We start from the raw sequence: 143,302 nt of genomic DNA, 5'->3' as shown, positions 1-143,302 counted from the left end.
AACTCCCCCACATTGGGAAAAAAAGAAAATGTAAATGGGAAGCTCTCGAGCCATATATAAACTTACCATAGCTGGCAAGGAACCTCCTTAACAAAAGGCTTTAAGGTGCTCACACTTTGCTAGCTAGCTCATTCCTTTGCATGTCCATGTCATGGGAGATGGATAGATTGCATGAATCGCTCGCTTCCATTTGGCGCATTTGGATCGGTACACTTGGCAGCTGAAATTTGGTAGTGGACACACTTTAGCAGACAAAGAATGAAATAACGTCTTTGGCTTTGCCAGTTATCACGGGAAATGATTGTACATATGGCTGCGCAACACATACATATATATGGGTCGGCTAGTTTTTTCCATGTTTTTATTTATTGTTATATAGCGCATAAAGTCAAGTATATATGAAGACACGAACTCTGCAAGTGCTGAAGTTGACTTGAGAGGAAAGAGAGGTGAAGTGAACTTGGTCATTTTGTATTAGCATCTTTAAGCTACACGACTTTATTTTCTGAACACACTAATTATTCCTCTTTCTCAAAACCGTAATTATTCCCCTTTCTCGGGAAACAAGAGGTGCGCTTGAGAATCTATACTTTGGTTTCCATTTCTGTTAATCTGATTCAAATCACATTGCTAAATAGCAAATAGTACAAGCTTTAGACGAATACATAGGTGCCTCATGAAAGTCAACTGATCGTGAATCCTTACATTTCACTTCATCATGCTGATGCATGCATGCATGCATGCTGCGAGAAAAAAAGGTAGTAAAAATTGAGAGAAGTATTTAAAACTGAAATAGGATTCAAAAAATAAATACGAGCATGTAAAATGAGAAAATTTGTGTGCAAAAATTATTTTTCAAAACTGAAATAGGATTTAACCACCTCTAGTGATTTATAAGTTTTGAGGTGAAAAACGTAGTGGTCAGAATTACAAGTATAAATAAAAGAGATGAATGGGGATTTTTAAAACTGCAGGAGAGGAAACAATTACAGATCTACAAATTAGACTGTAAATGCGACAAAATCTTGTCATTGCAAGTACTAAATATTTGGCAGAATTAGGGTTTTGTAAGTTTTGAGTTGAAACTTGTGCATGGTAGAAAATTACAAGGCGAAGGTGCGAATATGGAAATAGATGGGTGGGAAAACACAGTTGGAGAGGATTGTCAGGTAGCTAATGGAATTTTGTCTTCCTTCACCAATTGCAATTGGAATTGCTTTGGTATCAATGGGGTCCTCACTCGAAGTTGCTTTTTGGATTCTTTTGGATGTAAACCCTGAAGTGATATGTTTGGTTGTTGTGAAGAGTTCCTGAAGAGAAAAAGAGAGGAAGGAAGGATATATCGAGCCAAAGAGTGTTTTAGATTTTAGCCCTTACAATTTATGATTCCTAGATAAAAATTCATATACATATAAACGTCCAATAAAAGTTTAAATTTAAAATGTGCAGGCACATCGGAACATTATTGACCTACTAATACAATTTATTTACACCCATGCCACTTTCCCAAATCCCTAAATTTATTCTAAATTAAAAGTTGTAGAAAAAGTGAAATAAAATATATAAATTGTTGTATTGCATTATTTGTATCCATATCATACCAAAAATTTACCTTTTTTGTGATATATATATTTTGCATTAATTGGGAAGTAAATTAATTTGTTCCAATTATTAACAAAAATTATACTAAATCCGTATTATATATTTTGAATCAAATAACACTTCTCTAACTTGTAGGTAAATTATTTTTCATGCATTGTTACACATGGGGTATAATTTTTGTAGGTAAATTATTGGAAATAATTTGAAGGTAGGTAAATTAATTTGTTCCAATTATATAAAAAAATATATATACTACACCTAGATTTTATATATATATATATATATATATATATATATATATATATTTTTTTTTTTTTTTTTTTTTTTTTTTTTTTGAGAAAACCTAGATTATATATTTTGAATCAAATAACATTTTTGTATACATGGTAGGTAAATTATTTTTCATGTATTATTACATGTATTAGCCTATTAGGGACGTTTTTTTGGTAAAAATATATAAAGTAATATGTATATGATTGTTGGTGGGAATCAAAAGCATGATCCAATTCCTAAGTTTATGCAATATTTTGTTGTTGGTATACAATATTTTGCATCATTGGAAATGAACATTTCAAATAGTAGGTAGGTAAATTAATATGGTCTATAAATAGACACACACACGCACACACGCACATATATATATATATATATATATATATATATATATATATATATAGTAATTTACCTACCATGTACAAAAATGTTACTTGATTAAAAATGCGTATGCATATATATATATACACATACGCATTTTGAATCAAGTAACATTTTTGTACATGGTAGGTAAATTACTTTTTTTTTTTTAATGTATTATTTTATATATATATATATATATATATATATATATATATATATATATATATATATATAAACTCATAATGCCAGATGTATAGAATTAAGCCAACAATTCTCATATTTGATATTAATATGCAATGAATTTTTTAAGATTAATGTCTTATTTTTCTTTTTGCAAAATCATTAACTGTCTCCTTACAATCTACATATAATTAATTGTGCACATCAAATATGCAATAGGAGTATTTTAGGCATCTAAAAAATATAAAATGTGTGAAGTAATATGTACTTAATGAATTCACTTAGGTGGATCCTAGCCACTGGGTTTTTTTTTTTTGTAAATAAATTATGTCGGGTTTTATATGAAAAAAAATTGAATTTGAAGGGTTAAAGTCATATTTTCAGTAAAAATATAATCTCTTTAAATTGTAATCAAATGGATGTCCTAATCAAATACTCAAATTCGGATGTGAAAGGCAGATCACGCGGATTTGCGTACTTCACTTCATAAATATAGTAGGTCTTCAGTCAGTATAACAAAGAAAAAAAGTGTTGCAACTTGGCAGTGTAGTCGTATTTGGTTTCAATTTGGTTTAGCAGATAAAGCCGAAAAATTGGACTTCGGCATGCAGTCTAGCAACTTGCCTCTGATTTAGTTAATCTTTACTCTTAATTACGAGAGATTCTGCTTTGTAATCATATGTGTTTTCACGTATTTTTATGTGAGTAGAAGAAGAAGATGGCATGATGAAAGATGAGATAAGGGGAACTAAACCGAGAAAGGATTTGGAGGCGTTGGTGAGACAAACCCTAGAACCTAGTAGGCGGATACCATGTAGAAATATTATTTCTGGATTGAGCGTACAATATTTAAATTATAAAGAAAACTAACGAAAAGTCTAAAAAAACTTTCATTTTAATGAAAAGTCTTTTTTAAAGGTAGAGTGAATAGTACCAGAGAAAGGTATAAATGTGATTTTTCGTTAAAAATGAACAGTACCGGGAATGTTTTGTTAAACCTTCCTAAATGATATAGGATATTACATGACCTATATGTGGCAGGAATCTAAATTACAATTACAATTGAGTTGATATAGTATAAGGAAACATAATTCAAGTATTCAACGACAAGAATCCGTATGATGAAGGTATTCGTACCGACATTCAAGATTTTCTCAATATATACTACTAGCTAGCTAGTTTAAGAGTTGTATACAATACTAACTTTTCAATTTTCTTAAATGTCTACGTCAATGTGCAATATTAGTAATTTGGAATTGGTCATAATACTGCAAGTGATAGGACCATCATCCAATACAAGCATAAGTGAGTCAGTGGAAAAACAAAGTTAAGAGATATGTACTTATCATATATGTTTTTTTGCTTTGGACATATCATTTCATATTTTATCATGTAATTTTGTTTGGTTTCCGCTCGTTGAAAACAAACACTCTTTTCCAATTGCACTTAAAATATGAAATGATATGTCCAAAGCAAAAAAACATATATGATAAGCATAATTGTATATGTTCTCAATATATGATAAGCATTATATATGAAAACATATATGTTTTTTTTTCTTTTTTACTCGCTAATTATTAATTGGATTTTCTTTTTAAGTCTCATCGCTAGCTACCATTGTATAATTGTTGTGTTCACGCATCCTTTTCTCAAATTTTTCCAGCACGATTAGTACGTAGAATGCCTTGGATGGATCATGGATGCTAGGGCATTGAGAAGGAGGGACGATCTGAAAGGGCAAAAAGCCAGGGGAGATGCACTAGTAAATGTGACCTTTATTATGTTGAATTAATTATCTCAAATTTTGGAAGGTGTGGTAGAGGTACGGTCACTTTCATAAGTTTTCTTTTCGAATAATATTTGCATCCTTCATGTGGGGAATCACATATCTTCTCGATTTGTGTATAACGTATTTTAATTGAATAAACTCAACGATCGAAATTGTTCAATTTATCAATCTTCGTTTGAATGTGACTCTTACAAAAAATCATTTAAATATGAGATCGTTTTATCATCTAAACATATCAAGTAAATGAACGGTGTATATGAATGGGTCATCATGAATATGTTACTTGGTACCTACATCGTCGCTCTGTACACTTCAACAATCGAAATAATTTTTATAGGAGTGATCTTCAAATGAATATTAAGAAATTGAAGAGTTCCAATTATGAAATTTGTACGGTCAATATGTTATTCGTAAGGGAGAATGAACTCGTCCCCAAGAGAGAATGCAAGTATTATATTTATTTTTTTCTTGCTACTAAAAAATTAAGCTAAAGTGCATAGTATAACTTGGAAGATAATTAAATCTGTCCAGTTCCACACTCAGAAAATCATTCCAAAATAGAGGAAATTATGCATATTCCCGCTCATTCGACTTTAATATTACCTAGTATACATATTTGTGGTGCTCAGTTACCAACATGTCAAGGTCGTTTGGTTGGCGAGGGTTACATCCTGCATATAATATTCAGTTTCATATTGCTTTTGTAATTATGTCCATACTGTAAAAGCCCTTTAAACATTGGAAGCTAGGACCCACTTTTACAGACATGTAGTTGATAGTTTTCGGGAGAGATTCCATATTTCACTCGATCAGTGAAACACTCATTTGGAGATATGTATCGATCCCGATTACATCTATAATTTTTCATAATTATGTATAAGATACTTTGAAGCATTATAAGGTTTTAGTGAGTTTTGAATCTTTTGATCAAATTTTTAGAAACTGTATGTGTGATCAGTTCATATCACTGTCACCAATAATGGGTTTCAATTTAGGTTACAATTCAGAGTACCTCCTCACTTTCAGAAAAAGTAGCACCATTCCATTGTGTAGAACACGTTGTCTTACTCGAATTATTTGCAGTACAAGTTCCTTTATACTGCATATAAAAACAACCCTAATAGGGTTCGTGACCATCCCACTTTCAGAAGAAGATACTAAAACCTAACAACCAAGCAAAGATGGAAAAAGAAATTTCTTCTAGTGAAAGCAACCCGGAAAACAACTAAGAAAACATTATTATAGTATGACTTAAACCCAATAGATAATAGCAAAATGATTTCAAATGATGATGTATCACGTTTTTCAATATTATAAAAAATTCAGTGTAGTAGTGGAATGTGGCAAAGTGATGAGAAAAACATAATAAATGAGAGGCGGGAGAGGAGTTTTTCGATTTGAATGACAGAACTTCTTTAAAGATAATGCACATATATAACTGTAGTATGCAGCTTAATAAACAAATTAATTCAGTGAGGTCATTTACCCCCAGTAGGCCTTCGTTGGATCCATGACAACCAGGCATGCAAAGGAATGCAATACATCATTTACCATCGGTACATGCATGCCATATTGTAATTATGTAAGAGAGTTTAGAAAATTAACTATATATATGTAGTTTTGACCTAATTCCCTCCCATTGACATGTTGTCCTTTGCGATCGAGAGAGATAAGGTGTCAGTTCGCATTATTGAGCCATTTGGAGTCTTATGCAAAGTTATATGTGTCTTGTTCCACTTGTGGAATATCTAACAGTTCGTGTATGAAAATAACTTGAGTTTTTGGAAGAAGAACAAAAATGGTTTTTTTTTTCTTTTAGGTAATCGAACAAATGGTTTTTGGACTTTAAAAAAAAAAAGGCTAAAATAATCATAAGTTAATTTCAATTGTTTGAATATTGATCAAATATTTAACGATAAAGCGATTAAAGATTGACAATATATATCGACCAAAGATGGACAAGATGGTCATCATATATTGACAACATATTGAAAAACTAATTATTTTAGCAATTGGGATTTTAAAAATAATGATCCAATTTTTCAAACAAAAAAGAAAGGTTATATGAGTTTTCTTTTCCTCTAATATGTTATTTTATTAAGAGGTTGTTTGAAATAACCATTCCGTTTTTAGTTTTCATTCTTTTTTAATTGAAAACCAAAACGTAAAAACTCAAGGCCAAAATTTGCATACTCGAGAAAGCAGTTTCAATTTTCATTTTTTGAAAACCGTAAACTTGAAAGTAGTTACCAAACAGGATTTTAGTTTTTAAAGTGAAAACTGAAAACGAAATGGTTATCAAATGACTCCTAACGAAATGCTCTTTTCTAGCCAATTTTATGACGAAATATACAATTGTTTGAGTTTTAACGAGACTAGTTTGAACGCATAAACAAATAATGAACTTTCTAGTCTTGTTTTCTCCTTCACATGCGTATGCAACTTGAGCAGTAAAGGATGCCCTCGCTAGCTACTTTCACAAAAATGTATCTGTTAGTTCAATAACTAGGATCGGATCAGACTATAAATTGTAGTCATGAAACTGTTTCTAATACCCTAGCTAGCATCACCCTTTGATTCATTGACCAAGACCCTACCATCCAAACTAGTCTAAATGCTAATTAATGTAGAAGTAAATCGATTGTCTCTTGCCTGCGAAACTGTTGGAAGAGGAAGAATGCATCGCTTTCGGATCATGTTGATTTTTCAACTAAAAGGGTTAAATATGGGCAGCTTAAAGAAAGAAGCCTCAACGTATCCCAACGCACATAAACTAAACAAAGATTGGGCAACTTAATTAAATCCCTTTTTTCTTATTCTTTTAAGACAAAGAGTCGGCCGAAAACGACTGCCACTAGCCCCGGCCATCACACTAGCTAGCAAAACAATCAAAAGCCTGTGTTTGCAAATGGGAATAATAATAAACCAAATGATAGTGGCATTAACCCTAATTAAACCAATTTAGAATTGTAACACGATCTGTAATGCCTATCTTTCGTATTAACAAAGGCGCAGGGTAGCAATTAAGGGTTTTAAGTGACAGAGAGATTAACTCTTTCGATAACTAGTAACGCGTAAACCATGTCAAACGATGACGGAACAAAGCATGCATCGTAGTCCAAAGAAAAGATGCACAACGCTACAGAAAGAGAGGATCATTTAAATGTGATTGCTGCGAGGAACAAATCCTGAGTGAGTCAGTGAGCGAGTGTCCCTCCCAAATCCAAAAGGGATTCGGTTTTGTTCTGGAATAGCGGATAAAACAAAGGGGTCCTTTTCTAGGGCTATAGGGTTATGCGACCTCCCTCCCTCCCTCACAACGGGACAATTTGAGGGGGGATCCCACAACCTTTTTATGGAAAGGGGCAGCCGAGAGTGACCCAGGTGGCATTTATGGACACGTGGCAGCTTGTGGTGCCCTCTGGTTGAACTGTGCACATCCCAAGCCAAGGATGGTTGAGCGTGGGACTAGATCGAACAATTTTGACACGTCTCTCGCTCGTTTACTTACAATGAGAATGTTAGTGTGTTGATTCATAATTGTGAATAGTTAGAGATAAAGTCATTGATATCTCGTTATAGGTAAGCTATTATCCCCAATTTTAAGGTGTATAAGCCGCAAGTTTTCAATGCCAAATGGCAGAGTTAGGTTTGATGTCACTGCAAAAAATGTACAAGTTAACGGACACAAACAGAGAACAAAACATGACTGTCGATATAAAAACTTAACTTTTAAGCGAACACTAACATAATAGTATCACAAACCAATTAAGCACAAAACATGAAAATTTAGAATTTGGGTCGAAATACAGCCACAAGACGTTACAATCCACGTAGGCCGCTTGAACTACAAAACCCTTACTAACGGTATTTTAAGTTGAACTCCAATAGGATTGGCCCAAAATAGTTCGGTCTTAGCCTCATTGTTTGGGGTTGGGCCCCGAATGTCACCGGAAGGCTTTATTTCGGGGCTACAGATGCAAACAAGAAAAAAGTAGAAACCACTTCAAGCAACAAATCAAACTCGAACGATAAAATGTGCAGGAGAAAAAGTTATACTAAAACTTGAATCAATAAATGAAACAGATCCCACAATATTAACAGCGTTCGAAACAAATTGGACGTCCTAACCACCCGTAAAAAGATCACGCACCGATGACATCAATTTGTTTTCGAACTCAACATTAAGCAGTAGCTGAACGAAAATGTGTTTTTTTTCCCCTCCCCTCTCCCTTCTGATCAATGAATACAAAGTTATTAAACAATGTCCATGAACCGAATAACTCAGATTTACTTTCTCTTGGCCCTTGAGAAATCCATCTCCGGATGCTGCAACAGAACGGTATATAAACAATGTAAGTAAATTTCTTGATTGAATGACTAGAGCCTAGAAGAGCCTCAAGAAATTACCTCAGACATGAGCTTCTTTAACATTTCTTCTTTTTCAATCTCCTCGCTAGTGGGGAGCCCCAATTGCTTCTGTCTCTGATCAAACTGTAAAATCAAAACATACACCTCTCAGTAACTATGAATAAACAAAACGTACAAATAGGCAGCGACGTGAACATGAATGGTGACCAACCAGCAATGAACGATAGTCTCTACTTGGAAACATCACGGCGAGTGAACTGCCTTTCACAGATGTTCCTCGGTTAAAAATAATTAGCAGCGAAAACAAAATACAGAAAAAAGCAGAAGTGGGAGAATTACCATCATCTTTTCAACAGTCCGGCGCATTTCAGAATCCAGTTCAGACAATTTGCTGGGCTCAGGCTCAACCTTGTGAGTGTCGATCTCAGGATCACCTTTCACCAGACACTTCCACCACTCCATTTGGTTGTGCTTGGTCAGAAGAATTGAGACAGCACTCTGATCCTCTGCAATTAGCATGGATATTACGAATTCAAACAGCTCAGATGCTCAAACCCATGGATTATAATTAGGAAATCACAAAAACATGATACACGCACTTATAAGACACTACGTCCTAAAAGCTGTGTGTGGAAGTGAAACTCATAACCATGGAACCCTACAGGCATTCCGACGTGTTTAAAATTCACAACATAATTATGAGTTATGAATTTATTTACTATTTACGAAAGTGAAATATTTTTCAATGCGTATTTATGCTCCAATGTACATAAGCAAATTGAACATTGTCAATCAATATACCTATGCTCCAGTAACAATCATCGGGCTTGATAGACTGCAAAAGTTCGCCCTGCAAGTATTAAAGTTTACATTAGCCGAGGGATATACAACCTAAACGAAACAAACTCGAAGAACAAAAGGCATTGTCTACTGGACAAGCATCCGTTGTCTCAGATCAGTCAGATGAACAGCCATCTTCCTTATTTTCGATTACATTCACACTCCCCAACTGAATCATAGACAATATGTTCATCACAAAAGTCGATAACTCATCCAAAATGAAACTTACATCAATGATCGGAGGCTGCCCCTTCAGTCCAACCTTCAGATGATTCTTCTTGATCTCGCACACAACAAAGCTAGATTTAGTTCCAGGCGGCACATGGACAACGACATTAATCTCCTGAAGGCTCTGCGTCCACGAGTACTTCTCCAAATCCAGTCCATTCCCTTTGTTTGGATCTGTTCACATAGATTAGTGTTAAATAGCGAAAGCAAGATTATAAATTACACACATCCAAAAACACTTGTATCCCAACAGGCATTGGTGAACAATCATATCAAATTTTACACGAAAACTCACGTCGAATGGTTAAAAGATTCAAACTATGTTAGTAATTTATCTTCCACATAACAAAAACACACTATCCCACCTTCCAATTAATCTCAAAGAACAAAATTTAGGAAATTATGGACAGAAGAATTGAAATTTAAGATATATCATACTAAATGCTCAAAGAAAGTAGAATTCGAATCAAATATGAAGCAAAAGATAAAATATTTGATACTTTTTAAGCCATTTTCCTCCTCCTCAGTTTCATCCTTTATCACCTCCCCCCTCAGCTCCGCCTCCGCCTTCTTCTCCGCCTCCTCCTTCTTCCTCCTCTCTTCCTCCTCCTGCCTCCTCTTCTTCCTCTCCTCCTCCTCCTTCTTCCTCTCCTTATCCCTGAAGCGCCGCGCCAGCGCAAAGACCTCCCTCTCCGACGACTCCCTCTTGAAGAAATCGCTCTCCCGAGCAATAAATTCCAACGTCTTCTCCACTAAATCAAGGGGGTTCTTGCGATCAATCTTCGCGGTGAAGGTATACTCTTTCGACGACGGCGACGCCTTCGAAGGCTTCCTCTCGGGCGCCCTCTGCTCTTCCTGGATGTCGGAGATTATCGCCATGGATTCGATCAAAGTTTGAGACTTTAAGCGGAGTCTTTCGATTTCGATTTTTCGAGTGTGTAGGTATTTATAGTGTTCCTTTTATGACGATAATACCCTTGACGAGTTCATCGGATCCGGGTCCGGAAAGTCTCATTTGGGCCTTGGCTTGGTCTTTCTATGAACTCGTTCTTACACAACACCCAAAAAAGGAAAGTGGGAAAGTAAATAAATTAGTAAAAAGTAAATGACCTATTAAAACGGCGACACCCGTCAACTTAACAGATTTATTCGTTTCAGTATGACTCGATAAGCTTCAACGTGACAACTTTAATTTCGTTTAGCAGCGTGTCGTGTATGACTCTTTCAAAAATTATAAAAGGTAATCGTTAGACTTTCCATTTTTATTATAATGCAGTCAAATATACCATTAAATATATTTTAAACACAGAGGTTTACGGTGGTATTGTTTACCATTGTGTTCTTACTCAATACTAACTTACCAAATTTTAATTTTTAGTTTTATATTTGTTGCAGTTGGTGTGTTCATAATAGTTTATCAAAAAACCGTATAGGGAACCATTTTTAGGAAAGAATTAAGGTGAATAAGTACAGAATGACTATTTTCTAACATCAATTAGAATTCTAATCGATTCATTAAAATAAGAAAAAGTATGAAGTTGGAGGGAAAGTGAGTGTAAATTAAATTGGAATTGAATTATTATTGTGCCTCTAATTTTAAAGTAAATATTAAACTCTTTGACATTTATAGAAGTACGTTTTGAAGAAACTTTTCCAAATGCTTATTTTAGAAGCACTTCTAGAAAAACACTTATTAAGTGCTTCTTACAGAAGCAGTTCAAATCCCATAATACTCAAGTAAAAGTGAGGAATTTAGGTTTCATTTCACCGTGTAATGGTTTTGTATATAACAGAGAGAAGATCTCCTTCACTACATTCAACCAAAGCATACAACAAAAAGGAGACAAAACACTTTCAAGCAACTGGGATATTACAGTGACGGTATTCTAAGCAATCAACGATAACACGAGAATGAATGCTCAATCAACTAACTAAAAGAAAAACATCGCACCTGAGTTGAGCCGACTACCTGGCGTACAATAGCAAGGAGAATCACATTTCCCATGCAGCTGTTTGAGCTGTGTTTGCACTTGTGTCCACAAACACCTCCAGAAAGGCAATAACCATGCGCATATCAGAAAGCTTAGATCCTCTGCTTATTCTACTCTCTAGTCACAGTAAACTGCACGCCACCTTTCGCGCTAGACAACTTCCGCAGTGAGCCCTCTTTCCATGACAGCGTGACAAATGAGTTTAAGCGATTCCTCTAAATCGTCCAACAGCTTCTCAGGATCAGGTATTGCGTTTGGATCAACGGTTTTAAGGAAATTATCATTTCATCCCCGTAGATTTGCCAATGCATATGCAATGCCTGCAGCATAAGAAGCAACATTGAACATAAACAAGTCCAAAACAGAAGCAGTTGTTCGTGGTTTTCTTTTAATTGTAGTTGACTTGGTAAATTTTCAGAGACAATTTTGTGATCAAGGAGAATTATGTGTGCGATATATAAGATATTCTAGTTTTCGCTCCCTCAAATCGAAAATATGTTGGATGAAATGGAGGGAGTGTTGGTATCTTAGCTCCTATTATTTTGGTTACGATCACAAAGAAAGCTTCGAGGGAGGGTTGTTTTCGATTAACAACAGCTTTGGCTCCGCGAACGTAATCCAACGGGTCATCTTGTAGAGCAATGGTGAAGGGGATAAGGATATAACCTATCCAATTACCCCACCTGACCTTCGACTCCTTATCCAACATATCAGCCAGGGCCCATAGGCTGTTATGCAAACAACATCAGAGAAGTAACATAGTATGTGAGCTAGGCCAACCGAGCATCTTCCCACGATAATAACGATGTAACGGCTGAACCGCGGCAAACGGAACAAGCGTGAAGCCGGACATAGATTCAGACGATGATGATCTTCTTTCGTGACTTCATTTGTCTCAGCTGGCTCCATGTCCACCGCCCTCACGCGTCACGCCCAAAATATGAACAGTACGACTTGTCTGCGTGGAAATTATTAAATTTAAATATGGCGACTAATAATCGAACCATTAGAGGGGGTGTAGCTCATATGGTAGAGCGCTCGCTTCGCATGCGAGAGGCACGGGGTTCGATTCCCCGCACCTCCAGTTTTTTTTGCCTTATAATTTTATTTTTTAAACAATATGGGCTCAGCACTCTCTTTTTCTGAAAGGGATTTTTTTTTTTTTCCCTCTTTCTTCTCTCAATTTTTTTATAAAGGGAAAAGAAGGTCATTCACTTGATCAAGTTAATTTGATGAATTTGGTGTAAGTTATCATACCATTTGTTAAGAAAACAGAGAAAAGAAGGTACAAAAGTTTTCACTCATAAAAAAAAATAAAAAATAAAAATAAAAAACCGACTCAAACCAATAGTTTTTTTCAATACCTTTCTTAGTTGACTAATGTACATATGAGGAAGAATACATTATATGTATCAACTAGCTTTTAGTTTGATAGTATTTATCTTCATAATGTCACAGGAGGTTATAGATCTGATTATCATATTCTTCGTTAACAAAGAAAAAAGAAGACGTTTTATGTGAACCCTAATTAGTATATGTCCCAAGTGATCATACATCGTGAGCACCAAGATTATGTATGTTTAAGATTTGGGTAATGTAATAGAAACCAATTTTTTAAACCAATTTTTTAAACCAAATTTTGTAAATCAAATTATGTGGTTGTTGATGATTGAATTATTACTCAAATGTTGATTAACCTGCTTATTTCTTATTGATGACGTATCATTTGGTTTGCAAATTTAGTTTAAAAGTTTGATCTCCCTAACATTATCCTAGATTATAATAGTTTTCTCATACAACGTCCAAAGAGTCCAAACTCCACAACGAACTTCCACTACATCCCCTCCATCCATTAACTCAACATGCATGGGCCATGCATGATCCCTCCATCTTCTTTTTCTCCTTTTTCTCGTCCCGTAATAGGCAAAGGTGAGGCCAGAGAGGTGACTAAACGTATAAACGACAACCATATAACATGTGGTTTGTATGACTACTTGTCACAAACATCGCAATTTCTCAATGTCTTTGATCAACATAGTGGACAGCTGCCTTACAATTGTATCCAATAACATCTCTCTCTGTTTCCATTTGCACATAATATTAGTCAACGTTTTGTGTTTCAATGCTTAGTACAATCGATTGTCTATATATAATTTTTCAAGTGATGCTAGCGGTTTTATCATAAAATTAATAAAGGGTACAAATTTTAATGTATTTTGGATTAAATTTGAGGTCAGTACAAACAAAAAAGGCATTTGCCAGAAGAATAGTTTGTCTCCTAAAGCAAGAGTTTGTTGAGCAAAGATTTCGTCGGTGGGTTTTTTTACATGTCATTTTGGGCCTTTGTTCAATGATAAGCACATTTGAACCGACAAACTGGACCATTGGGCAAAGTTACCTTAGTCGTTGAATCTCAGTTTTGTCGGGCAAACCTTCAGATATTACGCGCCATTTTTCCCTCCTGGCGCCAAAACGTTGCCTGACGAGTTTCACTTTGCCCTACGACTCTCTTCCGTCGCATCAAGGTTTTGAGTAAAATTTAAATGTTGACCAGCTTTGCCCTCCAACTGAAAAATTTGTCGAGTAAAGTCACTTTGGGCAACAAAATTTGATTCGTGGGAAAAACTCTTGTAAAGCAAACCATAATTTCTGGTAGTGGGTGCTCTCAAACCAAAAATACTAGAAACAAACACACAAAAAAAAAAGAAAAAAAAAAAAAAAAAAAACCGCCTACTTGCAAAAAGAACGCAACCAAATCTTGATTATCATTATCTTATACTTTATTAGATTAATCCTAGTTATATGGAAGTTAATTAGCTTAATCCTTGGGCTGGGCTGTGACTGATCTGTGATTTACCTATATATCTAGCCAAAAGTGAACACGATGGGTGGAAGTTGTTTTCTATCATTTTTCTCTTGTGAAATGGCCCTACATGTAGGGAAAGTCATGTCGTTTTAATTAACTCCTGTTGCTTTTAGAAATCTTAGTTTGGTTTAATGAATATGATTATGACGTCCCTCTTATATATGTGTTTGTGTGTCGAATTTAAATATAAATGGTGTATACAATTTAATACAATTTAAAAAATGATGCATGTATGATTGTCTACAATGGATCATACTGCGCTGTTTTAGTTAGGGAAGCATGTGGATAACTCCACCATGTCCATGTCGATGCTCTTTAAAGAAAGCCTAACTATATATGAAACACTCATTGATGTATACATACAAAAGCTTCCGACGTTAACAAGTTATTTAACCGTAACATGATAAATAAACAAATATAGTGTTGTTGACAAATAATGAAATACTCACAACAATAATAAAAAAATGAGCGATTCAGATTATGAGAGTATTTTGTGAAGTGAACTTATATGAGTAGTTAAATCCGTATTAAGTTACTAACTGGTTAGCGCTTGAGCCCTCATATGTATTGCAAGTAAATTATTTTGAGAAAACATAATTGATGAATAGTTTTGTCAAGCATTGCTTAGATGAGCTGTAGCATTAATCAGTGCATGGCTCCAAATAATGATAAATCAATGTATATGTAGAGATACGTTAATTAGAAACAAAAATTGAACAAACCATGTGATTACGAAGCCAGCAAGAGGCCCTGTGTTCCCTACCTTCATATAATTAGGCACATGCAGTTGCATGGCAGCATGGCTTTCAATCTCTTGCTTTGCAAGCTTCGCTTGGTGTGAGTGTGACCACTCTCCTCAAATTTTATCAATCTGGTCAAATCTTTCCCTTTCTACGGATCCCTACTGGATTTCGTAGGCAACCAAATCATTTTTTTTTTTTCAGTTGCATATACAACTAATTACGTAGAGGACGTATTTAAATCAAAATAATTATTCATTGATAATACTCAGTATAATATTCTTCGTAAGCATACTGTAAATTAAATACAATTTTGAGATAAACATTGTCGGTGAATCTTACTGGAAACTTTATGCTTCAGAGCATAGTATATACTATACAATTTTGAGATGAACACTATTGGTGAATTTTAGTAGGACCCATGTTTATGATGACACTAATTCGTTGGAAGAGATCGATTTTTCTGACATGAATATATTGATATGGGGCGTAACATGCTAAAACATAATCATACAAAACAAAACATAAACAAAACATGCTATCATTAGCACACAGAACGTTCCGGTGTCCGTGCCCGTGAGTCCGTGAGGTCGTATGACTATAAACAAGTTAATTTGCTCCATATTTTAATTGAACGCTAAGCCCACAAAATAATTATAAAAAATTCATATTTTCCTTTCTCTTTTTCCTATTATAATAACCCTTTCTTGCTAGATTTTTAGTGCTGCACTTTCTTAGTTATTAGGATTTAAATTACAATTTTACTAAAGTTTTATTTATTAAATATATAAATTAATGTCACGGGACTCTCCAAAATCGTGAAAGATTGCTTTTTCCCAATTTTTTTCTTCACCACCAAATGGTTTGCCTTTCTCATCGGGTAATCAATCATGCACCTTTTGAGTCCCTTTTCTTCTTTTGCCTGTCACTGCACATCTTGGCACAAGCTCCCCACATCTACAATCCATTTTGTTATTATTTGGTTTATTATTGAGTTGCTTTGACAAAAGTGGGTATATATATAAAGGCCTACATCATGGAGTTGGGCATTGAAATTTGAATGAGAAAATATAATTAAATTTATAACATCTTAATTTAATTTAATTTATGAAAGCATGAGAAAATCTAATTAATATAACATCTTAATTGAAATTAATTTATGAAAGCAATCTTAGTATTGACCTATTTTGGTTAAGTTATAATTATAAAACTGATCATAGTTCGTTTTCATACTAAATGTGACAGATATAGGGGTGGATATTACGACTTAAATCTTAGCAGGGTCGACAACTGTAAATGCATTTAATTTGTACCAAAAACCCTTACATATTATCATTATATTTGTACCCACACACACACATATGACACTACCTTTTTACATAACTTTTGTACTTTTTAGCTAAAATATTTCATGAGATTTACATAATTCCTCACTTTAGTCCCTGAGATTTGAAATTGATAGAATTGGTCCCCGAGATTGTTCATTTTATCATTTCGTGAAAAATCTCTATTAAATAAGAATAAAATGACAAAAATATCCTCAATTTTTGTCAAATCATTTTGGCCTATTGTTTATTGAACTGAGTGTATTTTTGTCATTTTGATCTTTATTTAACATAGTATTTCACAGAATAACCAAAATTATTGATGATGGACAATTTCACGGACCACTTTTATTGATTTCAAATCTGAGTGACCAAAATGATGAGTTATGAAAATCTTAGGGGTCATTTTGGCTAAAAAACATAACTTTTGACACACGCTTTTTGGGAGCCCACTTCCTAATGTGTTTCAAGAATCTAAACCGTCTATTTTTTAGGTTATCACTTGTAGATCATTTTTCCAAAAAATTAAACAAATCCAAAACCGTTAAGACATTTATTTGTAGTGAAGAAAATTGACAAATATGGTTCTAAAAAAAAAATCCTAAACCCTTAATCCAACAATCATATAATTGCTTATTTGGGGTTTTTTTTTTTTTTTTTTTTTTGGTAGGCAGTAATACAGACCTTTTAAGGGTTTGATTACCAAAAAGTGAGACGAAACGCGATGATGATGGTAACAAATTAAACCTCTTCATCTCCACGACGTACGTTCTCTTACAGTGAGCAGAACAATGTGCATCCAGAGAGTCCACGAATTGACCACCGACTACTGATGACGACTACTGGTGTTTAGCCGTTCAGGGTTTTTTGGTTTGGTCCGATTGACACAAGGGCTGCCTCCTAATTACCAATACATAACAGAACCATATTCATTTGATGGCGGATAAGTAAAATTTTTTTTTTTTACATAACTTTTGACATATATTTTTGTGGAAATCACTTCATAATATATTTAACGATCCTAGCGTTTATCTTTTAGATCTTTCCTTAAAGATTACTAGTCATGTACTTCTTTATTAATTAATACAATATTATAAGTCGCAGATCAATTTGATGTGGAAGCCAGCATCACATCGGTCTGTCTATACATGTCACTATATACATTAGATACCGTACATATTTTGGCAAAATCTACAGACAGCTATGTCATTAATCGATCATTTGGAAAATTCTATTTTAGATTTAAATGATTGAAAATGTTTTTGAGTTCAAAAGCATTTGAAATGTTTTTTTTGCAAGAATTACTAGTTATGTACTTCTTGTAAAAAATACTTCAAATATTTTTTTTTTCAAAATTTACTTACATATTTATTAAAAATTAGTTATAAAAAAATTTCATCAAAAAAAATTTTAGTCGTTTTAAAAATATTGCCAACGAGTTTTGCTAGATTGACCTAAAACTATTGCTCAAGACTTCCTCTTTTTGTTTTTAATTTGACTTTTCCGCATATATTACTTTTTGATATTAGGTCCTTCCGAATATTATTACAAGTCTAAATAATTAAATTAGTTTCATAAGAAGTTATAGGAAAAATTTGAAATATGTCTAATTTTATAGACTACTTTTGAAATAGGTCCAATTTTTAGTGATTTTTTACTTTTAAAATAAATTCAATTTTTAGTTACTTTGAACCCATTTAAAAAAACCCCGAAGTTATATCACTATGCCAGTTTTCATTTGAAAACAAGGGGCGCATGCATGTTTCGGAAATATGGACAAAGTATTATTATATATGTTAAACTGTGGGGAACTTTTGACCGAGTCTGATTCTTTCAATATATATATTGTTTAACAAAACTACCTAGCCCCTTCTGAAACTTCTAAAATATACAAAGACAAAAGTTTAATTACTATATAAAAATGAGCTTGTAGTTAATTAAACCAAGGGAAGTTGAAACCTTTATACAGCTAGCTAAAAGCCTAAAAAGGTGATTCTTTTGTTCAAATGGATTAAAACTTAAAAGTTCAACAATGCTTAAACCCCTAATTAATACAAATATACAATATAATAACTAATGCACATCCAGCCGTTTAATTTCATCATATAACTTATGCATACCCGCCTGATTGAGCTGTTTGAGATCGATGATGCATCAGGTAAGTTCTTTTGGTATTCGTCTCCCCGGAGCTCGGTCAGATGCTTCAATCCCTAATTCATATTTAGTCTAAACATTAATCTACTCTAAAAGTTTGGAGTGAAAAATTTACTTCGATAGCAAGAAGCCTTAAAAAAGTGATATTTCTTGTTGAAACTGGCTTCTCTAGGTACATAGCATAAAGGAAAAAGAGCAAGAAGCACTAGTCTTAGCATACAGTTTAGCTTAAGAGCTAAGAGAATCATGCAACTGCATGCACTGTGTACAGCACTCAACTTTGATAACGATTTTGACCCTCCTAGCTACTCCACTTGTTCAAAGCAATACTCAAATAAACTAATCAACTAAAACCAAAATTAAGTAAAAATTTATAAACAGAGAAGAAGGAAGATAGAAAGAAAGAGGAGTAAAAAACCTCTTTTGGGTTTTGGGTATCTCTATAAATTATGCAAAGAAGAATTTACATATCAAGAGTACAATATTACTGCAACGTTTTGTGTTAAGTTATTGAAGTTGCAGCCAGCTCATCTCCTCTTCGACATCGACCTCACAACAACCTCTTTTATTCTCCCACGTCCCCACTTAGTTCATATTGTTTAGATTTTAAACCTAATTTAAAAATGAGTTAATTTCCCAATCATATAAATATACAGCCCCCACTCTATATTAAAACCCCGCACTTCTTCGATCTTCTTTCATTCCCTCCCTCAGTCTTTTAGCTGCAGCAGAGCGAGCTGCTGCTGTCGATTTTAGTAATTTCACTATATCAGTCCTAACAACGTCGTAAACTTTCTATTCTCAGTTCTGCACCTAAAGAGAAATGGGCTACGGCAGACTCCAGCCGTCGGATCCTGGAGGCTCCCCAAGTCTCTACGGGGCTGAAAACCCATCACTCCCACAAACTGCCACGTCATCCTCCTGCTCCAACGGCCGCAGCCGCAAGAACAAGCTCATCCTAATGTTCCTCCTCGCCGTGGCACTCATCCTAGCCTCCGCCGTCTCGGCCGTGGTACTCATCGTCGGAAAATCCAAAGCCTCAAACTCCGCCGTCTCCTCCGCCCTCCACCGCAAGCCGACGCAGGCCATCTCAAACGCGTGCGCAAAGACGCGCTTCCCCTCCCTCTGCGTCGACTCCCTCCTCGACTTCCCCGGCTCCAACGCCGCGTCGGAGCTGGACCTCGTCCACATTTCCTTCAACATGACTCTGCAGCGACTCAGCAAGGCGCTCTACCTCTCCTCCTCCCTCTCCTACCGCCAGATGGACCCCCACTCCCGCTCCGCCTATGACGACTGCCTCGAGCTCCTTGACGACTCCGTAGACGCCCTCTCCCGGGCCCTCACCTCCGTCGCCCCCGGCGTGGGGTCCTCGTCCACACAAGATGTCCGGACGTGGCTGAGTGCGGCGCTCACGAACCAGGACACGTGCGGGGAGGGTTTTGCGCAAATCAAGGGCGGCGACGTCAAGAACGAGATGGACCAGCGGCTCAAGGACTTGTCAGAACTGGTGAGCAACTGCCTCGCGATTTACTCGGCGGTCGCGGGCGACGATTTCTCCGGGGTGCCGATACAGAACAAGCGGAGGAGGTTGTTGGGTAATTCAGAAATGGAGCGTGATATAATGGGGGATAATGCTGACGTCTCGCGAGATTTTCCGAGGTGGTTAGGAAGGAGGGAGAGGAGGCTGCTGTCGGTGCCGGTATCGCAGATACAGGCGGATATTATCGTGTCAAAAGACGGCAATGGGACGTACAAGACGATCGCCGAGGCGATCAAAAAGGCGCCGGAGTATAGTTCTCGTCGGACAATTATTTACGTCAGGGCAGGAAGGTAACTAGAACTCACTCCATAAAGTTGTTCACTTTGGCACTTTTATTCCCTCCACCTTTTTTCTTTCTTTTCGTTCAATTATTTAGACACACCACTGCTCATAGTCGCTATTGATGTTGAATTTTCTTTTAGGGGAATTATAAGGTGGACCATAACATTGTATTTAAATTCGGTAGTCGTGATTCGTGCGAGTTCGTTGCTAATATAGCTAATTTTATCTCTCTAAATAATATTATTTATATATTTTAAAGGCTCTTTTAGAAAAAGATTTCATCTAAACATTACTTTTCCCCCTTTTCGTTTAATTACTTTTTGGCATCCGATGTTATGTAGTTGCTTTAGATTAACATTATGTCGGTGAAAAGATTTTTCTCCAAAAGATTTTTATCCAAACTTTGTGTTAATTCCTTTTTTTTTTTTTTGGGAGAAAACTTTGTGTTAATTCCTTGTCTGTATCGATTGGAGCATTGACTTGAGCGAGCTCCCTCTGACCATACACAACCATAATCATGTGAGAGAACTTATTAATCCTTCTACCACCCCCTCCCCCTCCCCCTCCTCCTCCTCCTCCTCCTCCTCCTCTACTAATCACGTTTACGAAAATACCCCTTGTTTTCTTTGAAATTGATAAGTGATGTCATGTTTTTAATTAATATGGTGCCCATCCATGGAATTTGAATTTTTTATTTTATCTTCGTTATGTTGTGTGTGGGCTGGTTGTCGGTGGAGATTGGTCGCAGGTCTTGACACATATCCATATAGTAACTGTACGGTGCACGTTGGATTTTTGCATGTAATGTGACACCTACTTGACTTGTGTGGTCATCAATTTTACTCTCTGCTGTCATGCACTTCGTAGTTCAACGATTCCTCTTCGATCCCTTCCGTCCCGATCCTTTATTTTCACCCTCACTCTTCTGTTCAACTTCTTTCATCTTCTTCAGTTCATCTTCTGTTCATTTCTTTTTCTATTCATATTTTTATGTTCATCTTTTTCCCTCTTCTCCATCTCTCTCTCATCAACTCCATAATTGAAGGATCCAGAGCATCCGGAGAGAACCCCATTGATAGTTCAAAATGTATGTATGCATATGAATTTCAAGTGGAATTTTCCTGCATTTGAATGTTATGATGGCAGTATTTCAAATTAACTATTGTTATATATGATCTTATAAATGACTTGTGATACTGAAATGTGACATTTTTTATATAAGTAAATTTTTGTCGCAAACAACACTTTACTGTAGTGACGAAAAATAATAACGCATATGCACTATGATGCGAGTTTAATCTTCATGGATCTTCCTTCCTTGACACTTAATAATTTAACCCACAACATTATCAAGTTTTTGTCGTAAGTTGGATTTCATTTTCGGCTTTCGGTAAACTATTGAGGATGATTACTTGTTTATATTTTAGGTACGAAGAGAAGAATTTGAAGGTGGGGAGGAAGAAGACCAACTTGATGTTCGTCGGAGACGGGAAGGGCAAAACAGTAATCACCGGGGGGAAAAGCGTCTCTCAGAACCTGACCACATTCCACACTGCATCCTTCGGTAAGTTCCGTCAAATACCGTCGTCTTTCACGTTGTAATTTTGAATCACCGTCCTCTTTCTCTGTGGTCACCGTAAACATGTGGGCCACATCACTCATTACCATGCATGACATGCGTTACTACTTGCACGTGGTGATGTTTGTCTGATCTCATAGCCTCAAATTACCTTTCCAACCCCATCTCCCAACAAGGGAAGCCTACCTACTTTAGAAAGTTGGGAAGTGGTTTTCACTTACTCGCTTCGTACTCATTTAGTTTTGTTTTTGGTCTTTAGATTGAATAAATCAATAACAATCGAAGATGAGCTTTAAATATGGGTGGGCAAACCGGTCACTAGCTTATAATTTTGCATAGGAGTGTGCTACTCACACATCTCTTTTTACTTCATACATATTCTTTTAATTTGCAACCGTCGGATTAAATGAATTAAAAAAGATCAAATGATAAAAATTAATAAGGGATATGTAAGAAGTAAAAAGAGGTGTGTGAATAGCACACCTGTTTCGCATAATAGAAAGTCACGTTGCATGAAAGTTCCTATCTTGTTTAAGATGTTAGCCGTTTTCTTCCACTTTTTACTGCAAATAGGTGGCATCTAAATTATTCCATTGGAGGCTTTGTAAGCTTACTAATTTGGGAATTTAGGGTTAGCATCGTATAAAGAAACTGATTAGTAGTCTTTGTGTCATTTCAAACCCACAATAGTTGAAAGCAAGACAAATCACATTATTGGAGGTAGGTGACTTATCAATGGCCATATTTCATAGCCATATTTTATAGGTGAATATACAGAAATATGGTTTATTGAATTTATTTCTTTTTGGTCCACAGCTGCTACTGGAGCTGGTTTTATTGCACGTGACATAACGTTCGAGAACTACGCCGGACCGGCCAAGCACCAAGCCGTTGCCCTTCGAATTGGGGCGGACCATGCCGTGGTCTACCTTTGCAACATCATCGGATACCAAGACACATTTTACGTGCACTCGAATCGTCAATTCATCCGTGAAACGGACATTTACGGTACGGTAGACTTCATTTTTGGCAATGCGGCCGTAGTGTTCCAAAACTGTAGCATCTACGCTCGCAAGCCCATGGCCTTCCAAAAAAACACAATCACTGCCCAAAATCGAAAGGACCCGAATCAGAACACGGGCATTTCAATCCATGCTTGCCGGATTCTCGCCACTCCAGAGCTCGAGGGATCAAAGGGTAACTTCTCAACGTATCTAGGCCGTCCGTGGAAGCTGTACTCTAGGGCAGTGTACATGTTATCGTTCATTGGTGATCACGTACATCCACATGGATGGCTTGAGTGGAATGCCACTTTTGCTCTCGATACGCTATATTATGGTGAATACATGAACTATGGCCCCGGCGGAGCGATAGGCAAACGGGTAACTTGGCCGGGCTATCGGGTCATTACATCCCAGGTGGAGGCGGCTAGGTTCACCGTGCGACAGTTTATATACGGGTCGTCATGGTTGCCGTCCACCGGGGTGGCATTCTTGGCCGATCTATCACTCTAAATTACACTCAAGCGGTAACTCTTGGCCCAAACCATGCATTAGTGGACAAATGCTCTTTTTACCCTTGGTAACTGTAAGAATATAGCTATTGTTTATTTTTGTTGTATATTTTTTAACATTATATAAGAGAATAAGTTGCCTTGTTCTTTTTGGTCATATAGTTCAATGATTCCCTGGAGTCGTTGCCACTTTTATATGGTTCCTTGGATTTTGATTTGAAGTGTTTGTGGCGGTGCTGTCGTGACGTTTTGGAGAAAAATTGTGCTGGGAGCCAGGAATCTGACCTTCCTCGAAGTAGCTCAGATTATATATAGCCAAACTATAAAACAAATTTCATCAAAATGGAAATACCATGAAACTTAGGCCACAACTCCACAAATGCAGTTTCTTCTTGCATGGGAGAGAAACTTGCATGTAATGCATCCATTACGTGTAACTTATTTTTTTGTCTTTCGAATTAAGTGACCTGCAATTATGGCTGCCAACATGGAGATATCACTGTAGTTATATCTCAAGTCAAGTAATATTTTTGTGTGAAACTTTCATACAACGGTGATATTTCATTGGTACTTAGTTTATCTCATTAACACGGCCAACCACTGCCAATTAAGTTGTCATAAATTTACCCCGGTTTCCTGAGAGATCAAAAAATATGAACGAACTGACCATGTGATTGTCCACTACAGGCACAAAACATCCCCCATCTGCCCGGCTGAACCGCCTGATTGTCTCGGATAATATTTTCCCATTTCCTTTCAAATTTTGTCAAACGAAGTAAGAAATGAGTGAAGCATGTCTTGTTAGAAATCACCATTCGATCGGAAAACCCACCTTAAAGGCCGATTTCTTGTGGTGGACAAATTGCATAAAGCTAGCTAGTGACTAATGGTGAATTATATTGTCTGCGCAAGTAATATTTTGTCATTGTATTTAGGTCAAACCAGGTGCCCCTTTCTTTGGTCCCTCCTATAAGTGAAGGTTGGCCAGGGATAGATGGATAGATCTAGACGTGTACCCTACATTCACAAGACCAAAGGCAAGGGGCATTGCCAGCTCACGTGGTGCTGCTGGCCGTGGTGGTGGGAGATCACTGAGTCAAGTTGATGTGAATGTGACTTTCGAACTTTTTATCCATTTTTTGCCACCAAACACCAAATTCTCACATGGCTCTTCCCATAAGGATGTTCACTACCCAAATTTTGATATGGTTCAAAACATCATGTATTTTGAGTATTATTTTAGTTTCTTTTTCTTTTGGTGAATGGTATATATGGCCTTTGGTATTCTCTGAAATGATTTGAAAATTCTAATGCTAAATAATGATTTTAGCTATTGGAACGGAAGCGTAATGCTTGTGTAGTTTATATTCGCTTTAGTTTTGTATTTTCAGCTTATTACTTCTTGTCTTGTTAAAACTCGTGTATTGTAGTAGTTGTTGGTACTTTGCTAAAAAACTTCAATGAATGATTCGAGAAGAATAGAAACCTTTATAAACCAGTCTTGTTAACGAAATAGCAAAAAGGAGATTTTAGTTATTAAGCTGTGATGGCGTCGGCTGTGGAACCTGGTTGATCCGCGGCGGCAAGGCCGACGGCAATGAGTGGAGAGCCTAGTTTTCTTCCTGTTCAGTTTGAATCTAATGCGTCTGATGCCTGTGCGGATAGGCGTGTTGGTGGGAATCACTGGTCGAGCCAATGAAGGCTCAGAACCTTCTCACGTCCAAGTTTTTGTTATTTGATTGTTTCTGTTTGTTTTTTATATTTTTTTTTATCAAAACGTTCAAGGTTTTGACCCTTCTGGTCCATTGAAAAGTATGATACTTTGATTTCTTGACTTATATCCTCAGAGATTTAACTCATGAATGAAATTTACCATTTCTATTTTTTTCTCTCGATTGTGTCAACGATCACTAATTAGCTAACTACTAACTCTAATTATACAATTTATGTCTAATCATGTCATATTAGAAATGTAGAAATTAACATACATTATACATTTAAAATTGTCTACAACGAGTTTTCAAACTATGATTGTACGTGTTGTTATATAAGCTTTCGTAATTTTTTTCCTTTTTCGCCTTAAGTTTATAGATATTTAAGATTGACCACCACCTCCACACACACCACCCCCCCCACCCCCCCCCCCAACAAAAAAAAACACCAAAATAATAGAATTTATGACTTGACCACCACACTCACCCACCCCCACCCCCACAAAAACACCAAAATAATAGAATTTATGACCCCCCAAACACCAAAATAATAGAATTTATGACTTGACCACCACCCCCCCCCCCCCCCCCCCGGGGGGCCCCCAAAAAACACCAAATCCAAAATAATAGAATTTATGACTTCGCTACTAGTGTACTATTGGTCCTGCTGAAGAATGTAGTTGGGCCATCTTTGGTCCCAAAGCTTAATTAGTTTCAAGGATAAGCTTATGCAATCCAATCGGCGTGTTGTACTGTGTCTCACGGTGAAGAGGGGCCTAAATTCATGTTCTCTGATAAGGCTTTGGAGAAGCTATGTCATCCTTGGAGCAATGCGATGATCGTCAAGTTGTTGAATGAGAAAGATGATAATAGTCGCATCACAGGAAAGCAAACCATGAAGGAGGTGATATGATGATTTCAGGGAAGGTAAGGGGTCAAGATTTAATGTCGTTAATATCGCTGATGAGATGTTGAATGAAAAATATGTTGATACGAGTAAGAGCTATCCGGAATAAGAAGGATTAGGTTTCCGCGAAGAACAAGGGCGATGGTGTAAGGGACGTTCTTGGGTTTCCATGTTTTGAGATTGTGGACGCTGTTAGGTTCTCTGGAGGGCTGTGGATGCTTTGGAAGGATGCAAGATTAAGGTTAGAGATGATGGCCACCACCGTTCAAATTATTTCTTAATGATGGCAGTCAAAATCCATGGCATTTACTACTGTTTATGCTAGCACTTGTATCGCTCTTAGGGCAAGGTTGTGGGAGTATCTAAATTTTGTTGTTGGTTGTCACCAAGTGCCTTGGTTGTTGGTGGGGGATTTCAATAAGATTCATTGTGTTGACGATAAATTAGGAGGAGTTCCTTGATCTAGATTGAACGGGTTCAAAGATTTGATGGATAAGAATTATGTACTTGATTTGGGCTTTATTGGTCCAAAGTTTACTTGAACTAATAAACGAGTGGTTGGTGTTAAATTCAGCCAAGAAATTGTTAGTTGTAGTAAGAAGAAATTGACGAGTCACAAAAGAATTATCAGAGAATGTACAGTGCAAAACGTTGCGGCTACTGCGGTGATGATTTCATTGATTCATTCACATTGGATTCCTCCATTGGTGTAGTACAAGCTTATCAACAAGCTGTTCAAACACACTAATAACTGTTAATTCAATCCTAGCCTTACAACACACTCTCTAATCTAAGCCTTACATGTGGTTATAAGATAACACTTCATCACCTAACCTATTTTGCATTTTAAAAGCAAACTAGCCGTTAGACTCTTAGGCTTCCTTGCTGGCTAAGGAAAAGGATACTCGCCTGATTCTTTTTTTGGGGATCTCGTGATCGTGACCTTTTATCGTATATCATGCGGTCAGTTTTCGTTAAATACTATTTATATTTAATTTTAAATTTTAAATGATTTCTAACCTACAATGTATGATGAACAATCACAATCATGTAATCCCCAAATTCAATTTCCATTGGCTAATCCAAGATCGAGGGCTGAGATTCATTTGATTCCAACACTTGAGGGAATTGATAAAGTGTTTGTAATCTGGCTTGGAGGAATATTTTTTCAGAGGCATATGTGCACCACCTCTCTAAAACAAAGTCTCACCACTATCGTCTCAAAATTTGTCGCAAGTCTAATCACCTCCCCAAACCCCAACATTAGGCCTTTTCGCCTTGAGGCGCACCACCTCTCTAAAACTAAGTCTCACCACTATTTACTTAGTTTAGATACCATATGATTAGGTACCACATGAGTAGGCTTGACAAAACCTTTGGATAGCTTCTTTAATTTATCTCAAGCCTAATCACCTCCTAAACCCCAACATAGGCCTTTTCACTTTGAGGCAATGTGACTCAATTAGGCATAATAATTTTGATGAGTTTATATATAAAAATTGGGTTAACAATGGAGGATCCACCATGAATAAATCTTGTGCTCATAAAGGCGCTAAAGAAATAGAATATTGAAATCTTTGACCATCACACTTTTCGAAAAAAAATTTCTGATGCTGATTATTTAGCTAGTAGGAGCTACAATATGGATCTGGGGTTTATATTTTTCGTGATACTGCTATATGGATTTGGATCATGTTTATGGATAATTGCTCAAGGATTTTTATGACTCGTTTTGTTTGTTCTCGTGTTATTTCTTAGTTTTGTTTTGGTTGTTTACACCCCTTATTTAACCAAAAACATGATATTATTTGAAATTAGATCTTTTCTTAAGCAGAAAATTAGGATTCTCCTGACCCATTAATTCGGCTCCAAATCTCTGCTTAGGAGAGGATCTGGATCCAATTCCAAATTATTTCAAACCAAAGAAACCGGTACACGACAATCGGCAACGACACAAGGAACGAGATCTAACGAGGACACGCGTTGCTGCATTTTTCCATAAGTCAACATCCTTGTCAGCGAGCCGAAAACATAGAAAAGAAAAGTAAAGGAGAGGCACCACCCATCCCCTCACGACTCGCCACGTACATATTTTCTAGCGACAGAGGGTAGGCCCCGCCCTGCACCAAAAGATCTCCTACCAATACAGAATCACTAGCGGCACGTCCATCGTTCCACGTGTCCAGGATCGCATCCAAACCGTCCACGTCTCTCTCAAAAAATCAAAGCCAGTGGTCCGCACAATGCATGCCTGGCGATCATCCGTCTGCAGTGATAAAATCAACGGCTGAGATTAGAAGCTCGTCTACGCCCCTCAGCTTTTTCATCTAATTTAAAAGAAGCCCTTCACCTTCAGGTTGGGGGAATGAATGGAAAGATGAGACGACAGAGCTTCGTCATCGAAACCAAGAATGCCCGGCGACAGCGACTCAGAGTCCGACGACTGAAATACACGTGTCAGGCGAAGAAGATCCAGGTGCAGATCACTGGCGGCAGCGGCCAGAAACATGCTTCCGAAGATTGCAAGACATTGGAGTTGAAGGAACGAGAGAAAGATGTTGGGAGTTCAATGGAGATATTGTCGGTGTCATTTTCAGCATCGAAAAATGACGTCGTGTTGTCTAGTGGATCCGTGACCGGATCAGATGAAGGCGGAGAGAAAAGGAGTGGTGAGGGTTCGGAAGAGAGGGGAGGGTGTGGCATCGTCTCGGTGAAGGGGATGAGGAAGGAGATGGAAGATGCAGTGACAGCGGAGGTAGGTTTTGGGAAGTTTGACTTTTACGGGGTGTATGACGGGCACGGTGGGCCTGACGTGGCCGGGGCTTGTAGGGAGAGGATGCATGAGGTGGTGGCGGAGGCGGTGGAAAAGGAAGGGACTAAAGGTGATGCGATTGATTGGGAGACGGTGATGGAGGGGTGTTTTGAGAAAATGGATGGGGAGGTGAGTGATATTGCAGCGGCAAGGACGGTTGGGGCGACAGCGGTGGTGGCGTTGGTGACGAAGGAGCAGGTGGTGGTGGCCAATTGTGGTGATTCTAGGGCTGTTTTGTCGAGAGGTTGTGTTGCCTTGGCCTTGTCCAATGACCATAAGGTGCGTAGTTACCAAACTTTATGTATCTGTCACAACGATGACATTGTAGTTTATTTTCATTGATTTTAAGTGCTTTGTTGTAACTATATGCATCGTACATTTAACTAATTAGTATCCAACACACAAAAAAAAAAAAAAAAACTAATTAGTGTCAGTAAATTAGCCCAAAAAGATGTACAACTCACGGCAACAATTCTGTTCCATATTTTGAAATTAGTATAAATTCACATTTCAGTGTATATTTTGCAAGATAGGATGCCTTGTTGACAGGAAATATTGCATAATATTGACAATAAAATTGAAAAGCAAGATAGAAAATATAGCTCGTTTGGAAGAGTTTTTTAAAGTGTTTTGGATGAAAATATTTTTGAGATAAATTTTTAAAAAACTAGATTTTAATACTTAAATAAGATGAAGTTTAGAAAAATATCTTATACAAGATTTAAAATTGATTTTAGTCCTTATACTCTATTTAATGCCAGTATATTAAATGTTTTATTTATTTATAATTTTATGATGTTTATAAATTAAATTTTATGAAAATATTATAAATTTTAAATCTCATTGTGGTAAGTATCTTATATGAGAAAATATTTTCTTAAATATTTTTTGGTACATATGTTTTTGCATATTTTTTTATGTGACATTAATTCATTACCATATATTTAATTACGAATATTTCGGTACATTAGATTAGTATAATATGTTTAGGTGCGAACATTTTGATACATTAGCTTATTATCATATATTTAGGTACGGAATTTTATGGTACACTTATATTTTTGCATATTTTCTTATATGATACTAATTTACTACAATATATTTAGGTACATATATTTCGGTGCATTAATTTAGTAAAATATATTATGATACAGATGTTTATGTACACTAATTAGAGGAAGTAAATTAAATATAATGAATTAAAATGTGTATAATAATAAATAATTTTAATTTTAATAGAATGACATTAAATAAGATATTTATTAAATATTAAAATAAAAATATTATATAAATTTGAATTAAGTACACATTAGAGGACTAAAATCAATATCCAATCAAACATCAAGTTTTTATTGAATTTTAATCTTGTTCAAGGATCAAAGTTCAAAAATCCCATAACTTTTTAATAAAAATATAAGTGAATCATGAAAAAAGACGCTTGACGTGCTTCTTATGCATCATATAACTCGCATTTGTAATATAATAATTTTAAAATAAGTTAAGTACATATTAGAGGACTAAAGTCAATATCGAATCAAACACTAGGTTTTTATTAAATTTTAATATTCTTCAAGGATTAAAGTTCAAAAATCCCATAAATTTTTAATAAATATATAAGTGAATCATGAAAAAAATGCTTGACGTGCTTCTTACGCATCACATAACTTGTGCTTTTTGCAAGAAATCCATCACATAGTGCATGAAGCACTCTCAAGTGTATTTGTAATATAATAATTTTAAAATAACTTTCAAATGAGCATATAAAGCTGTATTGTTTGAACTTTTTGGCTAGAGATATGTGATGCAGGTAGTCTCAATATTAGACAAAGTAATCAGTACTTTCAAGTCAAAATCTAACAAAAAGCACTAAAGTTATTTAAAAGCTTCCTGAAAAAAAATTTCTTCAATCACCCTCTCTAATCGAGGGAGTCATATAATAATTAATAATTGTGAACCAATAGGAATAAAGTTTTTTATTTAAAATATTATTAAAGCAATAATAATGTGATGAGCTCCTTTCTCACTTTTTAAATTTAGGAGATCTAGAGATTGGAGGTGAAAATTTTCAACGTCTGCTCATATTTGACCAGGAGTTCATATAGAGAGTCCATTGGTGAGAGCTAAATTTTTTTCACCATGTAATGTGTGTACAAACAATTGGAGATAAGGGAATTGAACACACGATTTCAGGTGTAAGGATGAATTTATGCTCTTAATTGTTTAAGCTACAAGTCTCTTGCGCAACCAAGTAATTTGTATTACATGTATTTATGGTTTAATACTCACTATTTATTACATGTATTTATGTTTTAATACTTACCGTACTACTGAAAAATTTATCCAGTAGAGCTCTATGTACTTTATTATTAAGACAAATTATTAAGTTCAACTAAACACATTCATCGCTGCTTTAAAATTTAATTCCGCTTGCTGAGTACATTTATTATTTTGTTGATACAATGGTTTTTAATTTCTACGTGCATATATAAGCCGGACAGAGTGGATGAGTTGAAGAGAATTGAAGCTGCAGGTGGGAGAGTCATCAACTGGAACGGAAGCCGTGTACTTGGGGTGCTTGCCACTTCCAGATCAATAGGTACGTACATTATACGATCGGCGGGGCACAAACTCTAAATCTTTCAGTAACGGCGTTACAAATAAAATCACTAGGCATCTCGGGCCAAATTAAATCCTGGTGATTAGACAAAGCAAATCGAGGAGCCTAATTCAAGTGAACCACCAAGGTTACCTTTATTAAACAGTTGTAAATTAACATTCACCTGCTTTAGGTTACAACAACAAAACTTTATCTCACTGAAGTGAACGGCTGTATGAATCTTAGAACGTTACTACACTCGGTTTTGTGCAAACTCATTCACTTTCATTAGGTTGGTTGATTTAATTTTCAAACGGATCCCCTTTTGGATTAATTTGGAAATATTGCTAGTACATTGCACTGATTTGGTGATGTTTGAGATTGATTGGGGGTGCAGGTGACCATTACCTGAGGCCATATGTGATATCAAAACCAGAGGTGACGGTGACCAGGCGAACCGACCAGGATGAATTCCTCATCCTTGCCAGTGACGGGCTGTGGGATGTTATATCAAACGACGTAGCATGTCAGGTTGTGAACAAGTGTCTTCGTGGCCGAATGAGGAGAGTATCCATTCACGACGAACATCGTGTTCTCCTAAATGTCGGAAGTCGCACATCTGAGGCAGCAGCAGTCTTGGCTGACCTAGCTATGGCTCGGGGAAGCAGAGATAACATTAGCGTGATTGTGGTCGACCTCACAAAACCCAGTTAACTGTAGCGAGTTAATTGTCGTATATCTTGGTCATTCTTGGCTATTTCATTACTCCAATATTAATCTTGGTCATTACTCCAATATTAATTCTATATAATCTTAGAATGTGTGCTGTTTCAATTAATGGGATACTAAGAAAGTGTAAATAAACCCTTTGGTAGATCCTGGAAGAAAAAAAAAAGGGGGCAATTTGCCTAATGTTGATAGAAGTCTCTGGTGACTTATCAAATGTCAAATTTTCAAAATATTCGGTATTTGGAATGTTTTAAAAAGTTGAGGTTAATTTAAAATCACTGAAATTGTTGGGTTGCTTTTAATACTTAACCCATAAAATAAATAAAAAATAATAAGTTTCATAATGTTAAGGAGTTATAATTGGCACATCAAAATCATTATGTATTTTTTATAAATGTATATTTATTTTTTAATACAAACTGTTAGAAATGAACAATAAAAATTTTGAAATGCGAATAACGATTTTTGATTAAATATTCAACGTAATTTATCATTCTTTAATTTAATAATAGCCGTAGTTGAGAATTGAGGGGGTATTTCGTTATTCGATCTGCCAAGTGATTGTTGACTCATAAAATAGTAACCAAAAATACATCTGAAATATCAACTTTGGTTATGATCACGACCTGTGAGAGAAACTATACTCCCTTACCTTTTGAAAAGATGATGTTATGAACTTACGTTAACTTTACATGCATGATTGTTTACATTACAATATGTGCACACCCCTTCCCATATATTTACTATGGCATGCCATCCACCAGAAGACATACTAGGATAACTGCTATTCGTGCACTTATTTTTTGTCACTTACACTTTCTTGTTAATATTTATTAATATTTTTTTTTCAATTTATTGATTCAATAAATGAAAATATAAAAATATATAAAAAATAAAAATGTATACGTGAATAATACTATTCTAAAATATATGACTCGGTGATTCCGTATTAAGACCGATAGTTGCCGCGTCAATTCAATTGCAGGTTACGAAAGGTTGAGGAGTGCTAATCACGTAATTAAGGGAGGAATATGGCCATCATTGCGGATCTAGCTTTTCCAATGGGAAGTCCTTCTGAGGGCCCGAGGTTGTAAATTTATTCTAGACTTATGATAAAACGTGTCATGGATTTGCGGATGCCCTTCTTTTAGGCCTTGCTTGGCATATTGGATAAATGATTGGATATGATTAGTTATACAGATTCAGGTGTTTGATGTTCACTCATATTAAATAAGCGCTGGATTAATTTAATCGATCTACTTATTTAACACAGTATACGTCTGCTTAATAAAACCAACCAAAAGGTTCGGATTATTAGTCAGTTTTGCTTTCCTTTCTCGCGAACTCGGCCCTCTCTCACCCCTTCTCTCTGCGTCGTCATCCTTCCTGTCACCTTTTCTCGCCATCGCCGTCCTCCCCATTACCTTCTTTTGCCGTTGCTTTCTCTCGCCATCTCTGCTCTCCTAGTCCTCGTCACCTTCCTCCCCATCCTCTCCTTATGGCCTTCCTCATCGCCTACTTGCCGTCCTCCCCTGCAATTGGGTCTTGCAAAGAAACATGGTGCGGCGGAGAGATGATTTCAATTTGGGATTCTTCTGCAATTGACTGTTTGAATTTATTTGAGATTCTTCTACAGTCGGGGAAGAAGAAGAAAGGAGAAAGATGGAGGGAGTTTGGGGGGTGTGGTGAAGAGATTTGGGGAACAATTATTTGGGATTATTCTGTAGTTGGGGAAGAAGAAGAAGGGAGAGGGAGGGAGGGAGTTTGGGGGGGGGGTGCGACAGAGAGATTTGGGAACAAAAGAGATGATTTCAGCTTTTTTTTTTTTTTTAAGTTTGATTCCCCTTATCCTGTATAATACCAAACACAGTATAAATAATACGGTCATTAGTCCGATACTGCACCAAACGCCCGATTAATTTAGTCAGTACAGTCCGAACTGCCAAATGAGATCTTAATGGTTTATTGTAGTCCATTGTTATAGTCCTTTAATTTTTTTCAACAATATTATCAACATTAAAGGATGGACGAGCAGGCTAAGTTTCACAATAAACTAGTAATAATATGATTCAAATTCGCATTTGGCGAGAATCGAACATAAAACCTTTCACTTATAAGTAAAGAAAAATATCACTATACCGTAATATTAAATAATTAGTTCTCTAATTGTTTTTATTATCTTATATGTCTTTCTCCATAAAGGGGTATCATTGGACATACATTTGAGAAAGACTTTTATAGCATGAGTGCAATATGGAGTATGATTCTCTCCCTTTTTTTTTTTTCTTCCTTTCCTTCGCCTCCCATTTTAAGGGTCACAGTTAAATAACGTCAACATATTATATTAATTTTATATATAAGAAAAAGAAAGATAAAATAAAGAATGTGAGAGGAGGAGAGGGAAGAAAATGGAAAGAAAATGGGAGTGAATCCTAGTCCGTGAAATATTATCACCGAGATTCAATTCCGTTGAAGAAAACTGCAATGGTCCAAAATCTCTTTAAGAGACTGTTGACCCTAATAATTACAAAACCTACGTGGCGCGCAGGCCGAGTAACTAGTAAGCTAACTACGTCCTTCGGTTGAATGCGGGGCGTGCCAACTCGTCGGCCGAGCTCGGCCGAGGAGTACAATTTGTTGATGTCGCTTGGAGCGCGTCGTTGACTTCTGTATCTTGCGATTGCGACCGAGGAAGGAACGCTCTCGGTCTCTGAGTTCTACAGCCTGAAGACAAGGCTGCTAATTCTGCGGAGTTCAATAATCGTCGGAGCCCGATTCGGTCACCGTGATTATATTTGTGAGAGTATAAGCACGTCGAATCGAGACCAAGGTGTATGGGCACAGGTACTCGAACGTGATGTATGTCTTGATGGTAAACGTAGTTCGGCCGTCGGAATGCCGAACCCTGAAACCTACTTGCGAGTATCCAATCATAAAACCACTCGGCGTCCTGTACGCCGAGCAATGTGATTCGTAACACCTAACTATGCCGAGAAAGCTTAGCAAGGTGACCTCTGCCAACAAAGGTTCGAAAACCTTTCTCGACTGAGACTTGGATAGATAATCGGTCGACCTCGGCGCAGTGCTGTTTATCCAAACTGAAGGTGCTTCTCGGTCGGCTGATTCTGCGGCAGCAGTGCTGTTTATCCAAACTGAAGGTGCTCGCCGGGCGCTTCCACAGTGCTGTTTATCCAAACTGAAGGTGTGTCGGCAGGAAAAGAAAAGGAAAAAATCTCAAGGTGTTTGAGAGGTTTTGCGCAGGGCAATTGTATGCTGATTGTGAAGGTCCTTTTCTGTTGCATGATTTCTTGTATTTATAGTCCCCCATTCCCTGAATCTGACTCCGATTTGGATTGGGAGTCCTTTTCCCAATTCGCCTCTTCCTTGAACAAACCTACTCCTACTGGGATTCTGAATTTTCCTTCTTTTCGGGACTTCATTCCTTGCTGGTCGAGAATCCTAATTGCATCAGGATTTCCTCGACCTTTCTATTTATCCGGATTACTTCTGATGGGATTTGGCCGACCCTGCCAGCTGGCCCGGGCCTTATTATTCGGCCCATAGTATTCATCATCTCCTTGGGCCGAGCACATCCTGCTGCTCGGCCCAGCAATAATATTTCGGGCCCAAACATTGCCCCCTCGCTTCTGAGGTCGCCGACTGTTAGCTCTTGGTCGAGCCTCGACCTTGAAGAAGCGAAAACGTTTATTGCTTTTTGAACTTTACTTAATGACCGTTATTCCTGCGCATTTATGAAGCATGATTGCACTTTTCTCACTGCCCCCAAAGCGTGGCCACGTGTCGAGTCTCCGCCGCTCTTAAAACTTTCAATCGTGGGCCTCGAAACCGTGCGCTAACTGGAACGTCTCATCCTTATTAATGCCTTAAAACTGGCGTCGCACGCAATCGTGCGTCCTGGATTTTCGACTCCTCGATCCCCTCTTCGCAGTTTCCCAAAATATCCGAAATGATTGAGCCTTTCCCGGTTAAATTTCCCCCCAATTTGAACCAGTGCTTTTTGAATCCCAGACGTTTGATATTCATCCTGAAAGGCCTATAAATACCCATATTTCTGCCATTTGCCTTTTACGCTTTCAGAAATTCTAAAATCTCAAATTCCTCATCCTTGTTCGTTCAAATCAAACCTTCCAGTTCTTCCTTCTGCAATACCTTCTTTTTCCAGAAACATCTCTTCTCCACAAATGGCCTCCTTCATTTCAAAGTTCTCTGATGAGATCAACAAGTGCAAGGATTTCGTCGACCGGAGCGCCGTCAAGACGCTACGATTTGAAGAAGACATGGCCACGACCCACCAAATTCTGGGTCCCCTCTTCAGAGACACAGTGCCGTCGTCTGTCACTAACCTGCTCAAGGAACAGTGCTTAACACCCCTGCTACAGGGGTTCGACTGGTCGAAATGGACTCTGGCGCGGCCTCAGGGAGCCTGGCCGTCGACTACTGCGGCTTGGGCTGCCTGGGTCGACCGGATGAGCACATTCTTCTCCAAGGAATGGAAGGCTTTAGGTATTTATGATGCCATCATCCTGTCGACCATGGAGGTCGCCATGGATAAGGAGCTGCTTATGGCGGCCCTGAGTCTATGGTGTTCGGCCACCAACACCATGATCCTGCCTTTCGGCCCACTCGGCCCCACAATCCTTGACGTCTCGGCCATCCTTGGGACTTCCCCGACCGGCCTTCCTATTGACGCCGCCCTTTCCGGATACCCTTCTCCTCTTGACCTGAAAGCACTATTCGACGAAAGGGCCGTCGAGACGCTAAGCCGGGACGACCGGGAGCCCTCAAGGGAAGAAGTTCAGAAGCTGCACAAGAACTTCTTCAACTACAACACGCTCATTCTTCACTTCGCCGGCCGAGGCGAAGAAGGTCTTAGGAAGGGAGAGCACGAGGCCTTCCTCTTCTACTGGTACAACAAATTCATCTGTTGTACCAGGTCAAATAAATGCCTGGTGGAGAATATGCCGGTGGCCCAGGCACTGGCTAATGGTCGCTTGCTGGCGCTCAGTCCAGCCATACTCGCCAACCTCTACCGCTGCCTGGCCGAGGCGACCATTGGCAAGATTGACCCGCACCAGAACGGACCCCTCTGGGTGTTCCAACTCTGGTTGCAGGTCTACTTCTCCACCCTTCGACCGGAGGTTCCTGCCTTCCAGCGAACGGCCGCCCTCGGCCTTCAACTGGCCTCTCGACCAGCGCCACCTCACCGAGCAGCCGAGGTTTTCAAACACTTCCTCAGCCTTGACGTCCTCTCGGATGACGAGTTCCTGGTGTGCCGGCGCCAGGAGTACCCATCCTCGCTTAGACTCCCTACGGCAGCATGGGCCGAGTCTGAGGATGCGGGCATCCGCCAGCGCTGTGGGTCGTTTGTCTTGGCTCGCGACCTTCCTCTTGGTTGCGATGCTCGCCGAGCCAGCTGGGAGGTTTATCACCCTCATTTTCTCGCCCGGCAGCTCGGCTATCTTCAAGGCTGTCCAGTCCCCCTGCTCGCCTCTCGGTCGCTCCTAAGTCGGGGACGTCTTACTGGTTCCTCTGAAAGGGAATGCAAGACGTCAGACCAGGAGTTCCAGGAGAAATGCAGGAAATTTCGGCTTCGGCCGACGGTTCCTGAGTCTTTGGGAACCGACACCTTCGGGGATTGGTGGGAGGAATATACCGGAGACTTCTTCGGCGCCCCGGCCGAAGATCTGGTAAAGAAAATCTTCGGCGATCGGCCCAGATCAGCATCCTCGACTCACCCTAAGGAGTCGGCCCAAGGTAGTATTTTCGCTTCTTTCCTCCTTTTGTTTTATTTCTCGTCCCTGTTATTAATTACTTTGCTCCAGGGGGTCGTGGGTCGAAGGCGGTCGAAGTAGTCGCTGCGGTGCCAAAGGCGAAGAAGCTAGTGCCCAAGAAGGCAATCCTTGTCACCGAGCGAACGGTGCCTTCCAAGCGCCCCCACCGAGAGGCCGAGCCTGCGGAGGAGACCCCTCGCCCTTCTAAACGTGTCAAGAAATTGGCGAAGAAGGGCGACCGGGAAATTCATGTCGTTCCCAGTGATACTACTGGGACGCCTGCTCCCGCCGGCTCTCCATCTGTGCCGGCAGCCGCGGCCTCCCCAACCTCGAATCCTCCAGCCGTTTCCCCGGCAGATCCAAACGCCGCACCCGCTCCAGCTTCGGAGTCGGTCGTGGCACCTGAAGCACCCTTGTCTCCAACGGTCGTTTTGGAGGTATAATTCTGTTTTCACTTGCTTCCTTAGGTTTCTGATCGTAATGCTAACTGTTTTCTCTTTTTGTTCAGGATGTCGAGAGCGAGAGTGACGAAGTCCCGCTACAACGCCGCCGTCGACCAGTCAACTCTCCTCCCGTCCATCCTCCTCCTGTAGTCGAGGTGACCGCTCGACCACGTCCTACTGCGGCGGAACGTGGCAAGAGACCCATGGTCGATCCTGAGGCCACGGCTGAGTCACCGATCCACCCGCAGGACGAAGACCCTCCCATTCCTCCACAGGAAGTCTCTTCGGCCTTTGTAAGTATTGTTTCTTTTGTGTTTTGAGTTTTTTGTGACACATTGTTTTTGAAAAGATATTAAATGTCAGGTGCCTGAACATTCATTTCACCGGCAATTTTACGCGCCGAGGGGCGTTGTCTATATTTCCTGGCCGCCGTCGTGGCCATCAAATGTAGATAACCTCCATCGGCCGCGTGAATTGCGTAGCGGTCTAAGGCACTGGGCTCGGCCATTAAGCTCCCTGGGTTCGAGCAATGACCCAGAGGGCATGGCCGAAGTCTCCTCTCAGCAGGTCAAACAATCCCCTTTTTCTTTATGCACTATATCACGCCTTACTTTCCCTCACATTTTCCTTTTATGCGCACAGCCATCGTGGGAAGTGGAACTTGACGCTCTGCTTCAAAGCACGACCGGTGAGGTCGGCTCCTCTGCAGCTCCGGCCGAATCGGCAGGAGCCACGCCCGCCGAAGTCTTCGTGAAGCTGCACGAAGTCCTATCTCTGACTGCTTCCCAAGCTCTCCGGTGCAAGGGCCTTGACTCTGTTGGGGAGTGTCTTAATGACCTCGCCAGCGGTGGTCACCTGAGCCCGGAGGGCATCTCTTTCCTAACCGACCTCCTGGAGCGGACTCGGCAACACTTTCTTATCTTTGAGCGTGCCCTACAGGCCGAGGACGATTTGAAGGTGGCCAAGGTTGCGCATGAGGCTGGCCGAGTAGAGATGGAGGCTTTCAAGGCAAAGAAAGCAAAGCTGACCGAGTTTGATCTCCAAATCTCTGACCTCCAGCGTCAGATTTCTGACCTTCAACGTCAAAGGTCGGCTGCTGCTTCCGAGCTTGAGAAGGATTTTGAGGCTAACAGGGCTAGGCTGACGGCCTTCGCTGCCGGCGCACGGCGTATCCAGCAACTGCAGTGCAACAAGAAGACGCGGCAGGCTGAGATAATTTTGAGCGAGGCGAAGTGGCTGGAGCTGAAAGCTGCCCTTGAGACTTACCTCCCCTCGACCCCTTAGGAGTTCACCATTGTATTTGTATTTGTAATGATTTTTTGTTATCAATACAATGGTCGTTTTGCTATACAATTGTCGACTTGCTCTCAATACAATGGTTTTATTCTTGCATTTCCCATGTAATTGGATAGTACTTCTTTAAAAACTTTCCATTAATCGGCAATTTGTGAACTGAACCCGTCCGATCTCTGAGATGATATGCCCCCTTGCCGAGGACTTTGTGAACGATGAATGGCCCTTCCCAATTTGGCGACCACTTGCCAAATCTGGGGTCTTTAATTCCAACAGGCAACACAGTTTGCCAAACCAGTTCTCCCTCGCCGAACGTTTTTTGTCTTACACGCTGATTATATGCTCGCTCGGCAATTTTCTTTTGTGCTATCAACAAGTTACCCGCGTCGATTCGACTTTCTTCCAAGTCTTCTAACTCTTGTCGCATCGCTTGACTATATTCAATACTGCACAAATCATTCTGCTCAATTACTCGCAACGAGCTTATACTCAATTCGACTGGTAACATAGCGTCGTGTCCATAAGTCAATGCGTAGGGAGTGGTTCCAGTGGCCGACCGGGGTGAAGTTCGGTATGCCCATAATGCTTCATTTAACTTCAAATGCCACAACCCCGGTTTCTCTTTTACCATTTTTTCAAGGATGCCGATCAACACTTTATTGCTTGCCTCGGCCTGCCCGTTTGCCTGTGGGTAATACGGCGTAGATTGCTCCAGTCGGATATTCAAACTTGCCGCGTATTCCCTAAACCTATCGGCCGTAAATATCGTACCATTATCAGTTATGATCGTTTCTGGCACGCCGAATCTGGTCACAATATTCTCCTCTACGAAGTTGCATACTTCTTTAGCAGTTAATTCGGCGTATGACCTTGCCTCGACCCACTTAGTGAAATAGTCAGTTGCTACCATTATCCACGCGTGTTTCGCTGCCCCTGATGATGGCGTGATTTTGCCAATTACGTCCATTGCCCAACCCCTGAACGGCCAAGGTTTAGTGACCGAGTGTAGTAATTCGGCCGGGGCTCTCTGTACAGGTCCATGAATTTGGCATGGGACGCACCTCCGTGCATATTCGACGCAATCTTTTAATATATTGGGCCAAAAATAACCGTGTCGTCGGAGCAACCAACGCATCTTTCGTCCGGACTGATGTGCCCCACAAATTCCTTCATGTATCTCGGCCATTACTTGGGTGGCCTCTTGTGGGCCGAGGCACAATAGTAGTAACCCGTCCTCGCCCTTGCGATATAACTCATTTTGGTACGACACGTAATTCGTGGCGTGGACCTTCGTTCTTCGGTCATGTTTCCCATTGGGGTTATCGAGGTATCGTAACATCGTCCTTCTCCAATCATCTGGTTCTACTTCGACGGCACATATTTCCACGGGATCTCCTCGTTCTAGTAGGGATGGGAGAGACATTACCCTTGTGCGTATTACGTGTGCGCGCTGGAGAGTTTGCCGATTGATCAAGGCTGGGTACGAGCGCAGACTTGTGACTGCAATTCGGTCTAGCTTGCCCCCCATGAGTTGTGCTCCGGAGGCGATCTGGGCGAGTTCGTCGGCGTCTGTGTTGTGGATGCGTGAAATGTGTTCAAAGGTGATCCGTTCGAACGACTCGGCCAGGTAGGTGGCGACCATGTGATAGGGCGCTAAAGTACAACTCATGCAACGAAACAGGCCGTTTATCTGGTTAATTACAAGTTCGGAATCACCGAGGACGAGAACGCGGGAGGCCCGTAGATCGTGTAAAACGTGGAGGCCGATAATGAGGGCTTCATATTCGGCCTGATTATTGGTGCAGCTGAAATCTAACTTGAGAGAAAAATACCATCGGCAGTGGTCAGGCGATTGAATTGCAATGCCCACCCCCGCCGAGGTCGAAGTGCTGGAACCATCAAAATGCATAGTCCAATGACCATCGCGCGTGGTGATTAAACCGATATCGACGTTGTCTCCCTCAGAACCATAAGGGGAAGGGTGTTGGGCCAAGAAATCGGCGAGAGCTTGCCCCTTGACGGCTTTTTGGGGTACATACTGAAGGCTGAACTCGGATAACGCGAGCGTCCATTTCCCGATTCGGCCTTTGACAATAGGCCGAGTGAGCATGTACCGAATTACGTCTGTTTGGGCGATGACCTGCGTTACTGATGGGAGCATGTAATGCCGAAGCTTGGATGCAGCAAAAAACAAAGCTAAGCACAGTTTTTCGACAGGGGAGTAATTGAGCTCTGGTTCATTCAGATTTCGGCTAAGATAAAAGATCGCTTGTTCACGCCCTCCATTGTTGTCTTGAGCGAGGAGGCAACCAATGGATTCAGTAGCTGCCGAAATGTATAATTTAAGGGGTTTGTTGCGACATGGTGGAACGAGCACGGGTGGGGTTGAAAGGGCCACCTTGATTTGCGTAAATGCCATTTGATGCTCTTCGCGCCATTCAAATTTGTCAGTATCCTTAAGTTTTAAGAGCGTAGAGAATGCCTTCATCTTGCCCGCCGAATTGGCGATGAAGCGACGGAGGAAATTTATCTGCCCGAGTAACGACTGGAGCTGCTTCTTTGTCGTCGGCGGTGGTGCGCTAATGATGGCGCGGGCTTTATTTTCGTCGACCTCGATGCCGCGATGGTGCACCAAAAATCCTAAGAAATTACCGGCCGAAACACCGAAAGCACACTTGGCCGGGTTCATCTTGAGGTTGTTTTTGCGCATTCGAAGGAACGCTTGCCTCAGGTCGTCCAGGTGTGTTTGACGACGTTTGGATTTTACGACCACATCATCGATATAAACTTCGACGATTGTACCGATTAAGTCGTGGAAGATCATATTCATGGCTCTTTGGTATGTGGCGCCAGCATTCTTGAGGCCGAAAGGCATGACTACCCATTCGTAAGTACCAAGTGCCCCCGGGCAACGGAAAGCCGTCTTGTGGACGTCAGCTTCGGCGATGAAAATCTGGTTATAACCCGCATGACCGTCCATAAAAAAGAGAGCAGTTCATGATTAGCCGCGGCATCAATTAATAAATCTGAGATCGGCATCGTATATTCATCCTTCGGAGTAGCCAGATTTAGATTACGGAAATCGATGCAAATGCGAAGGGCACCGTTTTTCTTTAATACGGGGACGATATTGGCCAACCATTCAACATACCGAGCGGTCCTAATAAATCCGGCTTTTAGAAGCCGAACTAATTCTTCCTTAATTCCGAGCTGTACTTCGTTCGAAAATCGGCGAGGAGGCTGTCGAAAAGGTTTACACCCCTCCTTGATGCGTAGCTCATGCTCTACAAGGTTTCGGTCGAGGCCTGGCATTTCATGATAGCTCCACCCAAAGCAATCTTTAAATTCGTGGAGTAACTTCCGTAGTTCGACCTTCATGGACGGTGGGAGTAACGCGCTAATAAACAATGTTCGAGGATCCTCGGCCGTGCCTACGTTAACTTCCTCTAATGGGTCCTTGACTTGAGGTCGATGGTCTTCGAGTTCGGCCGGCGCAGCCTGAACTTTATCGAAAGATAGAACGGGGCCGTTATCTGCTTCGGCCAGGAATTCGATTAAATTGACGCCTGAGTGTGGTTGCTTGGTAATGGCGTACCAATGGGCCAGCAGACGTTCCATTGTAGATGAAACCGCGGCCTGACGCCTTTCTTGCGTGGTGTGCTCAATCATCGGCATTGGTGACTAGATCTGCCAAACCAAGTCTCGCCGAATCCTGTTGGACAGTCTCGGCGCCGGCCTCAATCACTTTCTGTACCGAAATTCTCGTCGGCCGCCCATCCTCGTTAAGGCCTTGGAGGGTGATGTAGCCGACGTGATCATCGTAATAGCGAGCCTGAATCATGTTGGTTTCAAATGGCTGGTTATCGGCTGGGTGGACCACGACCGATTTGCCATCCCAAAAGATGAGGACTTGGTAGAGTGATGACGGAATGCAACTAGTTTGGTGGATCCAGTCGCGACCAAGTAATGCGTTATAATCAGTATTGGAATCAATGACAAAGAAAGCCGTCATGTGTTGACGACCGGCAATGCTAACTTCCAACGGGAGTACGCCTTTGGTCTGAGACTTATCACCAACGAAGCTGCTCATAGTGATCCCGGACGGAATAAGTTCACTATCAGAATGGCGTAAAGCCTTCATGACGGAGATTGGCATAATGTTGACTGTGGCACCACAGTCGACGAACACCTTAGAAATGGGGAATCCTTCGATATGAGCCGTGACATACAACGACTTCAGGTGTTGGAGATTAACCGAAGGGGAGCGGGGAAATAGCTCGGCCAAAGCTGCCGTAAGGTTGTCCCCGCTTCGGTTTTCTCTATCGTCGTCGTTTGCGACGAAGTCTACTTGCGTTGCTTCCTCGGTAACTACGTCCCCGTCCAAGAAATTCGACTGGTGGGAACCTGGCTGGAATTCGGCTGGCAGGACGTGGACCATACTGATCTCTATATGTTCGAGGACCGAGGGACCCATTGGCTCGTGGTCGTCGTCGTCTGCAGAACTAACCTCAGTAGTAGTTGGCGGAACATCCTCGATTAAACTTTTGAGTTCCTCGGTAAGAGCCGGTATCTGAGACGTAGGAACCAAATCGAATGCGGGTGGGCGATTTCCCTCGACGATGTTGACTGCCGAAGATTCACGTTGATCCTTGGTCACACGGGCTCGTTCTTCATAGGCAATACGGGCGTTCCTCGTGTCTAGATACGTATCCAACCGTGCTATCCGTTGTTCCTCGTCGGCCGTGAGGCCGAAAAGCGATACAGCCGAGAAAACTTCGAAATGATAACGTAAATGCTGGAGGTCTTCAAGCGAGAAGGGTAATTCGGCGGTGTCGATGTCTGTATGGGGATCGACCTCAAAACCAAGGACCCGAGCCTCCCGTATATGCTGGAACCTAGCTTTAATTGCTGGGTCGGAAGTTTTTTGGACAATTTGCTCGGCATCAGGGCAAGTTAAAGCTAAGTCGAGGGCTTCCTGACATGCCTTGGGTAATCCGTACAAGTCATTGGCGGAGTGTTTTTTTATGAAACTCTCGCATGTATTCCAGGGATTCACCGAGGAATGGAGGGTGTAAATTGCGCCGTATTTTGATAAACGGCTCTCGCGGTGGTAACGGAGAGAGTTTCCTTTCGGCCTCTTGTGTAAAGTACTCTAGATGAGCTCTCGTTTCCCCAGGCCGGAGAAGGATCTTAATACGTTTCTCAGCCTCCTCAATGGTGGTTTCGAAATCAGCATCCGCTACTTTCTTTCCTTTGTCAAACTCGGTCATGATAGTCGGGGTCGGCCGTTCGCTAATATCTTCCACGGCCTTTTTTGGTTGCCATTGGTTGGCCGGGCTAGCCTGCGCTTCTCGTCGCCGAGCCATGCAATCTATCCGTTGGCGGCGACGTTTTTGAGATTTAGATAACGCCGTATACACGCCAGTTGGAGAGTTGTAACTGTACCAGCGTTGATCCGATGTCCTGGGTGGCTTGAAAGTTTTGCGATCAACTGATGAGCCCGAACTGTTGGTATTGCGCGAATAGTAATCCTCATTATAGAATGGTGCGTCGAAGTCAAGACGCCGCCTGACCGAGGTCTGTTCTTTCGGCTTTACCTGTGGGCCGAGTCGGTCGAACACTTGACGTCGTGGACCTAATCCCTTTGACGACACCGTAGGGGCCGTTGGTGGTGTTGAAGATTTCTTCCCCGGTTCAACCGTTGTTTTACAATGGTCACATAAAACCTTCGATCCACAAGTTTCGTCGGAATTTGACCTCGTCATCGGCTCATCGGCGGGTCGCACCGATTGTTCCGTTGGTGGTGCATTTGAAAATATATCAAGCTTTAGTCTTGTTCGACCATTCCGTTGACGGATATGCTGCACCGGGACATATTCGGCCTTCCCTTTGTTTCTGGGAAGGTGAGCATCCACCATACCAATCGTTGTTGAAGGGAAAGGATTAACATCGACCGCCATCTTTTCCGGAAATTTCAACTTTCCTTTTTCGATCCAACTTTGAATTGTGTCCCGGAACACAACACAATTATTGGTGGCATGCTTATTAGAATTATGATACTTGCAGTATATCTTTCCTTTTAATTCATCGGCTTTAGGGATAGTATGTCCCGGCCGAAGCTTGATGATTTTTGCTGCCAATAATTGATCGAAAATTGCATCAGCTTTGGTGATATCAAAAGTGTATACTTTTGATGACTTACTCGTTTCCTCGGCGGTCAAACGGGTTTTGGCGTCTTTGGTATTTACTTGCGCCAAAGCCTTGCAAACATAGGGTTTGTCTATTACTATCTCGGCCGCATCCACACTAGCATACTGAGGTTCTTCACTTTCGGCCGATGCATAGCTAACCGTGGGGTTCTTATACAACGTCCCTCGGGATGGTGACTTTGATATCTTTTCTTCTCGGAGTAGATAATCATATTGTTCGACATGTTGAGCAAGTTCGTACATATCTCGAATATTTGCCCCCAGGAACTTCTTTTTGTACTCCACGTCTAATCCGTTAAGGGCGATCCTGACGAATTCCACTTCGGGGAGTGGCACTCGGCACCAATTCCTGGCCGATTTAAACCTCGTTAGGTATTCCATCGGAGATTCGTCAGATGCTTGAGCCATCCTGGCCAAGGATGATACGGACATCTCCATTCCTGGCCGATAGAATTGTTCATGGAACTTTTCGACCAACTCTTCCCAACTCTGCACGGAGTTGGGTGGAAGATTAATGTACCAGGCGAAAGCTGAGCCTGTCAGTGAAAAGTTAAACAGCCGTAGTTTGTAGAAATCACTATTGACGTCCCCACACTGCGCTGTGAACCGAGCCACATGTTCTAGTGAGGATAAAGATGATTCCCCGGCGAAGAGGCTGAAATCGGGGATCTTAAATCCTCGTGGGTATTCAAACCTTTCCACATAAGCCGGGTATGGGTGAATGAATTTTGGAAACTTCGGCCCTTTCTTTAGGGCCGAATCAATCATTCTCTGAACTTCGGTCACGTTTACGGAAGCGACTTCTTCTCCCTGGTTTGGTCATTCGGCTCTATTTCCTGGTCCTCTTCTTTCCAAGGGGATTGGTTGCGGCCGAGCGGACCCTCTCTCGGCTGGTATAGGCACATTCGTCGGGAGCTGCCGAGGCTGGCCGACCTGGCCATCTTCGAAGGCTTTACTAACCAGTAATTCAAGCATTTTGGTCTGTGTATCGCTGTTACTACGTATTGCGTCCAGCAAATCATTCATCTTCTGACCAATCAACTGCTCGACCTGACGATATTGTTCATCCAGTCGTCTCCGAAGGAATGTCCTAGTTGGTGGATCGGAACCTTCCCCACCATCGTCATCACAATCTTCCACAATCCCTTCCATGAACATTCCAGCTGTTTGATTCGGGATTGCGGGGTTGTAAGGTTGTCCGCCGAGACAGACTTCATTCTCTCGGCGTGTTACACTAGTGGCCTCGGGCGGCGCAATTATGATCGGATTTTTTGTAGAGTGTAAATCCTGCCCAAGGCCTTGTACTGGCAAGTCAGTCGTTGACTTTCCCATGGTTGTTTTCTGCTTCGTAGACCGTGTCTCAATGGTCATGAACTCCGAAGGTTTAGCACAAATGGTCCCACTGGGCGTGCCAAAATGTTGACCCTAATAATTACAAAACCTACGTGGCGCGCAGGCCGAGTAACTAGTAAGCTAACTACGTCCTTCGGTTGAATGCGGGGCGTGCCAACTCGTCGGCCGAGCTCGGCCGAGGAGTACAATTTGTTGATGTCGCTTGGAGCGCGTCGTTGACTTCTGTATCTTGCGATTGCGACCGAGGAAGGAACGCTCTCGGTCTCTGAGTTCTACAGCCTGAAGACAAGGCTGCTAATTCTGCGGAGTTCAATAATCGTCGGAGCCCGATTCGGTCACCGTGATTATATTTGTGAGAGTATAAGCACGTCGAATCGAGACCAAGGTGTATGGGCACAGGTACTCGAACGTGATGTATGTCTTGATGGTAAACGTAGTTCGGCCGTCGGAATGCCGAACCCTGAAACCTACTTGCGAGTATCCAATCATAAAACCACTCGGCGTCCTGTACGCCGAGCAATGTGATTCGTAACACCTAACTATGCCGAGAAAGCTTAGCAAGGTGACCTCTGCCAACAAAGGTTCGAAAACCTTTCTCGACTGAGACTTGGATAGATAATCGGTCGACCTCGGCGCAGTGCTGTTTATCCAAACTGAAGGTGCTTCTCGGTCGGCTGATTCTGCGGCAGCAGTGCTGTTTATCCAAACTGAAGGTGCTCGCCGGGCGCTTCCACAGTGCTGTTTATCCAAACTGAAGGTGTGTCGGCAGGAAAAGAAAAGGAAAAAATCTCAAGGTGTTTGAGAGGTTTTGCGCAGGGCAATTGTATGCTGATTGTGAAGGTCCTTTTCTGTTGCATGATTTCTTGTATTTATAGTCCCCCATTCCCTGAATCTGACTCCGATTTGGATTGGGAGTCCTTTTCCCAATTCGCCTCTTCCTTGAACAAACCTACTCCTACTGGGATTCTGAATTTTCCTTCTTTTCGGGACTTCATTCCTTGCTGGTCGAGAATCCTAATTGCATCAGGATTTCCTCGACCTTTCTATTTATCCGGATTACTTCTGATGGGATTTGGCCGACCCTGCCAGCTGGCCCGGGCCTTATTATTCGGCCCATAGTATTCATCATCTCCTTGGGCCGAGCACATCCTGCTGCTCGGCCCAGCAATAATATTTCGGGCCCAAACAGAGACGTAATAAGATATGATTGACACGAAACGCTATAATAACGATTTACATGTACCGTGAAAATTGCTCTCTATACTAAAAAATGAGATCTTTATTTATCATTCTTGTTATAAATTCGACCGGTGCTTTTCCTAATACACGTGTTGAAATCCAACCACCATTGTTCGTTCTAAATGGAATCGAAACCCAAATTGACAAGGACATATTTCGAAAGATAAACGTGTATCCGAAATTGGAATTGATTCATGAAAGAGACCACCAAAACTTTGACAGCTATAACTTAAATAAACAAACAATCAACTTTTTCTTTTGAAAAATACAAGCCAGACCAATTATTTAGACAAATTTTATAAATAAAATGATATAACAGTCGTTGTTTATATTTTTTTTAATGATATAAAAAATAAAAAAAAATCTATCACTCGTAACATCATGGAGTCTACAAAATATAGTCTAAAAAAACGATATCTCTCGCATCACCATTTTCATTTTTATAAAACCTTAATTAGTGTCTTTCCAGCTCAATCGAATGGTTCTTTAGCACGTACCAAAGTAAGAAGCACATGGAGTTTCTTTGTTTTCTTTTCTTTTCTTTTGTTTTTATATTTTGTTTTTATGCCCGGCAGTAGCACCCACTGTAAGAAAAGTGAGCAACCAAAACCACTCATTATTTGTCAATTAAGGAGCTGTGTGCATAGCTTCCTTTATACGAAAAGCTGAAACTGAAGGCATGCATGGATAAATCTACTGTTCTGTGCTGTGGTGGGTTTCCCTTTGATTTTAGCCACTGAATCATTGAAGGAAACAGCCCAACAACACGACGTCGTGAGACAGTACTGCATGAATCAAAAGCTAGCTAGAGTCCAGAGTGCCGACACATTTACCATTTGTGATCGGGATTTGAGATTGATGTATGAGGATGTGGACTCGACATGTTTAACACGATCTGGAAGGTTGAATGAGAAATCTGTGTGTCTTTTTCGGCAAGTTTATGGATATTTTACGACAGATTCGACCTCATGATCAGCGTTAACCACAAATTTATATACACGAGTGTGATATCCATATATATTTTTTTTTTTTGTTACTTCTCACACATCTCTTATTAATTTAGAAAAATTAATAATAAAAAAGGATAAATCATATTTTACCACCTTAGGTTTGAGGTTTATTGCAACCTCATACAACATCTTTAAAACATTTTACTTTCATACCTTAAGTACTATTTTATTTCAATATAATACATCCGTTACATTTTCCATCCATTGATCCGTTAAGAGCTGACGTGGTTATCATATTTGTGTCACGTGGTAAAAAAATAATTTTTTATAGATTAAAAATATTATAATAATTTACCTTATTTAAAAAAAAAAAAAAAAAAACTGAAAACCCAGTACCCATTTCCCTAACTACCTCCACTCTCTTCATAAATTATTAAAATATTTTTATTGCATAAAAACAATTTTTTTTTGCCACGTGACATAAATGTGGCAGTTACGTCAACTCTTAAAGGATCAATGGATTGAAAATGTAACAGATGTATTATATTGAAATAAAATAATACTTGAGGTATGAAAATGAAATGTTTTAAAGATGTTGTATGTGGTTGCAATAGACCTCAAATCTGAAATGGTAAAGTATAATTTACCCTAAAAAAAAACTTCAAAACTTTGCATTTTAACAAATAAAAACCATGTAATACCTTTATTTAATAATAAAAACTAGAGGAAAAAAAAAAAAAAAAAGACATTGGCTCACGCCTCCCACCATGCACTCCTACCTTTCTTTCTCGTCATTGCAGCGATGGTTTTCACATATTACACAATACCACCTTCCACTGTAGGCAATTTTTTGTTCCGAAATCACGTGGGCTTAACTGTCCAATATCCTTCAACAATACTTGAAATTAACTTTAATCTTTTATTGCAAAACATGTCACTTTCATTTACAAACTTAGCAAATGAAGAATTTGGATTTGGAGGTTTCTCAGTGGCATAGTAAAGTACCAAATTATAACCTGGAGATTGAAGACTAGTACAACTTACAAATGGAAACTTCTTTCCGGCTTCGACTGGACAAGGCACCAGGGATGCAGTGCGAACCTATTTATGATTTTATCAACTTTGAACCGATCTACAGTTATGAGCTTGACAAGGGGATCTCCTCCCATTCCTTTAAAATTGTGAATGTCTTTTGATAAAAAGGAAAATTAATGAAATAATATCCGCAGATTTCACTCCTACCTTCTTAAAGCAAAAGATTGAGGTGACTACCCAATCAAAAACTAGAGACCCAAAATTGAAGCTCTGAAGTGATGATTCTAAATGACCTCTACAGCCAAAAAGGACACTACCTACCAAGACACCTTGCCCTTCCAGTTCTTATACATTCCCATCCTCTCTTATTTATATGGTCACGGTTAAGCTACGTCAATATTTTATATCACTCTTACTTTTTATCTTATTATCTTTATAAAACTTAACCGTAATCGCACAAAATAAGAGATCATGAAAGTGTGTGAAAACTGAGAAGGCAAAGAAGCCAGGTCCAAACTAGAGACCCAAAGTTGAAGCTCTGAAGTGATGATTCTAAATGACCTCTACAGCCAAAAAGGACACTACCTACTAATACAGATCAGTCCCTAATGACTATAACGAAGATTGTCATTAGTTCCTAATGAGAATTTTACCTTGACACATACTTAGTTGAAATGCGATTCAACGCACCAAATCTAAGAATATAATTAGTTAAAAATTTAAAAAAAAAATCTATATTCTGATACTTAACGTATCAGACTATATTATCCGCACATTACAAAATTCCTCATTAATGATAAAAAGGCTGCCTTTATTCGTATCCGTAAATTCGTTCCCCCAATTGAATTTAAAACTGATTTATCCTTTCACGTTGCAAAAATAAAATAAAATATTATAAATAAAAAGTACTATAAATACTTGGTCTCCATAGGCGTTCTCGTGCGAACCGAATTGGAGCAGCAGAGAGAACCAGAGAGAGGCAGAGCAAAGATTTATCGACAGACTTCTCATTGAGAGAGAGAGAGAGAGAGACTGCGAGTGTGACTATTTACCCAGTTCGTACTAATTTTCGTTTCTCACTAGCGCCACGAAAACCCAATTTGTGATCAACCCAGGCAAGATCAACCCTTCTCCTTCTCTCTGTGCATCTATATCTCTAGGTTTCTGCTTCTCTCCCTACATCTGTATCTACCCGCTGTACGTTTTCTCATTCCTTAATTTTAATCTTTGCCGCTCTGCAAGTTCTGAAGAAACGATGGGTTCTTTTGATTTTATTTTCCGATTTTTTATTTTTTAAATTAATTTCCTAATTTGGACAAATAGAGTGGTGTTCACTATCTCCGGCTTCGCTTTTGGGAACGCTCTTTTGTTAATGGCTTAAAGCCCTGGACTTTTGTTTGTTTCCCGGGAAAATTGTGGCCGAGAAAATCGAAAATATACTTTTTACTTTCTTTGTTCGTGCAATGAATATATCAATTTTGTTTATTTATTTTTTAAATTTCCCATTTTTTTTGCTTTTGGTACTTGTTGGTACAGAGGATCCGATTTTTTTAAGTTTTGTGTTTTTGGGATTTTCTGGGTTGGTAATACTTCTTTATTTCGTATTAGGTACGAGTTGGTTAGGACTTTACTCTGCGGCGTTTGATTGGAACATTTAAAATTTAAAAACTGTTTGGGACCCAGTAAATGAATTAAATAGACTCAGATTGGTCTTTCATTATTTGGGGTGGGAGGTGTAACCTCTGTCTTACTGTGTGATATAAATTCATGGTTTAATTAGTAGATTAATAGCTTTTGCAGATAACTTAGGGATTTGATTTAGTTTGATATGCTTTTGTTCAATTTAGGTGTTGAAATGGAAAAGATCTTGCATTGATTGAAGATTGTGATTAACTTAAACCCTTTTGCTTTAACAGGAAGATTTTAAGTGCAAATCTAGCTTACTTAAACGAAAAGTTTTAAACTTTTTCATATGTTTATTCTGGATGCTGTTACTTAAACCCTTTTTGTGATAGTTCTTCTGGTATGTCATTAGTTTAACATTGTTTGTTTTAATCTGATTGTTTAAGATAGATGCTTTAACTTGGTGCAACATGAGTGTGTTGTGCTGTGTCTGAAGAATCGTTTTTTGATTCTGAAAGATGGTTTTTATAGTGAATGTATTATTTCCGCTATATGTTACTTATGAGTATGTATTGATTGTTAGAGACTGGAGACGGAGAAGAAGAAGATAATATATGGAGGACGTCGCAGGAAGAGGTTTGGAATGCCAGAAGACTATGGATGGGAAGGCGAGTAACGGGAATGGTTCGGAGAAGGCCATCCCTTCTTGTTGCGTGAAGGCTATGGCTTCTACCCCTGAGGCCGAGGCAAAATGTCATTCTACTGTTGTTTCTGGGTGGTTCTCAGAATCCCAGTCTCGCTCTGGTCATTATCTATGATTTTTCACTTTTGTAAATTGACTTCTTGTTGGTTGTTTGTAATTGACTCCTTTCTTTTCTTTTCTTTTTTGTAATTGCAGAGAAGGATTGTAAAAAGGTTTATTTCAACAACCCTATGTGGCCAGGTATGCGCTTGTATGCATCCACACATTTCGTGTTCTCAATTGTAGTTTCTTTATATACCACACAACGCATGCTTCATTTTTCACTTCTGGATCAAGATCCCTTTCTTGTGTTCTTTACTGAGGTTGCTAAGTTTTATTGCTGGACATGATCTCTTGCTTATTTTGTGATCTTTCATTCTCAGTATAACTTTAGGAAAACTTGTCCATTAGAGGACCGCTCTGTCAAATTTACACTGTTTTCATGTAATGAGGGAAAGATAAAACAAACGGAGTAGTTTTTCTTGCTTCAGTGATATCTTGTATTAGCAACTCCATGATCTGAATTTCATCTGGTAACTTTTTGAAGCTTTTGGTAATTGTTTTTTTTTTTTCCTTCTCTTCTTTTTCTCACTATTCAGAGTAAGGGGGTGCTTCTTTTACAATTATTGCTTCTAATCGGAATACTCCTTTGTGAAATTTCACACCTCTAACTTGAGAGTTTTTCTGCATGTATTTGTGTTGAAGGTTTTCATTTTTGTTGTTATTTTTTTTCAGGTGAAGCTCATTCACTGAAAGTAGAAAATATTCTGTATAGGGGAAAATCAGAGTTCCAAGAGATTTTGGTGTTTGAGGTTTGTCATTTTTGTCTTAAGACAGTTTAATTTGCTTGTTTATCTCCCTTGCATTCCTTTTCTAAATCTTATATATGAATTCCTTTTTATGCAGTCCTCAATATATGGGAAAGTTCTTGTTCTTGATGGCATTATCCAGCTGAGTGAGAAAGATGAATGTGCATACCAGGAGATGATAGCACATCTACCTCTTTGTTCAATTTCCTCCCCAAAGAGAGTAATTATAAATGATCCATCCCTCCCTCCCTCATGTTTTTTGTTGTGTGTGTGTGTGTAAAGTCTGCTGAGTCTCTTGATCTCTTGATCTCTTGATCACGATCACCCATGACCATGAGAACACATAGTATAACTAGATTGAAATCAATTTTTTGCTTTGATTTCAAAAAGTGAAACACTTTATCTGGGATTTGAATAGAGTTTGAATGTTCTTCATGCACTCTTCTTTTGCATATTCTCTGAAAGCTTAAGATGGTTTTCACTGCAATATTGAGCAGAACCCGAATACATGAGCTCGTGGTCATGTTGCTGATTGTAGTATGAATTGCAAAGGCTATCTGAACATCATTTAGGGATCCCTTGTTCGTTACCAGCCAGGCATCACATATGGTGTTTAGCTCATAAAATTGTATTATTCTGCCTCATTTTGGCTTGACTTGGATGCAATGATTTTGTAACCATATCTGCACAATGGTACTGCTCTGCCAAACTTCGGATTTGGCTGAAGTTATCCTGTAGATGACCATTTGGACTATGAACCAGCTTCCCTAGTTGGCAGAGAATAGAATGTGGAATGTGGAATGGTGTTATTATGAAATTTAAAAGCCCACATCTTTATAATATTTTGACTTGGTTACAGCCTGGTGATTGCAGTTTGGTCTACTTTTGTGCTTGGAATATAGTGATAGAAATTGGAAGTGATAAAAATGAGAGGCATTTATGCCCTCATAAAGTTGTTATTGTTTTCTTATTGCATCGACAGTGCTAAGTGCCATGTGATTTTCGATGCAGGTTCTGGTTGTTGGTGGTGGTGATGGTGGGGTTCTTAGGGAGGTTTCTCGCCATCCTTCGGTTGAGCATATTGATATATGTGAGATAGATAAGATGGTTATAGATGTAAGTGGTGTAAGTACTCCTTTGTGTATTTGATTGTTAAGAATTTGAGCTGACTATCTGTTTTCTTTTGATTGGCTTTTTGTAGGTGTCCGAGAAGTTTTTCCCTCAGTTAGCCGTTGGATTTCAGGATCCTCGCGTCCACCTTCATGTCGCTGATGGTAGGTTTAATACTTACTATTTGTTGATCCAATTGGTAAAATCGTATTGACTTTGTATTTGGCTGGCTGCCCCATTATATCTCATTTTAAATGCATGTCAGCTACTGAATTCTTAAGGCTTGCACCTGAAGGGAAGTATGATGCTGTAATTGTTGATTCGTCAGACCCTGTCGGTATGATTTTTCTCTTTACAATAGTTTTGCCATGCATTTTTTGGCTGGCTGACTTCAAATTTTTGTCGTATTGATTTGTGAGCATACAGAGATGTCTTTGAGCTGTTGTTCGTATAAATCTTACGGAGGACATGTTTGTTTCTGGTTACTCTCTATTTTCTGTGCCCCCCATAATAAGGTTCTAAATCTAGTGCTTAAACGTATGGTTTCCTTTGGATGCAGGTCCAGCCCAAGAGCTTGTAGAGAAGCCATTTTTTGAGACAATAGCTAGAGCATTAAGGCCTGGTGGTGTTCTCTGTAATATGACAGAGAGCATGTGGCTCCATACGCATCTTATTCAAGATATGATCTCTGTTTGCTGTCAAATATTCAAGGGGTCTGTCAATTATGCTTGGGCGAGTGTTCCTACGTATCCAAGGTAATACTTTCCTCTTCACGCATTAATCTACTCTCGCTCTCAACCTCTATATATATATATATATATATGTTTTTTTTTAAATGGCAAAGAAGTCTCGAGTTTCTTTGTGAACTTGTATTATTTATGCATTGACAATGACTAGACTAAGCACCTCGCTTAACCGCTGATTCTTGATCCTTCTTAAGACTGGGTTGATGTCATGAAATTATTCTTACCTGTGAGATTACTTGTTGTGCAGTGGTGTGATAGGTTTTCTGTTGTGCTCAACAGCGGGGCCTCCCGTTGATTTCAAAAATCCCGTCAATTCTGTTGAGAAGTTAGAAGGAGCTCTCAAATATAAGAGAGAACTTAAGTATTATAACTCCGAGGTAGGATTCTTTTTACATGGTAATCTGCTATATTTGCATCCATTTCTTTTGCTTTGGATATACTTGTAAAGCAAAATAACATCGTCGTTTGTTTGGCAGATGCACTCAGCTGCCTTTGCGTTGCCTCCTTTCTTGAGGAGGGAGGTGAGTGCACTACGTGAATCTTCAACACCGGCAAGACAAATCGGCGAGAAGTAGTTACTAGTAGCGACATCGGTTGCTTGAGTAGCAGATGGGGAAAAAAAATAGAGAATAGGTAATTTGTTAAGTGTGTAGATGGGGGGGTTCTTGAGCTCTCCCTTCAAAGGCATTGGTGGGATTTAGGTTTATTTGTGTGTAGATGGGGTTCCTGAGCACTTACTCCAATAATTATTTGTGGATGATAATTATATAGCCATTCGACATTATGTTATTGGAAATTTACCGTGGATGATAATTATAATTATGAATCAGACTTCTAAGATATTGTTGTACTTGAAATTTCGACTATTTCAGGTGCTTGATATTGACATGCCAAAAAAAAAAAAAAAAAAAAAAAATTCATCACTCACTCTTTCGTAACAAAAAATATAAGGAATTGACGAATTTAGGATAAATGTTTTGACATTCTAATAACAATAAAATAATGACTTATGATTGTTTTGGTGTGCTACTAACAATAGCACAATGGCGTATTTAACTCTTTTGGTGTGTTAATAACAATAACATAACGATTGTTTTGGAAATTTAATTAGGTTTATGATAGATAAAGCGTTTAGTGCTTTCCGTTATAACAAAAACTATTCAGTGGTTCTTTGTACAATCATTTCTTCATCTCTGGATGCCCATAAATTTTTCTTATTTCAATAACCATTGTATTAGGGAATAATTCTCCGCATTTTAAAAATAAAAGGTTAAATTTTGGAGCCAGATAGTTTTAGGGAGTTGCAGCCACATCCATAAACTGAGATTTGATGTTTTTGGAGGAGGGAGGAGGAGAGGCAGAAGCAGAGGAACAAGAAGAAAAGGGGGAAAGGAGAGAGGGGGGGTTGGGGATTTTGACTTGGATTCACGGTTGATATGGTTGTGCTAATTTATGTTTTCTTATAATTAAGTACGAACAGTTTTAAAATATTATAAACTTACTCGAGGGTCCAGAAAATATGTAAATTTAATTGTGGATATCCAAAGAAATAGGAGATGTTTATCAAAGGGGAATGAAATGGTGGAAAACGGAATTGTACATATCCTTAGTCATTGAAGTGTTTACCAAAACGTTAGGCATAAAAAAATGATGGGATCCGTATAAAATGGGGAATCTAATTCTTGAAATGGTCAGAGTTGGATTCTTGAGAAGATATTTGAATTCGTAAAAATGTGCCCATTCAGAATCAAAGTTTTGTACCGATAATACCTTCAAACTCCAAAGAAAGATTGAAAAAGCATCGGGAACGAATCAAGGAAAGGTGGTGTCTGCAGCCTTGCGATGTGATGGCTGGCCATAGAGCTTGCCTTCAAGCCCTAACTCAACTAGGCCCACGCGGCTGCGCCGCCAAGGACAATAGTGTCGCTAGTTTGTAAATTCCAATGACTGATATAGTCGGTTAATGCAATTTTATATATATATATATATATATATATATATATATATATATATGTATGTATGTATGTATGTATGTATGTGTGTATGTATGTATGCGCGCGCGTGCGTGTGTGTAGCTTCAAATAGGTAAATTTAGCTGCGTTCTGTTGTAATTAATTCAGTTGAATGAAGAGAATTGTGACTTACTGCCTGGATTCATGATTTCAATCAGCTATAACTTTATGTGTTTTTGTTTTTAGCAAACTATATTTCCTGCACTAAAGGGATAGAGGAATGGAAAAAGCCTCACAATAAGCTAGTAATAACGTAGTTTAAATTCATATTTGGCGAAAATCAAATCTAAAACCTTTCACTTACAAGTAAAGAGGAATACTACTAGATCGTAATGCTAAGTGGCATGTGTTTTTGTTTTTCTCTGTACAAAATTTTCAAATGCAAGCGTGGCCTAGAGACAAAGTGGAAGGTAGTGCCACAAGCGTGTAGGAAAGTATTTACATATGTAAGGAAGATATTTTTTAATGTGTTCGGAAGTAGTGATACGTCATATGTTATTATACAAATGTAGGGAAGATTTTTTTTTATTGTTCAAATGTCCCTCCACTTATATGATGAAATATGATGTATGTGCCCATATTTCGGGCACAATGAAGAATATCTCCGGTAAGTGGCTCACCATTTGAAGCTTCCCTTAATAGTGGTAGTAGCTAGGATGGACAACAGTTATGACAAACGTTTCAAGCCGATGCACAAAACTAAAATCTAGCAGTCCCCTAACAACAATTTTTTTGTCTGTCTAATATCTCTTTAGGATCTCTCTGCTGTGCTTTATCCCCCCTCTCTTCACGACACAACGACGACCATCTCCGACACCACTGCTAATTCAGACCCTCCCGGACCCAAAATCCTGACCGATGAAAATCTTGGGTCTACTGATCTTAATTCAATCTTCCAATCTTTGGTGTCATGCTGTTTCATTTGAGCCCGTGCCAGTCATTTTCGTCTGAATTTGAGAGAGAAAGAGAACCGAAGGGAGAGGATGAAAAACCACGTCTGAATCAACTCAACAATAGGGCACTAAGATTCGTTATTATTAATGCTTCGGTATATTATTGTTTATTGAGAATTAAGCTTCAATTTTCAGTTGGGTTTCTGAATTGAAATTAGAATTTAAAGAATCACAGATATTGTTCTTAATGTGATTAAAAGTTAGTGATTTATTTCCCTTTATTTTGCTTCCTAATTTTATTTATCTCATTTTTTCTAGGGAAATATCCTAAAATGGGACAATTTCTTAATTTTAGGACAAAAATAGGACAAACCGGCCATAAACACCATGCACACCATACACACCATGCACAAAACTGAAATTACTAAACTACCCACATATAAATGGGTTATTTGCTCCCATTTTCTGATTTCTCTCTCTCTCTCTCTCTCTCTCTCTCTCTCTCTCACTTCTCTGTAACATCCCACATCGACCAACGGAGAGGGAGTGATGTGCCTTATATATACATGTCATCCTCCATATAGCACGATACCTTTTGGGAACTCACTGGCTTCATGTTCCATCAGAACTCCGAAGTTAAGCGAGTTCGGGCGAGAGCATTCCCAGGATGGGTGACCCACTGGGAAGTTCTCGTGTAAGTTCCCATAAACAAAACCATGAGGGCATGGCCGTGGTCCAAAGTGGACAATATCGTGCTACGATGGAGTCGAGACTGGGATGTGACATTCTCTCTCACACACTATCTCCCCTTCTCACTGTGCACACACGATGCATTATCATCCCGACCAACACCGTCCAAATAGAAGCCACCACCAATTTCATCTCGCCCTCACGAGTCCAAAACACCTAGCATTGTCAAGAATCTCATCCCTGATCGTTGGGACTGCAAACTTAAGTAGGCCGCGAGTTTTCTGGTCATTTTTCGGCAACACGACAAACAACAGAGGCTCGAGACCACCACCACTGGACTCGTATTGAGGGTGGGAACAAAGTCCAGTCATTAAATGTTGATGTTTTGTTGGATGAATTTTTCAAGATTTGTCCATTGTATGTACACGACATGCACATAGTATGCTCACAAATCTGAGCCAATCCAAAAACCCAAATAAATTAATACTTAGAAGTTAAATTAGGGTTTGTGTTTCATGTTGGAACCTATGGGTTTTGGAATAAATTTCAAGTTTTGACGTGCTACAAAATTGGGATGGAACAATTTCTGGTTCAAGTGTCCAATTGCAGAAATGTGTGAAATTTTTTCCGCAATGTGCATGTAGTGTGCATGACTAACTTCGTAATTATATTCCAACTCCAAAAACCCAGAGAGCACAACTTTCTTTTCGAAATCAGAAAAATGACGTCATCACATGCGACGTCACCACCATATACACTATATGCACATCATATGCAAATAATATTTACATTACATGCACATGATATGCAAAGAACTGAAGACATGAGCAACGAGCTGTTTTTCACATTAATAAGAAACTTTAACTGCAACCTATTGGTGTAATGGATACAATTAAAACATAATCGTTATGTATATAAGGTTACAGTGGCAGTTTGAAAAGTATTGTTACGTATTTCAATCACCGCTTTACCGTGCCCGTGGAAAACATGATACTCGTTGTCGTTATTTCGTGGACACGCATGATTCTTAACATCCTCTAGGCGTTTTTTTTATTTTTTTTCGTAGAGGCCAACTAAGTTGTGGTCATACTTGCTAAAATTCGGGGGACAACAAACGTGCATCATAACTAGTGAACATTCCCACTTCTCATATTAAGATGTAGTCAAGCACACCATATGCACATTACAGAAAAATTTTCACTAATTTATGCAATTGGACACTTGAACCAGAAATTGTTTCATCCCAGTTTTGTAGCACATAAAATTTTGAAATTTATTCTACAACCCATAGGCCCCAACATGAAACACAAACCCTAATTTAACTTCGAAGTATTATTTCATCTAGGTTTTTGGGTTGACTCATATTTATGAGTATATCATGTGCATGTCATGTACATACAATGGGTAAATCCTGAAAATTTTATCAAACAAAACACCAACACTTAATGATTGGACTTTGTTCCCACCCTCGATGCAAGTCCAGTGGTGGTGGTCTCGAGCCTCAGTTGTTTGCCGTGTTGCCGGAAAATGGCCAGAAAGCTCGCGGCTTGCTTGAGTTTCAATCTCAACGATCGTGGATGAGATTCGTGACAAGGCTAGGTGTTTTGAACTCGTGAGGATGAGATGAAATTGGTAGTGGCTTCGATTTGGACGGTGTTGGTTAGGATGACAATGCATTGTGTGTGCACAGTGATAAGGGGAGAGAGAGTGCGTGGGAGAGAAAGTGAGAGAAGAGAGATGGGGAGGGAAAGAGAGAGAGTAGAGAGATAAAAAAAAATGGGAGCAAATAACCCATTTATATATATACAAGGGCAATTAAGTCATTTCAAGGTGTAGGAAAATCATATTTCTGTTTGATTTTTGTGCATGGCGTGTGCATAGTTGAAATGTCATATTTCTGTTCCATGATTAAGAAATTGTCCTATTTTTGGGTATTTCTTATTTTTCTATAACTTGATTTGTATAAATATATGGGTTAAGCCCCGTAAATAATTATATTGTTCAAAATTTGGAACATTTGATGCAGGCACTGTCAAATAGTGATCAAATTTCTGTAATCTCATTTTCTGGGTGAAGGTTTTTTAATCAACTAGGGTTTAGAGTATTGAGCTTTTCTAATTTTTTTAGTTTGAATTGCGGTTATACAGAAACCACGGCCGCTGCTGATGTTGCTACTCCTGTACTGGAACCAACGCAGTCGCACTATGACGTGAAGCTCTTCAACCGCTGGAGCTTCGATGATGTCCAGGTTTATGGCTATTTCGCTTAAATTTCGTACCTTTGTTTAATCTATGATGAATTTGATGAAATATGTTTGATTTAGGCAACAATAAGTTTTGCTGGACTGTAATTATTGATCGCGTATGTTTAGAGGGCACATTAGGTTTGTTGTCGATATACTCTGTGATATTGGAGAAATTTTTAATTGAGACTGAAACACGAATGGTACATCACGTGTATTTTTAGAAGTGTAAGAATTTTTTTTTTTTTTTTTAAGTTATTAACTGTTTAACACACATATCTCATCATTTGTATAGTAATACGTGGTGCATCACTCTGTGTACCGGTCACATTAAAAAAATCTCTCACGGTATTGAATAATGTTTTAGAGTGAACCGATGGTTGGTTAGCCGAGGAGGATCTGTGTTTGTTGTGCATTTCCTTGTTGGATGTTCTCTTGGTTTTTAGAAATTTTAAAAATCTTTGTGGCCTCTTTGTGTTTCTAAGATACACCGTAAGTATAAGTTTGTTGTTGTTGTCGCATGTATTGGATGCCGTTCCTGAATGTGCTGATTTTACTTTTAACATATTTTTAAGTTCATATTAGATAAAGTAAAAGTGAATGTAGTTTTAAGTTAATATCGTATGTGTTGATTCTTTTCTTGACCAAAAGAAAAAAGACTTCGAAATTTTGAGTTTATTTAAGCATTATAAAAGAAAATTAATAGTACTTAAAAGACAATATGATTTCTATCTATAATAGCGTTTTTGAAATGTTATAATACAAAAGCATTTTATAGCGTTTCAAAAACGCTATGGAAAAGGCTTGAGAGCACGACGGTATGCTGTTGGTATGGTAGAAGCTACCATGTACTTCACCTCTTGACAACCCTACTTCTCTTTTTTCTCCCACTGTAGCGGGTATTTGGAAACCACTGTAGCGGGTATGTGGAAAGTTGGTTGTGCCACAATAGCGTGTAGGTAAGCATTTCCACATCAATAAGCGGAGAGATTTTCAATGTGTTCGGATTACGTGACGGTACGCTAAAATTTTTTCAAATGTTCTTCTACTTGTATAATAAAATATGACATATATGCTCGTGTTTGGACGGACTAAAGAATCTCAGGAGTAAGTGGTTTATCATTTGAAGCTTCCCTTAATAGTGGTTGTAGCTTTTAAATTTTATATATGCATGTTACAGAAAATAGCAGGTAGTTCCTCTCATATATTTCAAGAAGATATAAGAGCTTCACTTCGGGTAAGTCAACTTAAATCTAAGTTGATTACTTTGAAGTCCTGTTTTATATTTCATATGTTTTTGTATAATGAACTTTTTTCCGTATCAAAAGCTTATGAATGTCTCATTTGTCTTCCCGTTGTGGCTTGTGATGCTGCTTGATTTGCCCTGTGGCCTGGTTGTGCATTGTTTTTTCTTTGTCTCAATTAGCTTATGGGAGCTTTTAATTAGCTTCATATTATAAATTGTAACAGCTGTATCAATTGTGAAGTAGCATGTAATAAACACAAATGTGAAAAGAACAAAGAGTTTTGCTATTTTTATTATAGCATTTCCAAATGCTATGATATCATCTACAGAACACACACAGAATTTTATAAACGCTATTAAAGAAAATTCATAGCACTTCAAAATACTATGATTTCTATTAATAGCATTTCTGAAACGTTATAGTGGAAAAGGCTTTAGCTATTATAGCGTGGGCTGAATAGCATTTCTAAAACGCTATTGTATATTATTATGACATCAATGCACGTTTGTTAAGCTGCCATGATCTCCACCTCTTGAAAACGCATCTCGTTTTCCTCCCACTTTAGCCGGTGTTCGGAAACTACAGCGTCCAAGTCGTTGGCCATGAGCAGAAATGCTTCTACTTTTGTCTGACATTTGACATGTTTGCCGGAGGCTGGAAGTTCCGTGAAACTGTCTGATGCGCAATCGAGAAGCTCTTCCCCGTAAAAGTCACCTTTCACGAGGCGCTTGGTGGCCAACGATGAGATTCCTTGCCCAGCTCGACTATCACTCAACGCGCACGTCCACACCGTCCCTTCAATAATGAACAGCATGCAGTCGACTGGATCTCCCATTCGAAAAACGAATTCGTTCTTATTGTACGTCACTGGCTTCAGACAGTCGCACATTGACTTCAACACTTCGTCAGCCATGTTTTGAAGCTTTTTTACCTAAACACATGCGAGCGCGCACAAACATATATTATCAGAACAACATTGCAGTGAAATTGGTTGCAATTAATAAACGGATGCATGCAATTACCTAGCTAGCTATAGTAATAACAAAGTTACTCCGTGTTGTTAACTAACTTAACATCATTATATAACTTTGGACTATAGACTTTAAGATTATATGGTGCAATCTTATCTTTATTGTAATTCAAATGTTGAATGTTAACATCATTTTGTTTCAAAACAATGTATAACATAAATGAATGTGAGAGATGGAGGTTGAGGAACATACTTTCTTAAGTGTTTTCATGCAAAGACAAAGCATCAGATTTGTTCTGATATTCTTGGGAAGAATATAGAACAGAGAATTATGGAGATCAGCATCACTCAGTTGTTCAAATTCTTGCTCTATGCTACTCAAGATTTGTCCCTTTATAACATCAGGGACTTCATTTCTGGACATCCAACGGTTTACGTCGTCTTTTACATATTTTCGTCTCTTGTTATCTTTTGCATATTTTCGTCTCCTCTCCTCTTGTTTTGTAGCTTCCAACTGCATAAAAGTCTGTCTCGGCACAAATCAAATGGTTACTTAACGAAGAATGATCTCCGCATGCGGTCCTAAACACGGGAAAAAAATGTTGAAAGTTAATGTACAGAGAGAATAAATATACCAACCTGCACGTTTCCGATGAGATATGTAAACAGTAGCAAGCCAACGACAGAAATGAAAACCACAAACAAGTTTTCATACACATACGTACTTGTTGTCAGATTAGTCCCAAAAGTACTGCAAAATATTTAGGTATATCATATCATATTAGACAATGTTGTTGAGTATGATAACACCAAAAATTTTATTCGTTGCATATTTTATAAAAGGATCATTTTGGTACCGGTTCATATTCAACATAATTGTTATAATGAAATCTTATTTATTTAAATAATGGGTAATGGTAAGGAGATTAAATTTGTAAACTAAATGATGTGTTACAAATAGTAATGAGCACGTTTATCAATGCTTAAGTAATAAACCAATCATCAACTTCTATGTCCTTTAATTTCCAAAATTTAGTTTACCAATTTAGTCTCCTTAGCATTACCCTTAAATAATTTGATCAAGCTCACTGACATCATTTAATGCATTTAACTCCTGCATTTATGCATTCAATATCCCACAAATTATGAAATTTAAACAAAATTTAAATAATGTTTTTACAAACTATTATAATTACTTAAAAATCAATAATAAAGTTATATTAATCTTCCCATAGTTCTAGCAAAAGAATAATGTACCCACTTAAGTATTAATATATTTTAGAAATACTATTGATATATTTAAAAAATTATATATATATATATATGTATATATATAATTAGCATGGGAACATTCACAAAAAAAAATAATATATAGGTAGAAATAAAAACTAAAAAGAATATTGGCCAAATAAAAAAAAAAGAGTACAAATTATAAATAGAAATATATGAAAAAAAATACTAAAAAGATATATTTGGAAATGGCTAATAAGTTTTTCATTTTTTTAAATTGACACTTGTAAATAATTTTAATATTCAAATAATGACATGGAGATTAGTCAAGGACCTTTATCAAAAATAAAATAAATAAATAAGGTTTCAATTAATGAGAATGAAAAATAAGGGATTAGAACTTAATTTATCCTTTATAAAAATTGTTGATTATCAATGGATATAATGCAACCTTAGATTTCGCAGGCCCCACCAGAAACAGTAAAAGAGCTTCTTCCCGAAATTTATTTGCTCTGTGTTTTGATTCTTTAGGGAATCAAGAAATATTCCAAAGTTAAACGGACCATCTGGTTTCAACGGGCAATACTCATCTAGAATTGTTATATTTTTTGCGGTAGTCCTCTGGTTATCGCAGTGGAAAGTACTCACACATTCCCTGTGATCGTTACCCAACTTTTCACAAGCCATGTGCCAACATGTTAACTCTCGTTCAATAGAAAATAAGTACCAAAAAGCTCCAAGTATCTAAATCCATAACATGCAAACACAAAACCCCAGATAATCAGTTTAACATTTTAAAAAAAAAAATGCATCCATAATTGAACATTAGTAATTACCAAAGTATTAAAATAGAATGACAATTGAGATGAAACTTACGTGACTAGCAAGAATGTAGAGAATCAAGTTGTATAGACCCTTAGCCCAGATCCCATGAGTCCTTTTGAATACCTTGGCCGATAGGTAAATTCGATAAATCCTCGGAACATATTGACAGAGAAGAAAAAAATTCAGAAAGGACAAGTGTTCCACAAGTCCTGAGCCCTTCATGTTGTAAAACATAACTACCATTAGCAGCTGCAGAAACTCAAAAGTTAAAAAAGGGTTAGAACATAGAAGTCCATCATTTTCGGGTAGCCACAAAAAAGAAAATTTCTGCAGTTTAGGTAATTTCTCTTACTTGTGGGAGGGGAATAAGAGCCAAAAAGTCTATTACAGTGAAGACAGTTAACCACGGCATCTTCTGAGCTATAAACTTTCTAATTTTCGATTTCGTAGCTGAATTTCCCCCAGTTTGTCCCACCGTCGTAGAGGGTTCATTTTTCACGGTAACATTGTAACAAATTTCACATATCAAATGCACCAGGAAAATGAAATCGTTGAGTGATCGCACAAGAAAAGCAACAATAGTCAACATTTTGTCCATTTGAAGGCACTTGTTATCCTGATCGATGATCAGGAAGTAAAAGAAGAAAGGATCCAGATAGACAGCAAATATGCATGATATCACAAATAGTTTGTTCCATATCATAAGATAAGGTCCCTGCTCCAGACTAAAAATCTTCTGTATCATGGTAAGGCCCCTGCTGCCAATTGGTATCGGACCTTCTCCAGTCGTTCTGGGAAACACGCAACAAACAACTTAACTTCATATATATATATATATGCATTCACCCTAATCCCTAAACAACAAATGAACTAAAAATCTCCTTTATCAGAAATTTATCATTATATCCCTCTAATCAAAACTGAACTGAAATAATAATTATGAACAATTTCGTAATTACATGAAAACGAATTTTTCTGTTATCGCCATCGACAACTTCAGGTAGTCGTGGATGGCCAAAATCTCATGTCCAATGTCGGCAAACATCGTTTTTAATATGATGGAGTCCAGTGATTGTGAGATTATCTAAATCCTCCCGAATTTGGATTTTGTGCGATCGAACTCACCATACCACCGTCGATTTCGGCGAGGCCGGTGTTGGTGGGGTTGCAGTAATGGCAACTAAAGCCACCACCCAAGCCAGTCTTCGGTGGAGACCACCGTAGCCTCTTGTGGCCCTTCTCCCCCAACGGCGATGTACTCTCGCCGCGAAAAATTGAGTTTTATTTACGAACTTGTGGCGCTCTCTTTCTCGCCGTAAAAAATGGGCTTTGTACATTCCTGCCTATACTAGCTAGTTCCAAAGTACTATGTTCTTTATGTTCGAAATACTTGAGAGTGAGAGAGAGAGAGAGAGTGTGTGTGTGTGTGTGTGTACGAACCTGCCATCTTTCTCTGCTGGGGGGTTCTCTGCATCTGAAGTTACCATACTGACGAGGTTTTCAGTTTACAAGATGGAGAGAGAATAGAATGCAGAGAGCTGTGCATTGCCATTCGCTTTTAAGACAAACTGAATCCACGTTTCTCACGTAGGTCTTTTAACATGACGTAAGTTTTTTACTATTACGTAGGTCTTTTAATACGACGTAAATTTTAAGGGCTGTCTATATTTGAATGGGAAGAGATCCGTAGCATTACTTTTTTTATACAACTTTTAATACACGTTTTTGTGGGGTTATTCTGTATTGTGTTTTAATGATCTGAACTGTCTATCTTTTAGAACATCGTTTATAAATCATTCTTAATGATGTCACATATCGGTCTTCTATTCCAATATATCATTTATAGATCAATCTTAAAGTTATTAATACATGATAATAATAGTACTCGTGTTAAGTCATGCAACGTAAATTGCTATTCGATTATGACTTGATATTTGGACTCAAATGCCAATTTAAGGCGTATTTTTTTAGCCAATAATATAATGTCCATTTTCTTAAAAGAAGCGAAAAAGTAGTTGATTAGAATATATGATTGACTGTTTCCAAAAAAAAAAAAAATATATATATATATATATATGATTGACATCAATAAAATATTGAGTCGGAACCACGAAAACGTCTGTTACATCTTTTAAAGAATAAAATATATTCGTCTCACACACGTGGGAAAAGCCAAAAAACAAAGACAGAGCAAAGAACAAAGAAGACAGAGAACAAAGAGCAAAGAGCAAAGAACAAAGAACAAAGAGCAAAGAACAGAGACAAAGAATAAGGACAAAGAACAAGAAACAACGAAGTGAACTCATTCCACACAAAGAATCTCTTGTCTTGGTGTATTAATATATGTACTACGTAGGTTGTTGGCTGCACAAGAAAACATCTGAGATTCTTTCATTGATTAAATTGTTCACCTGTGGGAAAGGCCAAACAAAATTTTCTCCACAAGTGACCAACAACATGAAATGCACGTAGAAAATATAGATAATGCTTCTGCCTTTTATGAGGGATTCACTTGTCCTCCTATTTATGGTTAACGAACATTTACTATCCAAATATCAAAATCAAAATCATTCATTCTCTTTATCACATCTGAAGATTATATATGCAAAAAATTCTTGGAAATATTTTGGCCTCTTCATATGCATAAAACAACTAAATAGTTCTAAATGAGGATATTATTTGTTACCAAAATCGTTGATTAATTTAACATGTATATATGACTAAATAGTATCCAAATTAAATGAATTTTTATATATATGATATTTAGATGATAGTAAAAGAAACATGCAATTTCGATTATAATAGTCGAAAAGTAAATATTCATAATCATTAATGAGAGACAAGTAAGTACTTATAAAGAGGCAAGCATTATTCAAAAAATATTGACTTGTATGATCGTTTGGTTTCACACCTAGCAACCGCCAGCTACATATAGCAATATAATAACTAATCTAAGTCATGTGACTCAAACCGTCGGATGTTTCCAAAAACAAAATTCAAGTCGTCAACGTATATGGATAATTGGATTTAGCTCTTGTTTACTATCCACGAAGTCAAGTCGTCAACGTATGATTAATAAATTAATCAAAACATAAGACATGAAAAAGTAATGCCAATATCTTGTATCTGAGTTGATTGAGAGTATTTGTCTTCATACATGAGGTTCCGTGCTCGAATGCGTCTCCTTCTCATTTTTATTTTGGTGAAAAAAGCGGCAGAGGGGAGGTTGCCCCATCATAAGGGGATGACAGGCTGCCGCATCCTAGATCGTGGAGATACCACAAGCCTCTTTTGAGGATTTATAAAGTGGGTCTTAGCACCGTTTGGTTTCTACAAATCGCCCAAAAACACTCAACCAATCCTTATTGAGACGTCTCCTTATAATTTAAATGAGTATAATATGGATTATCATATTATTTATCCAAAAAAAAAAAAAAAAAAAAGAAAGAATCCTCTTGATTATTTATAATTAAATGGTTTTGGGCTTTCATTTTATTCATAAAAGAAACGAAATTTTTTTGAAATGTCATATGAACTTGTAGGGATTTTTCAATTTGTCATATAAACTAAAATTATAAGCAATTTGTCATACCAACTTTTTGAAGTCATTAATTTGTCATTTCTTTCTAACTCTGTTAAGTTTTTCATCCAATATAAACCATGTGCCTCGCACATGACTTGTGTTTAGGGTTATTTCGGTCATTTTAATACCTTACTTCCCTTTTATTCAATTGTATTCGACAAAAAAACTGTAGGGTTTTTAAGGCAATGGAACAATTTTTTTTGATATGATAGCAATGAAATGATCATGTAACATCCCACATCGCCCAGGGGAGTGATCCTTAAATGTATATTCCCATCCCTACCTAGCACGAGGCCTTTTGGGAGCTCACTGGCTTTGGGTTCCATGGGAACTCCGAAGTTAAGCGAGAAGGGGGCTAGAGCAATCCCATGATGGGTGACCCACTGGGAAGTTGCTCGTGAGTTCCCAAAAACAAAACCGTGAGGGAATGGTAAGCCCAAAGCGGACAATATCGTGCTACGGTGGTGGAGCGGGCCCGGGAAGTGATCCGCCCCGGGTCGGGATGTGACAATTTGGTATCAGAGCCTAACCCTGGTCGCGTGTGTGCCGACGAGGACGTCGGGCCCCTAAGGGGGGTGGATTGTAACATCCCACATCGCCCAGGGGAGTGATCCTTAAATGTATATTCCCATCCCTACCTAGCACGAGGCCTTTTGGGAGCTCATTGGCTTTGGGTTCCATGGGAACTCCGAAGTTAAGCGAGAAGGGGGCTAGAGCAATCCCATGATGGGTGACCCACTGGGAAGTTGCTCGTGAGTTCCCAAAAACAAAACCGTGAGGGAATGGTAAGCCCAAAGCGGACAATATCGTGCTACGGTGGTGGAGCGGGCCCGGGAAGTGATCCGCCCCGGGTCGGGATGTGACAGATCATGCAATGCACTCTCTTCTATTTATTCCAAATAGGTAATGATACACAAATGGAAGTTTGCATTTTAGCATGTCACAAAGACATAATTTCATATGGGCTCTATAAATGAGAAATAGGTTGACGTTTTGTTCTATAAATGGAGTTGTAGATGCATATGTGCTAAAGAAAAGTAAAAAATTTAAGTGTTTGTACTAAAGAAAAGTAAAATACTGTGAAAAGATGTTAAAATGACCTAAATAACCTCAAACATTGTTGAATGGAAAACTTAACGGAGTTAGAGTGAGATGAAAAATTAATGATTTTATAAAGTTGGTATGACAAATTGCTTAAAATTTTAGTTTATATGACAAATTAAAAAATATGAACAAATTCATATGACATTTCAAAAATTTCCCCTAATAGAAACCCGCAATTCTTTCACGTGGCCCTCTGTACATGAACGAATGGAACCCAAACTTGAAGTTGGATTTAAATATGGCACTGGCTCTAACCCGCTGGGATTCACTTGGGTAAGGGTTCTGTTCAGCCTAGACAATAGTGTAATACTCATAGACTAGAACTTTTATGCACTGACGATGTCATAGAAGCGGTATTCTAAACTGCTAACAAATAGCTACGTAAAAGTTTCAAACATATAATTGACTCGTAATAACACCAATGTGGTGATATCTTTGGTAAATGCCTCCAATCACGCTATTAATCATATTATAAATTATTCAGAGATTTAAAAAATAATTCTTTCTTGAAAAATATGGTAAGAGTAGCATATTATTCATTCTAAACAATTGTCAATGACGCCATTGATTTGCTTATTATTCTATCTTGTAGGTAGTTTTTTTTGGATCGAAGCTAGAAACTACAAAGTAGGTAAGATTGATGCCTATCAGTAAGGTAACTAAATTGATTATATACGATTGCAAGCATGCACGTGGAAACTTGATATTTGAAGAACGAAATTAGATCTTTTATTTTTTTGGTCTAATACATAACTTCTTGATCTGTTATTTTATTTTATTTTTATATTTTTTTAAATTCATCATTCAAAATGGACGAGGAATATCCGTGAGTGATCGGAAAATGACAATAACTCACGGATGAGAAATATTCCTAAACAGTTTGCCCATTTCAAGGCACTTGTTATGCTGATCGATGATTAGAATTTAATACAACAAATGATCGATTATCACAACATCCACACATGATATTATCATTATCTTGTTCCACAGTGGCTCCAGTTGATTACAAATAGTCAAAGTTTTCCTACTGAAAAATATACAACAAACTAACAAGAGAATCAGAATCATAAGCTGAAGCTACAACATACGAGATACAACCAACTTCTTAGCAGAGATTTCCTGTTCATGGAGCGGGATAACATGGCCATAGTACAACCGTAATTCCCATATAATGTCCGAGTATTGATTACATAGTGATTGCTATATAGTATAGATGGTTACGTTACGTCTCGTCAACAGTTGTTTTTTTTTTTTTTTTTGGGTTTTGGGGGGAGGGGGGGGGGGTGAGGATCCTCTTAAGAGCAAGTCCTTCGGAAGTGGATTGCCCAACACCCAGCATCCAAAACAAGCCGGCCCCCAGCCAAATCACTCCACTCTAGCCTATAGCCTAGGCTGGCACCCAGCCCAAGCTAGGCAAGAGACTAGCTCAGAATCGACAGACCCAAAAGTCGGGCCATCTGACGTGAGCAATCCCGTACTCGGCGGCCGCAACGTTGTTGGCCGTGGGGGTGTTCACCACCAAGCACCCGAACTCAATCGCTGCAGCCAGATCCACGTTGTCGATGCCGACGCCAGCTCTTGTCACATCTTTCAACCTCCCGCCGAACCACAATTCCATCACCGGACCACACCTCTGGCGGGTCCCCCTGAGGCGACACAACAGTGGAACACCTACTGCTGCTCAATTTCCGTCCCTAATTCTTATCAATATTCTTGCTAACACTCTGGGAAGCTCGAGGGTGATCAAAAATCTGCAAACCGCTGAACCCTTTTCAACAAAGTTGCCACCGAGCAACACCGCCTTGAAGGAAGTGAAGTGGTAGGGAGTGTTCATGAACAAGTCGTCGCTTTTGGTGCGGTGTGTTAGAAACTTAATTGGACTAAACTATCATTTAGTGAAGGATGAAATGTATTTGGTAACAATACAATCTAATGTAAGTTGCAGACGTGGAAAAACTGCTTCCTATAAGCAAGGATATGTGGATAACATGCAGCAATTGATAACTGCTTATCCATTACTCGGTGAAAATTGCCGGCAACTGCAGGTAACTGATTTCCATGATAGATGGAAGTTAGATGAAGCCTGTGTATATATAATCCAATTCCCTACTTGTGAAGAGTTGTTCTGAGATTCGAGGGTTCTATCACCTTTGGAACATAAGGTCTTAAACAAGTAGAAGAATTGCATTTTTCAACCAAAAACATGGCTGCCTCAGGTATTATGTTAACCTCTGTTAGTAATCTAGGAAACTTGTTAATATTATATACTCCTAGTTTTCCAACATTTGGTATCAGAGCCAGGTTAACAAATCCTAGATTCGAATGTATGTGTCGAACTGCATATGTTTTCAGCATGTGAATTTTTTTTTTTATGAAATGTGTTGAACCAAAGCACATGACAGCATCGGCGGCAGCACTCATGCTTTCCATTATTCCATCCGACAACACATGACAGCACCGATACTTTAAATAAAATGCATGAGGTAGTCTTGCCTCATAAGTTTTTTAATGTCATGCAGCACTTATGATAATATTTTGAATTCACCAAAGTGAATGATTTTGATGTATATTCTGGCTAAGAAGGGTTTAAAGATTCATTGCATTCATACTCTTTTCCAAAGGAAAGAATATATAAAATGCGTACGGTTTCAATGAATCATTCCTTGTATAATCTTGTAATTATCTTGTCCAAAGACTTGATATATCTGTGATAAAAGATGATTGAAGTGGTCAGAATGTACATGATGACTTTGAATGGGTGTTTATATTTCTAACCTAAAGGGGAGATATAAACATGTGTAAGTGATGCATGAAATTAAAATTGTATTTAATGTTTTATTTGGTTGCCTCAGCAACATCGTCTGAACTTAGCCTTTCATCGATCGAGCCTCTCAATGGAGGAAACTTCAAAAGGTGGAAACAAGACGTTGAAATTTTGCTGGGCCTGATGGATCTCGATTTAGCATTGAGAGAAGATGAACCTGCACCGCTGGCTGACACTTCGATTGCTGAGCAAAGATTGAAGCATGAAAAGTGGCAGAAAGCCAACTTAACAGGCCCTAGATCCATTGTATTGTTAAATTGCATGACAGCGATAACATGGTACTCAACTATTTTGGTCATTGTTGGTTTCTCATTTGTTAATAACTACATCACTTTGGATTCTATGAAAGATACCATTATCCCGGGCTCGAGGGTACAACGGGAGGTCCATAGTGCCAATGCTTTAGTATGTGAAGAGGAATGAAGTGGCCTGCAACGAGAGCTTCCATATAATCCAATTGTTCAACTCCGGACTCAATGAGTTGGTTCGTAATCCGGGTCTGGATCTTTCACCAACACCATTGAAGCATAAGATTGAGAAGTGGAATAGCATAATCTACCCCAATTTCTCAACAAGAAAACTATACAACGGTGAACAAGTCGTTCGACACACTGGATACGATCGAAGATCATTTAAGCAGTTGGAGATACCTGTGTGGAGATGAACTCACAGTAGCAGATGTTTGCTTGTTCACTACATTAATCTGGTTCGATCTCATTCACAATTCGGTTCTATTTTTTCTGCTCCTATACTAACAGCTTGGTTTGCAGTAAAATGTTAAGAACAATTAAGAACATTGTTCTGTTACAGTAAGGGTAGAATATTTGCCGTTTAAAACTCATGAAATGTTCACATTCTTTTCCAAAGAAGGGGATGAATAAATTGTTGGTAGTTTTAATCAGTGTATGGTATCATGTAGATCATGCCATATTCTTGTCCAAAGACTTGTAATAAATGCATGATAAGATTCTTGAATGATGGCTATACAATGAAGGTCAATGGCAGTTTTTATCCCTTGCCCAAAGGTGTGATATAAACATGCATTTAACAATCACTAATGGTTGTTTCAAGTTTTTCATGTTTTCCTCAATCAAATTTTTATTCACTGCAAGAAAAGGAAAGACAAAGGCTCTTCTTGATGGGTGTAGAGGTTGCGTACACCCAAGCACATCAGATTGTGAGTATCACTAAATTTTGATGTATTTATTAGTGATTTAATTTGATTGGCATCTGAATTTTGATGGAATCAACCTATCACTATTTTGGTTTAATCTGATCCAAAACCCCTTAGTTTTCTTGTTATCAAGTTATCAACTGCTCAAAAATTGTATGTGTGTGAGTAACTGAAAGGAATAATAGAAATACTTGATATCGGTTGGCAGTGCATATAATTGATTCATCTATGGGAATAAGAATCATACATGTTATTTCTATATGTGATTGATGCCTGACATAAACCTTACATGGGTAAGTCTATTGCCTTTGATTTCCATTTGAATGGGTAAAGTAAATTCATGTAAATCAATTTCTCAGCCTGCTGTGCTCTATGATAATGTATAGTAAATATATATTAATTGAATTGAATAGCCACGTTATTGGTTGCTATGGGAAATAATCAATATGAATTAAAAATCTTGAGTTCTGCAAACATGAAGCAAAATTGACATATTGTGTGTTTAAATAAGGAATGAGTTGTCTTACATTGCTTAAGCTTGAGATGAACCAATGCAAAGACACAAATATATGTATAAAGTATAACCTTGTAGTATCAACTTGTGTACATATGTTTTTCACCGAAATGAAAAGACTTCCGGAATTGGATTGTGTAAATTATGAATTTAAAACTCAACACATGTCAATATTCTTTTCCAAAGAGAGGAATGTATGAATGGTTTGCGATCTTTTAGGGTATAACATTTTTACGGCTATTGAAATGTGGGAGTGCATGATAAGGATGCCCATGTTGCAAGTGTGCATGATGGTTTTGAATCAACTGAAATGTGGGAGTAAAGAAAGCGTTACTACGTAATTTTGATAGCATCTGGACCTAATGCTTGGCTTATCTTACTTTCCCTATTGTGATGGTTGGCTTATCTTATTTTCCCTATGGTTATTGTAAATAATGCCATGTTGATTCAATTTATAATATATATTAGTACAACTGACTTATGTTCCAAAGAGCATGTTGGTTTCGTATGAGTATGCCGGAAGCTTGAAAAGCTAATATCCAGTGATTAAGGTTGAAGGCAACATAAAGTTAGCTTTATAAAGGTACACTGGGTAATTACATGTATGAATGTGTATTTATATGGATTTGCATGACTGTCAGTATGCCATTACAATTATGAAGTGATGGTTTAAGACTGAGTTGCAGTAATAAATATGCATGTGCTGAATCTTTATGATTATTCTGAGTTATATAGCTTATATAACATAAAGTGGTATATGATTTTCAATTCAGTAAAGGAACTGTAATTGTCCAAAGATGATCCATAAAGTTGATTGAATTGATTCATAGAAAAATGAATGTTAAGTTCATTGAAAGTTTGACATCATACAGATTAGATTCAAATGACAGTGATTTTAGAATGCATGTGCCAATGAGCTGCACATGGTTTTCTAGAGTTCGACATTTGAACTAATACTGGTAGATGTGGGGAAGCAAGTTACGTGTAACTGGATGTGATCACTAAGGAGTCAATATTGTAATTGTGATAACATTTCGATTAAATGATTAGTTTACGTCCAAGTGGGAGAATGTTAGAAACTTAATTGGACTAAACTATCATTCAGTGAAGGATGAAATGTATTTGGTAACAATACAATCTGATGTAAGTTGCACACGTGGAAAAACTGCTTCCTATAAGCAAGGATATGTGGATAACATGCAGCAATTGATAACTGCTTATCCATTACTCGGTGAAAACTGCCGGCAACTGCAGGTAACTGATTTCCATGATAGATGGAATTTAGATGAATGCTGTGTATATATAATCCAATTCCCTACTTGTGAAGAGTTGTTCTGAGATTCGAGGGTTCTATCACCTTTGGAACATAAGGTCTTAAACAAGTAGAAGAATTACATTTTTCAACCAAAAACATGGCTGCCTCAGGTATTATGTTAACCTCTGTTAGTAATCTAGGAAACTTGTTAATATTATATACTCCTAGTTTTCCAACACGGTGGGCATAGTGAGAGCTGGCCACCCGGCCGGCGTGCATGTAGTCGAAGACGAAGTACCTGAGTTGGGAGACGGCGGACGACGCCGTGTCTCTGGAGGGCTTGGATCTGAGCGCCGCAGCCACTGGGGGCGTGAGTATTTAGAAGATCTAGTACTCCAAAGCCTTGTAGGCTGTAAGAACCCTGCTAAATAACCTGCTGGTGACGGTGGCTGGCAAGAATGTAGAGAAACAAGTTGTATAGACCCTTAGCGCATATTTACACATCAATAAGTGAAGAGATTTTTCAATGTGTCCAGAATACGTGCTAGTACATCATATGTTATTATATAAATAGACGGAAGTTTTTTTTTTCAAATGTCTCTGTGACGTATGTGCCTGTGTTTTGGACACAATGAAGAGTCTCAACAGTAAATTGCTCACCATAAGAAGCTTCCCTTAATAGTGGTTGTAGCTTTTAATTTTATGCATGTTGCAGAAAATAGTAGGTAATTCCACTCATATATTTCAAGAAGATCAGGCTTCAATTCGGGTAAGTCATCTTAAATCAAAGTTGAATACTTTGAAGTCCTGTTTTAAAATTTAAATATGATTTCACATAAGTTTGAATTGTAAACTGAATATCATTTAGTCTATTTGTAACAACTGTATCAATTGTGAAGTAGCATGTAACAAACACAATTGTGGAAAGAACAAAGAGTTTGGACATATTTTTATTATAGCATTTCCAAATGCTATGATATGATTTATTGACTCATATAATTTTATGCAATAAAAGAAAATTCATAGCATTTCAAAAACGCTATGGAAAAGGCTTGATCGCTATTAGTGTGGGCTGACTAGCGCTTTCTAAAACGCTAGGGGTATCCTATTGTAGTGCACGTTTCCCTTTGCGGAGATGAAGCCGGAATGCTGATACTATGGTAGAAGCTGCCACGGACTTCAATTGAGAATCCCTCTTCTCGTTTTTCTCCCACTTTACCCGGTATTTGGAAACTACAGTTTCCAAGTCCTTGGCCATGAGCACAAATGCTTCTACTTTTGTCTGACTTTTGACATGTTTGCTGGAGACTGGAAGTTTGGTGAAACGGTGTGATGCGCAATCGAGAAGCTCTTCCCCGTAAAAGTCACCTTTCCCGAGGGGCTTGGTGTCCATTGATGAGATTCCTTGCCCAGCTTGACTATCAGTCGACCCGTAGGTCCACACTGTCCCTTCGATAATGAACAGCATGCAGTCGAGTGGATCTCCCATTCGAAAAACGAAGCTGTTTTCAGTGTACCTCACTGGCTTCAGATAGTTGCAGATCAACGTCAACACTTTGACATCCATATCTTCAAGCTTTTGTACCTAAACGCATGCGCGCAAGCAGACATATATTATCAGAACAACATTGCAGTGAAAATGGATGCAATTAACCTAGCTATAGTAATAACAATGTTATTATGTGTTGTTAACTAACCTAGCATTATTATATAACTTGGGACTTTTTAAGTTATAGTGCAATCTTATCTTTATTGTAATTCAAATGATGAATGTTAACGTCAATTTTTAAGAGCACTGTATACCATAAATTACTAGTGAGAGCTGGAGGTTTTGGAACATACTTTCTGAAGTGTCTTAATGCAAAGAAAATGTTTCAGAGATGTTCTGATATTCACAGGAAGAATATAGAACAGAAAATGATGGAGATCAGCATCAATGTGTCGTTTCAATTTTTGCTTTATGCTTCTCAAGATTTCTTCCTTCATAACATCAGGGATTTCATTTCTGGACATCCATGTCCTTACGTCTAGCTTCTTCAACTTAATCTTTTCTCTCAGCTCTTCTGTTTTTGTAGCTTCCATCTGCATAAAAGTCTGTCTCGCCACAAAACAGACAATTACTTAACATACTCGAAGAATGATCTCCGCATGCAGTCCCAAACACGGGAAAATTGTTGAAAGTTAATGTACCTACAGACAGATTGAATATACCAACCTGCACGTTTCCAATGAGATATAAAAACAGTAGCAAGCCAATTACAGAAATGAGAACTGCAAACAAGTTTTCGAACACATATGTACTCGTCATCAGATTAGTCCCAAAATTACTGCAAGATGTTAAGGTACATGATATCATATCAGACAATGTTACTGAATTAGATAACCCCAAAAATTTGTAACTTTTGTTGATTGTCAATATTTATTATGTGAACCTTAGATTTCGCAACCCCCACCAGAAGGAGTAAAAGAACTTCTTTCTGAACAGTATTTGCTCCGTGTTTTGATTCTGAAGGGAATCAAGAAATATGCCAAAGTTAAATGGAGATGAAGCACCATTTGGAGTATACAACGGGCAATGCTCATTTAGAAATGTTATATTTCTTGCAGTAGTACTTTGACTATCGCAGTTGAAAGTATTCAAACATGCCCTGGGATCTTTACTATGATTTACACAAGCCTCTTGCCAACAAGTTAACTCTCGTTGAACAGAAAAAAAATACCAAAAAGCTCCGAGTACCTAAATCCATAAAATGCAAACACAAAACCCCAGGTAATTAGTCTAACATTTAAAAAAAAAAATTGCATCCGTAACCCAACATTAGTAATTACCAAAGTATTAAAACAGAATGCCAATTAAGGTGAAACTTACGTGGCTGGAAAGAATGTAGAGAAACATGTTGTATAGACCCTTAATCCATATCCCACTAGTCATTTTGAATTCCTTGGCCGATAGGTTGATTCGATAAATCCTCGGAAAATATTGACCGAGAAGAAAAAAATTCAGAATGTTTTTGTGTTCCACAAATCCTGAGCCATTCATTGTGTAAAAAATAACTCCTATTAGCAGCTGCAGAAGATCAAAAGATAAAAAGGGGTTAGAACTTAGAACATGGAATTCCATCAATTTCAGCTAGCTACAAATGAGAAAATTACAGTTTAGTTTATTTCTCTTACTTGTGGGAGGGGAAGAAGAGCCAAAAAGTCTATTACAGAAAAGACAGATAACCACGGCATCTTCTGAGCTATTTTCATGGCAACTTGATCAGTCAACTCTCTGATTTTCGTTTTCTTATCTGAATTTCCCCCGGTTTGTTCCACCGTCGAAGGGGCTCCTTTTTTCAGGGTTTTTGGATTTGGGTTTTGAACAGCATCACAGATTTCACATATTAAATGCACCAGGAAAATGACATCCGTGATCGACCGCATAAGAAGAGCAACAGTAGCCAACGTTTTGTCTATTTGAAAACACTTGTTATTCTGATCGATGACCACTACGTAAAAGAAGAAAGGATCAAGAGAGACAGCAAATACGCATGATAGCACAAATATTCTGCTCCATATGGAAGGTAAGGCCCCTGCTGCGCATTACGAATCTTCTTTATCAAGTTAAGGCCTCTGCTGCATGTTGATTTCGAACGTTCTCCGGCCTCTCTGGGAGACACGCAGCACACAACAAATGAATTTCATATGCATTCACCCTAAACCCTTGTATGAACCCCTCCAGCTAACAAATTAAACAAGATAAAATCAGGCACAAATCTGATTCTAATGGCAGCTATTAGGTATGTTTCAGACACTCTTCACTAAAACAAGTATTCGTCCTTGCATAACGCAAAAGAATAATGAATAATAATAAGAGAATTATTATTGATACTTCAAACTTTATGTTAGCGAACATTATTTTTGAGATGATGGATTCCAGGATTGTGAGATTTTGACGAGGCCGGTGTTGGTGGGGTTGCAGCAAGCAACGCCGCAGGCCAATGGCTACTAAAACCACCACCCAAGCCCAGTCTCCGATGGAGCCAATTGTAACCTCTTGCGGCCCTTCTCCCTCAAAAACGATGCACTCCCTTCGCGAAAATTTGGGTTTTCTTTACGAACCTGTGGTGCTCTCGTTCTTTCCCCTCGCCTAGACCATCATCCAGAAGGCAATGGTGGCTTAGAGCTCCACTGGGCCACGCTGTGGTGACACTGCCGAACAGCCGAAGGCGAAGCCCCCAACCAAGCCTACGTAAGTATCTTCTGTGGGCCGGTCATGGCGCATTGATAGACCTTACCCAAGTCATCACCCCTTTTGCCGTGGTGGGCCTTGTACTCTCCGACCCAGCTAGTACCACTGGATCCCTGTGCTCAGCCCCAGGAAGGAAAGATGAAAGAAAGAAATGAAAAAAGTTTGATATTAACCTTGTGAGGCATACTGAGAGTCTCGAAGACTCCGCCCCACACACATGGGTTTCGAAGCTCTTGGATTATACCGTAGAAATCTTTTGAGTTTTCCAGAATGCACCACTCATGTTGTGAGCATATGTTCTCCATGATTAATCCGTTAAACCAAACCATGTATTAGATTCCAAATGTTCTAACTAATAACTATGATGCCAATGGATGTCTTATTAACATAGTACTAATTTCCACACTTGTGGGACGCTGATTGAAGTGGGTCAAAGATGTGATATTCCACTTGACTACTAACAAACTGAGAAACCATTGAGGCCAACAATAGCATGGAAGGGGTGACAAAGTCTCCGTCACGGGTCATTCGCTCACTCTTATGGACCGCTTAACTCCACAAATGGTGCAATTCTAACAAATTGTAGAATCCGATTGAATTTGACAAGAGAAGATTTTCTCCTCCTTCCATGCTACTGCAATAGCAGTATAAAGAACGTAAGTTCATTAAATTCTCGAATATGATTACTACCATGTTGCTTCCTGAAAAGCACAACAATGCCCCTAACTAAGTTTGTCAGGTGTGCTTCTACTGGCTCAAAGATACTCTGAAGTAAACGTTGAGTGGTTCACAAAGCCCAAATAGCCGATATTGGCATATAGGTCACAACATGGTAGCAAACTCTAGCCCGTGAATAATGATAAAATCAGGGCCCACTAAGGTGTAGCAATCACAAACATGAGTGTGATCCATTGACTTCTAAGATCTAAAACTTCAAGACTTAGGGATAGTCCCTAAACCAATGTTGTTGAGGAGTACCATTCCATAGTCAACATATGAGACTTAATTTATCTTGTGATCTTAAAGACACCACCTTGTAGAGATATACCTCTAAGAGTCGGTGCATGTAAGAGAAAGTTTTTGACATGGAAGTCCCTATATTGGCCGAATCCCCCAAGTGAATTTAGATGAGTTTGTAAACAACTCTTATATTCCCAAATTTAAGTTCGGTGTTTGTTCTTTTCTTGGATATCATTATGGATATTTGGTGTTTGTTCTATTCTTGGATATCATTATGGATATTGACTCGAATATGAATTAATTGAATCATAATTTTCAAATACATGTGACCAAGTTTGATTAACATGTGATTTGGTACAAAAGTAGAGAAGTTAGTTATCAGGATAAATGTGCGAATTTTCATACTAACTTCATACTTAAGATCACTCCTCAGACACCAAATTGGGTCCACCCAACCCGTTTATAGGCCCTGGCACCACCCAACTTATGGGGAGGTTCTTATGTTCTCCCATTCCTAAAGAACATTGTTGAGATTTTAAAGATATTTGAAAGCACAATAATCATGTTGGAATTGATATTGAGAAAAATTAAATAGAATATCTTTGCATTACCTCCAATGAATATGACACGAACTTAAGACGTGGTGCGTGAAATAGGAGCTTGAGAGTACGAAGTTCTCTGTTTTCTCTGCTGCCTGGTTCTCCACATCTGAAGTTACTCCCTTGACGTTTCCAGCCATAATAACTCAAATATTTATGTACTCAATGACCCTCATGATGAGTACAAAAGATCACCTAAATACTACGAAGAGGTTTTCAGTTTACAAGGTGGAGGGAGAATAGCATGCAGAGAGCTAGCATTTAGAAACTGAAGCTGCATTGCCAAGACACTGAATTCACGTTTGTCTTTTAATATGACGTAGGTCTTTAAATATCGTAGATCTTTTAATATGACACAACAGTGCAACCAATAACAGACGCCACCTTTTCTGTTAAGATTCAGTAAATATTTAGATTACAATAAAGATTAGGAACGCATCAAACACCTGCAATATTCCTGCTTTTTGCCTACAGTAAACTATACAAACCTTCTTTTACCATAACCACTTGTACCACCAATGGCAACTGTTACAATGCCCTCTTTTTTATCTCTAGCCAATAACATCCGTGACCAAAGTACTGCACACTTCAACACCAGCAGTAATTATTTAGGCATCTCATATAATATCAGAAAACATTGCAGAAGAACCCCATTAATAGGAGAGATTTTTTAGTATACGAGAACACGGCGTGGTACACTGAGTATCATAATATAAGTGGATGGACGCTGGAGAAAAATAAACTTCTCTCTATTTATATTATGACACGCTGTGTTTCTGATACGCTAAAAAATCTTTCCCTTAATAGTTGAGACTCCCTAAAATACACATCAAAAATAAAAATACTTAAAAGCAATGGCATCCGGATTTTATCATAACCCGAATAGTAGAAACATAATTTCTAGTATTCAACAGTTAAAAATCAAGTTATGCAATGTAGATGACCAGCGCAATTTAAGTCGTGCCATTCCAATAATATAACGTCCATTTTCTTAAATAGAAAAAAAATGGTAATTGATTAGATTATATGGTTGCCATCAATAAAATAGGATAGTGTTATTTAAACACTCATTTTTACCTCTCACATTTTTGTTAATTTTTATCCGTTAACCTTTTGTAATTCATTCAATCCAACGGCTGAGAAGTAAGAAAGGTATGTAAGAGGTAAAAATAATTGTATGAATAGCACCACTCATAAAATATTGAGTAGGAATCACAAAAACCTCAGTTACTTCTCTTAAAGAACAAAATATATTTGTCTGTGTGTGGAAAAAGCCAAAAAAAAGCAAAGAGAAAGAGCAAAGAAGAAAGGAGAAAGAACAAACACAAAGAACAAAGAGAAAAGAACAAAGACAAAGAATAAAGACAAAGAACATGAAGCAACAAAGAATTTAACTCAAATTTTGTTCACACAAAGAATCTCTTGTCTTGCTGTATTAATATATATACAATGTACACCTCAAAGAGCGACAAAATCTCTCAGACTCTTTCATTGGTTGAATTGCTCACCTGTGGGAAAAGCCAAGCAATTTTTCCATAAGGGACCAACACCATCAAATTAACATAAAAAAATATAGATAATGCGTGTGTCCTTTACGAGGGATTTACTTGTTCTCCTACTTATGGTTAACAAATATTACCGTTCAAATATTATAATTAGAATCGTTCATTCTCTTTATTATCATTCAAAAATTATACATGCAAAAATTATTCAACTTGTGATCTTTTAGCTAGTCATATGCGTAAAATAAATAAATAGTTCATCATGAAAATGCCACTTGTTACCAAAATTTGGTATGCTATCAACGTCGACTTGTGGTATAAAGTGTAGCCCCATGCTTGTTTTGGGGGGGGGGGGGGGGGGGGGGGGGGGGGTAGCCCTAGTGTTAAACTTCATGCATTTTCTCCCTGTAAGTTGTATCAGTTGTTAAGTAGAGTTGTGTCTCTTGAAAAGAGCTATGTTTAGGAAGAGTTGTATCTCATTAGAAGTCTAGGGTTGTGTCTACAACTCTTGGAACTAATTCAAGAGTTATGTCTATTATGAAAAGGTTTGAATGTTATTATAAATAGCCAATAAGATGGCCTGGTGTTGTAATAAATTTGAAATCAATAAAGCTTCAGTTTCATGTTTAAAACTCTCTTCCATATTCTCTCATATCCATCTTCCTCCAACAAATTTGGTATATTAGAGCCAATCGATTCCTCCGCTGTGTTAATCATGGCATCAAGTTCAAATTCCTCAACGATTGGAAATATTCAAAATTTAATGCCTATTTTCGATGGAGAGAATTATGAATATTGGAGTCTACAAATGAAGACCTTGTTCATCTCTCAAGATCTTTGGGATCTTGTAGAAGATGGTTACAAGGAACCGGAAAAAACATCGACATGAAAAGTGACACCAGAATTGCGGCAAGCACTTAAAGAAAATAGGAAAAGAGATGCCAAGGCTTTATTCCTACTTCAACAGGGAATCTCTTTCGAAGATTACTTTCTGCAACTACATCAAAGAATGCTTGGGAAATACTCAAAATTGAGTTCCATGATCAAACTCCAATCCTTGTGGCGAGAGTTTGATAATGTACTAATGAAGGCGAATGAATCCATTCAGGTTTTCTTCACAAAAGTTTCTGGAAATGTTAACCAAATTAGAAATTATGGGGATGCAATTCGAGACAAGAAAATTGTAGAGAAAACTCTACGCAGTCTACCGCCGAAGTTCGATCATGTTGTTGCAGCAATAGAGGAGTCAAAAGATCTCGCTGCACTTTCGCTCCATGAACTAATTGGTTCTTTGGAAGCACATGCAAAAATGATTAATAGGTCTACAGACCAATCCTTGGAGCAAGCCTTTCAATCCAAATTGGATTCGAAGGAGAAAAAGACAAACAAAGAGGAGAATCTCAAAAGTCTCAAAACAGAAAAAGTAAATTTCATTGGCGGAAGAATTACAACAAAGGCAACTATAACAACAACAATCAGCAAGGACGCAGCCATCAAAACAACCAAAATGGTAACTTTGTCCCTGAATGTTATGTTTGTAAAAAGACTGGGCACAAAAGTGCAGATTGTCGGTATAAGTGTACCCGGTGCAGAATACCCAACCATTCTCAAAGAGATTGCAGATATCAGAAAAATAATGAAGCCAATTTCACAGAAAATAATGATTCTCCAGAACAACTATTTTATACATGTCTCAGCTCTCGTCAAGAACCACAAGATATATGGTACGTGGATAGCGGATGCAATAACCACATGACCGGAAACAAACAATGTTTTGTCAAATTTGAAGAAAATGTGAATTCACAAGTCAAGCTCGGAGATGGAAAGCTTCACAACGTGGAAGGCAAGGGTATTATCTTTGTTCAAACTCGAGAAGGTAGAGCAAAACTAATCTATGATGTGCTATATGTTCCTAATTTGGCACAAAATTTATTAAGTGTAGGACAACTCCTACAAAAAGGCTTCTCTATTAAATTTGATGATGACCACTGTGTTATTTCTGATAAAAAGAATAACACTGTAGTGACTAAGATAAAAATGACGGCAAACAAAGTCTTTCCGTTGCTACTTCATTGATTAAAATCTTATTTCTTTTCAATTTTTTTATCAAGGTCCTTACGTATTAATAAACGTCATTAATTATTTTGATAATAAAATATTTTTTATTTCTAAATATATTCATTTAGTGTTAGAGATGTTACATTTGATATATTTATATTTACGGCTAAATTTTCTATCATATATTTTTATTTTTAGTTTGCACCCATTTTTAATTTGCAACCCTTTTTTAATTTGTACCAATTTTCTTTTCAGTTTTAATTTGTACCCATATATTAATTTCTTTTTGTGCCTATATTTTTTAAAGTTTTATTTGTATTTGTACCCATATTATTTAATTTATTTGTACCCAATTTTAATTTTTCTAAATGTACCCATGCTAATTATATGTATTTATTTTATGTTTTAAAATATATCAATAGTTATATTTTAAAATATGTTAATAATGATGTGGGTACATTATTTTCTTGCTATAATTTTGTGAAGAACAATATTATTCTAATATTTGTTTTAAAAAGTATTTATTATATTTTAAAAATATTATTTAAATTTGTTTAAATTTCATAATTTGTGGGATCTTAAATGCATAAATACATGAGTTAAATCTCTTAAATGATATTAAGGACCTCAATCAAAATATTTAAATAAATAAGGTTTCAGTCTAATAATTATGTTGATTAGGGACTGGAACCAAAATGACCTTCTTTTAATTTATTCAGTCTAAATCTCATAAATAAATAGAGATGTTCAGAAGGAGAAAAATAAAATTACACAAATCAATCACTTTGCAAAGCATTTCACAACATGACCGGTACATATACATATCCCTGAGAGAAATGGTATTGTGGCTACCACTGCATAATTATTGAAACGTATGGGTAAATATCAAGCTATCAACCAATAATAATGTTATTGTTTTGAGGCCACAGCTACATACAATTATACAAATTGTACTCAGCTAGAGTTGTGTATGGAACTCTTGGCCATAAATTGAGCGTTTCTACTTTGACGTTTCTGAAGATACTATTTGCCTGCTGTCGATGGCAAGCTCTCACCATTGGTAACCGCTATTCCAGTCGGGGACGAGGACGGGCGTTGTTGCGCCTTGGTTACGGAAACGACGGAAGGTAGAAAGTACCACTCTTTACGATTGTTAGAATAGACCAAGTCCCAACATTGTTTGTATCTGTAGACGACAGCTTCCAAGTCCTTGGCCATGAGCACAAATGCTTCTACTTTTGTCTGACTTTTGACATGTTTGCTGGAGACTGGAAGTTTGGTGAAAGTGTGCGATGCCTAATCGAGAAGCTCTTCCCCGTAAAAGTGCCATTTCTCGAGGGGCTTGATGTCCATTGATGAGGATCCACTCCCAGCTTGACTCTAGACGTGTAGGTCCACATTGTCCCGTCGACAATAAACAGCATGCAGTTGAGCGGATCTCCCATTCGGAACACGAAGCTGTTCTCAATGTATGTCACTGTCTTCAGGTAGTCGCACATCAACGTCAACACTGTTTCATTCATGTCTTTAAGCTTGTTTACCTAAACACATGTGCGCGCAAGCAGAGACATATATTATTAGAACAATATTGGAGTGAAAATGGATGCAATTAATAGATGGGTTGGAGAGAGAGAGAGAGAAAGAGAGAGAGAGAGAGAGAGAGAGAGAGAGAGAGAGAGATCAAGGGTTGAAGAACATACTGGTGGAGCTCGTATCAGACGACAAAGATCAAGGGTTGAAGAACATACTGGCGGAGCTCGTATCAGACGACAAAGTGGTGACCCTCTTCAACGGTGAGGTCGCTACCAAATAGAGATTTATTTTATTTTATTTTAGGAAGTGTGATAGGATTTTAATAGACTTTAAAATTCAAGTGTAGTTATTTAAGATTTTAAACGGGAATTTTAAAATACTTTAAAATCATTGCGTAGTCAAATTAAGATTTTAAAGAATAAATTCAAATCCAAGGTGAGTCAATTAAATTTTTAAAAAGTCCACCCAAATTTAAGTGTAGTGAAAATGCCAAAGATTTGTTAAAATTTTAGTAGGGGAGGGATTCTGATGGATTTAAAGGTGATGATATAAATACGAAATGGCATCTAGAATTCAACCTTCCACCCTCAGATTTCTTCTTAAACCAGAGTATAGAAGATGAACAGTCTAGTGGCAAACCGAAGCCTGCTAGCATTTTATGCAGCAACAAATGTTCATGCAAATGATGATGTTATCGACCCATGAAATACCTTTCCGAAAACAAATCAAAGTTCTACCTATTAATATGCAGTTAATCAGGATTAATTAATGCTTCATTGATTTGAGACTAGCTGTTAAAGCTCCTTTATTAATTATGATATTGATTATTGACTTATTTTGAATTTTTTACATAGTGAATAAGACAAATATAAGAGTACGAAAGGAGGAGGAGGATGGTAATAGAAATAGAGAGAATCTTACTCATTTCTTGATTCGGGTCGAAATTATTGGAAATGAATCCTCTCCAAATCTTTATCTAAGGATCTCTACATCTCAGCTGTTCATTATATATTGTACGGTCATTTTTCGTCAGATATTATTTCTATTTAATTTTAAATAATAAAAGTCAAAATGATTTATGATCCTATGATACATGATAAAAAGCTGAGATGTGAGGATCCCTATGATCCATTTCCGAAATTAACAAAAGATTAAGATTCTCTCCCCTTCTCTTTCCATCCCTTTCCATCCCCTTCCATCCTCTCACATTCTCTTATTTTGTATTTCTCTTACAATAAAAAATTAATATAAAATATTAACGTTTTTTAATCGTGATCGTTCAAATACGAAACGAGAAAAAGAAAAAGAAAAAAAGAGCAGAGATAATTCTACTTCATTAACAAAGTCACTGGCTTCTGTGCTCGTGTCAGAAATGCAGATTAAAGTGTCATTTGATTAGACAAGTCACTCTGCTTTTGGCTGTAGATATTCTGAGATAATCTCTTTCCTAGGGAATCGGGGATTGCATTTTTTGAAAAAATAAAATTATGAATCTTTCTGAGAGAATCTCATCTTACAATTAAATTTAATATTTTATTTTACCAAAAAATTTTAATATTTTATCTATTTCTCTAAGACCAACTCCAATGGTGGGTTAAAAGCCAAATTACCCCCCAAAATTTCCCCTCAAACGCACTCCAACCCAAGGGGAAATTTTGAGCTAAATGCTAAATGCTAAACCAATGCCAAATTCCCCCCGACATTTAGCCCAGAAATCGGGGTGGACTCTACCCAATATTTATCGGAATTTAAATTTTTTTAGATTAAAATGTTCATAAAATTAATTTACGATAGTCTACATATTTATTTATTTTAAAAAAATTAATTTAACAAAAAAAAAAGCCTAAATTCATTTTTTAATAATCCCGGGCTAAAATTTTAGGGTATAATGGTTGGAGTAGAAAAGCTGTTTTTGGGCTAAAAGCTAAATTTTTCGGGCTAAAAAATTTGACTTTTAGCCCAACCATTGGAGATGGCCTAACATAAATTAATGGAACTTAGAGTCAAAGCAATATTTCGCTTTTTTTATTTTTTATTTTTATTTTTTTTATTTATTTATGAGAAATCGTTCAGTTTAATTATAAAAATTAAACAACATTTATTTTTAATAGTGCAGTCAGGCTCCAGATCAATTCTCTTTTTTCTTTTTTGAAATCTCATACATTTTGTCATCTCAAATTTGAAATCTATTCAACTAATGAGTTTTAAATTTCAGAGTTTCTTTTATTAATGAAAAATAGGATTCTACATCAGTCGTATGATTAAATAATATACAATTAATATTTGAGAGTTTTTATTTCTAATATTACATAGATTTTTGTGATAAAATTCAACACTAGTAATAGGTGATTAAGTTTGAACAATATCAATGATATTAGTGGTGGGTTATGCTTAAGCCTTTAAAATTTCACATATTCTACATACTACAAGAGGAGTATTTATCAAATACAGTCAAATATTAGCCTCTAATTTCAAAAATATCAATTTTTATAAAAACTTTCAAATATATCCAAGAAAATATCACTTAAATAGATATAAATACCCTTAATTCATACAAATTCTCACATCCCCGCCCGGGGCGGATCACTTCCCCGGCCCGTTCCACCATCGTAGCACGATATTGTCCGCTTTGGGCCCCGACCACGTCCTCACGGTTTTGTTTCTGGGAACTCACACGAGAACTTCCCAGTGGGTCACCCATCCTGGGAATGCTCTCGAGCGCTACTCGCTTAACTTCGGAGTTCCCATGGAACCTGAAGCTAGTGAGCTGCCAAAAGGCCTCGCGCTAGGTAGGGATGAGAATATACATTTAAGGATCACTCCCCTGGGCGATGTGAGATGTCACACAAATAACTAGTTGTTGATTACAAAATTCTTGTGCAATAATCAAGTGGTGCTTCCACTAATTTTTCTAATATGCACCCAAAGAATTTCTATTTCGTAAACCTTAAAAATATGCTTTTGCACTTTCTAAGAACACAACAAATCTCTCGATTCACTACCACAGTCAATGATAACCTTCAAAACAGAATCCTGACATGGACAACACCCTCAATAATGCAAGGGTATGGAAAATTAAATACGAAGTACATATAATCCAACAGAAATTTCAAATATATAACGTTACAAAAATTGACAATTCATTATTTCATAAATATTCAATCGAAGGAAGAAAATACAAAAGTAAAGAGAAAACATAAACGAGCAAAAATGCAAAAAATTAACCATCAACACCCATCTTCGTTTAGGGGTGCACAATCTCCACCAACAGTTGATGCCTTCACTAGGTCTCCACCAATTTTTAAGTTTAGTTGTAAGTACTCTTCATCTAATAGGATTTTGGTTTTTAATTTATTAGGTTTAAAGCTTAAGGGTATTTGTGTTTATTTAAGTGATATTTTAGGTATATTAAATACCATCTTTTTTTTTTGTTAAAGGCTTCTCCTCACCAAAAATTATGGCTCCGCCACTCAAGACTTATAAACTTTGATTAGCAAAAAATAATCATTTCTACACCAGTTTGGATTCACACAACCAGCAAGAACATACAGGACCATCAATACACACACACACACACACACACACACACACACATATATATATATATATATATATATATATGTATGGATTTAGCTCATGTTTACTTACTATAATCCAAGTCATGAACATATGATAATTAATCACTAATCAGAACACGGAAACAACTAATTTACTGTTATTGTGAGAAAATGCAAGTTGGAAGAAGGATTAGTTTAATTAAAATTTCTCTGATAAAAAATTGGAAGTCAAACCTTGCGTCGATATTGATGCTTTCAGTGTTGCCAACTTGCCATTGGTGTCCTGGATCCCTCAATCGGCGGTGAGTAGGCCGACGGACATAGTAGCACCGCTGCATGATCGAACGAGGACGAGCAGTGTACGTTGCCGAGACCAACCGTCATATTGACAAATTGTTTGGATATTTTTTTGAAATGACTGATTATGCTTTTGGGAAAAATGATTTTGGAACCAATCTTTAGTAAAAATACAAATAAATCCTGGAAAAAAAATTCTTTTGAAACTCAAAAACAATTTTTCTAAAAGCACTTTCAGTTATTTTAAAAGTATATCCAAACAAGCTATTTGTTGACTTTTGAGTTGCTGCTTGGACAGGACGACGAGGAGCACGGTTTGCTTTAGTCTTCTCACTTCATCTCCTTAAGCTCTGCACGTGTTTTTTTTTTGCCCTTTTCTGATCTGGGTTGGGCTTCTCGTTATCACTAAAACGAGCAAGCCTGTTTATTGGGCCTTAATATTAAAAATCGTAAACATGTACTGTTCAATAATGGCCCAAGTTTGAAACAATCCGTAATGGCTTTAAAAGGGCCCAAGCCTTGGCCTAGATTTCCTCCTTCTATTTAAAATTATTATTATTATATTTGTAGGTACTGGTGAATGAGATTTGGATGCAATGACTATCTCATGGTTCTGCATCTTTGGTAAAGAAATCTAGATGTGGTGTGCATTTGGTTGCAGGTTTGGTACTTTTGTGCTGCGATATCTTGGTCGATTTCACCACTAGGTCGTTTTCTTTAGTGTTGCTCCTTCAGTAGCTGATGGCAAGAATTTCGTGGCGGTGGCGGACGCTGCTTTCTATGGTCGAAGATTAGGGATTTGGATTTTCGTTTTTGTTTATTTAATTGGACTGGACTTTTATGTATCTGTTATCCCCCATTGTATTTGGGTTACTTTGCCTAGTGTTGACTTGTAACCTTCTTTTTTATTAATGAAATTTACTTTTCAAACCAAAAAAAAAAAAAAAAAAAAATTCAAGTACTATAAGGTTCAATAGCTCATTGACTTGACCTATAATTGCAAATTAATTTAGGAAAATAACTTTCACACACTCATTTTCTCATCCTACATTCTCTTGTTTATTTTTATTCCTTGATTATCTTTTTATTTATTCAATCTAAATCTCATAAATAAACAAAGAAGTTCAAAAAGAGAAAAAAGGTTTGTAGAAATCAATCACTTTGCAAAGCATTTCACAACATGACCAAATTTTTTTAAACAAAATTGAACTTATGCGAAAAATTGAAATTCTAAACAAAATTGAACTTATGTGAAAAATTGAAATTAATAATCAAAATTTTAGGAAAATGTTTGATCAAATTTTCAAAAAAAGTGTATGTTTAGTCTACAAAATTAAAAAATGAGGCTGCTATATCAAAACGCCCCTACGTATATACATATCCCCGTGAGAAATGGTAATGCGGCTACCACTAAACCATTGCAAAGTACAGGTAAATATTAAGTTATCAACCAACAATAATATTGCAACGTGTGGAATTCTTGGCCATAAATTGAGCATCCCTGCTTTGACGTTTCTGAAGATACTAATTGCCTGCTGCCGATGGCAAGCTCCCACCATTGGCATCCGCTGTTCCAGCCGGGAATAGGGGCGGGCGTGGTCGGAAACGACGGAAGGTAGAAATTGCCACCTCTCCAGGATTGTTACACTTGAGCAAATGCCAAGATGGTTTGCTTCTGGAGACTACAGTTTCCAAGTCCTTCGCCATGAGCACAAATGCTTCTACTTTTGTCTGACTTTTGACATGTTTGCTGGAGACAGGAAGTTCGGTGAAACTCTCTGATGCCCAATCGAGAAGCTCTTCCCCGTAAAAGTGACCTTTCCTGAGGGGCTTGGTGACCATTGATGAGATTCCATTCCTAACTTGACTATCCTTCGACGTGTAGGTCCAAATTGTTCCTTCGATAATGAACAACATGCAATCGAGCGGATCTCCCATTCGGAAAACAAAGTTGTTCTCAATGTATGTCACTGGCTTCAGGTAGTCGCACATCAATGTCAACACTCTTTCATCCATGTCTTTAAGCTTGTTTACCTAAACACATGCGCGCGCAGAGACATATATTATCAGAACAACATTGCAGTATTAATAGATAGAGAGAGAGAGAGATCGAGGGTTGAAGAACATACTGTTTTTAGTGTATCCATGAAAAGATGGCGTTTTACAGATCTTTTGGTTTGCCAGGGAAGAATAAGGAATGGCTTGTCAACATCAGCATCTTTGTTTTTTCTCAATGCTTGCTCAATGCTATTCACGATTTCGTTCTTAATATGATCAGGGAATTTATTTTCGAATATCCACTTGCGTACACCCAGCATCTTCACCTTAATTATCTGTCTTTCCTCCTCTTTTATTTTTGTAGCTTCTTTCAGCATCTTCGCCTGAATTATCTGTTCTGTAGCTTCTAACAGCATCTTCACCTGATTTATCTGTGTTTCCTCTTTTGTTTTTGTAGCTTCTTTCAGCATTAAATTCTGTCTCACCACAAGTAGAATTCATTAGTAAGCTTCTGTCTGCATTAAATTCTCTTTCACCAAAGAACTTAGGTATCTTATATAATTCGAATACCATTCACAGATAATTATACGACAGCGGCCCTTAAAAACATATATAATCAATCCAATATATAGGGAGATTCAGTTCATACCAACCTGCACATTTCCGATAAGATATAAGAACAGTAGCAAGCCAATGATGGAGATAAGAATTGCAAACAAGTTTTCCCAGACATAAGTGCTTGTTGTCAGATTCGTTCCAAAATTACTGCAAAAAAAGTAGTTACTTGATCAAGCAATATATAGGGTATTGTGCGTAAGCAAGATATGTTTTTATTCATTAATTTGAAAAATTGTGGGCCGTCAGTGCATCTATGCAAACCTTATATTTCGCAAGCCCCACCAGAAAGAGTAAAGGAACTTCTTTCTAAAATGGATATGCTCTGTGCTATGATTCTTAAGAGAATCGAGAAATATTCCAAAATTAAATGGTGCTGAAGCACCATCTGAAGTATCTAGCCTGCAACGCTCGTTTAGAAGTATAATATTTCTCGAAGTAGTAGTTCGATGCCCACAGTAGAAAGTATTCATACATCCAGCAGGATCAAGACTAAGATTTGCACATGCACTGTACCAGCATGATGTCTCTCGTTGAATAGAAAAGAAATACCAAAAAGCTCCAAGTATCTGCATTAAGGAAAAATTATGTAGGGCAATGCAATGAGTTTTTACATTAACCAAATCGAACACAGAAATTCATGATGAGAGTAACTTTGAGAGTACATGTAAACCAAAAAAACGCAAACAAAATCAATGATAGTCCAACATTTCTAAAAGAAAGTTTAAACTGGCATAAGTGAATACATAATATTGTAATAAAATGACAATTGAGGCGAAACTTACATGACTGGCAAGAATGTAGAGAAAAAAATTGAATAGACCTCTAACCCATGGTCCAGCATTCTCTCGAAGTTCCTTGGATGACTGGTGAATTCGAAATATCCTTGGTAGATATTGACCAAGAAGGAAGACATTCAGAGCCTTTTTATGTTCCATATATCCAGCAGCTCTCATTTTGTAAAAAGCAATTACAATTAACAGCTGGAGAAAAGAAATAAAAAGGGGTTTGAAATCTACTAATTACAGCTAGCTGGTTAAGAATAGCCTCACAAAAAAAAAATAGAGTTTAGTTTCTCTTACTTGTGGGACGGGAAGAAGAGCGAGAAAATCATTTATAATGGAAAGAGATGACCACAACAATATTCTTCTTGATTTCCGATCCAAATTTCCTCCAGTTTGCAGGGTACTCGAGGCCACAAGTTGCAGCGTATCTGCGGCCTCATTAGCCGTCAACTGTTTGTTCTTTTGAACTATAAAGACGTCGTAAATTTTATATATAAAATGCACAAAGAAAATGAAATCCGTGAGTGATCGCAAAACAAGAACAGTAGTGCTCAGCGTTTTGTCCATTTGAAGGCACTTCTTGTCTTGATCAATAATTAAAATGTAAAAGAACAGAGGATCTAATGTGACGGCAAACACACAGGACATTACAAATATCATGCTCCATCTGAGAAGGAATTTCCCCTGTTCATCACGAATTCGCATTGCTGGGGCATATCTCGTTGTAGTCCCTGGTTTCCGACTTGAAACGACAAAGAAAAGAACAAATTGCACCCCTCAGAATCATGAAGAAACATAAAAAGATCCAGTAGGGTGCTGTTTCGAAGACAATTAGAGTTCATATGGTAATACTAATACATAAACCAGTGGATATGCATGTTTTAGTTCATGAGGAAAAAAATTAGAGAGACAATTAATAAGCAGAAAATTAAATGCTCGGCATTTGAAAGTGTAAGGTGAGATTGAAACACAAGTGACTCAAATTGCCCCAACGCAACATATAAGTGAAGGTTGTGCATGAATCTTAATCACAAGTTACAGATATATGATCAATGAAGTATTTTGACCGGCCAAAGCCAGTACAGATACGATACAAGCCCCAGTTTTTGATAAAAATTTATATTTTGAAAAATTGCAGACAAAAAATTGCAGTCTTAATGTAAAGAAGTACTAACCCCTCTCCCTGGTTCTCCACATCTAAAGCTTCTCTTCTGTTGGCCATAACTACTCAATTCGTGTTTATGATACACCGTGATGATCAGTATTCCCTGCTAGCCTGGCAGTAAAAAAATGTGATCATCAGAGAGAGAGAGAGAGAGAGAGTTTAGTTACATGGAAGCTTATAGCAACGATACCTGGATTGCTAAGTTTAGGAGGCTTTCAGTTTACAAGGTGGATCGAGTAGAGAAAGAGCGCATCCGAGTGGCAGAAATCGAAGCCTGCTATGTTTCATGCAAATGAAGATTGTTACCGATCCAGGAAATTCCTTTCCGAAAACAAATCAATGCCTGCCCATTAATGTGCAGTCCATCCGGATTAATTAATGTTTCGTTGAGACTAGTTGTTCAAGTTTATTGAAAAAATATTGACTCAATAAAAAAATAAGCATCGACTTCGACAAAAAAAAAAAAAAAAAAAAAAAAAAAAAGAAGAAAGCATCGACGAAGGTTCCTAATTTTCTTGCATCGACGAAGGTTCCTAATATTCTTCTCTCCCAAGTCTCTGTAATTTACTTCTTGTTTTCCCGAACCAAATTATGCAAACTTTACAAACCGCGTGAACGGAAGAGTTGGTAAGTGTGAAATCAATAATTCCCATGATCATATATTAGCACTTCAATCAAACATGACCGAGTCAGAATTGCAGATTAAACAGGCATTTGATGTACCCTTTGATTAGCAGAAATATTCACTTCCATACCTATTTGGATTTACACTTAGCAACCACTATTTATCCAGTAAGAACATATAGGACCATCAATATAGATGTGGATTTACCTCGTGTTTGCTTACTATAATCCAAGTAGCGAACTTATGATAATTAATTACTAACCAGAACACGAAAATAACTAATTTATTTTTACTGTGAGAAAATGCAAGTTGCAAGAAGGCTTAGTTTACGCCGGAATTAATTAAGATTCTGCTGATAAAATATTAAAAGTCAAGCCTCGTGTAGGGATTATTTCAATGTTGTCCTTGGTCTCCTGGATCCCCCATTGAGCGGCACACTTTAGATGTATGCCAGTGACAATTTTATGACATATAGAATGGATACATTGTGTGCAAATCCTTTGAGTTTCAAAAATTGTAATAGGCTTTAAGCATTTCAATAATTAAAATATTTGCATGTAATCGCAAAAATTATCATAACAGAAGAAGGATAATACTTGGGTACTGACTGTTCATCAACCAAAATTTACTGACCTCCAATAAAATAAAGACACCTGTCCATTTTCTAGTCTCGAACCACACAACCAAACACTCCCAGTCCTGCAAACCAAACATCCTTCTTCTCCTTCTCTCCGCCCACAGTTCACTCCCGACCAGCAAAAACATTGCAAATTCTTTCACAAAAGCTATCACCCATCTAACCACTATGGAGATCCAAATTAATTAATGGCAGAAATTGTGGCTTCAGGATCTTGCTCGTCACCACAAACATCACCAGATTGAGATCAAATGGTGAGAGGGACTGTCCTGATTGATGATGACAGGTCGCAATCATTGCCGTCGTCGATAACGGAGGACGACGATCGCAGGAAAGAGGGATTGGGGTCACCGGCGAAGAGAGGGGTTGCGGGTGCGTCGCCGGAGATGAGAGGGGATCCGGTGCTCGATGAGGCAGAAGAAGAATGTTTGGTTTGCAGAATAAGGGATGTCTGGTTGCATGGTTAGAGACTTGAAAATGCACACGTGTCTTTATTTTATGGAGGTGGATTGTCTGCCTCTCATTTCCATACTCTTCCTATGCCTTCCTGTTTGTGTGATCACGGTTAAACCACATCAACATTTTATATTCCTATTACTTTTTGTTTTATTATTTCTATAAAAAATTAATATAAAATGGAAGGACAGACAATCTAGCTCCTTATTTTATTGGTCTAGTAGGAGGTCGATGATTAATCTAACATTTAATCTAATAAAATTTATCATTTGACAAAAAAAAATATATAGTAGTATCCAAATATTATTCATAAAAAAAAATAATGATAATAACTATAAATATATGAAAGAAATAAAAAAACTTTTTTTTTTTTTTTTAAATTCCTATGAAGCAATTAGAGCTTACGAAAAAAATAATTTCAAAAAGTCCTTTGTGGCTACAAAGGTGACTAAATCAACGCGTTATTACTTCAAGATTGTTATTAAATCGCTTGTGTCCTTCACCCTCTATCAGTATCATGGTTTGAAAAAGAATACTTCCATAAAAATATTAATGTATCGAGATACTTTTAATCCATGTTATGAATATCATTGGAAGAGTAGTCTTTCTCTTTGTATGTGTATTTGGCTCTTGTTTATTATAGTCATCAACATCTGGTAAATTAGTCAATCAAGACAATAGAAACAATGTATAGTTTATAATTGGGGTTCACTCTTTCTGTTTCATCGCCTGAAAAATAATCAATAATTAAACACTTACAGTTTCCTTGATTAATTAAATAGAGAATAAATTATAGCAATGGTTCATTAACTAAAAATTCATTATCATTGGTCCCTCAATTCATCAAAACGTATAACTATGATCATTTTCATCAACTCCATCAGAATTTTTTCAAAATGAGTTATGTTGGAAAGACTATTGCTCCAATTAGGTTAAAGCTAAGAAAACCTTTCTTCAGTTGAATTAAAGTTGTGAGACCATTGATATAATTTTTCTTATTTGATTTTTCATATTTCTCGATTTATTCAACCTCACTTATATGACACGTGCCTCATTTTGATGGAAGTTCTAATGGAGTTGATGAAAATGATCATAGCTCTACGTTTTGATGAGTTGAGGGACCAATGGTAATAGGTTTATAGTTAAGGGATCATTGCTCCAATTAGATTAAAATTAAAAAATCATTGCTACAATTGACTCTTATTTAGGCTCTCATTTACACGTCCAAGTCATCATATGTCTAACAAATAAATCAGTAGACGACAAATATATGTTAATTTAATTCATGTTAAAAATGTACATTAATTTAAGTAATCAAAAGTTAATAATCAGTGGACGACTCTGGCCAAGAGACGACAAATATATGTTAGTCTAAGTCCGTGTGTAGTTGGCATTCGGCGACCACCGTTGACGAGCGGTTGGACATGAGAGCATAGGCTTTCACTTTTGTCCGAGTTTTGACGTGCTGGGTGCTGGGTGGAGACTGGAACTTGTATCAAAGCGGGTAGTGAAGCACAATTGAGAAGCTCCACCAAAAAATCTGACCTTTCCCAAGGCGGACAGCGGTTAAAATAGCCGGCCTGAGAAGTACCGGTAGACGAATAGGTCCACACTCAATAATCAAGAGCATGCAATCGAGTGGATCTCCTAGCTATTCAAAAATGATAATGCTAGAGAAACTAAATCATTTGATATACAAAATTTAGTTTAATGTTTTGGTTTTCTTAATATTACTCTTATAATATATACTAGCATTTGCCTACATATTTTGTGTGTATGAACACATTTTTTTTTAAAATGAGAAAGAGAGAGGGAGAGAGAGCGAACGTGGGGGTGGGAGGTTTTTGTTTTTTGTTATTTATTTATTTATTTTTAAATATTGAGGATATTTTAATATCACATGTAGGTGAGACTTCAATAAAGAATAGTAAAATTTAGACCTGTGAAATTACATTATTGCCTATCATTTTTTTTTTTTGTGATAGAAGACTAATTTGTCTTTTCACCCTTTTTTGGTTGACAAAGAGAGTTTTGTTAATTAGTAAATAGATATATATATATATATATGGAAAAAATATTATCCGGTTCTTAGTTACTAATGCTCTTTTATTGAAACTTTATTAGTTTTCAGATTTTGATCAAGGTCGCTAACATTAATACAATAATAAATTTACATGTCAATTATATAATTTTTAAAATAAAAATTAATGATTGATTTAGGATTTTAATACTCACATATTTATTAAACTACTAAATAATTTTCAAATAATTTTCAATTCAAAACATTTTCAAAAAAAAAAAAAAAATTAGAATAAGTTTGTACCCCTTAATTTTTTTTATAAAAAGGTTTCCAATTTTTTAATCTTATATGTACCCATTCATGTAATTTTTCAATTTTTTAGTCTTAAAATGTACCCATTCTTAAATATACCGATTTGTTGTAGTAAAATGAACCCTTTATATATATAATCAATTTTTTTCTAATTCATTTTTAAACGTATATGGGTACATTCTTTTTCTTGATTTGAGAATATATCCATGTCAAGTTTAATCAAAGAAATTTACTAATGTTATTAAGCCTAATATCTATTATTTTTTGTGTGGTTTTGAAGAATGTACCTGACACACCCCGACCGAGATCAGGGCATGCTGAGCGTCACGTGGAAGTGACGTAAGCATGTGCACAGTGCGAAAGCTAATAAATAAAAACCAGCTATACACAAAGTAATAACATACATGTGCAAGTATAAGTGTGAGAAACAAAGTTCAGAGCACGGAAGACCTAGTGCAGTCTGGGAGAAACAACACTAAATAAACACACCCAAAAGGTGGTCCTACACTGGTGATAATCTGTCAGATAAGCCGGGAAAAACCTCTGGGAAGCCACCAAAAGTGCTAGCCAAATTAGAACCTGGAGGGGCGCAAAACAGAAAGCGTGAATGGGCAAAAACAAAGCTTTTCAAAAACCATTTCATAAACAAAGTTCTAACCCCTCGCCGTAAAACATGTATACTTCCCAGAAAATATAATATACATATATATAAATCATGCTCAGAAATATGCCATGCCAAATGCCTCGAAATAAAATGCAAGTACTCAGGTAATGCCAAACAATGTCATGTAATCTGTCAGCTGGAGTCACCTAACGCGACCTGTACGGTTGAGTCTAGAGCCCAAATCTCCAACTTACTAACTACACCTGCACACGAGTCGAAACCACCTAAAGTGGTCTGTACGACAGGACTGGGTGTATAATAAGTACGCTCAAGTGCTACGATTACGTGAAGACTGGGCGAATAATCGCGAGTCACCTACGAGTCGGAACCACCTAAAGTGGTATGTACGACAAAATTGTGCACCTAACTTGGATCCAAGATGAGCGTGTGGTGCGGGAGGTGAACATCACGTGAAGGATTGTGCCCAACTCTGGGCGGGAGCACTAACACCGGGGGTGCATGTTATGAGCTCTCTATGCATCTCAAATCACTACTGAACATAAACATAAACCAAAACTTACTTGACACTTACCTGTGCGTCCGCAGCACCAAACATATATATATAAAACTAATAATGCATAATCAAATGGCAAACATAATGCATGGCATATAAACGTATAAATGTTTCATTTCACTTTCTGGGAAAAACACAAGTATATAGGTATATACGGAAAACCAAAAGCCCACTCACTGGTATGTAGAAGGGTCGTAACCCCCTTGCCTCGAATGATCGCGCTCGTCCTCTGGATAAGTCTCACCTATATGCGAAACAACTATAAAAACGTAAATTTTAAAGCACATAACCAACAATAAGAAATAACTTCTCATACAATGCTCAAATGGGATGTATGAATATACCAACGTGATCTACTCAACCTCACGAACATCTCCATATTTTTAAAATAATTTTTCGACGCTGCACGCTCCACCACGCGCAGGCATGTGCTTGGCACACTGACGGCGTCAGTTAACGCCGTCAGGAATATTCCGTTAAATCTAATTGATGATGTTAACGCCGTTAGGAATATTCCGTCCAAACAGACGGAATATTTCGTCGTCTTCTTCGGCCAAACTCCAGCACTGGAAAACCGGGAAAAATTCAAAACTTTATATCTCACTCGTTTTTCAACCAAATTTCACAAAATTGGTACCAAAATGAAGCTTACAACAAGATGAACAAATCCATACCACTTTCAAGCACTAAAACCCACAGAATCTCACCGGGAAAACACCACCAACTCCAGCCAAACCTGTAACTCACGATCCCGACGTTCAAAACCTTCAAACGAACCACCCCGAGCCTCCTAAGGACCTCACTAAGCTTCCTACAAACTTGAAATTCTCAAAAACACAAGAATTAACGTGTGCATAAACAGTGACCAAATCAGGGGATCCCAAGTTCAACGTGAAAATGAAGGTATCTTTACCTGAAATGGGTATGGTTGAACTCCTTAGGACCTCACGAGCACAACTGTGTAACTTGTTTCCTCGATCTGTGAAGGTTTCAAGGGTTTGTGGTGTTGTACGTACAAAAAGATAGGAAATGGAGAGAGAGAGGGGGCTCAGGAGAGATGGGGAGAACAGGAGAGAGGGATGGGGATGATGATGGATGTGTGGCTGAGATGCAACCAACCAAGAACCCAAAAGAACCACACAAACAACAATTATCCATTAGGGGCAAAACCGTCATTTTTTTTGTTAATTTTGATGAATGTACCCATATGTGTGCGTGTGCGCGCGTGTGTGTGTGCACGCACGCACACACACACAAAATATATTGGAGAGTATAATTTATATTTTAATAATTTTAATCCACAAATTATGGGCTTTTTTATTTAAAATTTCATTAATACAAACAACTATAAATTTCAAATTTTAATTTAAAAAATATAGTAATCTACAGAGAAATACATTATCACATTAATTTCATGAACTTTGATAAAAATTAAAAACCAACAAAGTTTAAGTCACAGAATATTAATAATTAGGAACCGCATTCAAAGTGTCTCTATATATACACACACATATTACTGAACTAATATATGTTGAAGTATGTTCCACATCGAAAACCGCATGAGGTTAAGTTTTTCATATTAATAATTCCATTACTAATTGCATAAAGGTCTTTTCAATACAAACCCTGTACCTATGTGCATATTTATCTCGATGTTGATTAGTAATGTGCAACCAACTGACTCTGAAACTTTTGGCTAATTTATCAATGTTGGCAAAGCTGAATATAAGTGTGTTGGAAAAGTTGTGCGACCATCTGAAGCCAATGATGTACAAGGAGAAATAGCGTGGTTTTTCAAATGGATAATATTAGCGAGATTAAATTATTAAATTAAAATTTTTAAATCAAATGGTATGATTGTTGATGATTGAATTATTATTTAATTGTTGATTAATGTTCTTATTTTTCTATTAGTGATACGTTATTTGATTTACAAATTTGGTTTAAGAATTTAATTTCCCTAACATTATTTTACTATTAAACATAGTAGAAAATTGATCCATTCATGGAGTGAAGAGAGATCAATTAAGGAACATACAGTCTAAAGTTTTTTTTTCACACAAAGACTAAGCCTTAGAGCTCTTCTGGTTTTCGTCGGAAAGAATGGAAAAATATGAGATTAGCATCTTTGTGTTCTCCCATCAATTTTCTTTTTATTCACTTCTTGATTTCTTCCTTCGTATGCTCAGGGAGTTATATTGGTGATATCTAGTTCCGTACATCTTGCTTCTTTGTCTTAATCTTTTACCTTATGGCTTCTTCTGGAGCCAAAAATAATCCCAAGTTTTTTTTTTTCTAAAAAGACATTGATTGCCCTCATTGAAATCGAACACATAATTTAGTTTGAAAATTTGAGTCCACGGTACTTGAAATGGTTTGCATCCGTTGTTCAAAGTTGTCTCCAATGTTTTATTTTGTCTTAAACTGCTTGAACTCGGTGCCTCCGCGATGAAGTAGTGACATCTTGTTTGGCACACATGTTTGCCAAAGTGATAATGCCCACAAGAATAATATGGAAGAGCTACTCTTTTTTCCTCTCTTAGTTCCACATGGATGGTATTCCCATTTAATTTTTTTAATTTTTTTATATTTTTTGGAAACAAGGGAAGACAAACCAAGGCACAAAGCCAAAAGAGAACAGGAAAGCCTACAGAAAGGCAAACAAGTAGTGAACGGGGATAGAACAAGAAGACACCTTTATCGAGTGAAAGTGTCATCTCAAACACCATCACAACGAAATTAATAAGGACATGGAAGATCATCATTGTTCAACACAAAAATCAACAAAGATGGGGCCGATTTAATTTGAGGGAATTGTATTGCAGCAAGTAAAAAGAATGACGAGTCATAGTCATGACTAAAGTTTGAAGGCCGCGTGTTTGAAATATTTGTGTTGTCATTGTCTCCATGCTTATGCTGCAAGTTTTGTTGACTTGATCTAACTTAATGGGTGCTCAAGTCTACATAGTCCACCTTGGTGAAAATGGTGGGTCCACGGGCTCAGTTTGCATTTAGCTTACCGAAAAGCTTCCCATATTTTAATCCCTAGTAAATTAGGAGTCTTATCTTTGCATGACTCTTCCACACGGTTTCAAGTTTTTTTCTTTTCTTTTTGGTCGATTCTTTGAGAACGTAACAGCAGCAACATTTCCTTCCTTTGTAGTGCCTTCCTTTACTTTGTCCTGAAATCCATTTCATTTTGTCTTCATGCCCGACACTAACTCAGCAGCACAGCAAGTCTTTGCTTTCACATCGTTTAATAAAGGTAAGTGGCAGAGCACCATTTTTTTTTATAAATGCCTTTTCAGGCTTTTATAGTCGGACTTTCTTTCAAAGGAACCCACATGATTTTATGTTGGAGAGCTGTGGCATTTTAAAGTTGCCACGTGAGTGTCTTTTCCATTTGATTTGGGGAGTCGTTAGCAAGCCCTTATTGCTTCTCTGTGAACTTGAATTCTTTTAAGTCCAGTAGGACTTTACGTGTGAGAAAAATAAACGCATATCCATTTTCCTCCTGTAATAATTTTTTTTCATGGGATTCATGCAACACGGGCTCTGTTCAAAGCAGCCTCTTTTTTTTATATTCTTCTTTGAACTTTCAATCCCATTTAACATGGGACTTTAAAACCCATTTGTCCCGAGCTTATCTCCAATTTGTCAGCAAGCTTTTTTTCCCTTCTTCTCCTTTTTGAAGGCTTGAATTTTCCAAGTCTTGAATGGTACTGCACGGCCGTCGGGACATCAAGTTTGCTTTCTTCTTTTGCTGTACCTTTTTCCTTTCTCCATTTCTTTGTTTGGGATCCAATAGACTTTTGAGAAGTTTAACTAAGAAGTAAATACAGTGACTTGTTTCTTTTTTGAAGCAAAGTCTTCGAAATGACTTCTTTTCTTCCTTTTAGTTTCCACGGAAGAATCAATTCCCAATTAATTTAGGAATATTGCAGGTTTCATGTTTCTTCTCCTTGTAGACTTGAATTTCTAAGTCCAAGCAGGACTTCACGCGGCGTCAGGAAAAGCAAGCCACATTCAGCTTTACAAAAGCATATGGAGCACTTTTCTTCCTTTAGACCACCTTCAATAGTGGGCTAAACGCTAAATTCCCCCCTCTCTCCAAAATTTCTTCCCACACTCACTCCAAAGTCCAACCCAAGGAAAAAATGTGGGCTAGATGCTAAAAGGAGAAGTAAAGTCAGAAACCGCTCAAAATTTAGCCCAAAATCGGAGTGGGCCCCACCAAAGAGAGTGGTTTTCAACGTTTGGGCTCCAAACCCAGCCCGTGGACTCGCCAAATGCACCTAATGCGCACTCTTTCTGACTGGTTGGGACCCACCCATGTAGGCCTGTCAGCCACGTTTCCTAGAGCTCCAATAGCTCTTTCGATCAAACGGCTGTGATCATCAGGTCGTTGGTTAATCCAACGACCTAGATTCAACAAAAATTTTATTTTATATTTATATATTACTGAATCCAACGGCTAAGATCAAATATAATCAAATCTAACGGTAAAAAAAGAAAAATCTAACGGCTCAAATTTAAATTCAACGGCTAAAATAATTAAAAATATATATATTTAACTCAAAATTCACCTAAAAACTCTATAAATACCTATGTATTTGTTCAAATATTCACACAAAACTCATTGATGAGATATTGAGGATTTTTAGGAAACAAAAACTCTTTGAAAGTTGCAAGATTGGTGAATATAGAGGATGACTGAAGGTTGAAAGGTTGTGTGATCAACTAATATTGAACATATGTCTATATGGAAGATGATTGATGAAAGTCAAACGGTTGGTGAAAGTTGAAAATTTGTTGTTAAACGGTTGATGAAAGTTGAAAGTTTGGTGTTGAACGCTTGGTGAATCGAAAACTTGGTGTTGAATGGTTGGTGAATTGAAAGTTAACCCAAGGTTGAAAGATTAGTTGAAAGTTAAAGGCTTGCTTTGTGGAAAATTTAATGATTTTTCAATATTTATCAGAATTTAAATATTTTTAGATTAAAATGTTTATAAAATTAATTTACGATAATCTACATTTTTTTTTTAAATTTAATTTAAGAAAAAAATAGCCGAAGTTCATTCTTTAATAATTCCGGGGTAAAATTTTAATCCAAAATGATTGGAGTTAAAAAACCGTTTCTAGACTAAAAGATAAATTTTTCGGATTAAAAAATTTGACTTTTAGCCCAACCATTGAAGTTGGTCTTAGAGTTTTAAACTCATCGTATATACTTTTCCTTCTTTGTGCAGAGAAACACACTTGAAGTTGGAATAAAGGCAATTGCCCATCTTTCTTTCTTTTTTTTTGAAGAACTGGCAATCAATAACCAGGGCCAAAGCCAAAACGCAACAGAAGCTCACCAAGAGCAAGCAGCAAAGGAAACCACAACTAAAACAGAGGAGGAAGATCAACACTACAGACCCAGCCCAAAGCCACGGTCTCCCCCTCCCCAGCAAAACCAAAAAAACTAATGGGGACAAGGTAACCCATCCTTGTTCAACACATGGACCAGCGAAGATGGAGGGATATTAACCCAATTCACATCGCACATCTCCGGATTACTTCTCGACGCCAACACATGCGCCGCCAAATTGGCTGACCTTGGAACCCAAGACCAGCGACAGTCCTGAAAGAGCCCCCCTAGGCGCAAAGCCTTGGAAATAACAGGGAAAGCCTCCCAGCTGCCCCGCGAGCAACCCAGAGCTAAACAGAGGACATTCTCCTTTGAGTCAGACTCCACAATGATGCACTCCAACGCCAAGGCTTTGGCCAGCTCGCACCCAAGCAAGATCGCCGCTGCCTCGGCAGCAGCCACATTAGAGGCCCCAATCAATCCACGCCGAGCAGCCACAAAATTCCCCGTATGATCCCTAATCACCACACCAGCAAAACCGCTTTTGGAACTGGCCTCCCAACTCGCATCCACATTCACCTTCAAGAAAGGATGGCTCGGGGGGCCCCAGCAAGCAGGAGGATCGGGGCGAGACAGATTCCTCTGAGGGTGACCCTCAGAAGCAACAGACGCCTCCAAAAACCCATTCACCGACTTCGAAATAGACAAGATGACTTGATTAGGATAAATTCCCCTGTTATCATAAACAAAACTACACCGGGTTTTCCAAATAAACCAGCAAGTAAAAGCTACATTCATCAGGATCCTAGCAATCTCATCCTTAGAGCTCAAGTCAGACCCAAGGAACGAAAGAACCCAGGCAGGGAAGTTCAAAATATTTGCTCTATTCACCCGATAATTCAACGGGCCCCCAAACCAAATCGGTTCAACCCAAGGGCACAGCAGGAGCATATGCTCAACAGATTCATCCTGCACCAAGCAAATTGGGCAACATGGGGAAGGGGAACAACGGCGCTTGAACAAATTCTCCATCGTGGGCAAAGCGCGGCTCAACGCCCTCCACATAAAATTACGAACCTTCGGAGGGGTCATCAAGTGCCAAATACATTTCCAAACATTGCCCGGGATTACAGATGAGGATGCGGAAGGCCTGTCAATCATAGAACTCGAGTTTGCATGCTTCCAATGATACCCAGATTTCACAGAGTACACCTCATTCCTGGTAGCCGGCCAAATTAATCTATCCTCTCGAAGCCCATCACCAATGGACAACTCCAGAATGGCCTCGAAGTCCTCCAAAGAAATAAAAGGTCTAATGGCCTCAATATTCCATGTTCCGGACACATCATTAATCAATGTGTTCACCCTCATATTCCTAGACACTCTCACACCTCCAACAGCCGTAGGATTCCCAGCAGGGATAGATGGCACCCACCTATCATGCCACACCCTGATGCTTCTGCCATTCATAATCTGCCAATGAGCACCTCTCAGAAGAATCTCGCGCCCTACCAGAAGACTAGACCAACCCCAAGACGCTCTTCCCCCCAAAGAAGCATCCAGGAAAGAGCAGTGAGGAAAGTACCGGGCCTTGAGAAGCTGCGCCCAAAGCGAGTCTGGGTCATGAATCAATCTCCAACATTGTTTGGCAAGCAATGCATCATTAAACGCTTGAAAATTCCGGAACCCCATACCCCCCTCCTGCTTCGGGGTCCCCAAGATACCCCGAGAAACCCAGTGGATGCCCTTCTGCCCCCCACTCTTTCCCCACCAAAACTCAGCAATTAAAGCATCAAAATCTGAACACAGTGTAGTTGGGAACTTAAAGAGATGCATGGGATAGGCAGGGATCGCTTGAATCACCGCCTTAATCATTATTTCTTTTCCTGCTTGTGAGAGGGTGCATTGTTTCCAACCCTGAACTTTTGCAAGCATTCGCTCCTTCACGAAAGCAAACCCCTGCTTTTTTGACCGACCCCAGAAAGAAGGGAGACCCAGGTACTTCCCTGGCTCCTTCGCCAATGGTATACCGACGAAGTGGCCAAGCTCAATTGACAGACTTCTAGGCACATTTGCCCCAAAGAACAAACACGACTTCTGATAATTCACCAATTGCCCCGAAGCAGAACAATAATCGGCTAAGATCTTCTTCAGACTATCACAATTTTTTTTATCGGCTCGCATAAAAATCAAAGTATCGTCCGCAAAGAACAGGTGAGAAATAATCGGGCCCCCATAGTTCAGATGGATTCCCATAAGCGTCCTCCTTTCCACCGCCTGTTGAATAAGCTTATCCAAGACCTCACCAACAAGGATGAAGAGGTACGGAGATAGAGGATCCCCCTGCCGAATTCCCCTAGTTGGGATGAACTTCCTCCCAGGCTGTCCATTCAGAATAATAGCAAAATCCACAGTTTTAACACAACCCATAACCAGATTCCTCCATTGGGAGCAGAAACCCAACTTTTCCATGATTGCCTCAAGAAAATCCCATTCAACCCTATCGTATGCCTTGTGCATATCAAGCTTCACTCCCATCTCAAACTTGCATTTAGCCTTTCTGAGTTTCAAGAAATGGAACATCTCATGAGCAATCCCAATGTTATCTTGAATTTGTCTTCCTATCACGAAAGCACTTTGCGTGGGGGAAATAATCTCCGATAGAAGAGGCTTGAGACGATTCGCAAGAATTTTAGAGACAATCTTGTAGGAGTAGTTGCACAAGCTAATAGGTCTGAATTGCCCGACCGAGTCCGGATTTGAGATCTTCGGAACCAACACAATATGTGTCGAGTTAAGCCGTTGTGGATCCGAGACCCCCAGCATATAATCTTGAACAATGCCATTCACATCCTCCATAAGGGAGTTCCAGAATGAATGATAGAATATCCCCTGGAACCCATCAGGGCCCGGAGCTTTCAATCCTCCCATTTGTAATGTTGCCGTCTGGATTTCCTCCAATGAAACCGGTTTAATCAATCCGGAATTCATCTCATCACTCACCTTAAGTTGAAGACAATCCAAAGTCCTTCCCCACTCTCTAGAGCCCGAAGTAGAGAAAAGGTTTTTAAAATGATCTTCAATGTACTTCTGAACCTCACTCTGATTATCAATCCAATCTCCGTTCCCATCTTTAATCTTTACTAACTTGTTTCTCCTTCTCCGTTGAAGCGTAGATTGATGGAAAAAGGCAGTGTTCGCATCACCTTCCTTAAGCCACTTCACCCTCGATCGCTGTTGCCAGAATTGCTCCTCCATCTCTCCCAATCTGTCAATACGCGCCGAAACCCTCTTAATTTCCTCCCAATTTTTGCGCCAATTATTTTGAAGCACCCCCAGCCTATTGATAAGACCGTCAAGCTCTCGCCCTCTCGCTTTAAATTCCTGCTGGCTCCATTTGGTTAACCTAACTCGACAATCATTCATTTTTTTCTGCCATCTCATAATACCGTCCCCACTGCACTGATGCCTCCAATAGCGAGCCACAATTTCCTTACACCTCTCTTCTTTGGCCCAGTAAGCTTCGAAACGGAAGAGTTTTTTCGTTTTCACAGCCCGGGGATGGCCTTGGATAATTATAGGGCTATGGTCCGAACCGATAGCAGTTTCATGGATGACCATAGTATTTGGCCAACAGTCTTGCCACTGCCTATTAGCCAGGCCCCTATCCAACCGCTCCTCAACAAGTTGCCCATGTTCATCACGAATTCCCTTTATTGGGGCATATAATGCCCTTGTAGTCACTAGGTTCCGAGATCCTGTAACAAATCTTGAAACGACATAAAAAAGAACAAATTGCACCCATCAAAATCATGAAAAATCCAGTAGGTTGCTGTTTCAAAGACAATTAGAGTTTATAAAGTATATACATAAACAAGTGGATATGCATACGAGAGTTCATGAGAAGAATTAGATAGACAATTAATATGCAGAAAATTAACTGCTTGGCATTTGAAAGCGTAAGGTGAGATTGAAACACGAATGACTTTAATCTGTTGGATAATGGCCAAATGTTTCCTTGTTTTGTGGCTTGTTTTGTGGCTTGTTTTGTGGCTTAAATTGCTCCATGTTTTGTGGTTTTTTCAAAGCCATGTTTTGTGGTTTTTTCAAAGCCATGTTTTGTGGGAGAAGGCTTGGATTAAGAAAAGCATAAAAAGAGAGCATTTGGCAAAACAAGGATACGGATGAGAGAAGGAAAGCATCCAAAAGAGATGGTGTGAGCATTTGGCTCTACCATGGGTAAGGGTGAGAGAAATCAAGAGGGTAGAGTGAGGCTCTTGGGAAAATTCTGTGAGTGGGTGTACAAGGGATATGAGATTGGGTTATGTCGATTTAACTCATGTATACTTGTACTGTTATTCTCATAGTGAAGAGCAATATCTCTCCGAGGACGTAGGCAGGTTTTTGCCGAACCTCGTAAATTTCTCGGTGTCTTTATTTCTTGTATTTTAAACTATTCAACTGTGTGTGATTTTGGTGAGGTTGTAATCTGAATCTCGGTTCCGCACTAACGAACGGGCCAAGGCACAACATAATCTTCCAATGAAACGTATAAGTGAAGGTTGTGCATGGATCCTAATCACAAGTTACAGGCATATGATCAACGAAGTATTTTGACCAGCCAAAGACAGTAAAGATACGAGTCCCAGTGTTTCATACAAAGTTAACGTTCGGAAAATTACAGAAACAAATTGCAATGTAAAGAAGTACTAACCCCTTGCCGGGTTTTCCACATCCAAAGCTTCTCTTCTGTTAGCCATAACTACTCAATTCGTGTTTCTGATACACCGTGATGATCAGTATTCCCTGCTAGCCTGACAGTACAAAGAGAATGTGAGTGATTATAGAGAGAGAGAGAGAGAGAGAGAGAGAGAGAGAGAGAGAGAGAGAGTTGGTTTAGTTACATGGATTAATTAATGCTTCCCTGACTCTTGAGACTCGTTGTTCAAGTTCCTTTATTATATTGATTATTGACTTTGCTGCAGGTAAAAACATTGACTTGATAAAAAAAATAAGCATTTGACGAAGGTTGTTAATCTTCTCCTCTCCCAAGTCTTTCTGTAATGAACTTCTTGTTCTACCATACCAATTATGCAAACCTTGCAAACCGCGACGAACGGACGAGTTGTCGAGTGTGGAATTTAACACTAAAAAACAAATCCTCGTGTCAGAAATTATTAAATTGTCATTTGATTAGACAATTCACGGGCAGAAGAAGTAAGAGACCAAGGACTGCATGGCCCCATACTGACTTTCAAAAAAAAAAAAAGTACGCATCTTTCTTTTGCTCGAAGTTCTGTTTTCCAAGTTTCAAACATAACCCGGCTCATCTTACAATTAAATTTAGAAAACTTTTGAGTCGAACGAGGATAAGCACTAAAAAACAAATCCCCATGTCAGAAATTATCTCGCATTTCTCTCATGAGAAATCATTCAGTTTATTTATATAAATTAAACAACATTCGTCTTTTGAGTCGAACGAGGACAAACACTGAATGCTCAAACGAGGACAAGCACTGAATGTCGCCAAGACCGACCGCCACATCTGTTGACTTTTGAGGCGCTTCTTGGACTGGACGCCGATGAGCACTGTTTGCTTTCATCTTCTAACTTCATAAGTTCTGTATGTGTTAATGGCCCGAGTTTAAAGCGACCATGATGACTTTAAGAAGGCCTAGATTTCCCCCATCTCCTTCATGAAAAATAATTCTTATTATTATTAAGTGGAAGGAAATGATTCGAAACTATTACAATATTTAAAAAAATAGAAAGTCTCAAACTCATGACACGTGTGAAAATACAACTTCCTATCTACTAGGATATTGGACAACATACAAATTTCCCCTACATGTTAGAAGAATTGGGGACAAAAATTTGAGTAAAGAACTTCGAGTATAAAGAGAAATATTATTAATCATCCGAGCTGCAAATTTATTGAGCTAAGTGACTAGATTAGAATAGGCAAATTTTTGTTTCACTTGTTTACAGTTTACAGGCAAAATGAAATGATAAGCACACACATCGTTTTTGTCTTGATGGGCATGACATTTCCAGCACTTCACCAATTAAAAATGACTGGCTCGGATTGAAAGTAATAACAATATATAACAAATATCTCATGATTCATGTTACAACTTCAATTTAAATTAATCAGTACATATGATAAATTAATCAGAACACCAAAACAATAATTTAATTTATTGTTATTCTGAAAATGCAAGTTGCATTGAAGGATTTGCTTAATTAAGTATCCGCTGATCAAAAGTAAAAAGTCAAACCTCGTCAACTTACCTAAATTTATGTTTGCCTATATAGAGATTTGAACTTGTTCGACTAAAAAACACAAGAGATTCGAACTATGTTATTTAGTTTTTTTTTCTGTTTAATTTTAAAAAACAAGGAACACGTTGTACTAAATCCGTTGATCATCATTTGGGTGGATGTGTATGTTGTCTTTCTCCCTCATTATTTGGGCTTTTGATTTAACACAAGAATTGTTATTAGCACTCGAAAAATCTTATTCTACACTCCTTACAAGTGTATTTTCTTTCTAATATATAAAATTTAAAGTGAAAAATGAGATATTTAGAGTGTCAATAACAATCTCTTTAATAAACCACTAATAATTTATATTCAAGTACTATAAGGTTCAATAGCTCTTTGACTTGACCTATAGTTGCAAATGAATTTAAGAAAATGATTTTCATACACTCATTTTTTTGTTCTATACTCTCCTATTTAATTTTATTCCATGATTATTTTTTGTTTACTCAGTCTAAATCTCATAAATAAACAGAGGCATTCAAAAAGAGATAAAATGTTTTGCAGAAATCAATCACTTTGCAAAGCATTTCACAACATGACCAATACATATACATATCCCAGAGAGAAATGGTATTGTGGCTACCACTACTTAGTAACTATTCAAACGTACGGTTAAATATCAAGCTATCAACCAATAATAATAGTTTTGAGGCCACAGCTACATACAATTATACGAATCGTACAGCGCTAGAGTTGTGTATGGAATTCTTGGCCATAAATTGAGCGTCTCTACTTTGACGCTTCTGAAGATACTATTTGCCTGCTGTCGATGGCAAGCTCTCACCATTGGTATCCGCTATTCCAGTCGGGGACGAGGACGGGCGTTGTTGCGCCTTGGTACGGAAACAACGAAAGGTAGAAAGTGCCACCTCTTCACGATTCTTAGAATAGACCGAGTCCCAATATTTTTTGTATCTGGAGACGACAGTTTCCAAGTCCTTGGCCATGAGCACAAATGCTTCTACTTTTGTCTGACTTTTGACATGTTTGCTGGAGACTGGAAGTTTGGTGAATGTGTCTGATGCCCAATCGAGGAGCTCCTCCCCGTAAAATTGCCCTTTCCCGAGGGGCTCGATGTCCATTGATGAGGTTCTACTCCCAGCTTGACTATCACTAGACGTGTAGGCCCACGTTGTCCCCTCGACAATGAACAGCATGCAGTCAAGCGGATCTCCCATTCGGAAAACGAAGTTGTTCTCAATGTATGTCACTGGCTTCAGGTAGTCGCACATCAACGTCAGAACTTTTTCATTCATGTCCTTAAGCTTGTTAACCTAAACACATGTGCGCGCAAGCAGAGACATATATTATCAGAACAATATTGGAGTGAAAATGGATGCAATTAATAGATGGAGAGAGAGAGAGAGATGGAGGGTTGAAGAACATACTGCTTTTAGTGTATCCTTGAAAAGATGGCGTTTAACAGATCTTTTGGTTTGCCAGGGAAGAATAAGGAACGGCTTGTCAACATCGGCATCTTTGTTTTCTTTCAATGCTTGATCTATGCTATTCATGATTTCGCTCTTGACATCATCAGGGAAGTTATTTTCGGATATCCACTTGCGTACATCTAGCTTCTTCATCCGAATCTTCCGTCTTGTTTCTTCAGATTTTGTAGCTTCCAGCTGCATTAAAGTCTGTCTCACCACAAGTAGAATTCATTAATTGTATACAACAGCGGCCATGAAGGAAATGATTGAAAAATAAAACTAATACATAGTGAGATTCAGTATAAACCAACCTGCACATTGCCGATAAGATATAAGAACAGTAGCAAGCCAATGACAGAAATAAGAATTGCAAACAAGTTTTCCCAGACATACGTGCTTGTTGACAGATTCGTTCCAAAATTACTACAAAAGAGTAGTTACTTGATCAAGCAATCTAAATGATACTGTGCCTGATCTAGATAAGTTTTTATTCATTAATTTGAAAAATCATTGGTCGTCAGTGCATATGTGCAAACCTTATATTTCGCAAGCCCCACCAGAAAGAGTAAAGGAACTTCTTTCCAAACTTGATATGCTCTAAGTTATGATTCTTAAGAGCATCACGAAATATTCCAAAATCATAGGGACCTTCATCTGTAGCATTTATCGAGCAATGCTCTTCTAGAAATGTTTTATTTCTCGAAGTAGTAGTTCGACGCTGACAGGAGAAAGTATTCATACATCCAATACGATCTGGACTATGTCTTGCACATGCACTATGCCAACATGATGTCTCTCGCTGAATAGAAAAGAAATACCAAAAAGCTCCAAGTATCTACAAATGTCACAAATTCATAATCAAATGATTTATCAATTAAGGAAAAATTATGTAGGGAAATGCTATGAGTTTTCACATTAACTAATCGAACAAACAAAATATTGTCTTGTAATAATTGAAATGGAAGTAAGTTTGAGAGTACATATAATCCGAAACATGAAATCAAAATCTAACATTAGTCCAACATTTCTAAAAGAAAGCTTCATCCGGCATAAGTGAATACAGGATGTTATATTGAAATGACAATCGTGGCGAAACTTACGTGACTGGCAAGAATGTAGAGAAAAAAATTGAAGAGACCTTTAACCCACATTCCAGCATTATTTCGAAGTTCCTTGGACGACTGGTGAATTCGATATATCCTTGGTGGATATTGACCAAGAAGGAAGACATTAAGAACCTTTTTATGTTCCACGTATGCATCGCCTCTCATATTGTAAAAAGTATATACTATTAGCAACTGGAGAAAAGAAATAAAAAAGGGTTAGAAATCCGATAATTACAGCTAGCTGGTTAAGAATAGGACACACAAAAAAATTGATTTTAGTTTCTCTTACTTGTGGGACGGGAAGAAGAGCGAGAAAATCATTTATGATGGAGAAAGATAACCGCGACATCTTTTGAACTATTTTCTTGCCAAATTCAATCAACACACTTCCTTTTGATTTCCGATCCAAATTTCCTTCAGTTTGTATGGAGGTCTCAGTGTTCAGGGTACTTAAGGCCCCAGGTCTTAGGGTACTTGGGGCCACAAGTGTCAGGGTATTTGAGGCCATAGTTTTCGTGGTATTTGCGGGCACATTATCCCTCAATTTTTTGTGCATTTGAACTGTAATACTGACGTAAATTTTATATACAAAATGCATAGCGAAAATGATATCTGTGAGTATTCGCAGTACAAGAACAATAGTCATCAGCGTTTTGTCCATCTGAAGGCACATCTTATCTTGATCAATGATTAAAATGTAAAAGAAGAGAGGATCTACTGAGACGGCAAACACACAGGACATTACAAATATCTTACTCCATATGGGAAGGAATTTCCCCTGTTCATCACGAATTCCCTTTATTGGGGCATATAATGCCCTTGTAGTCACTAGGTTCCAAGACCCTGTAACAAATCTTGAAACGACATAAAAAAGAACAAATTGCACCCATCAAAATCATGAAAAATCCAGTAGGGTGCTGTTTCAAAGACAATTAGAGTTTATAAGGTATATACATAAACAAGTGGATATGCATACGAGAGTTCATGAGAAGAATTAGACAGACAATTAATATGCAGAAAATTAACTGCTTGGCATTTGAAAGCGTAAGGTGAGATTGAAACACGAATGACTTTAATCTTCCAATGAAACGTATAAGTGAAGGTTGTGCATGGATCCTAATCACAAGTTACAGGCATATGATCAATGAAGTATTTTGACCAGCCAAAGACAGTAAAGATACGAGTCCCAGTCTTTGATACAAAGTTAACGTTCGGAAAATTACAGAAACAAATTGCAATGTAAAGAAGTACTAACCCCTCTGCCGGGTTCTCCACATCCAAAGCCTCTCTTCTGTTGGCCATAACTACTCAATTCGTGTTTCTGATACACCGTGATGATCAGTATTCCCTGCTAGCTTGACAGTATAAAGAGAATGTGAGTGATCAGAGAGAGAGAGAGAGAGTCTGTTTAGTTACATGGATATTATTGACTTAGCTGCAGGTAAAAACATTGACTTGATAACAAAAAAGCATTGACAAAGGTTGTTAATCTTCTTATTGACTTAGCCGTAGGTAAAAACATTGACTTGATAAAAAAAAAAAAAAAAAATAAGCATTTGACGAAGGTTGTTAATCTTCTTCTCTCCCAAGTCTTTCTGTAACGAACTTCTTGTTCTACCATACCAATTATGCAGGAGAATTTCCTACATTTCTAATTTTTTTATCCTTTTATGTTTTCGTATTTGAACGATCACAATTAAATTATGTTAACATCTTATATTGATTTTTTTATAAAAAAAATAAGATAAAAGATAATGTATGAAAGAAGAGAATAGGAATAAGAGGATACAGAGAATCCTCCTCTGTTACGCAAACCTTGCAAACCGCGACGAATGGATGAGTTGTCAAGTGTGGAATTTAACACTAAAAAACAAATCCTCATGTCAGAAATTATTAAATTGCCATTTGATTTGACAAGTCACTGGCGGAAGAAGTAAGAGACCAAGGATTGCATGGCTCCATCCTGACTTTCCAAAAAAATAAAATTATGCATCTTTCTTTTGCTCCAAGTCCTGTTTTCCAAATTGGAGATGCGAAATAGAAAAGAACTAGAAAAAATGTTTGCGCGATGTTGCGGGACTTGAATGCATCACCTTGAACTGTATTATATTGTACAATTAACAAGACGAAACAGAATCTTTTGGTTCCCTAATAAATAGAAGAAATAGAAGTAACATATAGTTTACAAAAATATTGCCCTTGTAGTCAAGGTGATAAAATATATATCTTCTAGGTTAGCTACATGTTGTAGTTGACAAAAAACATAAAAACTGTTTTGTTCTTATTCTAGCATCTAAGTTTCCAAGCACGAATGTGTAAAAAACACGCAGTTGTTGAAGCAAAAATGTTGATAGCCAAAAACATGTAGAACTGCTTGCAGCAGTCGATTACGGAGATTGCATTGTTCACTTTTTTTGAGAGTGGATATCTTCCGCACTACAGCTAAAAATATAAATCATAGTTTAAGAAATGTGACCATAATGCTTTTCATGTAAGCGTGCATATGAAAGAAACGAAAAAGAACAAAATCACCCATATATATAATACTTTAAGTTTAAATGCATCCCAATTGTGCGTTCCAACATCACATAAAGAATGTCTTATACATAATTAACAGTACACCCGGCATCGGTTCATCCTTTCGTATTAATAGTTATTGTTTGCAGAAACCTCAATTACCTTACAATCTATCATCATTGACATATAGTTCATACAAAATGGGACATCATAACCTGTCTTTGGCCAACAACAGTTTTTCCAAAATGAAATCAACTATTACTGCATTAATTATGGGTCCATCTAGGCAATTCATTGAATTCAAAGAGCCGAAAATTTCCCCAATTCGCTGAATTTACATACAAATGGGACAAACAATAAAACATACCATAATTTTGATGATAATCATATTAATCATCCTTAATAGTATAAATAATTCAACAATGTGAAAAATATAGGTCATGTAGAATAGAACAATCAAAGTTCTCTATTTTGATCAGAAAAATAATGGTCAAAATTTTAAAGTGACAGAGCCTTTTATAGTAAATTTTATATCCAGAAACTCAAAACCAAACATGTTCAATTAGCAAGAAATTCTCTACATGATACTCAAACCAAAACCGATGAATTTTAGTTATATGTATTATAAATAGAAACGATGGCATCCAAATTCCATTAGTTTAATATTTAGAAACATTTAGTCATTAAGTATATATACTTGCCAAAACTCATTCAGACAATATCAATTTATGAATTACACGTGCAGTCAAATTGATTATGCATCCTTACCCTTTCCTTACCCCTACGCTTTAACCCTTGCATAAAATCCTCCCTTCTCTCGCTCACCTTTGTTCTATCTGTGTGTGTGTGTAAATCGCAAAAAACAAACCCTGAACTAAAACCCTCAAATCCCGGCTAAATTCTTGCACAATTTGGTTGGAGATTCTTTATTTCTCTTTGCAATTCCTAAACCAAATGTTGTAAATTTTATCTGAAAGAGACCCATCTTTCTACAAATGGCACAAAGAAAATGGTTTCGAGAAATTATGCTAAAGGGGAGACTAATCAAATGATTATGCTTAGAACTATAATGTTGTTTCAATTTAAAAAAAAAAAGTGTTAACTGATTGAAAAACCAAACCATTTAAAGAACCAATAGAGATCACAGTAACAACATTGTAATAAAACTAAGATCTAAAAAAGCATGTATTCAAAAGAAAATTAGTTCGATCATGCATAAAGCAAGGTAGTGATGGAACATTAGCAGCTAAGGTATATTTAAGGCATCATACAGATTATTATACTTTGTTTGTCAGTATGGGAACATGTGTCAGAAAAAGAAAAGGAAAAATATATAGGGTAAATTTAAAGGCTATTTGAAAAGTTTAATATGTTTGTCTGTGAAACTCAGTGATAAAACTTCACAGTCATGCTTTCCAAGAAGAAAAGAAAGCGAATAACTGAAACCACTGATAATTCGAAGCAACAGAGCAGATATTATTAAGATTGAAAACGCATTCCAGAAAGCATGGGGAAACTGTAAAAGTAACAAAAACTGTGATGGTAGAATGGATTAAATCCATGAAAGTGCAACAAAGAAAGGGTAAATCTGAGAAGGGTTTAACTTACGACCAGTCTTTTATACTTGATAATGTTATGAATTATCAGCTGGATAAAGCTGTTAAAATGTGTTTTGGAATCGGTCGTCGCACAACATGTTTATTTACGCTGTTCTTGTTTGACTACAAACAACTGCGTTTTATTATTATGTTTCAGTTTAGGTTTGATGGCATGAATATTTGTTACATCACATTAACTTATGACGTAACAATCACACATTGTACTGTTATTGCAGTCATATATATTCAAATTCTACTGTTATCGCGATCATATATATATGAAAAGGACTCTATAATTAGATAGCTAAATCTAATCCTAATGTGAAAAAAAAAATGTAAGAACTATTATGAAACCAGTGTTAATTAATATACCTCAAAAGTCAAAGGGCCAAGTGCTCCAGCGATCGATCCAACTTTCTGAAAATCGGAAACAAAGCAAATCGATTAGCACTAACTCACAGAATAGCAATGAAAATAATAGCTTAGAGACAATAGCGAAATTCTATTAGCAGTAAACACACAAGTTGAAACAGGGATTGTAGCAAAGCTATACCAATTAGTAATATAATATAGGCATTAGTTACAGGTTCTGCAAGTATTATCTGTAGAATTTAGCAGGTTAGTTATATACTTTATCTGAGATAGTAATGCAAATATCATACCGAAGAAACATATATCATCCAGTATTTCTCATCTAAAATTTTCCGATCCAACAATAAGGAAAATTACGCAAGTCCATAGTACAAATGTTAAGCATGCTACTTCAACCGCAATAACTTCTAGATACAATGAGAAACACATGCTCATTCTAGAAATGGAATCCAGGTAAAACCAAAATACATAAAAACTGCAATAGTTAAACTGCAAGCTAAATTGATTAAGTGTCCTGAAGATAAACACACCAAATTTCAAACAAAGCGAAGAAATTGAAATTGTCTCATGAAAACTAACTAAAAGTTTATGTAATGTCATTGTATTATTATCTAAGAGGCGAGAAAAAATGTTAATACTGCATGACACAAAAGTAATGCAATATCTACATGTTTAGGTAACACCATCATATCATGCTTAACAACTGGAAATGCACAATCTAGTTTACAAAAGTAGGGGTTAGAGTATGAAAACCAACTAAACAGACCATGAAAATAACTAAAAGGTGGTATTTGCTAAGGTGTCTAAACTTCTATATATATGTGTTTGCGATGTAAAACTAACTTCATCAGGGTTGTAGTTGAACTGAACCAACAAACCTGTGAGCTAATTAAATATTCACACACATTATACTCATAGGCACTGCACTCACACACACTGATTATAAGAAATGAAAATGAAAAAACAAATGAAAGCTAACATATGTCTTGGCCAACATATTTATAAGATATGGATGCCAACCAGTAAATAGCTAGGAATTTACCTAAAAAGTCTTTAGCCACAAAAATCCCATTAAAGAATCTCAACATGTTCCCAAAACATTAAAATAGTAATGCAACTCAAAAATTTCCCCAAACCCTAAAACCCACAGAGCATATGCCCTACTCAACAAAGATAATTAAGAACAACAATTGCAGGATCAATAAGGACTCTGTGAACTGCAAGGATTAAGAGTGAATGAAAAACATTACTACTGGTAACTTAACAGAGAGAGAGAGAAGAACCTGCAATTAGGTTTTCTCAAAAGCGAAAATTGCAGAAAGCAACCAAGAGACACAAAAAATTTAGCTAAAGAATGTTAGCCACCAAAATCTCATTAAAGAATCTCAAAATTTTTTCTAAACATTAAAATACCAAAGCAGCTCAAAATTTTCTCCAAACCCTAAAACCCACAGAACATAGCCTCTACTCAACAAAGATAACTTAAGAACAATTGCAGGATCAATAAGAACTCTGTGAACTGCAAGGATTAAGTGTGCAGGAAAAACTATAATCTAGATAAACAAAGGAAAATATGTATTAAAGATAGCACCAAAAAGTCAAAAACTTTAAAGGCTGCCAAATAAATTTGTATTCAAGGGTTTGAACCCATCGATCTAAATGCAAACATAAAAAGCACAGAACATAGAAAAATAAGTTGAGAGATAGTTTAGAACATTGCAATTGAGGCTCATCTCAGTAAATATATATATATATATATATATATATATATATATATATATATTTTTTTTTTAAAAAGAACACATGTATTCCCTGCCCCGTAAGAAACATGTTAAGCAAACACCCATCTTATCAATGGTTCAGAATCATAGTTTGACCACATATGCCAAACTATAAATCTAAACCATTGATAAGGTAAACTTTTGCGAGAATGTGTGGTCCATATGCACTGTCTGGCAACATAACCACCTATGTTGCCAGAATGTCTAGCAATAAGGCATTACGCTACATATTCAAAAGTTGAGAAACCATGGGAGAAGGAACGACTTAGAACTTGGAAGTAAAATATGAAAATCACAACTCAAAACACAGATTAATAAATGTTATTTCAAATTTTGACAAACAACACAGCAGATAAGAAAGAGTAAAGAAAATTAGAGAGAAATTCAAATAGAGCAAGGAAAACTAACTATGCATACCATAATCACCAATAATATACCACAAAAGATATATACATTTGGTGACAATCATATATTTGATTCCTACAATATTTCATGTCTTCCATAAAAATTAGAAATTAAAAAAAAAAAAAAAACACACACACACACACAACAAAGAAAAGGGTACCTAATACTTTCCGTGCAGCTGCTCTTCAAAAGGCAAAATGCTTTAGATCCTAAGGACAAAGCAAATATAAAAGCGATTCAGCAATTATCAAAGAAAATCAACAATGCATGGAACAAAAATTAGAAGTTAAACACCCATCAAAGGTTGTGAAGAATGCTAAATCCAACTAATTCGAAACATAAAGTAAGCCGAAAGTAATAAAACTTATAAATTCTATATAAATTATAATCCTTTGGAGAAAATCTCCAATATCCATTATCCAATTAATTGTATTAAAAAACCTAGCAAATCTCCATTAAATTAAACACATTTTGCAGTAAAGTATCCATATTTTCACTGACACACCCCGACCCAAAAAATCCACTCGGACCCTGAATCGAGCTGTGCTAGCCGACACCTGGAAGGTGACGAAGCCATAAAATGTGATAGTGCATAAAAAGTGAATAAATTTGAATCTAAAAGTGTCTAAGTACCAGAGTGCGCTACGAGTGGGAGTGAACCCATTTCACACGCGATGTCAGAGCATAAGTAATGTGCAGTAATGTGGGTAAGAATCATACCCTCAAAAATATCCATCAATACTAAGATTCGCCATAGATTATTGTCGATACAAACTCAGCAGCTAAAACCTGGAGGGCACCAAACAGAAGGTGTGAGTAAGCAATAAAACCAAGCTTCCCAAAGTTACTACCTCTCAAAAAGTAATGCCCCTAAATGTAAAACCCGTATCGTTTTCCATAAGACAGTACAACATATATACATATATCCAAACCATACTCGGAAATGACCAAAACCACGGTTTGCCATCATATCCACCATACATTAATAAGTAGGCCAAATGAACTAAATCAATACAAGGTGATATATCAGTCAGAGTCAGCTAAAATGACATGTACAACTTATCCGTATCTCATCAATCATGGCTAGCATATAAGTCGGAGTCACCTATAGTGACCTGTACGACTTATCCATATCTCGTCAATCCTGGCTAGCATATAAGTCGGAGTCACCTATAGTGACCTGTACGACTTATCCATATCTCGTCAATCCTGGCTAGCATATAAGTCGGAGTCACCTATAGTGACCTGTACGACTTATCCATATCTCGTCAATCCTGGCTAGCATATAAGTCGGAGTCACCTATAGTGACCTGTACGACTTATCCATATCTCGTCAATCCTGGCTAGCATATAAGTCGGAGTCACCTATAGTGACTTGTACGACTTATCCATATCTCATCAATCCTGGCTAGCCAATAGCTCAATAAGTATACCTGCACACGAGTCGGAACCACCTAAAGTGGTCTGTACGACAGGACTGGGTGTAAATAAGTGCTACGATCACGTGAAGACTGGGCGAATAATCGCGGGTCACCTACGAGTCGGAACCACCTAAAGTGGTCTGTACGACAGGACTGTGCACCTACCTTGAATCCAAGGTGAGCGTAAGGTGCGGGAGGTGAACATCACGTGAAGGACTGTGCCCTGGCCACGGGCGGGAGCACTAACACCGGGGTGCAGGTTTATGAGCTATACTATATCTCAACACAATCGTACTCACTACCATCACTAACATCAACATGTACTCACCTGAAGCTTACCTGGGTGTCCTGCGTCCACCTTTGCATTTGAAAGCATTCCCAATAATTATATGCAAATATAATACATATGGATATACCATGATGCAATCTAACACTCAACCATGTTGTAGCATTTTCAATTATAAACTATATAGTGTGAAATGTACAATCAATAACGTTCTACTCCCAGACTACTTATTTTCAAGGATAATTATCCATAATAACCCAATTAACACTAATTAACTAACTAATTCACAAAATTAAAACTTGTCTTTATCAATTTCCTTCGCATTACTCAATTTCCCAAACAAGGCTTTTGTCTCAAATATTTTATGGCTGCATCTAACGTCTCGTTAGACTGCCTACGTACCCTAAACAGGGATCAAGCCATTCGTAGTTCACATAGTACTTCAAGCATTCACAATAATTATATATGAAAGTAATATGCCTAATCAATTTAAAGGTGTCGATAGAACTCTCAATAATATGTACGATAAAAAGGAAAAGATGCACTCACCTGGAGTCCACGCTATGATTCTCTAGCGCACGCATCGAGGCGTCCTGAATGATTGGTCCATGTGGCCAATTATCAAATCACATCTCAGAACTCTTATCCGTAGAATATGTAATTCACATAAAACACAACATCAACGACATTCTAAAATAGTTTGAGACCCATTGACCACAAGTCAACCGTCGATCAAAGATCGACGGTAGGGTTTACAACCCTGTATAACCTGACCCGGAAGATCCGCATATCAGATTTCCAATCCGTAACTTCCAACGATCCACAATATGTTTCTAGAATAACATACCAAAATTTCATTACGATCCAACGGTCAGATCTCCGCCAATTGCCTAAAACAAGTGGCCGTGAACATTTATTTTACTAACTTACAAATCCAATTCGGGAAGATCCGTACATCGGATTCCCGATCCATAAATTCCTATGATCTTTAAATATTACGTATTATAATGTACCCAAATTTGGTGACAATCCAACGGTCGGATCGTCGATTTACATTTTCATCAAGCAATGTATCGTAACGAATTTAGGTTCCAACGATCAACCTATGTCATTCAAATAACAAAACTGAATTCAAGACATTCGACATAGCCTAAAAATAGCATTGGCGGCCCACTGGCCACGCGCCGCCGCACGCGCCGCCGCGGGTGGCAATCGGCCGCCCCGACTCGCCGGAAAATCCAACTATTTCCAAAAATTCTCAAACTTCACAGAAATGAAGATCTCAGTGAGTGGAGCAACTTTCATACCTGCCACGAAGTCCAAAAGTGGACGGAAGATGGTCAATTTTGCCCACGAAGCCGGCGGGTGCCTAAAACTTCCCGACGTCGATTCGTCGTCTACGGTGGTCCAACAGGGTCAAGTTTGGTTGGGTTTTGCTCCTGGGATGATGGGCTACAAAGCCCAAGTGGTGGCATCGGCCATTGCTTTTCCAATTTGCCGGAAAATCGAAAAGGGTGGCCGGAGCACCATTGATTTTCGTCAACTTTCGTGGCCTCAAACTCCACATCCCATGGTTAATCAAGGTGGTTCTTGGGTGGGTTTTGTAGAGGGGAATGAGAGCTTCAAGATGGTGGTGGTGGCATCGAAAAACTCCATCGGCCTTGGAAAATGGGTGGTCGCAAGTGGGAAAACCCACGGGAAAAACTGGGATTTTTTTTTTTTTTTCTTTCTTTCTTTCCTTTTTCTGATTGGACTTCACCTTAAATAACTAATTTCTGATTGGAGATTTAATTTAATTAACACTAAACCTTGAATAACCAATTTCAAACGTCCGTAACTATACCGTTATAATCCGGACTCGCAAACGGCTTTCGCCTATGCGTTCACATCCACGAGTATTACGAGAATATGTTAAAAGAATAAGTCATACGTCTCTCTAGACGATGGTCAACAGAAGTCAAAGTCCTTACCTCTAGGGCAATTTCGTAAATTCACGCTTTTAAAATAAAATAAAAACGTAAAATTTGGAACGGGTTGTCACATTCACAGTAAAGCAATACAAAGATCATGAGCAAGTAAATCTGGAACACTACCATCAAAATTCCAGCAATCAATAACCATAATTATAAATTTTGTCAAACTTAGTTGCTACAGTGTTTGACAATGATCAGGCAAAAACTGAATATTTCATGGAGCCGTAAATGTTCTATCAGAAAAAAATGAATAATCGAATTAGTTGAGTAAATTTACGGAACAAAAAGAGAAGAGGGGAATGGAGGAGATCAGCAGAAGGAGACAAAATCAAATTCAGAGTGTGAGAGTCAATTGCTAAATTTAGATGAACTGACCTTTTTTATGACAAACAGTCAAACTGGACTGCACAGGGAGAAGCGGAAGAAGGAAAAGATGATGGTTCTCAGATACATCAGCACTCCCTGCAAAACCCCAAAAGCAGAAGATTAGAAAAAGAACCCAAAATCAGTGGCATGGTCCTCGTTTCTCCATTAATCAGTAGCTAATGACCTAACGAAAAAGAACCCAAAACAGACTGCTTAAATTATGGAAAGTGCTTATAAAGCTCATGAATAACTTTCAGAGCCTGCATAGAAATGGTATAGCACAGATAACAACAGACAATAAAACTATGCACAGTATAAGCTAAATCCGATATGTTACATTCCACACACACACACAGATATGTCGAAAACTCCAAATTATTATAGAGTAAAGACAACTATATTATACAATCAACTTTGAAGTGTTATCCATTGGTAAATTTTTAGTATTAATTCTATTGGATTATTCATAAGAAATGAAGAATCCAAAACTGCATCAATTCTTAGTTCAAAGTTCAAACCAGCAGCTACTGTCATCCATATGAAATTAAGAATCCAAAATTGCATGAATTATTTCATTTTCTGGGCAACCAAACAGGGGATAACACAAATTGCAAGGTAAGAAAGAAAGATGGAAACCTGGAGGGACCCAAAAGGAGCAATTAAATAGCAGTACATAATGACGGAATTTCAATGAAAAAATATGAATAGGTGGAGGGGTCAAATTCAATCCATGAGAGAAAGAATTAATATGTAACACATACTTTCTTAATTAAATTTAAAATAAAAAATAAAAAATAAAAACTGAGCTCTGGGAAAACCTAAACCTATACTCTTTGAACTTCAGGTCACTCAAGATGATGTTCAAAAATTTTCTTTGAAGAAAACCCAAAAGGAGCAATTAAATAGCAATACATAATGACGGAATTTCAATGAAAAAATATGAATAGGTGGAGGGGGTCAAATTCAATCCATGAGTGAAAGGGTAAGCATATACCTGCTGCTAGGAAATCCAGATTCTCGTGGTTGATACTTTTTGTTTTTGAAAAAGGTGTGTATGTTTGAGCTGCAGCGATACATCACATAGGAAAAAATTAGAGGGAAAAAGAGTTTGTATTTAAACACAGTAAAGAGATTTGTATTAGAAATTACTTTGTATAAACAAAATTTAAAATGGATAGACAAATACCTCACTAATGGTTTGTTTGGTGGCTGCTGTGTGAATGGATGGTTTGATGTGTATGGTTGTGTTGGATCTACATGTATATCAAGAATCAAATCAAAAGTGTATCTCAAAAATATAAAAGAAGCAAGAAACGGAAAACAACCTAGCAACATATGGATATTAGAATGATGTGAAGTGGAAAAGGAAGCTGAAGTTGATTTGTTGATTAGCAAATAGTAGGAAAGTATGAAGAAACACATAAATGAGCACACTGCAACCCCTTTGTTTATAAATACAGAAATATCAACCTAACAGTGAACTAAACAGGCTAGACACCCTAATTTAAAAACAATAAACTTAAAAAGGAGGCTTAATTTTGTTCACTCATAAGCAAAGGGGAAAAAATTCTGAAAAACACAAATATAAACAGTGTAGCCTCCTAATTTAGAAAGACTGAGAGTAAAGTCTAATAGTTAAGCAAACAAATTTTGAAATATCTATGACAGCTTTAATAAAGGAAAGGGAATGGTAAATCAAACAGTGAACAGATAATTTCAAACAAAAAAATGTATAAATTTACGTTTTTTTTACTTAATTTTTTAATTTTTCGGTCAACCATTAATCTTGATGTAAATTTAGGTGTTTTCTGTTTGTGTTGGTCCAGCTGCTTATACTTGTCAAATGTTGGTTCATCTTATGCAAATATTGATATATTTAACAACTTACTGCCTATGGGTAGTGGAGCATCCCAAATTAATCTACATTATGGTTATTAGAACAATGGATTAGGTTGTAGGATAAGTTTTAACATCCAGCTAACCCTAGAGCTGAACTAAACAACCTACAAAAGACTAAGAGGAAACCCTAATAGTTAACTAAACAATATAAAATATCTATGACAGCATTAATGAAGGAAAAATTATCTATGACAATTTTAATAAATGGAATGGCAAATCAATCAGTGAACAACAATTAAAAACAATAAACTGAAATAAAGTGAATCTAAGGTGACCTAAACAATCTACAAAGATCTATGACAATTTTAATGAAGGAACATAAAATCTGTAACAATTTTTAAACAGAAAAATGATGAATTATACACAAATTGATGGAGAAACAGAGAAATTATATCAGTGCAAAGGCCTAATTTACAGAAACAGAGACTTAATCCTAGCACCCAACCGAACAAATTATTAACATGCATTGCAATTTGAATGAAAGAACCAAATATGAATGGCAATTTTAACAAAGCAAATGGCAAATCATAAACAAAACAATTAATCTAAAAGAGTTCATGACCTTTTGAATGAAGGGAGAAAGGTGAAAACGCAGACCCTGCCATTCCTCCCTCACCCATCCCCTCCTCACCGACTCTGTGCGTAAGCCCTTGACCCTAACGAATGCACATACGCATGCTTTTCGTTATGTATCTCTCTCCCTGTTCATCCTTCTTTAAAATCGCAGAAAATCCCATGGATCTTGGCAGAAGACCTAGCTAAATCTCTGTCACTCAGTGGAAACCCGTAGCTCCCGTATCTATCCAATCTGTCAGTCTCTCTGTCCCCATCCTCTCCACTCCCTCTGTCCCCTTTCTCCCCTCTCCGCACAGCGAGACCCAGCTGTCTCCGAGTGAAAATAGGGAGCCATCGTCTCTCCCTCCAATTTGTCAGCCGGTCTGTCCCCCTCCCCTCTCTGTCCCCGAGTCAAACCTTGAGATGCAGAGGGTGGAAATCGGGTTTTAAGGCTGGGTGGTATTTTTGTAAATATTGAGAAAATTGGGTAAAAGCCGCCGGGTGGCAATTTTGAAAATAAACTGAAATGTGGTCCAAATCACTATTCATATGAATAGTGCCAATTTCCCTCCTACTTTAGACTAAAGTAATGCCTCAGCTGATCACATAGCTGACTTGGGTCATGGTTATCCCTTGGCCTTCATGCTTTAGCTTCTTCTCCGACCACTCCTACTAATTTTCTAGTTTCTGATTCTATTGGCAGGGCCCTTCCTAGGGTTGTTCTTGCCTAGCTTTGTTTTGCTTGCCCGGCTTTGCCCTCCTCTGTACCCAAGAAAAAAAAAAAAAAAAAAAAGTCTTGTTTTCCAAGTTTCAAACATAACCCGTCTCATCTTACAATTAAATTTATGAAACTTTAACGAAAAATTTTTGGTACTATTTATTTTAATAAAAACTACATTTTTAGACTAAAAAATCAATCATGTTACTATTTAGTTTACCCTTTATTTTGTCATTATCGTTAAAACTCAAAGTTTTCAATTTTTTTTCATTAATTTTTCTTTAAATTTAATAGTTTATCTATTTTCCTAAGACGAATTAATGGAATTCAAAGCCAAAGTAATATCTCGCATTTCTCTCAAGAGAAATCGTTCAGTTTATTTATATAAATTAAACAACATTCGTCTTTTGAGTCGAACGAGGACAAGCACTGAATGTCGCCAAGACCGACGCCATATCTGTTGACTTTTGAGCCACTTCTTGGACTGGACGATGATGAGCACTGTTTGCTTTCGTCTTCTAACTTCATAAGTTCTGTCTGTGTTAATGGCCCGAGTTAAAACGACCATGATGACTTTAAGAGGGCCTAGATTTCCCCATCTCATTTATAAAAAATAATTCTTATTATTATTAAGTGAAAGGAAACGATTCGAAACTATTACAATATTTAAAAAAATAGAAAATCTCAAACTCATGACACGTGTGAAAATACAACATCCTATCTACTAGGATATTGGACAACATACAGATTCCCCTCTAAATGTTAAAAGAATTAGGGACAAAAATTTAAGTAAAGAACTTCGAGTATAAAGAGAAATATTATTAATCACCCGAGCTGCAAATTTATTGAGCTAAGTGACTAGATTAGAATAGGCAAATTTTGTTTCACTTGATTAGAGTTTACAGGCAAAATGAAATGATAAGCGCACACACCATTTTTGTCTTGATGGGTATGACATTTCCAGCACTTCACCAATTAAAAATGACTGGCTCGGATTGAAAGTAATAACAATATATGACAAACATCTCCTGATTCATGTTAGAACTTCAATTTAAATTAATCAGTACATATGATAAATTAATCAGAACACCAAAACAATAATTTAATTTATTGTTATTCTGAAAATGCAAGTTGCATTGAAGGATTATTGCTTAATTAAGTATCCGATGATCAAAAGTAAAAAGTCAAACCTCGTCAACTTACCTAAATTTATGTTTGCCCATGTAGAGATTCGAACTTGTTCGACTAAAAAACACAAGAGATTCGAACTATGTTATTTAATTTTTTTTTTCTGTTTAATTTTAAAAAACAAGGAACATGTTGTACTGAATCCCTTGATCATCATTTGGGTGGCTGTGTATGTTGTCTTTCTCCCTCATCATTTGGGCTTTTGATTTAACACGAAGATTATTATTAGCACTTCAAAAATCTTATTCTACACTTCTTACAAGTGTATTTTCTAATATATAAAATTTAGAGTAAAAAAATGAGATATTTGGAATGTCAATAACAATCTCTTTAATAAACCCCTCATAATTTATATTCAAGTACTGTAAGGTTCAATAGCTCTTTGACTTGACCTATAGTTGCAAATGACTTTAAGAAAATGATTTTCACACGCTCATTTTTTCGTTCTATACTCTCCTATTTAATTTTATTCCATGATTATTTTTTGTTTACTCAGTCTAAATCTCATAAATAAACAGAGACATTCAAAAAGAGATAAAATGTTTTGCAGAAATCAATCACTTTGCAAAGCATTTCACAACATGACCAATACATATACATATCCCAGAGAGAAATGGTATTGTGGCTACCACTACTTAGTAACTATTCAAACGTACGGTTAAATATCAAGCTATCAACCAATAATAATAGTTTTGAGGCCACAGCTACATACAATTATACGAATCGTACAGCGCTAGAGTTGTGTATGGAATTCTTGGCCATAAATTGAGCGTCTCTACTTTGACGCTTCTGAAGATACTATTTGCCTGCTGTCGATGGCAAGCTCTCACCATTGGTATCCGCTATTCCAGTCGGGGACGAGGACGGGCGTTGTTGCGCCTTGGTACGGAAACAACGAAAGGTAGAAAGTGCCACCTCTTCACGATTCTTAGAATAGACCGAGTCCCAATATTTTTTGTATCTGGAGACGACAGTTTCCAAGTCCTTGGCCATGAGCACAAATGCTTCTACTTTTGTTTGACTTTTGACATGTTTGCTGAAGACTGGAAGTTTGGTGAATGTGTCTGATGCCCAATCGAGGAGCTCCTCCCCGTAAAATTGCCCTTTCCCGAGGGGCTCGATGTCCATTGATGAGGTTCTACTCCCAGCTTGACTATCACTAGACGTGTAGGCCCACGTTGTCCCCTCGACAATGAACAGCATGCAGTCAAGCGGATCTCCCATTCGGAAAACGAAGTTGTTCTCAATGTATGTCACTGGCTTCAGGTAGTCGCACATCAACGTCAGAACTTTTTCATTCATGTCCTTAAGCTTGTTAACCTAAACACATGTGCGCGCAAGCAGAGACATATATTATCAGAACAATATTGGAGTGAAAATGGATGCAATTAATAGATGGAGAGAGAGAGAGAGATCAAGGGTTGAAGAACATACTGCTTTTAGTGTATCCTTGAAAAGATGGCGTTTTACAGATCTTTTGGTTTGCCAGGGAAGAATAAGGAATGGCTTGTCAACATCAGCATCTTTGTTTTTTTTCAATGTTTGCTCAATGCTATTCATGATTTCGCTCTTGATATTATCAGGGAATTTATTTTCGGATATCCACTTGCGTACACCTAGCTTCTTCATCTGAATTATCCGCTTTCCCTCTTTTATTTTTGTAGCTTCACTCAGCATTAAATTCTGTCTCACCACAAGTAGATTCTGTCTCACCACAAGTAGAATTCATTAGTAAGCTTCTGTCTGCATTAAATTCTGGTTAACCAAAGAACTTAGGTATCTTATACAATTTGAATACCATTCGCTAATAATTGTATGCGACAGCGGCCCTTAAAAACAAATATAATAAAACAACTATAAAGTGAGATTCAGTTCATACAAACCTGCACATTTCCGATAAGATATAAGAACAGTAGCAAGCCAATGATAGAAATAAGAATTCCAAACAAGTTTTCCCAAATATACGTGCTTGTTGTCAGATTTGTTCCAAAATTACTGCAAAAAAGTAGTTACTTGATCAAGCAATATAAATGGTACTGTGTCTGAGAAAGTTTTTATTCATTAATTTGAAAAATTGTGAGCCGTCAGTGTGTCTGTGCAAACCTTATATTTCGCAAGCCCCACCAGAAAGAGTAAAGGAACTTCTTTCCAAAGTCGATACGCTCAACGTTATGATTCTTAAGGGAATCTTGAAATATTCCAAAATTAAATGGTGCTGAAGCACCATCTGGAGTATCTAGTGAGCAATGCTCATTTAGAAATGTAATATTTCTTGAAGTAGTAGTTCGACGCCCACAATAGAAAGTATTCATACATCCATCACGATCTAGACTATGATTTGCACAGGCACTGTACCAGCATGATGTTTCTCGTTGAATAGAAATGAAATACCAAAAAGCTCCAAGTATCTACATCAAGGAAAAATTATGTAGGGCAATGCTATTAGTTTTTACATTAACCAATTCGAACACAAAAATTCATGCCGAGAGTAAGTTTGAGAGTACATATAATCCGAAAAACGCAAACAAAATCAACGCCAGTCCAACATCTCTAAAAGAAAGTTTAAACCAGCATAAGTGAATACATAATATTGTAATAAAATGACAATTGAGGCAAAACTTACATGACTGGCAAGAATGTAGAGAAAAAAATTGAATAGACCTCTAACCCATGGTCCAGCATTCTCTCGAAGTTCCTTGGATGACTGGTGAATTCGAAATATCCTTGGTAGATATTGACAAAGAAGCAAGACATTCAGAGTCTTTCTATGTTCCATATATCCAGCGGCTCTCATTTTGTAAAAAGCAACTACTATTAGCAGCTGGAGAAAAGAAATAAAAAGGGGTTAGAAATCCACTAATTACAGTTAGCTGGTTAAGAATAACCTCATAAAAAAAATTAAAAAAAATAGAGTTTAGTTTCTCTTACTTGTGGGACGGGAAGAAGAGCGAGAAAATCATTTATGATGGAAAAAGATGACCACAACAATATTCTTTTTGATTTCCGATCCAAATTTCCTCCAGTTTGCAGGGCACTCGAGGCCACAAGTTGCAGGGTATTTGCGGCCTCATTAGCCGTCAACTGTTTGTTCTTTTGAACTATAAAGACGTCATAAATTTTATATATAAAATGCACAGCGAAAATGATATCCGTGAGTGATCGTAAAACAAGAACAGTAATGCTCAGCGTTTTGTCCATTTGAAGGCACTTCTTATCTTGATCAACGATTAAAATGTAAAAGAACAGAGGATCTAGTGTGACGGCAAACACACAGGACATTACAAATATCATGCTCCATCTGAGAAGGAATTTCCCCTGTTCATCACGAATTCGCATTGTTGGGGCATATCTCGTTGTAGTCCCTGGTTTCCGACTTCAAGCGAGAAAGAAAAGAACAAATTGCACCCCTCAGAATCATGAAGAAACATAAAAAGATCCGGTAGGGTGATCTTTTGGAGACAATTAGAGTTTACTAGGTATACATTTACTAGTGGATATGCATACGAGAGCTCATGAGAAAAATTAGACAGACAGTTAATAGGCAGAAAATTAAATACTCAGCCTTTGAGTGTAAGGTGAGACTGAAACACGAATGACTTAAATTGCTCCAACGCAACATATAAGTGAAGGTTGTGCATGGATCCTAATCACAAGTTACAGCTATATGATCAATGAAGTATTTTGACCAGCCAAATCCAGTACAGCTACGAGTCCCAGTGTTTGATACAAAGTTACTATTTGAAAAATTACTGATAAAAAAAATTGCAGTCTTAATGTAAAAAGGTACTAACCCCTCTCCCTGGTTCTCCACATCTGGTGCTTCTCTTCCCTTGGCCATAACTACTCAATTCGTGTTTATGATACACCGTGATGATCAGTATTCCCTGCTAGCCTGGCAGTAAAAAAATGTTAGTGATCAGAGAGAGAGAGAGTTTAGTTACATGGAAGCTTATAGCAACGATACCTGGATTGCTAAGTTTAGAAGGCTTTCAGTTTACAAGGTGGATCGAGTACAGAGAGAGCGCATTCGGGTGGCAGAAATCAAAGCATGCTAGTATTTTCTGCAGTAAACAAATGTTTCATGCAAATGATGATGTTACCGATCCAGGAAATTCCTTTTCGAAAACAAATCAATGTTTTGCCTATTAATATGCAGTTCATCCGGATTAAGTAATGTAACCTTGAGACTAGTTGTTCAAGTCCATTAAAAAAAATTGACTTAATAAAAAAATAAGCATCGTCGAAGGTTCCTAATTTTCTTCTCTCCCAAGTCTTTTTGTAATTTACTTGTTTTACCAAACCAAATTGTGCGAACTTTACAAACCGTGAGAACGGGAGAGTTGGTAAGTGTGAAATTAACAAGTCAGATGAATTAATCAGTAGACGACTCTGACCAACAAATATAATACGTTAATTTAAGTCCGTGTGTAGTTGACGAGTCGTTGGCCATGAGAGCATAGGCTTCTACTTTTGTCCGAGTTTGGGTGGAAACTGGAACTTGCAACAAAGCTGGTAGTGAAGCACAAATGAGAACCTCCTCCCAATAATTAAACTGACCAGTCCCAAGGCGGCTGGCGGATATTGCTGGAAAAGTATCAGTAGACGAATAGGTCCGCATTGTCCCATCAATAATCAATAGCATGCAGTCGAGTGGATCTTTAAACTATTCGAAAAACCACGCTATTCTATTTTTTCTTGTACATCACTGTCTTGAAATGGTCGCACATCTTTTCCAACGCACTTGTATTCACCTTTTCAAACATATATATTGTTAAAAATTCATACACACCGCCAATTAACATCACGGTTCATGCCGAAAAGGTATGAAGTTGGACTAATTTGACATACACATAGGTATAGGGTTTGTATTAACAAGAACTTGATGCAATTAGTAGTAGAATTATTAATCTAAGAAAGACCTAACGTCGTGAGGTCTTCTATCTGGGACTGTATGCTTCAACATATTTTAGTTCACTGATGTGTACATATAATATTAAACATGGTAGAAAATTGACTTATTTACTCATTTGCCAAATCGTAACTCTAGACATTTTAATTTTCAAAAGATAAAAAAAAGAAATATATAACGGTGACATAATATTCATTTAGTTCACACTTAGGAACCTCTACAGCCAATGAGAACAACATATAGAGCATCAAGGAGCATATTATATGGATGGATTTAGCTCGTATTTGCTATATTCCAAGTCATCAACATATGAAAAATTAATCAGAACGATAACAATAATTAAGTATGTGTTTAATTATTGATATTTTCAAAGGTATGATGAATAGTATCAGAAAAAGATATAAATATGATTTTTCGTTAAAAATGAACAGTAACAGAAGTGTTTTGTTAAACCCCCTTTGTTTAATTAAGTCAACCCTCGCCAACTTACGTAAATTTACGTTTGCATGGTAACCGGATCCTCTTCGTATCTGCTTTCTAAGGATTCGGAGGACCGCATCATCCTGGCCGTTGGTTTAAAATCATGCGGCCAGGATTCAAATTTACTTTTTAAAACTTACTTGAAGCAAAACCAAGGTTGATGCACCTCTGGTTCTTCCTCCTCCTCTCTCTCCCCATATCTCAGATCCCCGCATCTGACATAGCACAAACTTGAGCTCTTCCATGTCAAAATTTTACTGATTAAATACTGAATCAACACTAACTGTGGCTAGGCCGGATTCTTTCTATTTTTTTGGTCGAAATTCCGGGTTCGAGAAGAGGAGATGGAAGTGTTTTCAGCCGTGGAGTGGAACACTTGAGGAACCACTGCGGCGGCCGGAACGCAGTGGTGTTGCTTGGGACGGAGTGACCATTCTATTCGAGAGAGAGGACTAGGAAAGGAGCAGGCTTGAAGTGGCAGGGAAAATAGGCATCCACGACTGAAGATGCTCACGAGTTTTATCAACGGCCACAATGATGTGGTCCGCAGGGTCCCCAGAGAAATATCCGGTGTCTGCATCCGTTTGCATGTACAGAGATTCGACTTTTTCGATAAAAAAAAAAAAAAATCGAATTTGAGTGCAAAAAAACTGATATATTGCTGATTTTGTCCAATAATATTAACACATGTTTTATTGTTTAAAAAAATAATGAACATGTTATTTAATTTATTTTGAACTTTAAAAAACAAAGAACATGTGGTATTTTTTGAACGGGCTAAATAAAAAAATCAGTATATAGAATACTCGCTACTAATTAACTATGTATTATCCTAAGCTAATTCCTTCATTTAGGGTATAGGTTGGCTGCGTATTTTGTTGAGTAAAAACTAGAGTACACAACTCTAACACAAGTGTTGGAGAGACAACACAAGTAAACCAATTACTTGTATTACACACACAAAATATTACAACACACAAATTCTCAAGGACACTCTTTAGAAGTTATGACGCTCACTCTTTCTAAAGACACAACCACTCACACTTTTCACATGACTACTCACTTACAAAGCGGCTTCTCACTCTTTTACTTAGCTCTCTCTTCTTGGCTACTTTCTTCTTACTTGATTACATTACTTGCATTACACCATTACATATTTATAGGCTTGCTAAACCGACTTAATAAGTCGGTGGAATGGACTCATTTCATCCTAGCCATCGTTCTAGACTTTTCTACAAATAGCCCACCGACATGGGCTTTGCATGACAACCTCACAATTGTACAATTAGCTAGATCTTTCTAGCTAGTGATCCACTGACATATCCATGCAAGAAGTTTCTAGCATTTGTATGGATCATACTTTAGCCTATCATCATGGGTTGGATATCGTCTTGGGCCAAGGCAAGATTAATTTTCAATCTTCAACACAACCACCAATTGGGCTGGTGTTGATATTCTTCCTTGATGACCTTTTTCCTTGTCACCATTTATTTTGGATCCACCATCAGCACGCTGCTTAAAGCTGCCTTTACTTATGGTGTAGAGTGATTCCTCCTCACCTCTTAACGAGACCCTTCCCATTTGCTTTGCCATAGCTTCTTGATCAGCAAGCAAATTCTCAAACTCAACAAGTGATGGTTGGGTTTGCCATCCTTGTACAGCGACGACGATGCCTCGAAATTCGGGTCTCAATCCATGGATAATTATTCTTTTTATCCTGGGTTCTACAATGGTAGCACTCGGATCTAATTCAGAAATTTCATCGCAAATAGACTTTACCTTGTGGAAATATTCGGCAATCGTCATGTCTCGTTGGGCCACCGAATACAACTCGTTCTCAAGAAGCTGCAGTCTTGTATTTTTCCTAATTGAAAAGAGTGTGGCCAAGGTGTCCCACGCTTCTTTTGGTGTATTGGCCTTCCATATGTACTCCAACATGTCATCTTCAACTGTGGTTTTTAAGGCAAACATGGCCTTACCTATTTTGATATTCTTCTTCCTCATAGTGTCGCTGGTGTTTTCTATTGGCTGCACAGGCTGAGCTGGATCCACAGGCGAACCTGCCTGACCCGCAGGCGGACCTGCCGGACCCACAGGCTGAGCCGGCTGCGCAGGCAAAGCCGATTCATTACCGTTGACAACATCCCAAAGATCTTGGCCTTGCAGGTAAGACTTCATACACGACGCCCATATGTTGTAATTTTTGTTGTTCAACTTTTTGATTCCTCCAACAACTTGAAGATCTCCCATTGTGTCGGTAGAACTTCGATAAGCCGAACAAGATTAGTCAACAATCTTGCGAAGTACTAAACTTCTCACGATTCTCAAAAGCTTTACTAGAGACGGTCCCTGATCGTATCGCTCTTATACCAATTGTTGAGTAAAAACTAGAGTACACAACTCTAGCACAAGTGTTGGAGAGACAACACAAGTAAACAAATTACTTGTATTACACACACAAAATATTACAACACACAAACTCTCAAGGATACTCTTTAGAAGTTATGACACTCACTCTAGACGACTTACACTCTTCACAAGACTCAATTACAAGACTTCCTACTCTTTTACTTAGCTCTTTCTTCTTAGCTACTTTCTTCTTACTTGATTACATTACTTGCATTACACCATTACATATTTATAGGCTTGCTAAACTGACTTGCTCAGTCAGTGGCATGGATTCATTTCATCCTAGCCATCATTTTAGACTTTTCTACAAACAGCCCACCAACATGGACTTTGCATGACAACCTCACAATTGTACAAATATCTAGATATTTCTAGCTAGTGATCCACCGACATATCCATGCAATAAGTGTGACAACCCGTTTCAAATTTTACATTTTTATTTTATTTTTAAAATGTGAATTTACGAAAATGCCCTAGAGGCAAGGATTTTGACTTCCGTTGACCATCAGCTTGAGAGATGTGTGACTTATTCTTTTAGCATATCCTCGTAGTACTCGTTGGTATGAACGCATAGGCGAAAGCCATTTGTGAGTCCGGATTATAACGGTATAGTTACGGGCATTCGAAATTGGTTATTCAAGGTTTAGTTTAGGCTTTCAAGATCTGTTACAGGACCTCAGAACCCATTCTAGTGGCTAAGTTTAGGAGGCTTTCAGTTTACAAGGTGGATCGAGTAGAGAGGGAGAGCGCATTCGAGTGGCAGAAAACGAAACCTGCTAGCATTTTCTGCAGCAAACAAATTTTTATGCAAATGATGATGTTATATATCGATCCATGAAATTCCTTTACGAAAACAAATCAGAAGTTCTACCTATTATAATATGCAGTTAATCTGGATTAATTAATGCTTCATTGAGACTAGTCGTTCAAGTTCCTTAATTATATTGATTTAGCTGCAGGTAAAAACATTGACTTCATAAAAAAAAATAAGCATTGACGAAGGTTCTTAATTTTCTTCTCTCCCAAGTCGTTTTGTAATGTACTTGTTGTTTTACCAAACCAAATTATGTAGACCTTACAACCGCGAGGAACGGAAGAGTTGGGAATCGGATTAGACAAGCCGAGTCGGGAATCGGATTGAAAGTCACTTCGATTGTCTGCCCTTCTATTTTCATACTCTTCCCATAGCCTTCTGTTTGTATGGTTACGGTTAAGCCACGTCAACATTTTATATTCCTATTACTTTTTGTTTTATTATTTCTATAAAAAATTAATATAAAATGTTGACGTGATTTAACCGTGACCATACATCACAGGAGAGCATGAAAAGAGTATGGAAATGGAAAGGCAGATAATACACCTCTGAAAATAACACTAAATAACAAAACCTCATGTCAGAAATGAAGATTAAACTGCCACTTGATTGAGACTTCTAGCCTTTGATTGGCAGAAAATATTCACTTCTACTCTTGTTTGGATTCACCCTTAAGAGCAAGCCCAGCGTGGCTTATTGCTCGGGGGACAGGGGAGAAACAAAGGGCCCGAGGGCCGGGGGGGAGGGTCCAGCGTAGCCCAGCCCAATGGAAGGGGGAGGCCCGAGCTCCGGGTCCGTGGTGGATTGCCAGCCCGAGAGCCCGAGGTGGGGGTGACGCAAGGCTGACGCCAGGGTGGCGTCAGCGCATTATTTATTTTTTTTTTTGTCAGGCGCGTGCACCCCACCCGCGCGTGGGGGCGCGTCGCTGACACAAAAATCAGAAAAAAAAATATCTGTCAGTTACCGTTGGGAAGCCACGTGGCTTCCCACGGTGCGTTAGATCTCAACGGTCACTTTATTTAGACCGTTCGATCTCAAAGGTAAAAAAAAAAAAAAGAAGTCAGATTTAATATCCACCGTTAGATCTGAGATCAATGGTGGATATTAAAATGCTTTATAAATAAAAAAATAAAAGAAAAATTAGTTTTAAAAATCTGACAAGTTACCGTTGTGACATGTGGCACAATCTGGAGTGTTGGAATTCAAATTTTTTTATATCCAACGGCAGAGATTAATTAATTGAATAAAAATTTAAAAAAATTGTAAAAATTCAAAAAAATTCAAAAAAAAATCTGAAAAAAATTGTAAAAAAAATTGTTTTTACTTTTCTATAAATACATTCTCATTATCATCTACCTTACACAACAATTTCATATTTTCTCAACTACTTTCAATCACATTCTTTTCTTTGTCTCAAAGTTTGAATCCTTTTTTTTTTCAACAAAATGACCACTGGTGCAGGTACGAATTGGTCGCTTATTGAAGATGTTGCGTTGTGTACTAGCTGGGTTGAAGTTACTCATAGTTCGCTTACGGGTAATGAGATGCAGTTGCGAGAAATGTGGAGTCTTATTCATACCAATTTTCTTGAGAAAATTGGTGGGAAAAGAACCAAAGAATCGATGTCCAGTCGTTGGAAATTACTTAGCCAATCGTTTAGTACGTGGAGAGACGCCTTGGCACAAGCTAGTAGTAACATTCGAAGTGGGGAAAATTACTCGGATCAGGTAACAATATATTATTTATTTGATACCCAAATTTACATTATAATTATTTGTTTGTATTATTTATTTGTTACCTACATAATTTATTATTTATTGTTTGTATTATTTATTTGTTACGTACAAAATTTATTATTTATTGTTTGTATTATTTATTTGTTACTGTCATAATTTATTATTTATTGTTTGTATTATTTATTTGTTATTTATTATTTATTATTTGTATTATTTATTTGTTACCTACATAATTTATTATTTATGATTTGTATTATTTATTTGTTACCGACTTACATTATAATTATGTTGTTTGTATTATTTATTTGTTACTTATTTTCATTATAATTATTTATTTGTATTATTTATTTGTTACTTATTTTTATTGTGTAGGAACTTCAAGCACAAGCTTGGTACGCTGCCAAAACCAAAAGCAAAAATAAATCATTCAACCGGTGGGAATGTTGGAATATTGTCAAAGATTGTCCTAAATTTAGAGTTGTGCCAGTCGGTCTAGAAGTGTACATGAACAGCACCCCTCTACACTCTACACCCGATCATGTTCATGAAGATGATGCAGAAGAAGTGCCCGAAACGCCCCTCCCTGAACAAGTGTCGGGTTCGACCCGTTATCCAATTAGGCCTGAAGGTAAGAAGGCTTCAAAGAGAAAAGGGGGTGCTTCCAAGAATGATTATGCAAAGTTCATGGAAGAACTTGCTCGCCAAGGTGAATTGACTTTGGCAAGGGAAATGGCGAAAGATGAGGCTGATAAGACTAGAGAGGCAGCAAAAGTAGCAGCTGTTGAGAGATAATTTAATGCTAATGAGAGAGAAAGAGAGTTACTTAGGCAAGAAAGGGAACATGTTAGAGAAGAAAGACGGGCTCAACAAGATCGTGAGATTATGAACATGTCTTTAGAAGGGAAGTCTCCAAATTCTAAATATTTTTGGAAGTCAGAGAAAGCGGACGTGGTGCGAAGGAGGCGTGCAAGAGAAACGACAGCAAACCAAGATGGTTCTAGCACCACAAGAGAAGATCATCCTAGCACCACAAATTAGTTAAGTGATGATGAATAGAGTACTTTTTGTAATCGGAGCCCATAATTTTCCAATCACTTTGGGTTGTAATTTATTATTTATTATTTGTATTATTTATGTTGTTTCCAATTTCTTGAATATTTATTCAAATTAATTTGGTAAGTTATTTATACTAAGAATTACCCTCTGCCTCCTTGCTTTATGCCAATTGTGATTTATTATTGTTTAAGCCCACTCTAATATTTTCTTTAATTGAAAAAAAAAGTGATTTTCTTCTTATAATACATATACTAAGAATTACATAAACATAAACATAAAAAAATTACATAAACATAAACATAAACATAAACATACTAAGAATTACATATACTAAGAATTACATAAACATAAACATAAAAAAATTACATAAACATACCAAATAATAAAACACACCAAATAAAATAACATAAACATACCAAATTCAAAAAAACACACTAAATGAACTTAATTATCTTCAGCTTATTTCAATGCCCACTGGTGTTCTATCAAGTCAATTTGTCGGGCATTGTGCATGTCTGGCATTTGAAATGCAGTATATCGTTGAATGAGCATTTCATTGTAACGTCTATCCCTTTGTAATGGTTCATGTTGCACGGGCTCATCGGTGGCGTCATGAGCACAATATATACGTGTTCTTGAATTGTTCATCGGGTCTGGCTCATATTCATCAACAGATTCATAATCGTACTCATCTTCCACAATCATGTTGTGAAGAATGATGCACGTCATCATGATGGAGCGAAGCGACTCTACATCAAACAATCTGGCAGCACCCCTGACGATCGCCCAACGAGCTTGGAGGATACCGAAACAACGCTCCACATCCTTCCTGCACCCCTTTTGACAGCTTGCAAAGTGTTTTTCCTTTGCACTCCGCGGACGTGGCACTGTTTTAACAAATGTTGACCATCGCGGGTAGATGTCGTCAGCTAGGTAGTATGGCCCGTCGTACATACGTCCGTTGACCTCATACGTAACTTTTGGTGCCTTTCCTTGCAGGACATCGTTGAACACTGGGGATTGGGCAAGGACGTTGATGTCATTTTGAGCTCCCGGGACCCCGAAAAAGGCGTGCCAAATCCATGTATCAAAAGATGCCACCGCCTCCAGAATGATACTTTTTGCTCATTTTCTATCCCCGTAAGCGTCTTGCCATGCACTTGGACAGTTTTTCCACGTCCAGTGCATACAATCAATGCTTCCAATCATCCCAGGAAAGCCACGCATCTCCGCCTTCTTCAACAGCCGCTCCAAGTCCATGTGTGTAGGTTTGCGGAGGTACTCAACGATGTAGATAGATTTGATTGCTCCGCAAAACCTCATCAGGGACTCAAGAATGGTTGATTTCCCCATCCTCGTTATCTCATCCACTTGGTCTGTAGATGCTCCATATGCAAGCATCCGCAAGGCAGCAGTAATTTTTTGCTCAGGTAGTAGCCCCATAGCACCAAAAGCATCTTTTTTTTTGCACAAAATAAGAATCATGGTTGCAAACAGCAATCATGATTTTGTTGAACAAATGTCGTTCCATTCTAAAACGACGTCTAAAGTACGTATCAGGGAATGCACTATTAGGAACAAAATAATCATCCAATAGTTCCATACCTCGTCGTTGCCTGCTTCTATCAAGGTTTCCGGAACGGTTGGGCCTGCAGATCTGAGCAGCAGCTTGGATGACTCGACGGGAATGTGAGGCTCTGCCCTTTCTTACTTCGTCATCTCTCATTTGACGCTCCTCATCCTCTTCCCTCTCATTTCTTACCCCCTGGTGATTGA

At 37.7% G+C, this 143,302-nt stretch overlaps 10 protein-coding genes, 3 long non-coding RNA genes and 1 other non-coding gene across 18 annotated transcripts; 5 read left to right on the top strand and 9 right to left on the bottom strand.

Annotated features, from left to right (window-relative positions):
• Positions 1-8,260: 8,260 nt before the first annotated feature.
• On the bottom strand, positions 8,261-10,575 carry LOC137719379 (protein BOBBER 1). Its single transcript, XM_068458422.2, has 6 exons — positions 10,147-10,575; positions 9,648-9,820; positions 9,380-9,428; positions 8,918-9,084; positions 8,618-8,701; positions 8,261-8,536 (listed from the first exon to the last, which is right to left on the bottom strand). Exons 1-6 carry the CDS (start codon positions 10,523-10,525, stop codon positions 8,498-8,500), a joined length of 891 nt encoding a protein of 296 aa, XP_068314523.2. The 5' UTR covers positions 10,526-10,575; the 3' UTR covers positions 8,261-8,497.
• Positions 10,576-12,648: 2,073 nt separating this feature from the next.
• On the top strand, positions 12,649-12,721 carry TRNAA-CGC (transfer RNA alanine (anticodon CGC)). The gene has a single exon. It is a non-coding gene; the product is annotated as a tRNA-Ala (tRNA).
• A 6,631-nt stretch (positions 12,722-19,352) lies between these two features.
• On the top strand, positions 19,353-23,793 carry LOC137720086 (putative pectinesterase/pectinesterase inhibitor 34). Its single transcript, XM_068459095.2, has 3 exons — positions 19,353-20,552; positions 21,972-22,108; positions 22,940-23,793. The coding sequence occupies exons 1-3, from the start codon at positions 19,546-19,548 to the stop codon at positions 23,635-23,637; spliced, it is 1,842 nt and encodes a 613-aa protein (XP_068315196.2). The 5' UTR covers positions 19,353-19,545; the 3' UTR covers positions 23,638-23,793.
• Positions 23,794-28,605: 4,812 nt separating this feature from the next.
• Positions 28,606-32,501, top strand: LOC137720928 (protein phosphatase 2C 51). The gene is made up of 3 exons (XM_068460048.2): positions 28,606-29,346; positions 31,558-31,663; positions 32,061-32,501. The coding sequence occupies exons 1-3, from the start codon at positions 28,621-28,623 to the stop codon at positions 32,375-32,377; spliced, it is 1,149 nt and encodes a 382-aa protein (XP_068316149.2). The 5' UTR covers positions 28,606-28,620; the 3' UTR covers positions 32,378-32,501.
• Positions 32,502-51,581: 19,080 nt separating this feature from the next.
• Positions 51,582-56,576, top strand: LOC137720411 (spermine synthase). 3 transcript variants are annotated; one of them, XM_068459478.2, is made up of 11 exons: positions 51,582-51,903; positions 52,913-53,133; positions 53,228-53,272; positions 53,807-53,883; positions 53,978-54,100; positions 54,892-54,996; positions 55,082-55,154; positions 55,256-55,327; positions 55,550-55,745; positions 55,984-56,113; positions 56,213-56,576. In XM_068459478.2, exons 2-11 carry the CDS (start codon positions 52,944-52,946, stop codon positions 56,309-56,311), a joined length of 1,110 nt encoding a protein of 369 aa, XP_068315579.2. In that variant the 5' UTR covers positions 51,582-51,903; positions 52,913-52,943; the 3' UTR covers positions 56,312-56,576. The 3 variants fall into 3 exon arrangements, with proteins under 3 accessions (XP_068315579.2, XP_068315581.2, XP_068315580.2); XM_068459480.2 differs by having other exon boundaries at positions 51,586-51,821; XM_068459479.2 differs by having other exon boundaries at positions 51,646-51,866.
• A 6,506-nt stretch (positions 56,577-63,082) lies between these two features.
• LOC137721053 (cyclic nucleotide-gated ion channel 1-like) lies at positions 63,083-67,385 on the bottom strand. The gene is made up of 7 exons (XM_088690973.1): positions 67,286-67,385; positions 66,198-66,636; positions 65,897-66,094; positions 65,472-65,764; positions 64,430-64,541; positions 64,044-64,316; positions 63,083-63,751 (listed from the first exon to the last, which is right to left on the bottom strand). Exons 1-7 carry the CDS (start codon positions 67,330-67,332, stop codon positions 63,329-63,331), a joined length of 1,785 nt encoding a protein of 594 aa, XP_088547099.1. The 5' UTR covers positions 67,333-67,385; the 3' UTR covers positions 63,083-63,328.
• Positions 67,386-77,148: 9,763 nt separating this feature from the next.
• On the bottom strand, positions 77,149-79,950 carry LOC137719487 (cyclic nucleotide-gated ion channel 1-like). Its single transcript, XM_088700577.1, has 6 exons — positions 79,474-79,950; positions 79,169-79,366; positions 78,732-79,036; positions 78,515-78,626; positions 78,142-78,393; positions 77,149-77,884 (listed from the first exon to the last, which is right to left on the bottom strand). Exons 1-6 carry the CDS (start codon positions 79,723-79,725, stop codon positions 77,405-77,407), a joined length of 1,599 nt encoding a protein of 532 aa, XP_088556703.1. The 5' UTR covers positions 79,726-79,950; the 3' UTR covers positions 77,149-77,404.
• A 12,366-nt stretch (positions 79,951-92,316) lies between these two features.
• Positions 92,317-97,329, bottom strand: LOC137720379 (cyclic nucleotide-gated ion channel 1). 2 transcript variants are annotated; one of them, XM_068459442.2, is made up of 9 exons: positions 96,861-97,329; positions 95,793-95,876; positions 95,613-95,713; positions 94,735-95,179; positions 94,438-94,635; positions 93,917-94,221; positions 93,691-93,802; positions 93,169-93,513; positions 92,317-93,073 (listed from the first exon to the last, which is right to left on the bottom strand). In XM_068459442.2, the coding sequence occupies exons 3-9, from the start codon at positions 95,657-95,659 to the stop codon at positions 92,564-92,566; spliced, it is 1,962 nt and encodes a 653-aa protein (XP_068315543.2). In that variant the 5' UTR covers positions 95,660-95,713; positions 95,793-95,876; positions 96,861-97,329; the 3' UTR covers positions 92,317-92,563. The 2 variants fall into 2 exon arrangements, with proteins under 2 accessions (XP_068315543.2, XP_088547093.1); XM_088690967.1 differs by lacking the exon at positions 96,861-97,329 and having other exon boundaries at positions 95,793-96,010.
• A 2,687-nt stretch (positions 97,330-100,016) lies between these two features.
• On the bottom strand, positions 100,017-101,640 carry LOC148698929 (uncharacterized). The gene is made up of 3 exons (XR_015966952.1): positions 101,505-101,640; positions 101,008-101,396; positions 100,017-100,231 (listed from the first exon to the last, which is right to left on the bottom strand). It is a non-coding gene; the product is annotated as an uncharacterized LOC148698929 (long non-coding RNA).
• Positions 101,641-106,133: 4,493 nt separating this feature from the next.
• Positions 106,134-116,722, bottom strand: LOC137721041 (uncharacterized). Its single transcript, XM_088690933.1, has 2 exons — positions 116,299-116,722; positions 106,134-109,952 (listed from the first exon to the last, which is right to left on the bottom strand). The coding sequence occupies exons 1-2, from the start codon at positions 116,343-116,345 to the stop codon at positions 106,298-106,300; spliced, it is 3,702 nt and encodes a 1,233-aa protein (XP_088547059.1). The 5' UTR covers positions 116,346-116,722; the 3' UTR covers positions 106,134-106,297.
• Positions 116,723-117,171: 449 nt separating this feature from the next.
• On the bottom strand, positions 117,172-122,212 carry LOC148698928 (uncharacterized). The gene is made up of 3 exons (XR_015960639.1): positions 121,877-122,212; positions 119,531-119,575; positions 117,172-117,479 (listed from the first exon to the last, which is right to left on the bottom strand). It is a non-coding gene; the product is annotated as an uncharacterized LOC148698928 (long non-coding RNA).
• A 3,558-nt stretch (positions 122,213-125,770) lies between these two features.
• LOC148698927 (uncharacterized) lies at positions 125,771-127,089 on the bottom strand. Its single transcript, XR_015960642.1, has 3 exons — positions 126,949-127,089; positions 126,757-126,825; positions 125,771-125,858 (listed from the first exon to the last, which is right to left on the bottom strand). It is a non-coding gene; the product is annotated as an uncharacterized LOC148698927 (long non-coding RNA).
• A 3,575-nt stretch (positions 127,090-130,664) lies between these two features.
• LOC137719398 (cyclic nucleotide-gated ion channel 1-like) lies at positions 130,665-136,176 on the bottom strand. 2 transcript variants are annotated; one of them, XM_088690947.1, is made up of 8 exons: positions 134,087-136,176; positions 133,914-134,014; positions 133,051-133,495; positions 132,746-132,943; positions 132,226-132,530; positions 132,006-132,117; positions 131,557-131,826; positions 130,665-131,442 (listed from the first exon to the last, which is right to left on the bottom strand). In XM_088690947.1, exons 2-8 carry the CDS (start codon positions 133,958-133,960, stop codon positions 130,921-130,923), a joined length of 1,899 nt encoding a protein of 632 aa, XP_088547073.1. In that variant the 5' UTR covers positions 133,961-134,014; positions 134,087-136,176; the 3' UTR covers positions 130,665-130,920. The 2 variants fall into 2 exon arrangements, with proteins under 2 accessions (XP_088547073.1, XP_088547084.1); XM_088690958.1 differs by having other exon boundaries at positions 131,557-131,805.
• A 3,916-nt stretch (positions 136,177-140,092) lies between these two features.
• On the top strand, positions 140,093-141,473 carry LOC148698926 (uncharacterized). The gene is made up of 2 exons (XM_088690931.1): positions 140,093-140,461; positions 140,843-141,473. Exons 1-2 carry the CDS (start codon positions 140,180-140,182, stop codon positions 141,260-141,262), a joined length of 702 nt encoding a protein of 233 aa, XP_088547057.1. The 5' UTR covers positions 140,093-140,179; the 3' UTR covers positions 141,263-141,473.
• The last annotated feature ends 1,829 nt before the right edge of the window (positions 141,474-143,302 follow it).

This window comes from Pyrus communis, chromosome 1 (assembly GCF_041283825.1).
Source record: "Pyrus communis isolate YQ-2024b chromosome 1, ASM4128382v1, whole genome shotgun sequence".
NCBI classification, from domain to species: Eukaryota; Viridiplantae; Streptophyta; class Magnoliopsida; order Rosales; family Rosaceae; genus Pyrus; species Pyrus communis.
This window is presented reverse-complemented; position numbering and strand designations above follow the sequence as displayed.

Excerpts from the sequence above, each read along its gene's own strand:
- LOC137720411 (XM_068459478.2), top strand. The coding sequence starts at position 52,944 with ATGGAGGACGTCGCAGGAAGAGGTTTGGAATGCCAGAAGACTATGGAT. Across the intron at positions 53,134-53,227 it reads AGAATCCCAGTCTCGCTCTG|AGAAGGATTGTAAAAAGGTT; the intron begins GTCATTATCTAT and ends TTGTAATTGCAG. Across the intron at positions 55,746-55,983 it reads AGTGTTCCTACGTATCCAAG|TGGTGTGATAGGTTTTCTGT; the intron begins GTAATACTTTCC and ends CTTGTTGTGCAG.
- LOC137719379 (XM_068458422.2), bottom strand. The coding sequence starts at position 10,525 with ATGGCGATAATCTCCGACATCCAGGAAGAGCAGAGGGCGCCCGAGAGG. Across the intron at positions 9,085-9,379 it reads TGATTGTTACTGGAGCATAG|AGGATCAGAGTGCTGTCTCA; the intron begins GTATATTGATTG and ends TGCTAATTGCAG. Across the intron at positions 8,537-8,617 it reads TAAAGAAGCTCATGTCTGAG|CATCCGGAGATGGATTTCTC; the intron begins GTAATTTCTTGA and ends GTTCTGTTGCAG.
- LOC137720086 (XM_068459095.2), top strand. The coding sequence starts at position 19,546 with ATGGGCTACGGCAGACTCCAGCCGTCGGATCCTGGAGGCTCCCCAAGT. Across the intron at positions 20,553-21,971 it reads ATTTACGTCAGGGCAGGAAG|GTACGAAGAGAAGAATTTGA; the intron begins GTAACTAGAACT and ends TTTATATTTTAG. Across the intron at positions 22,109-22,939 it reads ATTCCACACTGCATCCTTCG|CTGCTACTGGAGCTGGTTTT; the intron begins GTAAGTTCCGTC and ends TTTGGTCCACAG.
- LOC137721041 (XM_088690933.1), bottom strand. The coding sequence starts at position 116,345 with ATGGCCAACAGAAGAGAGGCTTTGGATGTGGAGAACCCGGCAGAGGG. Across the intron at positions 109,953-116,298 it reads GTGGAGAACCCGGCAGAGGG|ATTTGTTACAGGATCTCGGA; the intron begins GTTAGTACTTCT and ends TGTCGTTTCAAG.
- LOC137720379 (XM_068459442.2), bottom strand. The coding sequence starts at position 95,659 with ATGGCCAACAGAAGAGAAGCTTTAGATGTGGAGAACCAGGGAGAGGG. Across the intron at positions 93,803-93,916 it reads TGGGGCTTGCGAAATATAAG|TAATTTTGGAACGAATCTGA; the intron begins GTTTGCATAGAT and ends CTTTTTTTGCAG. Across the intron at positions 93,514-93,690 it reads ATCTTATCGGAAATGTGCAG|AATTTAATGCTGAAAGAAGC; the intron begins GTTGGTATGAAC and ends GTGGTGAGACAG.
- LOC137719398 (XM_088690947.1), bottom strand. The coding sequence starts at position 133,960 with ATGGCCAAGGGAAGAGAAGCACCAGATGTGGAGAACCAGGGAGAGGG. Across the intron at positions 132,944-133,050 it reads CTCTTCTTCCCGTCCCACAA|CTGCTAATAGTAGTTGCTTT; the intron begins GTAAGAGAAACT and ends TCTTTTCTCCAG. Across the intron at positions 131,443-131,556 it reads TCAAGGATACACTAAAAGCA|GTTAACAAGCTTAAGGACAT; the intron begins GTATGTTCTTCA and ends ACATGTGTTTAG.
- LOC137719487 (XM_088700577.1), bottom strand. The coding sequence starts at position 79,725 with ATGCGGTCGATCACGGATGTCATTTTCCTGGTGCATTTAATATGTGAA. Across the intron at positions 78,627-78,731 it reads TGGGGGTTGCGAAATCTAAG|TAATTTTGGGACTAATCTGA; the intron begins GTTCACATAATA and ends AACATCTTGCAG. Across the intron at positions 78,394-78,514 it reads ATCTCATTGGAAACGTGCAG|ACTTTTATGCAGATGGAAGC; the intron begins GTTGGTATATTC and ends GTGGCGAGACAG.
- LOC137721053 (XM_088690973.1), bottom strand. The coding sequence starts at position 67,332 with ATGGTAACTTCAGATGCAGAGAACCCCCCAGCAGAGAAAGATGGCAG. Across the intron at positions 66,095-66,197 it reads CTCTTATTCCCCTCCCACAA|CTGCTAATGGTAGTTATGTT; the intron begins GTAAGAGAAATT and ends GAGTTTCTGCAG. Across the intron at positions 64,542-65,471 it reads TGGGGCCTGCGAAATCTAAG|TACTTTTGGGACTAATCTGA; the intron begins GTTGCATTATAT and ends AATATTTTGCAG.
- LOC148698926 (XM_088690931.1), top strand. The coding sequence starts at position 140,180 with ATGACCACTGGTGCAGGTACGAATTGGTCGCTTATTGAAGATGTTGCG. Across the intron at positions 140,462-140,842 it reads GGGAAAATTACTCGGATCAG|GAACTTCAAGCACAAGCTTG; the intron begins GTAACAATATAT and ends TTTATTGTGTAG.
- LOC137720928 (XM_068460048.2), top strand. The coding sequence starts at position 28,621 with ATGAATGGAAAGATGAGACGACAGAGCTTCGTCATCGAAACCAAGAAT. Across the intron at positions 29,347-31,557 it reads CCTTGTCCAATGACCATAAG|CCGGACAGAGTGGATGAGTT; the intron begins GTGCGTAGTTAC and ends TGCATATATAAG. Across the intron at positions 31,664-32,060 it reads TGCCACTTCCAGATCAATAG|GTGACCATTACCTGAGGCCA; the intron begins GTACGTACATTA and ends TTGGGGGTGCAG.